At 39.2% G+C, this 139449-nt stretch overlaps 11 protein-coding genes and 1 non-coding gene across 16 annotated transcripts in view; 4 read left to right on the plus strand and 8 right to left on the minus strand.

The window, feature by feature from the left end:
• Positions 1-629: 629 nt before the first annotated feature.
• Positions 630-17349, minus strand: c21h3orf70 (chromosome 21 C3orf70 homolog). Its single transcript, XM_023950671.1, has 2 exons — positions 16439-17349; positions 630-4310 (listed from the first exon to the last, which is right to left on the minus strand). Exons 1-2 carry the CDS (start codon positions 16620-16622, stop codon positions 3634-3636), a joined length of 861 nt encoding a protein of 286 aa, XP_023806439.1. The 5' UTR covers positions 16623-17349; the 3' UTR covers positions 630-3633.
• A 229-nt stretch (positions 17350-17578) lies between these two features.
• On the minus strand, positions 17579-25967 carry ehhadh (enoyl-CoA hydratase and 3-hydroxyacyl CoA dehydrogenase). Its single transcript, XM_004081711.4, has 7 exons — positions 25780-25967; positions 24592-24695; positions 23240-23409; positions 22913-23024; positions 22363-22467; positions 19711-20052; positions 17579-19424 (listed from the first exon to the last, which is right to left on the minus strand). The coding sequence occupies exons 1-7, from the start codon at positions 25851-25853 to the stop codon at positions 18178-18180; spliced, it is 2154 nt and encodes a 717-aa protein (XP_004081759.1). The 5' UTR covers positions 25854-25967; the 3' UTR covers positions 17579-18177.
• Positions 25968-26180: 213 nt separating this feature from the next.
• tmem41a (transmembrane protein 41A) lies at positions 26181-33418 on the plus strand. The gene is made up of 5 exons (XM_004081713.4): positions 26181-26457; positions 27983-28133; positions 29721-29882; positions 31361-31499; positions 31990-33418. Exons 1-5 carry the CDS (start codon positions 26294-26296, stop codon positions 32208-32210), a joined length of 837 nt encoding a protein of 278 aa, XP_004081761.1. The 5' UTR covers positions 26181-26293; the 3' UTR covers positions 32211-33418.
• Positions 33419-33440: 22 nt separating this feature from the next.
• On the minus strand, positions 33441-78618 carry igf2bp2 (insulin like growth factor 2 mRNA binding protein 2). The gene is made up of 16 exons (XM_023950670.1): positions 78122-78618; positions 76989-77049; positions 55975-56023; positions 51693-51744; positions 49986-50049; positions 49157-49447; positions 48851-48985; positions 46001-46123; positions 44155-44290; positions 42608-42745; positions 41544-41612; positions 40964-41086; positions 40499-40573; positions 40220-40351; positions 39153-39266; positions 33441-37960 (listed from the first exon to the last, which is right to left on the minus strand). The coding sequence occupies exons 1-16, from the start codon at positions 78294-78296 to the stop codon at positions 37862-37864; spliced, it is 1836 nt and encodes a 611-aa protein (XP_023806438.1). The 5' UTR covers positions 78297-78618; the 3' UTR covers positions 33441-37861.
• Positions 78619-80513: 1895 nt separating this feature from the next.
• tra2b (transformer 2 beta homolog (Drosophila)) lies at positions 80514-85703 on the minus strand (the record flags this gene model as incomplete). 2 transcript variants are annotated; one of them, NM_001104957.1, is given in 8 exon segments in its annotated part: positions 80514-81336; positions 81424-81494; positions 81632-81760; positions 82543-82658; positions 82775-82963; positions 83158-83320; positions 83408-83565; positions 83997-84161. In NM_001104957.1, coding segments are annotated over 8 exon segments (888 nt in total). In that variant the 3' UTR covers positions 80514-81325.
• Positions 85704-88486: 2783 nt separating this feature from the next.
• On the minus strand, positions 88487-90105 carry mc6ast5 (astacin like metallo-protease). Its single transcript, NM_001104862.1, is given in 9 exon segments — positions 88487-88515; positions 88605-88729; positions 88818-88899; positions 88990-89168; positions 89314-89431; positions 89525-89677; positions 89758-89817; positions 89895-89946; positions 90037-90105. Coding segments are annotated over 9 exon segments (852 nt in total). The 3' UTR covers positions 88487-88501.
• Positions 90106-91093: 988 nt separating this feature from the next.
• mc6ast4 (astacin like metallo-protease) lies at positions 91094-92682 on the minus strand. The gene is given in 9 exon segments (NM_001104738.1): positions 91094-91110; positions 91213-91337; positions 91414-91495; positions 91560-91738; positions 91856-91973; positions 92094-92249; positions 92366-92428; positions 92507-92549; positions 92621-92682. Coding segments are annotated over 9 exon segments (843 nt in total). The 5' UTR covers positions 92681-92682.
• An 872-nt stretch (positions 92683-93554) lies between these two features.
• On the plus strand, positions 93555-95671 carry LOC101171452. Of its 2 annotated transcripts, none has more exons than XM_011489698.3 (5): positions 93555-94025; positions 94126-94226; positions 94843-94980; positions 95302-95423; positions 95498-95671. In XM_011489698.3, exons 1-5 carry the CDS (start codon positions 93975-93977, stop codon positions 95548-95550), a joined length of 465 nt encoding a protein of 154 aa, XP_011488000.1. In that variant the 5' UTR covers positions 93555-93974; the 3' UTR covers positions 95551-95671. The 2 variants fall into 2 exon arrangements, with proteins under 2 accessions (XP_011488000.1, XP_004081762.1); XM_004081714.4 differs by having other exon boundaries at positions 93557-94025; positions 95495-95671.
• trnak-uuu lies at positions 93734-93806 on the minus strand. Its single transcript has one exon. It is a non-coding gene; the product is annotated as a tRNA-Lys (tRNA).
• A 1195-nt stretch (positions 95672-96866) lies between the features above and the next one.
• On the plus strand, positions 96867-101049 carry ankzf1 (ankyrin repeat and zinc finger domain containing 1). 3 transcript variants are annotated; one of them, XM_023950787.1, is made up of 16 exons: positions 96867-96976; positions 97304-97444; positions 97518-97636; positions 97705-97807; positions 97881-98089; positions 98169-98278; positions 98362-98515; positions 98690-98912; positions 98988-99086; positions 99163-99330; positions 99417-99518; positions 99833-100112; positions 100191-100302; positions 100373-100540; positions 100617-100687; positions 100798-101049. In XM_023950787.1, exons 2-16 carry the CDS (start codon positions 97321-97323, stop codon positions 100916-100918), a joined length of 2163 nt encoding a protein of 720 aa, XP_023806555.1. In that variant the 5' UTR covers positions 96867-96976; positions 97304-97320; the 3' UTR covers positions 100919-101049. The 3 variants fall into 3 exon arrangements, with proteins under 3 accessions (XP_023806555.1, XP_023806556.1, XP_023806554.1); XM_023950788.1 differs by having other exon boundaries at positions 98181-98278; positions 99160-99330; XM_023950786.1 differs by having other exon boundaries at positions 96868-96976; positions 99160-99330.
• LOC101172034 (beta-galactosidase) lies at positions 100741-107300 on the minus strand. The gene is made up of 16 exons (XM_004081882.4): positions 107121-107300; positions 106803-106972; positions 106571-106721; positions 105375-105435; positions 105208-105302; positions 104942-105122; positions 104803-104861; positions 104592-104713; positions 103314-103354; positions 103085-103203; positions 102931-103005; positions 102772-102861; positions 102543-102656; positions 102262-102393; positions 101922-102149; positions 100741-101814 (listed from the first exon to the last, which is right to left on the minus strand). Exons 1-16 carry the CDS (start codon positions 107172-107174, stop codon positions 101611-101613), a joined length of 1896 nt encoding a protein of 631 aa, XP_004081930.1. The 5' UTR covers positions 107175-107300; the 3' UTR covers positions 100741-101610.
• An 11141-nt stretch (positions 107301-118441) lies between these two features.
• Positions 118442-139449, plus strand: part of LOC101172290 (unconventional myosin-X) — a 56237-nt gene continuing 35229 nt past the window's right edge. The window contains exons 1-2 of the mRNA XM_023950642.1: positions 118442-118696; positions 133431-133529. Coding sequence (XP_023806410.1) covers positions 118676-118696; positions 133431-133529 — 120 coding nt within the window. The 5' untranslated portion in view covers positions 118442-118675. The remainder of the gene's footprint in view (positions 118697-133430; positions 133530-139449) is intronic.

Consider the following 139449-nt stretch of genomic DNA (forward strand, 5'->3'; position numbering starts at 1 on the left):
GACAAAATATGTTGGTTTAGCTCTGGAAGGCAGTCTGAAGAAGCCTGGATGACGGAAATGTACTGTTGGATTTCACTGCGGAGATAAAACAAATTCAGTGACAAACTGTCACATTTGAAATTGGGTGAAATCCGAAACTTCTAGATATTGCAGGGCACCTCAATTTTATTTTAATACTTCAAATCTCTAATAAGTGCTAAAATATTCAACACTGAACTAAAGACGTATCACTTACTGGGCTGGATACTATTACATGTGATCTTTTCTAACTTGCTGCAGTTTTTAACATTAGATATTAGGCTCAGTATAGCACTGCAAAAATATGTTCGTAAGCCTTGTTTAAAATCCAAAAAGTCTTAAAAGATTCTTAAATTATGGTAAAAAATGGCAAAAGTCTATTTTGAAGTAATTCTTTTTGTTGATTGATTTCCCTGAAAATTTCAGATGCGGAACACAGGAACTCTTTTTTTCCTTGATTTTTTTTTACATGTCAAAATGTTTTTATAGAGTTGTGGCCCCGGATCACTAATATCAATCTCTTTTAAAAATATATATATTATTTAATGCAACCAATGCCACTGAGAAAAAAGAAAAGGTCAGAAGACTTCAAGTTAAGGAAAATACAAATGATTTGTTAAATTTTCTTTAAATGTTGTTAGAGTCCATTCTTGACATTTTTCAGGTATCTGGACATGTAAAGTTTACAGTTACAGATAGCGAGATAGAATGATCCTTTGAGGAAAATAAGTGATCTTAAAGCTATCAATGTTTCATCTGACTCTAATTCTGTGGGCGATTTTGCTCCACATTTTTATTTATTTTTTTAAAGCCTCCACTCAGGATTTGAGGTCTGCTTTGCCTTGTTCCCTGCAGAGTAAAGCCAGCTGTAAAAAATTTAGAGGTGACTTTCCGAGGAAGCCCGCCTTTTTTATAACACACGTCAAATTGAAGCAAAGTGAAAGTGACATCTTTCTGTATCTTGTGCAACTCAAGCTGTGCCAGTCCTGCCTGCAAAGCAGTCCTTGAACAAGGGCTTTTTTTTGCATTTGTGTGTCTGTATGTGTGTTTGTGTAGCTCAAGGTGTCTGCCAACTGAGTGACTTTGCTGGGAGGGATAAGCAGTGTGGGCAGAAGCTTCATGAAGTGTACCTGAAGTTTTGGAAGCAAAAAAATAAATAAAATTTGCAAATCTTTACCACCTAGTGCCTGGCGAGACATTACACGTTGTTACATCATCATCATCATTGTAATTTAACTTCCTTTCCTCTCTCTGCACCCTTACACTGTTTCCTCCTCTTTCACTTCTCTTTCAGCATTTGGAGAACCCTACTTTTCTTCTTCTTTGCAGAACAGGATAGTAAAATGTACATTTATACAAACCGGTTTAACATTTCATCCATGTTTCAGAATTCTCTCTGTACAAGCAGAAGAATCAATACATGCAATGCAAGTGGAAAAGGAATGGGTAAATCAATCTCAGTTTGCCGTCAAGGTGAAAAAGGCATCTGCAGCTTCTTGACAAAATGTGGAAAAAGCAGTCATGGAAGTGTGCAGAAATTCACTAGTTTTGCTGGCTGGAGATGGATTTCTTCTTGAATAAAACTCTTGCCCAGGTCACACTTTAGCTGTCAAGTCTGAATTAGCTTCCTCTTTAAACTATGATGTCTGTGCAAGTGCAGCGCAAGGGCAGCCCAGATTTGTACAGAAGCAACTGTGAGGTGCAAAACATTTTTACTAGATTTTCAAATCTAAATCAGTGACTCACTTTAACTGGATCACCTAAATTAGTTTGCCTCTGGAAAGTATTAGTCATCCGTGTGTTGAGTGAAAGAGGCTCATGACTTGTAAAATAAATTTTAAAAAAGCCTGAGCTAGTTGAAAAAATAAAATGAAAACAACAGTTTTGCTCAGATTTATTCATATGAAAATAATATGACAATATTAAGAACATGACACATTTTAAGAGGGGCTTTTGAGTGCAACATTTTGTTTTGTTTTTTTTGTTTAAAAAAAATTGAATAACTGATTTGTCAGGAATTGTGTGCTTTTTGAACACTTGTTCACAAAATGGGGTACATGGAATTATAAATTTGAGGCTATAAATACAGTCATGCAAAATGACTTATTTAGACAGTTAGTGCATCAAGACTACATGAAATTAGTGGAATTTTGGTCATATTTGCTGCTAAAATCTCAGGAAAATAAATCGCAACAAAAAAGAAATTACCCATTCCATCTAAATTTTACTGATTAATAAGGGGTCATCTTTCTGTTTTGGTAATTTATGTCAGTCACAATATCACAACACATGTTTTAGCATCCCAATTCATACTATAATCTCCCTTAAAAAGGTGCAAAAAGTGATTTACTTCTCTCCCCAATAGCACAAAATGAGTGTGACATTTCCAGCCTTTATATTGGCTCAAATGGACATGTCACACTCAAGAGCCACAGAAGTAAATAAGAATTTAAGTGTGTTATAATATAGCATTATATCAATAAATCTGGTATACTTCTTCTACAATGTGTACATCACTAATCTCTACTGTGACAACTCATCTCCTGCTTTTGTCACCGTGCTGCGCCGCTCACACTCCCACATAGTTTCCATCATCTCAGCTCCTAATAGAGGTCAGTGCAAGTCGTGCTTGGCTTGATGCCTCATTTAGCCCTAAACAGAACTGCAGCCCAGTTGGACCTGACTACAAAAATTGACCAGAAGAACATGCTAATGCCTGATAAATGGATTTGGAAGTAGTCATGGTCCTGGCTGGAAGGTCCAGTGCAGGAATGTGCTTCCTTGTAGGCATTGATTGTCGATTAGTGACCAACCTGCCGTCTGTGATGGTGTCAGTAAAGTGCAGACAAACCACCGTCCGAGAATCCTTTGTGTCAAAGTGAAAAAAGCCGCTGCAGCTCTGAGCCCATTCACTAGGGGGGGAGTGGATTAAAGGGCCGATGTGCTTCAGGCCCATGAGAGGTAGCTGGCCATGTAGTCATTACGTGAAGTGTCAAAATTACTAATATGTGTGGGTGGAGCCACTAACTGGAGAACAAGGGTTGGTGTGCTCATCTGCACTTGAATCCTGAAGTAGACTAACGTCTGGGAGACTGACAACTAAAGGACACCAAGAATTACCTAATTCTTCTTTTATCCTAATGAAAACAACCATCTCTACTTGTAAACAGCTTGGCTCCAGTAAAAAGAATATAATTACAAAAAAGATTCTCATTTACTACCATCTGCCGTGCACCTAGTCTAAATTCATTAGGACTGGTTTTTTGTTTTGTTTTTTTACCATTTTCATCATAAAACCACATTTAGGAGTGTGTTTTTTTTTTGGTCCAATGTGCATGTACTTCATGGTTCTGTGCTTCCTCATTTGAGCTGAAAAGTTCCAGAAATGATTTCCATGCAGGGGAGCAGAGCAGAGGAGAGGCTGTGTAAGGTTGTGGGTGTAAAGTCCTCGGTCCCCTGCAGGAAAGCAAATTTGATGCAAAACAACTTTGCAAAGCTGTTAAAAAGCTACTGGAGGGGGGGGGGGGGGGGGGGGGGGGGGGGTTCAAAACCAAGAGTAAGATTTTTCTTTGCTGATCTTCTTCACAGAGGGTGTCCATGTCAGGACCACTGGAGTTACACAGTTGTTTCGATCTTCTCGATGATCTCTATCATAGACTTGGAGGGAGACAGGAGGGAACAGTCGTCTTGGTCCCACAGACTGCTGGGGCTTGAGTTTCCATCTGAGCTCAAATCGTCGTCCTCATCGGTTTCGTCCTCACAGGACTCCAGGTAGTGCAGACCCAACGCGTTGATGCCAGAGTCCTCGGAGCTGGATGGTGAAGAGCAGTGGTCCATTTTGGGGCCCTTTATCTTGTCGACAGGGGAGGGGTGTTTGTGTTCTCTGCACACCTGTTGAATTGCCTGCTCAGGTGCAGGCATGTGCTGGGCTGTAAGCTTGACAGGTTGCTGAGGCTGATTGGTTTTCTGGGGAATTGGAGGTGAAGCTATAGCAGCAGGGGGAGGTGTAGGAGGGTGAGGCGGCTCTGGTAAGGGAGGCGGGGGGCGCTGCACATAGCACATCTTTCCATTGATCCGTTTGACAACGTAGTCATCCACAAAAAGGTCTGCGATGATGCAATACTTTGGCGATTCCAGGTGAGGCGGAGACTTGAAGCTGGGGGCCAACTTCAGAAAGCGCTCAGCCAAAGAGGCGGACAGGTCGATGGTGCCGCCATACTCTGATCCAACAGGCGGCACAGCAGTGCTGGGCAGCTGGCACACATTGGTCATGGGTTGATAGACGTATTTGCCTAAAAGTGGGGACAACGAAAATAAAATGACTCAGTAAAAGACAACATATCATATTATAAATCCTTCATGTTACTGCAGAAATCTCTGTGTTAAGAATCTTAACCATTTGAATATTTATACAAACATGCAAACAAACAGATAAACAACCAGAAAGAATAGCTTTAACATTTAAAAGCCCAAAATACATTTTTGTTTGTTTAAATGAGCAAAGAAAGTTGTGGTATGCAGGCTCGACAAGCGGTCGAATAATAAAGTACATATCGTTGCTACTATGTCAACATTGACAGCATCAGCAGGCATCTTTCAAATTTTTCAGTTAAAAGAGAAAAGCCTATAAAAGAAGAAAGTGTACAATTTTTTAAAAGAAAGAAAGTACCAGCAGAATACTGAACTCAGTTTCATTGGGGCAAAAGAAAATATAGCATCAATAAACTTTCAGGATAATGTTCATTAAAGTCCCACTCAGATGGTCTTTTGATCTATTGTATAAGCGTTCCCAGTGATCTATCAAATGTGATTATGCCATTTTCAGCTAAAATAAAAAAATAAAAACTGTTGTTAATAGGACATACTTTTTACACTCTCTCCCACTAGCTTACAGCGTCTTACAACCCCAGCAACCCCAAAATGGTGAGCAATATTGGCGCTATCCTGCCGTACAGTTTTGAGCCAGATACCAGCTCAGATGAAGAAAATAAAGATGTACATGGAAGTATTTGTCTGCAAGTGGATGCATCAGAATTGGAGCGGAGCAGGGAGCTCGTGGCTCGCCGACTATAGATTTCACGTAACAGGTTCAAGCTTTTTCCAGTGGCATTTTTTCATCTGCTCCTGATTCACAATGATCTGAATAAAGAAATACTCAGAAATGCAATTTTAATCTGAATTTTCTTTATAGATATTCTTCATTGTGAGAAAAAGGGCATAAGTACTAGAGAGGGTTTGTCAGAGGAGCAAAGAAGCAATTGTGACTCACGCACTGCAAGTGATGATAGTTGTCAGAGAAACAGCACAAAAGGACTGCTCAGTGGGACCTGTATAACATTAATAATAAAATAAAGCAACTTTTTTCAGATGGAAAGCAAAATATTAAAAAACTTTTATCTGTTTGGACTCTGGAAAACACAGCATACAACAACAGAAACATGATTAACTTGGGCCCAATTAAAAACTGCAGAATACGTTTGTGTTATTTCTATGGTTAGCAGCCATTTAATACTTTACTATTTGAGTAGTTGTGTTGTTTTTTCAGATTGTATTCTGGTTATTTTACTTTTGAAAAGTCTGAGAATATATATTAATTAATTCTGACATTACACACTTTGTTTTGTCCCAGTCATTTGTGTTTATTAGTTTGAACTTTGTTTTGCGATTTGATATATCAGTCACCCTAATAAAAGACTGTGCTGCCAGTTTTAACCCTCACAGTCTTCTAATTCTTTTATATTACCATTTTTCTCATTTTCCCTAGATCAGGGACATAACCACATTATTCTCCATCTTATTTTGTTCATGCAAATGAAGAAGGATGTGCTTATAACATGTTCCAGTGGCTTTAACGCTAAGGGCATTTGTGTATAATAAATACTTTAATTGCTGAAAATATTCTGCATAATTTTAAAAATAAAGGTAAAGGTGGGATAAAATGATACCCTCTAACAAGACAATGATAAAAAAAAAAGCATACTAGAACTGGGTTATATTTTGCACAAATGCTATCTAGCCACTGCTGGATTGCAATAAGAAGACTCAAAATGAATTTTATAAAATATTTCCATTTTAACTGGCACATCAAAGACATACTTGGTTGGATCTCCAGCCTTTGACAAAGTGCCCTTGACCAGATGGAGAACAGACTCTGCACAACTCTTCAACTTGATAAAAAAAGTACTGCATTAATCAGAGTTAAAGTCCCACACCGATGATCTCTTGATCATTTCTGTTGTGTTCCCAGTGGTCCTTTACTTATTAATATGCTGTTTTTAGCCCAAAATTTTATATATATATATATATATATATATATATATATATATATATATATATATATATATATATATATATATATATATATATATATATATATATATATATATATAAACTTATTTTATATTTTCTTCATCATGAGAAAAAGGTCACAAGAACAATGTTAAAAACACCAAACACAGGATTTTCATCAGTTGGTCTTTGAAAACGTCTCTCTTTGAATGTTAACATCCCTCAATCCAACCTGAATAATTCAGTAAAGTACTTGTTTGCTAATATGTGCGGCACTCCAAAAAACACATCAAACGCATATGTGAATAATTAACTACCTTAAGATCCATCTCCATCCTTGCAGCAGCAAGCATCAATTGTGAGGTTTTAGTTATGTAAACCAGATATATGCCAAACCTGATGCAAAAACCCAACCCAATCTAAATTTATGTTGAATCGCAGCCGTAAAGCTCAAAATATTTGCCTCCTAGGAAATCTTTTGTCCAAATACATAAAATCAGACCTTCCAGGTCGCTGTAAGAGCCACACAAATGTTCTACAAACATGAATAATAAAAGCCCGCTCTTACTCGTAGCCAAGGACAGATTTTTGAATCACTGTCTTTCATAAAACGCTCTTTATTGGGGTCATTAGTAATTTTGAGATCACAAAACACTTTATGTTCCTGAGGGCAAACAAAAGAAAATATGTTCGGAAATGATCCACAGCAGGCAACAGTCAGTCAGTGAGGATGCTAATATAACTAGTTGGATGAAGTTAAACAAGCAAATGTTACATCTTTAAAATCACTGTAAGCGGATTTACGGGGTTACCCACGCGGAATAGCGTGAAGTAAAACATGAGGTCATACTGGAGTGTGGTCACATGCATTTATGATTTTTCTAACACCCTCCTTGTAAGTGTTGCCTCCCACTTTGGTGACTCACGCACTTGGAGGTGATGGAGCAAACTGCCTAATCCAAAATGTTGCTCGGTGCTTACATCCCACTGCCTCCACCTCTGAACTGTGCTACTTGAATAGTGCAGCCCTGATGTGTTTATCCAGCTCCCGGGGAAGGGAGAGAAAGGGAAGAAGATGACTGGTTTATGCATCACTTCCTCTCACTATCTGTCCTTTTGTTTCACTGGCTGGGGGATCCATTCAATCAAAACCTTTTCCTTTTTTATTATATTTTTACACCAAAAACTTCAACCTGGTTTCAGCAACATGGTGGTTGATTGGACTTCATTCATCTTTTTATGAAACAACATTCGACTACCTCAGCCACTCACACAAGATGATGAAAACAAACCGCAGCCAAAGCTTTTTACTCCGTAAATAATGATGACATAAAACACTGGCACTTTTGTCACTGCACACAAAGGAGGGAAGCGGCGCTCTCTGTTAAATGACTCAGATGTTAGGTCCATGCTCAGAATAAGACGAGCTTCGTCAGACAAGAGAGCCCCAAATAATGAAAGTCAAAGCTGTAAAACGCCAGTGTGTTGACATTTAATTTCCAGTGTGTTATATCTAATTGGATTCATCCATGTGAAGCTCCAAATACCAGGAGCAGTACTGAGAGATGGACAGATGCTCAAACGGACATCAGCGTGCACACATACGGAGGCGACGCTGCTCCAACACTGTTTGTTTTGGCGGCCTTTCAAAAAAGAACACAGAGTATGCAAATTGAAAGCTTAAAATTGGGTCTAATGGCCCTGAGCGACATATGTGTTCAATTACTCTCACTCACAGCAGTCTGGTGGAAATAAATCCACAGGTGATTTAAATTCAGACTGAATGCAAAAAGGACGCTACATTCATTTTCTGATTTCTTTTAACTCCTCTTAAGGGGGGATCTCATTTGGGGTAAAGTGCTGTTAGTTCTGAACATTTTACTCATGGCCTGAGGGAGTGCTGCGCTCATTGACTGTGTATCAGAGTTGGACAAGTGTGATCTCAACCATAAAAAACGACTTTTCTTTGGCTCCAACCAAAATAAACTCAACGTAATCAGCAATTATTCGCGATACGAGAAATCTTGAGTAAGGAGTGATTGGTCCAAGTCGAACATTTCTGTGGCAACCCCTCTCGCCAAACAGGAGTGATTGTTGGAAGTCCACACCCCTACGAAAGCGCGCTCGGGAAAATTTCTCAAATGTTTCAGACGTTCAACATGAGACCACATACTTTAACTCGAATAACTTGCAATGCAGAAACATAATTAAAAAAATAAAAATAGCAAGAACATGTTAAAAAAGTAGCAGAGCATGAATGGTTATTCTGACAAATATAATGACTGAGTGATAGCTGTTTATTTCTCAATAGAAGTCTATGGGCTTCTTGGAAACAGCAACTACTTCCTGTTTGGAACGCGAGGTGGGAGGGGTAACTCAGTCCTGTTCTCATATTTGGTCAATGCTTGTGCTGCAGTCACAGTCACAGTGCCTAGGAGCAAGGTGGTGGTTATTAATCCCATCCCAACTCTTGACACAAAGCTCACTTGAGTCACAGCATAACCTCTAAACTGGTCTTTGCTAAACAGCTGGTGCTGGTAGCACTTTTAAACTAGGAGAACTGAGGGGATCTTATCCCTTTATAAGGGCTTCATAAACACAAAAAAAGGAAGTTAAGTAACTGGGACAAAGATGGGTTATTTGCTAAACCTCATGAGTGTCAAATATTGAGTGGTCTCTGCAGGACCCCCCTGCATCTACCCCCCCCCCCCCCCCCCCCCCCCATCACCACCACCACCACCTTGCATGTGTCTGTGTGTATTTCCATAGCAACCATATGTATTCATAAAAAAGCAGCCGTTAAACTGGGGATGCTTTGCTTGACATATAATAATCGATAAACAAGACATTGGTTTAGGATTTCATCTAAGGATGATGCTACAAATTTTTTGATGTTATGTTTTTGTCCATTACTCTATTATGTAATAAAAGAGCTTGGCTGAAGCTGAGTGTAGCCTTAGGACAACCATGGATGCATCAAAAAAAGGTATTGCAGCTTTTGTTTACAATTCTTAACAAAAACCTTCTTATTAATGAGTGAAAGATGTTGCTACATAAGCATCTTTTTTCTTTCAAATTGAGATTCCTGCTAACAGCTGGAATAATTCACAACACCCTGGCACATTTTTCTCATTTTAATTTCCATAACAACTACATAAACATTGCATATTTACTAAATAAAAACCATCTGTGTTAATAAAGCGAAATATAGGTTTTTTGATCAGTTTTCAAGCTTGAAAATTATAGCTATGGTTTTCTGTTGCCAGTACCAGCAGACTGTGGACATGTCACACTCTCTGTAGACCTTTCAGCACATAACAATTAAATCCCACTAAAAGGAACCAGTTCACTGTGGACTGACATGGCACTGCTGGAGATTATTAACAACAGGATGTATGAAGGTATTAAATATAGCAGCTTCTCTTTTCAAAACTCTACCCATCCATGTGGATCCTTGCCACTACAAACAGGGGATGACTCATTTTTCTTTTAGAGATAATGAACAGCTATTGTCAAAAAATATCCACAGAAACAGGATGACCTCCTAATATAGCAATTACTCCAGTGATTCAAGGATTGGAACAAGGTTGTCGGACTAAGCCTGATCATGTCTATAAAATGTACTATTCAAGGGTTCAATAGGTTAATACGGTAATAGGACGACAGGCTTTTAATCCTCAGAGTGTGCTAGTCTTCTTTTTTTTTTTTAAAAGATCTTTTGAGCCACAGGCTGCCCACTCTAGTCAACTCCACAAGGTATATCCTCTGGAAAATTCCAGATGCAGCCATTAACCTCTTCAACATGACTCTCTACATGCAGCCCATCTGTCTGCGAACGTAGCAAAGCTCGAAGGTTCCCTGTCAAACTCAACATTTAGTCCACAAGCAAGTCTTGTTAAAATATTGATTCATTTTAAAGCTTTAGCGATGAATAACCCACTACCAGCCCCCTCAGATTGTCAGGTGAAGAGGATTTTAAACACAGATTGAAAGACTTTAAATAATGCCTCGGTTTAATGTAACCTTTTGTTCAAATCTGTCAGTTATTTATAGTATATTGCCATCATTCTTTAAAACACCCACTGCAGCCAGCTGGCCAGTGGACACGGCTCACTCACACGTCCGCTGGTCTTTGTGTTTACATTTGTCCAACAAAAGGCTTGCAGCATGGGAAGCAGCACAAGTTTTGAGTTTCAGCTAAGAGGCCTGCATCACGTGAAACGCCTTTCCTGCTTCCTGTGTGGCTTTTCCACATTTAGAGCCACTTTAAATTCTAGTATGTCGACTGTAATCAGAGTGGAAACAAGCAGACAGCAGTTTTTGAGTTTTTTAAAGCATTTGCCTAGTATGACTGATCTTTTTGCTCTACATTTTGCCTCCTTGTCCTTGTGTGTTTTTTAAACCAGACTACATAAATATACGTATCTTTGTCTTTGTCAACAACGATACTGTAAGACTAAAAGACTGTCCATCCTGTATTTTTTTTAACACGACTGTTAACTAAATAGTAAATAACAGAAAGACTGAAAGAAGCACCATGTCTTGCAGCCAAAATACATGCTGTAGATTCTGCAAAAATGTGAATAGACATAAACACGAATTCCTCATTCAATTCAGCAAATATAAAGTCACATAAGTGAGAACCTTCACTCACAATTAAAAAATAATCAAATCCAAGGTAAACAAAAAAATATGATGATGTGCAAAGAATGATTAATAAACCCTGCACTGCAGATGAGGATTCTATCAAGTCTATAAAGACTTGTAGTATTATAAAAATAAGATCAGATCAAATAAGACCTTTAATAAGCATCATCACAACATGTCAGACAAACCACAGACTCAGACATCTATGTAATCCTTTTGTAAATGGAAAGATAACCAATGCCAAACCAACATGGGAATCTTTCAGACCATCTTAAATTGACTGATAATATTGTAGAACAACAGCAAAAGCTGATGATTACATTAAGCTGGGAGGGAGGACTTGAGATGAGTTAACCAGATACCTGGCTGTATTTTCTTTGAAATAATGCAATTGGTTTCTATGTGTTATAATAGATACAAGGCAGGCAGCAGCCATGTTGTGCTGGCAGAAGGTAGGTACCATGTCTCTGAAGGCACACTAGTGGTAACAACACATTTGGGGATTCCAGTGAGCGCACCGAGCACGCAGTCACAGCTCCTCGTCAGCAACACTTTCATTTCTGTTTTTCAAGCACACTGTGGAGTTGCTAGAAAAAGAATAATGATGACACTTGTAAATGTATCATAGGTACATAATCTGACTATTTAGAGTACACCACATTTGAATGTCTTAATGAATGAGAAAAACATACTGAGATTCAAGAGCAGAAATTAGGTAAAGTTCAAAAGAAATATTTTGTTAAAGCTACTAATGAGGCTTTAGGAAGGAATGAGAATTTGGCCATCTTTTTTCATCTCTCTCTCAACTGACGCAACTGAAGTGTCATCAAAGCAAGAGCTCTATCAGATGTCATACCCTCTTTTTTTTCTTCTTTTTTTTGAACTAATTATTCTCAGAAAAGGCCTATTTTTATAGAAACATTTGTCCCAACTCTCCTTTATATTTGGCAAATGCCACATATTTTCCCTCAGTCTAGCTTTAATTTAGGCTTAACTTAAGAAGATTGAAGGTATGTGACACAATTTTCCCATCAAAGTTGGGTAATAACTGCTCTCATTAAACATTTTAGATGTACTTCTCAGACCACTCAGGGTGCTCCAACTGTGACTCCACAAAGCTCTTTAAAGAACGCGTGTCACATGACACAATGAGCCCAGAAAACAGCTGATAGAGGTAATCCACGATCCAGTTTGAACATTTCCACATGTGTTACATGAAATAGCAAAGTGCTTTGTTAATTAAAAGGCCTTTTGTTTCTCTCTTGGTTGGGCCTTGGGAAATTAAGCTCTCAAAATTAATAAGCCCATAGAAAATTGTGAGTAAAACTGTGCAGAGACTTTTTCAGGAATCCACATCAGAGATTAAAGAGTGAAACCAAAGCGCTGGTTCATAGAAATGACAAAGCCGTGATTTGTTTGAACATTTTATGACTACCAGTACTTCCTTTAAAAATACAAATATTTTAAATCCTTATTTCATGTTAAGCCTTACTGGCTTAGCTGAGTTCAGTCAGTTCAATTCACTTTACTTATTTAACATCAATTTACAACAAAAAGGTCAAATCAGGGCACAAAAAATATCAAATTTGATCAAGTCAGGGCTTTTCTCTAAAACCACAGAAACTCATAACTCTGAGAAAAAGGACAATTGTGGTTCGCCCAACCCTTAGATGCCTGAATTTGTTCCCAGCAATGTAAAATAAAAATTTTCACCCACGATTTTGCTGTCATGTAGATGTTAAATCAAAGAAAGACTCCATTGAAAATTTGAGTTTTTGGTGTTTTTAACAAATTTGTGTAGAGTGTGTTTGATGATGAAGGACATGTATCAAGATGATGAAGATTAAAATGAATTTTCTGAGTGTTTCTTTATTTAAATTGCGGTGAATCTGGAGCAGACTAAATAATGTCATTTAAAAAGTAGTTATGTTCCAACTACAATCGGCAGGCCACAAGCTCTCTGCTCTGCTCCAACCCAACGCATTCACTTGTACACAAAAAGATTCATGTGCGTCTTCGTTTTCCTCGTCTGAGCTGCCATATGGCTCAAAACTGTACGATTGGATAGCTCCAATATTGCTCAGCGTCTTTTTTGCACCAGGTAATGTCAGGCTGGTTTGTGAGAGGCTACAAGCTGGTTGGACAGAGTGAAAACAAAGGGTTGAAATGCATCAACAGTCCCACCCACAATTTAGAGGCAAATTTCTGATGAAGTACTGCCACCCTGCAGAAACTATGTCCTAGAAAACAACAGCTTTTTTTTTTTTGGCTAAAAATGACATGGCCATTGTTAGACCTCTGGGAACTCTTTTATAATAGATCCAAAGATGATTGGAATGGGACTTTAAGGTCATTTTGGAGCCAAAGTGGTTTGATACATATTTGCATCTATAGGGTCAAGGGGATAAATATTATGGATTTTAAAAGAAGTTTCTTTAATATTATATAATAATAAGGTGTGTTTCTTCCAAAAGCATTTTTGGCAGTGCTTCTTATTCGAGCGATAGAAATTAGACTGAAAATAAAGTTACAATTAAAGCAAAAGATAGAAGCTCTTATTTTCCCCTTCGTTTCTGGTTCACTGAGCTGCAGCAACATGACAAAATTTCAAACAGAGATCGTGAGCGTGATAACACACCCGTCTTATTTTGCACCTTTTCTTCCCTCAAGGGCAAAGCAGCAAAATGAAGCAGCGTGAGAACTTGTGGTTTGCAAACAAAGGAGATAAATCTAGATTGTCCTCTCAGGCCTGTGGTGACATTTCATTGATCCTACGAATAATTTGTAAATCTTTATACTTCTGCACTAAAGTGACATTACAATTGGACCACAGATCAATAAGTACAAGGCAGAGTTAAATCCAGTAAACCTCTATCTGCCCCTGCAGGGATAGCAGCAAGCTCCCCGCTGTGTGGCAAATGAGACTGAGGGAAAAGTCTGAGAGGAAATAAAAAAGAAAACCCTACAGTCCAGGTGGTTTCAGTAATGCACTGAGCAACAACTCTCGTCAGATGTGACAGATTGGCTGTGACACTAAAAACGGCTAATTGCTGTAATGAGAGACTTGGACTGATGTTGGAACTAGCTGGGAACACGGTCTCCACCTACATGCGACATTTTCTCTTCATTATCTCAAAGAAACCTCCACAGCATGAAAAACACAAACAAAACAACGCACATGCCTTAAAGGTGTAGTTTTTTAACAACAAACTGACGGAAGAAAGGAAACAAAGTGACAGGTAATCACTAGGTTTATTTTCTAAACCTAGAAAATAATGAAAATCATTTGCGTTTAAGAATTTAAAGGCTAAGCTATTGCCATGTGACCTTTTTTATTTGTTTTCCTAGGAAGCTATTAAAAATGTAATTAAAAAGGCAGTCTATCCAGATGTCCCTGTGGTCAGAGAACAATCATCAGCTTCAGAACAACTTTGTACTCCAAGCAACAGTCATGGGAACGTTCAAAATTAAAACATTATGAGAAAAAGAGTGCCACAACATTTTTCTCATTTGCTTCTAGCCTTATTGTGCGTTTTTGGACAGACGAGGAGCAGAAGCAGGGAGGCGGTCTAGTACACTTCTCTCAGTGGGTGCTCTGGTTCTGCCTGATTCAGCAGTCAGCTCTGTTGTTTTCTGTTATTTTTCACTAATGGTGCGTGACTGTCCACCAATGGAAAGCTGTGAACTGCAGAGACTGATAAAGCCAGAAACTCTGTTTTTGATGTAGCTGCTCTCAAGCAGCCCTTTACATGTGTGAATACGATGATCCGAGTCAGACAGAAGGCCTGAGTTTCTGTTTGGTGGCGTGTGTTCCACTGCACGTGTGCACAAAATGATGGAAAGGGCGTTGCACTGAGTCCCAAATGCAATAAACTCCAGGAAGGAATCCCAAATATTCCTGCCACATCGGATATTTCAAAATCAGTCCCTTCTCCTTTGGATAAATGCGAGCATCTAAATCCAACGATTACATGGCGAAGATTACAATGTGAACGTGTGCAGCTGCACACACTATAAGCCCAGGGTGACTGCAGCAGAGAAGATGGTGATTGTGTTTTACACTGATCAGAGGATTTCCAGGGCAGCTGGGGAGAGATGGGGATAAAGTGGGGCAGCACTAAAAGAGAAGGACATCCTGTCAGGTTCAAACACTAGGGCTGTGCGTTTGCATTGAAGTGTCGGGTCAGGACCGGTTCAAATGGAGAGGATGCGCCTTCAGTGCTGAAAATGTCACTGACGCTCCTTGAAGTGACAAGGAAATTGTCCATGATCCAGTGGAGCTGCAGCACACTGATTTCCAGCACTAGTAGTTGAAATTATCATGTAACTAAAATCACTTAAGTAACTATTACAAAAAACATGAGGTTGCTGTGTGGCCAAAAAGTGTCCTGAATATCAAGTGACATCTAATCTTATTAACAAATAGGAAGTAAGCTTCACAATACTCAAAATTATGTTGTTATTTATTACTTCTGGTGATATGAGTCTTCGTTTATGCAAAACAATTGGACAAAAACGTCTAATTTCCTTGATGCCACTATAGGGACTACCTGTCCTCACATTTTTTAGAGGAACTGCAGCTATTGGAGCTCCCCGTCTTCACTCAGTGAAACCCTGCGCATGTCTGAGTTTAATGCGTTTTCAAATGTTGACTATTAGTCCCGTGGTGCAAATAAAACAGGATATCACAGGCTGTGCTTTCTTTTTTATTTATTTATTTTTGGCAAAACTAAACTAGAGTTCGACTCCAGCAGCAATTGTTAAGAATCTCGATTAATTCCAGGATCGGAGGCCAAGAAGAATTATTTTCCAGTTCATGCAATTAACCCCAACTTCAGATACTTCTTCCTACACAAGATATGGATGTAAAAAAAAAAGGGTCATACAGACCCAAGAGTGCGTTTGAGTGACATTTCTTACCATGGTTATTCTAAAAAGTAGCTTAAGCCCACAACACCTTTCATTTGTGCCTTAGTGATCAGTTAAATTGTGAGAATAAATTCAACCCCCCCCCCCCCCCCCCGTTTGAAATGTTTAGGCCATGGCACTTTACCAATTAACAGGATCACTATGTGACATTTCACAGGGCTTCCAGGCATAGAAGCAGAAAAATTCCAGATACCTTTTGTACAGAGAAGAGGTGGTGACCACCCTCTAAAGGTCTGAAACTGCTTAAGAACATTGTTGGATGGAAAACTGAAGGTTTTTGATGATTTGGGAGATATTTCTGATAAAAAATGAAGAAAAAAAAGATTTTAAAAATGAAAATAATCATGTAGAGTGTTTCTAAAGATGGAAATACCAGTGGTAAACCCAATTTTGGCTCATGCGTCCACATTAAGGTAAGACCTGCCACGTGTCCCCTTTGGGCAGTCTGTTTTGCACCAGGTTGTCTGCCAAATCTCAATGTTATTGTCTTTATGTGACATTGACATTGTTTACTTTTTATGCACATTTCATCTAAAGCATGAAAACACAAACTTACAGTGACACCAGCCTAAGTGGCAGCACCAGTGCAGCTTGAAGCACTTCCCGTGGCTGTGCGTCGCGCAGATGGAGAGTCCATCACAAGGCAGGAAGTCTGGTCTGCCTGCGCAGCTCTTGGCCAAAGCCTGCGCCTCGTCCAACTTCTCGCTCTTCGGACACTTATGTGCTCCTGAGGTGGCCATGCCAACATTTCCCGGACCCCAAACCTCGAACTTCAGTTGATTCAGTTACAGCAAAAACAAGCTGAGCTGAGTTCACCGTCCACGAACCCCCAGGAAGGTTTTTCAGCGGGGAGACAGATACGAGGCGAATCTCGGCGTCTAAATCCGGAGAGGCTCGGTCAGGCAAAAACAAGCATATCCTGCTGAAAGTGTTCAGGCGTCATTGATGGGTGTGCTGAGCCACAGTCAGAGCCTCCCTCGATCGCGATCCACACGTCCGTCCATCCTCCCCTTGCGTCGGGAAGCTCCTTACTTAGCTGCGCGCTGGCTGGCTGGTGACGCGCGCAAAAACGGCACGCAGCTGAACTTGAACGGGAGGAGCCCACTAACAAAGCCAGCTGCTGTGTGCACTTCAAAGACGCAGCTCGGGCTCTCACTCATCAGCCCTTTCACCAACTTTAAGGATCAGAAACCGAACTACTTTTATAAATCCAAATAATGCAAAGATTGGGATTGGAAGTCGACGTTTCACGCACTGCTTTTGAATCTGAATCACGGAAATCCTCCATCAAATTTCAGTTTTTATGTAGGTGTGGTAATGTTCAGTAACAGCACAAAGAAACGAATCATTGTGCAGAAAAATCCTCCCTGCAGCTTCTGGAGTGAAGTCTCGATCCTCCGCCAGGTGGCATCCCCAACATCTGCCTAATCCTGGAGGTGAGGTTGAGATTTCAATGAGCCACTGATTTATGTGGAAGCACTTTGACGCTTTGAGTCTCCCTCAGCTCTCCTGCTTCCGCTGCAGCTGAGCCTGCAGAACGCATCGCATCAGAACTACTTTCTCTATCTCCAAGAGAATCAATTACCTCCAGACTAAACGGAGAACAGAAAATAAACAAAAAGCAATTAACAAACCAGGTGAAACCTGATGGTTGTACAGTAATGTTCATGCACAACCATTAAAAGAACAGTCAATATGAGGATTTCAAAACAGTTTTATTAAAAGCATTTGCACAAAAATTAAAAAACAAAAATAAATGATCAGGATGGCAAGAAAATTAGATTAAAATAATATTAAAGGCATAATTAGCTGATACATTAGGTGGTATAATTGCCTAATTTACAACATAAACAGAAATAATTGGTTAAGATTTTGTAGTATTATCATTTTGCAACATTAATATATTACAATTATTCAAAGAAATATGCAAAAATGATAGTTTAGTTTAAACTGATATGATTTGCATGTCCTTGTTTGCAAAAAATCTTGAAAAAACAGCACATTTCTTTATTAAGATCAATGGAGATTTTGGATTTTCCTTAAGCAAGTTGAATCAGACACAATTAAAAATGTCTACAATGATGATTAAGTCTAGATTTTTATCACTCTGGTTTATACATTTATTGCACCGTTTAATCTTCTTAACTGGTCCCTCTGTGCACATTTCAGAGAAGCTGCAGCATCACACATCACTGCAAGTGAGAAATCAATAAGCAATGGAAAATACAAAGTTAAAGCTTGTTTGGTAAATCAGAATTGGATCAAATGTGGTTTTTGGGATATAATATGAGCTGTTTAAAGTTGGCTTTGGGGTTTCTTCAGGAACTCCCTCCACTTATGGACAGGAGGGCTGCCATTGACTACCAGGTTCCTCAGCAGGTTGCAGGGCTTCAAGCTGGGAATATCAGGATGCTCTTGGTGGTAGTGCTCAAGCCTCTCCAGAACCTTCTGCAAACCCACCATGCCAGCATAAAACATGGGGCCTCCGCGGTGAGGGGGCCAGCTGTAGCCCAGCACATAGATGACATCAATGTCCTCCGGTCCTGCAGCGATTCCATCCTCAAGAATGCGGAAGCCCTCGTTCATCAGGGCGTAGAGGCAGCGCTCCAGCACCTCCTGGTGGTCTATGCGGCGGGCCACCAAGCCGTGTTGGGTTCGGAACTTCTCCAGGAATCCATGCAGCCAGGGATCGGGTTTAGCAACCCGACCCCCTGGTTTGTCATACTGATACCACCCTCGGCCTGTTTTCTGACCAAACCTTCCCTGCTCACACAGAAGATCTCCCAGGGGGCTGTATCTGCAGCCTTGGCGGATTCTAGCCGAGTGTCCTTCTGAAGCATTGAGAAGTCCATCTGCCTTCCTGACTCTCCAACCAACATCAAGCCCAGAGAGGTCAGACATTCTGAACACGCCCATGGCAAATCCAAACTCCTCTAGAACTTGATCTACAAACTCCGGTGTGGTTCCTTCCTCCAGCAGGAAGAAAGCCTGTTCCAGATAGGGCTTGAGCATGCGGTTGCCTACGAAGCCGCGACAGTTTCCAACTGCCACGCTCACTTTTCCCATTTGTTTCCCTAGCTCCATGGCAGTGGCCACAGCTTGTGGAGACGATCTAGACCCGTACACCACCTCTAGCAGCTTCATAACATGCGCTGGGGCAAAGAAGTGCATCCCAACCACCAGCTCGGGGTGGCGAGTTTCAGAAGCCAGCTGGTCTATGTCCAGTCCGGAGGTGTTTGAGCACAGAAATGTGCCTGGTTTACAAAGCGCAGACAACTGCTGAAAGACCTTCTTCTTCAGAGCCATGTCCTCAAACACAGCTTCAATGACCAGGTCCACGTCTGCTGCTGGCTCCATGTTCGAGCTGTACCCGATCTTGTCCAGCGCTGGCGCCACACCTCGTCTCTTAGCGCCCCGCTCCAACATGCTCGATATTGCCTGCTTTGCCTCCATTAGCTGCTTCTCGTTGGTTTCCATGGCAACCACAGACACCCCGGCCTGTACGAGAGCCACGGATATCCCCCTTCCCATGGTGCCAAGACCTTAAAAGACAAGATCAAACATTGAATGCCAATGAAATCCTGGCTAAAGTACGGTGCACGCTCTGAAAAACATTAGTGAGGCACAGAGAAGTTTTTCCAGAGTTTGCAGTTTTAATGCACACGCTGCTGAGCTTCACATATTCAGATTTTTATACATCCAGTCCTCCCAGCAGAGTAGAAAGTTCATCTTTTGAAGTCCGATGAAATGTCAAAGAAAGATTCCAAAACTTAAATGTGAACATGTCACCCAGGTATCTTGAAGAGTCATTGTGTTTTGTGCTCTTACCAATGACCATTGCTTTATGTACTGCCCCAGGCTTCGTTGTGTCCCAGCGGGCTCCACTGGGCATGCTCCACCGGCCAACAGCTCTCTGGGCAAAGAAATGGTACTGCTGAGCACGGGCCTGGCCTGAGGTGAAGAGAGTGGCCATCAGCTCCCTCTCGCGCTCCATGCCCTGAGCGTAAGGCAGGGTGGCGGCAGCACGAACCGCCTGGACGCACGCGACTGGCGCGAGGGCTCCACGCGCACGCTGCCGAACTCGCTGCATGGCGCCTTCAAAGAGCGCATCCAGATCCGGGTGGCGTGGACACGGGAACGTGCTTACACGACGGGAGTTAGGGGGTTGATCTGAGGAAGAAAGTTAGAAGTAGATCAGAAATGTGTTTCATAATTCAACTTCTGAAAATATGCAAAAGTAAAAATTCAAGTTTGTGAAATCAAATGAGCATATTACTTCCCACTGGCAGTGCTTTATTTTTTTTACACAGTTATTAACTGGTGCTCAGGTGTGGGAATGTTTTCAGGCACACTCTTCTCCTCAATAACTAGGTATCCCAGCAGACACTAAGAGCAGGCCGATTTGACAGGCTATTTCCAGATAATTGCAGGAGCTTTGGCAATGAACCGACACAGCTCACCTTGAATACCGAATATCTCAAACAAAACGAAAAACAATGAGTCAGTTTGGAGGAAAATAGGCGAATAAAGAATCAATATTTTAGTTTTTCTATATAAACCAAAACAAAAAACCTCCAGCCCATTTTCCCAAAAACTATATTGTTCCTCATTGAATCTTTACATGAGGTTTCAGTGATTTCAACTTTAATGGCTCCTATGCTAAGACCTTGTTAAAAATAAAAGCATTTGAAATCCCAGCGCTGTCTTCTCTGATGTGATTACATGAGACAGAAGTCAGAATCTTTCACAGCTTCACTGAATTACACTCAGCTGTGGGTCTGGACCAGAAAATGGGTCACCATGGTGAAGCTTAAAGGGACAGCAGTCAAATCTGATTGATGGGTTGTCTAAGTTTTCCAGCATTAAACTATTTTTTGTGTTACCATTTATCATCTCTAAAGAAAATACTGAGTAAATGTTATTTTTTGGACATTCCTATGCATGTTACCCCACAATTTTAACAAGAGGGAGGTGTTTTATTGCAGTGCAGTGGTTCCAGTGTAATTTAGGAGGCATTATTGCAGCAGATTAATCTGTAAATGGCCGAGCTGTGGATTTACAGCGAATGGGAATCCTAGCTGTCTGGACAGATGTAGTGGGCAGATGTTGCAACCTCTGAGGTTAAAAAAAGTCCCATAATCTCATCAGTCACCAGTGAGACTTAAATCCATTTGTGTATGAGTGTTGGGAGAGTGAGCACGCAGTCATCAGTGTAAGCGCACACTTCACATTGTGCAAAAAAAACCAAAACAAAGTTAAATATAAAATATGCTCACTGGAATAGCATCTAAGCAGGTCTCAAGAGAAATCTTGTGGTCTCACACATTTTTGCTGGCTTTTTGCGTTAAACAAAACATTTCCTGTCCTCATTTTTCCCTCCTAACTAACACAAGGATGTAAAATCTGCCAGAATTTCCCTGATTTCCTGCCATCTCTTCAGTTCTTTTTATAACAGTCTTGCTTTTACTATCAACACTCACCTCCTCTGACATTCAGTCCTCATGTAGTGCAGGGAAATAAGAAAAAAAAAACAACAACATTTGAAGACTTCATATTTTGATTGTAAAAATGATGTTTGACTTGCCATTCAACAGGCTTAACTGTTGACATTTTGCACAGATACAAGATTTTTTGCCACGGGCATGATATCAGACACAAACAGGCACTGCGCTCACTGATGCGTCTGCGGAAGAAGCTGTCACCGCTCGGATAACAACGAGATAACAACAACTTGAAGCCTACAGTTCAGTCATGAAGACTTCATTTCAAATTTCTTTCATGTGGAATCAGGAGCAACCTTAGCTGTGGATAATTCAGGACACACAGGAGGGATGAAAAATGATTTAGCCCTTGGTAAAAGATAAAGTACTAATGTGCTTTGATAAAAAAAAAGAAGAAGAAAAGATTTAGTTAGTGCCCTAAAATGTTAAATGGCTCTGACTGGTTTGGGGAATAACACAGTTTTCTTATGCCCACTGGTGCTCTGTCAGTTTCATTACAAGCGAGTAAAGCTGAATGGGGCGGTCTTCACACAGACCAAGAAATCCTTCTTCCTAAACTGTGGGGACATGGCACACTTCAGGACTCCTCTCCGTCTGCAACTGAGTCAGGCTCACATGCGTGCCGCAGCTCTTTTCCTCCTAAATGAATGGTGGGGGCCCTGCATTAAAATTCTACAAAAGTTTGTCGCTTTTCGCCCTCTTGAATAATCCAGCAAATGTAGTGAAGACATCAGAGCCCATCTGACAGCACCATGAAACATTCATGGCTCCTGTGGTGGTGGATCTGCCTTACATGTCTCTCTGCCTCCTTTGGCTTCCACAGCAGAGATGACTGGGTGCCTTGATGACAGGTTTACCTAAAATAACTCCAGTAGAAGGAATTTCTTGTTCTTCCACAGAGTAAATTTTTAAACCAGTCAAGGGGGGGGGTTGGATTTTACTCTAGTAAGTACCCCCCTCCCCCCCCATTGCCTCTCACCTGCAACACTCAAAGCAAATTTCACAGCTTCATCCACAGTGTTTCTGTCAGTAACCTTGTCGACTAATCCAAGCTGCAGGGCTTCGGCGCCGGTCACGTGGCGGCCTGTGGGACAAAAACACAAAACATCCTATTTAAAGTGTTAACAAGAATGTTTTTACAGATGAATAAAGCAGTTATCAAAAAATAACATCACAATCAATTCAGCTTACCCAGCCAAAGATGAATTATAATGAACGGTTTACTAGTTTTAAAGGTTGCCACCTGCTGGTGCTAAATGGTAGTTCTATAAAACAAATTGTAGTTATTCAATAAGACGTTTTTGTTTGAATGTAAGTGGATTTCTAGAAAGCAAGATAAATCAAGTTTAAGATAAGAGTCAAACGGAAAATACGGACAAAATCTTTTACCTTCAAATGCTTCATAAACCTTATTATTTAAAGAAAAATCTTTTTCAAACAGACTTTACTATTGTTACTTGTGATGACCAGTTTTTTTTTCAGCATTCAAGTTTGTTGTTGGTAAGTCAAAGTACTCTTAGCTGCTCCACCTGTGGTGATGAGATCCAAGGCAGCTGGAACACCGATGAGCCTCGGCAGGCGCTGGGATCCGCCTGCGCCTGGCAGCAAACCCAGGTGGACCTCAGGAAGCCCCAGTCTGGCCTAAAAGCACACAAAGAACAACAGCATTAGCTAGGTGCACCTGCAGCCCTTATGAAACATACTTAGCAAGTACATACATAAGAAGGATTAACAAATGATTGAGGAAGTGACAAAAAATGAAAGCATGTTTTAAACAAATGCCACAAAAAAAAATAAAACCTAGAATGTTTTGAAAAAACAGCAGCTCAGCACTGGCATCTGAAGCATAGACTGACTTTAGAGTGTGCAATTCGGTAGTGGCATCCAAGCGCCAACTCCAAGCCGCCGCCCAGAGCGACCCCCTCGATGGCCGCCACCACCGGTTTAGCTGCTGATTCCACGCCCTGGATCAGTGGGATCAACGGAGGACCGGTCAAAGGTGAGCTGAACTCCCTGATGTCCGCCCCTTAAATGCACAATCGAGAAGTATTAAGACACTACCGTGTGAAAAAAATACTACTTTTACAAAAGAAAGTAAATATCAACATAGAAAATTGTGCAACTTGTTATTGTGACTGACACTTAGTTGGCGTTTTTTCTAACAGTTAATTGAGTCATTGATCTCAAGTTGCCTTATATAGACATCCATTTTTTTGGGTGTTGGATTCATTTATTTCATTGCAGCTGTTTGCAAATAACATTTCATTGTAAAATACTGAAAATGATGTATAGTATAATTGCACATATACAATTAGAACTACAAAAAGAAATTTCATTGTAAAAGTGTAGGTTGAAGCCACAGCTACTCTAATTACCTGTAAATTTCAACAAAAAATCTTTAGAATTTGTTGAACAAATGTTAACATTAGGAACAGAATCTGAAAATACTGAAATATGATATGGAATTACATCTCTTGAGATCATCTCTGTAAAACTATTCCACAGGATTATTTTTTAAAGCGTTCTGTTTTTTTAAACAAATCCAAATCCCGGAGATTCTCTTGTTTCAAACAAACACAATATGTTTTTGGCAATAATTTATTTTAACGTTACTACATTACCGATGCAGTTTGTAGACATCTGTAAACATTAGAGCTTTAGATATAATAATTAAAAAAACAGTTTAGTAGATTGATCATTTGTTGAATGGTTGACCATCCATATGGCTTTTTCTGTGATATAAAAATTGGTTTTGTTTATTTTCGCCAAATTCCAATACATTTTTTAGCATACATTAGTATGAGAGAAGAGCATGAAAGAGTTTTAATATTTAAAAACCCAGATTCATGTAGTAAAGTACTTGCTTTTGATTTTTAAAATGGGTTATGTGAGATTTCTCAGACTCTTGCTATTAGTTGTTAATCAGTTTATTCAATAAGATTACAATTCATTCATTAAGAATATGTTTCATCTTTAATACATCATTTTTGTATGTTTTTCTTTTACTCCAATTCCAATTTAGACCAATAACTGAAATGTTTTTTTTAATCCACTGTGTGCTTCCAGCATCAGGACAGTTCTAAAAAAAACAGCATTAATAAAATAATAAAATAAAAAGGACATAAAGGCTTAATCATCAGACGTTTTAATATTTTAAAGGCTTGAATCATTTCAGTTGTGTCACCACTGTTAAGGTACAGGTACACACCTCCACAAAATTTGCCATTGTGACCACAGATGACCACGGATTTCACCTTTCGGTCGCTCAGGGCCTTGTCCATCGTGTCCACAATACCTTGCCTTACTGCTGCACTGCAATTAAAAAGAGGATATTATGTTTATCAATTTGAACTTTACCCACCATAACCTGATGGGGCCTGATTGTAATGAGTCTAAGTAAGGACCAATGGAACCAGCAGTGGAATTACGAATGAGATTTGCAAAAATGAAATGATATATTATTGATTTTAATTTATTAATTTATTTATTTTTTACATCTGACATGAAAATAAATAAAAACAAGTTAACCTTTACTCAAGCATAATCAGAAATACTTTATTGATCCCACACGTGGGAAATTTGTTTGTCACCATAGCAACTGACAGCAGAGGGGAAAAAAGACTTAGAATGAAATAAGAAAAAAACAAGAACAAAGAAAATGTAGCATAACGTGCATTTTTCAAAGAAGGTGCTTCTGTAAATATGGTTGCCTTGAACTACCTTTTGCGTTGAGTAGTTTTAGTTCTGAATATAACAGCTTGTGTGCTATTTCTGGGCGAAAACCCTTTGCTTTTAGGCAGACAGCCATCAGTAAATGATTAATTGCAGTGTTTTGCTGTGATGCATTATCTCTCAGGCTGTTGGTAGATACAGTCCATCAGGTTCGTCTGATAGGCTGGTCTGATATGCCAGGAGAAGTGCAATGTAGAAACCAATACAGGTCAGGGTGAAGGCAGGCAAAAACTTATTTTTCTAATAATAAACAACATTTTAAGAAAAAAGCTTACAGTGGAAGCAAAAAACTTAACTTCAGGACTGTCTGCAGCAAATAAAACTGTCATGAAATTTGATTTTTTTTTTTTATTATTGCTAAATAACACCTGACAATATATCTACACAAATCTAGACAGAAGATAACCAAACAGAAAAACATCTGCTTCAATGGCCTCTGTCCTACTTACCTCTACCGCCCCCTTGTGGTTTTAGGAAGAACAAAGTAAACATCTAAAAGTTTAACTCAAACTTTAAATCAGTAAGTTTATATTTTACTTCAAACGATGTGCTTATAAAATAACAATGTACAATTTATACATGAAATACTAATCAAAAAATCCATAGCTAACAGACAGCTATCAATTAGTAAAAGTGTTGTCGCATTGTTGTTTTGTGATCTTACCTGAGTGCATTAACAGGAGGATTTAGGAGCGTAATCAGGCCAACAGTCCCCGAAACACGACTGTACTGAGCCATGATGTTATACTAATGATTAAAACTGATAACTAGTCGCACTTCACCGTAAACGAAGTAAGTGGACTTTGAAACAAATCCGTTAGTGCTACATCGCTTTTCATTTATTTTTGTCCCTCCGTGAATACCGTACAAATATACTTCTTCGTGCAGAAAATTTGAGAATTTAAAGGCGGCAAACAATTAGAGTCATAGCGCCCCCTCGCGGACTGGATCTGAACACAAACATTATTTTGAACGGCATTATAACATTTTTTTATAAGAGTAAAAAAATAAAATAAACGTAAAATGCATGATATTAAGGTCTTTTGACTAACACCTGACCTAAATTAAAGAAGGAGGGGGCGGAGATGCGACGTCACCGCAGAGGTTAGCCGTTGTTGTTCTCCGGGAACAGCTGGGAGAAGTATTTTTCTGCAGAACTGAGGACTACTTTCATCATCATGCGGTCACTTTTCGGGTTAATTGCTGTTGTTACGGCAGCCACGTTGTATCTGTATTCGTTGTCGCAGTATCTCCCGGCCGGACCTGCGAGAAGTCCCCAGCTGGACAGTGAAGGTGAACATGAAGCGAAGGAGCCCCGTTACTCCTCTCCGGAGCCCAGCAGGTGACCCGCGTTAGCCGCTAGCTGTAAAATTACAGTTGTGTTCGGAATTATGGGGTGTAATATCGTGTATTTGGCACAATTCCGGTGTTATAAGTACGAACAGCTTTTAATTACAACACCATATGTATAGATTACGTTATTTGTTTCCTGCTTTGTTTGGAGTCTTTTGGATGTGTATTTTTATTTATGTGGAGCAAACAAACTAAAATACTGTCTGCTGGTTTTAATCGTGAAAAAAAATCATCGCAAAGCTTACAATGAAAAAAATGCATATTTAAAACACTAAAGGGTATTTGATGGAATAATTTCAATATTCTTAAGGGGTTCTGGAGGATTTTGAGCCAGTATTTTCTTTGTGAAATCTGTAGATATATATAGTATTTCGATTTCTGTCTATTTTTAATCTTAGTTAATTGTTTCATTTTGTTTATGAAGATTTTTTGTCTCCCAGTCTTTAAATGCCTCTTAAGGTTTTGTTTTGTGTTTGTCCTGAACCCTAATGTTTCAGATAATCAAAAGTAGTTTTAAAAAATAGGTTTAAAAATAGACATGGACTGTACCAGGTAATCACAAAAAGTTTAATTTATAATCAACTATTGTAATTTAAATTGACATGGCCTTAAGGGGGGGTAATAGGGGATTTCAGACCACAAATCAGTAGGACTTGGCTGACTAAACCTTGGAACAGGTTAATTAAAAAGCTCAAACAATGTTCAAATATTTAAGAAAAAAGAAAATGTATCAAGAAACTCTGATTTCACCATATCAAGATAAGAGGAGTTAAAGGTCTACAGGTGTTTGAATAATTCCAAATACATGTGTGAACTTGAATGTGGTGAAATAATCAAAGCTATATTAATTACAACCAATGAGGATTACATTGTGTAATGTGCAGTAATGATTACTTGAATGTTTTAATTACAATCAATAATCAATGCTTGAAATCAATCAATCAAAAGGAGGCAATTATCATGCTGAGATTCTAAAAACATGAGGAACAAATGAAAAACAAAGAGTAACAAGATCAGTCAACTTTGGAACCAAAGAGCTCCACAAAAAAATAAGAAAGAAAGATATTTCCTCAATCTTTTGGAGAAAAACTGTTGCTAAACAAGAAGAAGCTGACATTTTTGTAATGTATGAGTCACCTAACATCTTTCTTGACTTCAACACCTTGAAGACCAGCTGTTGTAATGAGTTGGATCAGGAAATGTAATCTAGCATGACTTTCAAAAGGCAGATTATGCTCTAAAAAGGCTGAATTCCAGCCACTCCACAAAGAAATCTTTCCACAGTACTGCAGTATTAGACTCCATGTTGGTTGTTGCAATTATTTGGTGGCAGCTTTTTGCTGCCAAGGGTTTCCCAACCAGTTTGAACATTTGCTTCATTCACAGATAATGTAAATTTATGGAGGCTTGGATTATTTTCCCTTTTAATGCTAACGTCTTCATTTGTAATATTTTCATACCAAGGTACTGTATGTGTTGTTGCTGATCTAACCTGGCTGTAAATTATGCCGTAGGTTGAAGTTCCCTTCAGACTTGGAGGACTTGCGGGAATTGGCCGAACTTTTGCAGTTTTACAAGACGGAACACACTGGATATGTCCTGCTCCTGTTTTGTAGTGCCTATTTGTACAAGCAGTCCTTTGCCATTCCTGGATCATCGTTCCTGGTAAGCAGTAAAACGTTTTCTTTTTTCTTGACAGTAATCTGATTGTCAACACTAAAATAGAGAGCAGTCTGACTCTGCGGTGTATTTGTGAACCTCAAAGGATTTCTTTCCATCAGATCTTGAGAATCACTAAAGGCCTGTTCACACCGGGACGAATTTCGCCGGCGATTTTCGCCGACGTTTAAAGGCCTGTTCACACCGGGACGAATTTCGCCGGCGATTTTCGCCGACGTTTAACGCCTCGTGACTAAACAAAGGGCACCAACGAGAGTGTGCACACCGACGCGAAAAAACGCCACGCGTTAAAGCGTCAAAAAAAAAAAACGCCTCGGGTTCGTTTTTTTTTTTCGACGCGTCGCGTCGAAATCTATTCGACCAATGAGAATGGCGCTTTTGCTCACGTGTCTGGAGCTTCTGAAGTTACAGTAAAACACAATTTGGGGGCGCTCAAACACAAAACTGCCTTGCTGAGCACACATACCAGCGAAGAAGATAGACGCCAAGTAGCGTCTACACAGCCGCGAAGCAATAATGACGGACATTCTAAAATATCCCCGAACCAAGCACCAGTTGGAGCTACTGGTGCTTGAAATATTCATGTTTTCTTTGTATGATTCTGACAAGCGTGTAAATACTTGCTCTCTTCTTCTGAGTGAAAAGCGACTTTAAGAATCGTAAAGTTGCGCAGCGCCACCTTGTGTACAGGAGTATTTCTGTTTTACATTAAGCGCCATCTAATGTCAGGGAATGAAATTGCATGTTCACTCCACTCATCGTCAGCGAAAATCGCCTGGGTGTGAACACAAAAAACGTGGCGAAAAACGCTGGCGAATAACGCCTGGCGAATATTCGTCCCGGTGTGTACGGGCCTTAACGCCTCGTGACTAAACAAAGGGCACCAACGAGAGTGTGCACACCGACGCGAAAAAACGCCACGCGTTAAAGCGTCAAAAAAAAAAAAACGCCTCGGGTTCGTTTTTTTTTTTCGACGCGTCGCGTCGAAATCTACTCGACCAATGAGAATGGCGCTTTTGCTCACGTGTCTGGAGCTTCTGAAGTTACAGTAAAACACAATTTGGGGGCGCTCAAACACAAAACTGCCTTGCTGAGCACACATACCAGCGAAGAAGATAGACGCCAAGTAGCGTCTACACAGCCGCGAAGCAATAATGACGGACATTCTAAAATATCCCAGAACCAAGCACCAGTTGGAGCTACTGGTGCTTGAAATATTCATGTTTTCTTTGTTTGATTCTGACAAGCGTGTAAATACTTGCTCTCTTCTTCTGAGTGAAAAGCGACTTTAAGAAGCGTAAAGTTGCGCAGCGCCACCTTGTGTACAGGAGTATTTCTGTTTTACATTAAGCGCCATCTAATGTCAGGGAATGAAATTGCATGTTCACTCCACTCATCGTCAGCGAAAATCGCCTGGGTGTGAACACAAAAAACGTGGCGAAAAACGCTGGCGAATAACGCCTGGCGAATATTCGTCCCGGTGTGTACGGGCCTTTAAGCTGTGATTGAAACCTACGCTTGTAATGATGTCTGCTAACATCCCGTCTCTGCTCTCCGTTTGTTCTCATGCAGAACATTCTTGCAGGAGCTATCTTTGGACCCTACAAAGGACTGCTGCTTGCTTGTGTGCTCACCACAGTCGGTTCCACCATGTGCTACCTCCTGTCGCAAGCCTTCGGCAAGCGTTACATTGTTCATCTCTTCCCAAGTAAAGTCTCCATGCTGCAGAAGAAGGTAGTGTTTTTGCAGAACAGTGGACTCTTCAAAGCTGCAGACAAAATGAGAAATGCAGGCTTTTGTGATTGAATGTTTTGTCTGGAAATCTGCCTCAACGCTCTTTTAGTTTCACAAAAAAAGATCTGCATAGTGCTGACTTTTTAAAAAGGGATGCAATAAAACAACAAATATTGATCGATTCTGCCAACAGAGAACAGTTATCTAATTCTACGTGTTCGTCTGATAGCAGTTTCTCTGAAAGACACTCCCAAGTTCACGCCACTGATCACATCACAAACTGCAGGGTATACTCCGCCTCCACCCTGGGGCAGCTGTGGTGCAGCGGCTGACCTCTGATTTACATGGCAAGTTTAGTTCCCGCCCTTGGGCAGGACAATGATCCTACCTTGCTTCTGGTGGTTATAGGTTGGCGCCAGTGTTTGGCATCAGCGTGTGAATGTGTGCATGGGGAAATGGGACTGTGACTGGAAAGGACTTTGGCCTTCCTTCTAAATACAAGTGTACGCCATTGACCATTTCTCCTGAAGCAGCTGGGATTGACTCCGGTAAACCCCATGACCCGCCACTAAATGTCATACCAATAGAATTAAACCTTTTTTTTGACTCATTTTTTATTATAACTTTAGAGAAATCTGCAGGATTTACTACACACACGGTAAACTACTAGACCAGGGGTCAGCAACCGGTACCTCAAAGAGCCAAGTGGATCAGTTTCCCACTGAGAGGAAAGCACAGGGATTTTTGCCGATTTATCACGATAGTTCATTTGGCAATACTTGTATTGATTCAAAATGTTGTCAAGATATTTATTTAATTATTTATTTTAATTATTTTTATTCTTTATGAGGGTGATTGATCTTTTGTCCATTTTCCACAACCTTGAATAGACTTTTCCGTCTATCAAACACCCAGAGTTAAGATGAGTGAGATGGTGGAAACAAATTCACTTTGATGCAGACTCGTTTCTGTGATTTATTTTCTTTAAATCCAGTAAAACAATAAATTATATTAATTATATTATTTTTTATTAGGAAGCAGCTGTTAGTTTGTTAGTTTGGGGCTCCGGCGTGTTCTACACCGACAGCCCAACATATGGTCATCGTAGCAGCAAGGTGACAGGATAGTGGGGGCGTCCTAACGCAAATTTAATTCATTTTACGGAGAAATTGGTGATTATAGTCTAGGCTTTCTTTTGGGCGGTCATCTCATGTGTCCCTACGAGATCGCCACTGACTCTTTCCAGAAAAACTTTCCGTCCAATAACAGACTGGGCGGCGTTCACAGCTGCAGACACGCCCCCTCCGCACGTTCACGCTGCTCTGTTCGTCCTGCCTGCTCCACCTGACGGTGTTAAAGGCAGCAAGACAATCTTAGAACATGATAGTTATTTTACATAAACACAGAGAGCTGCAGCACAGGGATGAAGACAAAGTTGATCAATTTACTGGTTTCCATACTGTATCTGTCTTTTTCAGGTGGAGGAGAACCAGGACTGTTTGTTCTTCTTTCTGCTCTTTCTTAGATTCTTTCCCATGACTCCCAATTGGTTTTTGAACATGTCTGCTCCAATAGTCAACATCCCGTTGACCTTTTTCTTCCTCTCAGTCTTCATTGGTAAGCTATTACATTCCCTATGACTGTTGACCAGTTTATTTTTAAACGGTTTTACTCATTAAGGTCACATTTTCTGCATCAGAACCCTTTTGCCTTTGGTTTGGTTTGGAATAATCTCATTACAGTAAAAAAAAAAAAAGAAAGAAAAAAGCAGAGCAGAGATTATTAGCGGCCAAGTAGTCATTTAAAAAAGCAGAGTGGAGCAGAAGAATTACAAATAAAAACTGGGCAGAACAGTGAATACAAATGTGAAAATAAAATGTTATCACTGCAATGTAAATGGTCAGAAATATCTAAGGACTGTGCATTTGCCATAATGGCAAAGCCAGAGAAGGTATGTAGAAATATGCATGCTGTCATCAAATGATGTTTTGTTTCAGCTTTCCCACAGGGTGACGTCTAAACGCTGCACAGTAACAGCAGGCGGGTCAGACCACGCTATCATCTGCGTCTCTGTTGATGTCGTGACATTTTCTGCCTTCCATTTCAGGCCTCCTGCCCTACAACTTTATCTGCGTCCAGACCGGCGTGATGTTATCAGAGGTGTCGTCGCTGGACGACCTTTTCTCCTGGGAGCGGCTGCTGCAGCTGCTGGCCATCGCCTGCGTGTCTCTGCTGCCCGGGGCGTTGATCCGCAGCTACAGTCACAGACACCTCAAAGTGGACGCTCAGGCTCAGAACGGACTCGCCGCAGATAAGAAGAGGCCATGACTTGTTGAATTTGGTCACTCGTCTTTTGAGGCCTACTGCTCTGAACAGCGGATGTCGTTTGGAGATGTGCACACTTGCGTGCAAATGTTTTCAATTGTGAGGAATTGTATAATTCAATTTGCCTTCTAGACAAAGTGTAGATTACTTCTTTTAAGAAGACTTTCACGGTAAAGATAAGTGTTAAAAAAATTTCAAATTTTTGCTGTTCTGATGACTTTGTTTCATATTGAGTGTTTTATAAATGTTGTTGCTCTGGTGTGAGTCAAGCTTCTGATGTACAGTGTGGGTTTGAAGTGCCTGTTGTGGACTTTTGACATTTAAATTCTACCTCTGTGCAAAAATGAAAATATTCATAAAGATCTTCAAGGTCCCGTTTGTAGAGATGGGCTGCTTCAGAAGATCTGATGTCACCTTTATAGCCAAACATGGGACTCCAGTTTTCAATGCTAAGGAGACGAGCTTGTGAGCTGGAAAAGTTCTGCTCTGGAGCAGTTGGAAGGACACGAGGAGAAGATCAAGGGTTTTTACCCGGCATCCACACTCCTCACGTTATAATCCAGTCCAGCAGCTGCTGCATGAGTGCGAGTAACCAGAGATCACAGCAAATCCACTTCCCAATCCTGAGAAAGTGACTGATCCGCCATCAGCAGACGGGAGAGGACCCCCCCCCCCCCCCCCCCAATAAAAGCCATAGAGACGTTTGTCACTTATTTCGGTTTTAATATACTAGATAGAAAACAACCTGGAGGTGATTTTCCTGGTTTGATCATCAGATTTTTGTGTATATTTATACATCCTTTTGTGGGAGGAGCTACATGGAGGTGATTGGAGTAAAGGCAATCTACTGAATGTAAAGTTTAGTCAGAAAAGGTGACCTTTGAGGCATAAAAATGTCTTTCTTTTTGTCTTGTAATCCAAATCTTTGTTCTGTAGAATGTCATTCTGTGAGTGAAATTCTACATTCTTTTTTAATCCTGTGGACTAAACTGTTGTTCAGCTACAAAAACAGGATAATATTAAGTACCGACTGGAGGGGGAGGAAGAAATTACATTTTGTGTATGATGTTTTTGTTGGCTAATATTTCAATGTCATCACAAAGTTGTAAGATGCTGTGACAACAAAATCTGCAGTGAAGACATGGCTCACTGCTGATTCAGCACCTCTATTTTTTTTAAAGGTTTTTGAGAAAATAAAACACCCCAACAGCTTGTTTTGTTTTTCAAATGTTCTTTATTGCTCTGATCCAGGTTGCTCAGCAATACAGTTCACTCACAACTCAAAAGAACAGCTTGGCTGTTTACCAGGAAGGCATGGATCCACATGTGATGCTTTTAAAAAAAAGAATGGATCAAATGTCTGTTCAACCACCGATTACTTTGAGGTGTTGGGGACCTTTTGGTCCATGGGAAATGTAGGACTTTGTGACCTACAGAGGAAACAAAAGGAATCTCCCGAATGGTGAAATGCAGTTAAGAACCGGATCCCTGTAAAATAAAATAAAAACTGTTTAAAGTCTAGTGCTATATGAAGTGCGGTACATACTGGATCTCCTGTATCAATCTCATGCAATGCTCTGCGTTAAAACAAGAAAAGACAACAAACACTGCTGTGGTTCTGCTATTTCTAACAAAATCCCTCCATCACCTGGTCCGGAGAGTTCTAAGATGGCGCCGGATGCCCTGTGCTCACTCCCAAAGGCAAAACAACTTTCACACCTGATAAGCCTCTCTCTCCTTCACCATGTCAAGCTAAAATGCATACTTTGCTTTTTCCTCTCCCAATCCAATTCCATCGCTCAAAGTTCTAGCTAGGAAATCATTTTCAACCACAATTTCAACACTAGTATTATTGGTAGTGATCTAACAGGAATGAATATTAAGCAATCCCAGCTACAGCTCCAGACTATATCCTCCTATCAGTGTAAATGACGAGAAAACCCGATCAACAGAAAACAAAAGAAAGCCTAAGCTATTCAACCACTGTGTGATACTACTAACGACACTCAGCTCCCTCTGTGAAGTGTGTACTTGTGGTTTTCTGGTACTGATAATTAATGCCTAGCAACACCCACAAAACCTAGAAACACCAATCCTTAGAAGTGGAAAAAAAAAAGGGTTACTATCATCTTTACAGAATTTCGTCTCAGAGGGTCCAACGGATCAGGATGTTCCTCACAACAATTCAGCAAAACTCGACCAGTCAGAGGGAAATCTGTCTACAAACAGCCAAAACACAAGAGAAGCAGAAGTCTGAGGAGTCCTCTGCAATGCAGGACAAGAACCATAAAGCTGCTCTAAAGAAAAAGAAACTAAACCAGACAGACAAGAAGGTAAGATACACAACGTCCAGTGCTACTGTCGGCAGCAGATATCTGCAGCACACGCTCTGCTGAAGTGACGCAGAACACCACCGGAGTCAAACGTCTGAATGAAAGGGCCGTCCTGCCTTTACACAGGTACGGTCAGGGTACTTGAACCAGGTCTGGAGAGCTATCATCATTATGTATGAGGTACTGTACCGGCCGTGGGGAGGCCCACTGCAGCGGTGGCAGCAGCAGCAGCAGCAGCCTCAGGCATTGTGTGAATTGAGATAGTTTTATTTTAGCACTGCTCGTCTGTGTTCACCGGGACAAAAAGGAAACAAACCTCCAGCTCATCGGATGGTAAAAGTCTGCCCTCCACAAGTAAAATCAAAAAAACAAAACAACACTAACCAGTTTAAAAGGTAAACACTAACTTTGACTTAAACGGTTGACGTAATTCCTCTATCCTACATTGTTTGAACTAAAGTCAGCCTTGGATTCAGAGGTAAAATGTACAGCACAGCAAAAGAAATGACATTGGCAGACTGATGGGGAAACATTTTAGAGATCACAAAACGGGGCAGACTGCTGTTACAGACAGAACACAAAGCATTTGTGTGTGACTATTGTACATGTTTACAGATATACAGTTTTATTGTCGTACACAGTGACATTTCAACGACTAGAGTTTTACTACATTCTACACAGAAGACCAGGCTTTAACACCAAGTTCAAGAGTCCTGTCAGTGTGTTTTTGCAGCTTTGAATTTCCAAATCAACCCCAGAGTTTGCTGTTATCAAACAGAGCTGGTAAGGTTACAAAAAGAAAAATTAAAATCCTCTCCCAGAAAGGAAAAAGCTTCTTTTTTTTCTTTAAAAGTCTCAAAAAACAGGAGGTACAGTTGGTTAGTATCGGTTTTCTATCAACTGATTGTATTTATTTGTGTTTCTCTGACTGTGAAATCAGTACAATCCATATTCAGAACCACAGCGGGTCAGTATGAACCCCCTAAATCTTCCAAAATGTACTTAAGAAATCCGTCGCCGTGTTTTCACCGAGAGGATGCACGGCGTCCAGGTAAACACAGTCCCAATGCAGTTGACTACAAAAATGTCACTAGTCCTGAAGAGTGTAGAGATTACTGTAAGATTTTTTTTTTCATTTCAAAATAAAGAAAAACTAAAAATGATCAGTTAACAAGGCATACAAAATGTGGAAAAAGGGGAAATGAAAGATTGGACTGAGGTACCCTGAAGCCTGAGGTAGATCACAATACTGACATGCGCACTGTTCACATCCTTACCAAAGTTAACATGGTGGTTCACTTGAACTGTTCTCCCAGTTTCTTTTTTTTCCATGGTTTTGTTCTTTATATTATTATTCATAGTTTAGTCTTTCAAGAAAATAAAACACTTCCCTTCAAAATAATATGGCAGTGTCCCACTGTGAAAAGAAAAAAAAAGGACTTTTGTTTTTTTCTTTTTGTTTCTTATCAATAGTTCTCATCACAAAATAGGAAAAAAAATAGATTCATAAATATTACTCTCTCTTTTTATATATATATGTATATATATATTTATTTATATATATATACACACACGCGTGCATGTGCGCGCACACATACACACACAAAGGAAGCTGTGCATGTTGGCAATAACCTTGCGTCTGGAAGATGAAGCTCATGGGTGATTTTGAGAAGGTGGCGAAATAAGGCAACAAGCTTCTGCGTTTTTCAAAGTAAAGCCCAGAGGAACACTGGGACCTGCATGTCCAGCTCCAGCAGGCCCACTGAACCAAAACCTCTGATAGCGAAATTAAGGGGGGGGGGGGAACAGCGTGCGGGAGGATAACAATTTTGTGTGCTATGTGCCGCTGGTCCGGCCTGCTGGACACAGCAGGGGTGATATTTTCAAGAAAAGGCTGCATATTGTACATTCACAGCTGTCACGCCATTTTTTAGTTTGTTTGTCTGTTTGTTTTCAAAAAGCTCCCTGACAAAGGCAGGGTTAAAGCCAAATGCGGCTGCGGTCACGTTTGCCGTTGTGTGTGTACCACAGGGTCATACAGTGTCCCCAAACACCACTACCCCACCCCTTGTAAAGTTTCCACTGCTGCCTTACCTATTCTGGGTTTTTCTCACCCATCTTTGTCCTCTTTCCCGGCCCTCAGTTAACAATGGGCTCTTTGGGACGTCCTGATGAGGCTGCAGCAGTGCACATTCAAATAAAATGGTTGTTCATTCACAAAAGTGAACAATTTCTGTAAAAATTCTCCTTATTTTGCTGTGATTAAAGTGAAAGGCTTTATAGACTTTGCTTAAACATCAGGACAAAGCGCTTGTTTTTGATGTTTTTGGGAGTGACACCAGTTAAAAAAAAATAAAAAAAGATATTAACAATCCCCTCAGTTGCATAAAACCTCTTGAGCGAAAGTGGCAGTCAGTTCAATGACATCGAAAGGCTACGAAAACAAGAGTTTTTTAACAGAAGATATTTTTTAAACCCATTAAAAAAACATAAGATGAGAAGAAGTGAAGAAGCAGAAATCAGCAGGAGATGAAGATTAAAAACACGGAGCAAAGCTCTAGACAAGATTGGTGAGAATTATTCCAGAGGGACGTTATCTTTTGCGTTGGCACACACACAGGCTTGTTAAAAAGACTCATTCATGGATTTACTCATAGGAGCTTTTTTCGATTTCAGTGGACTAAGATGGGAACAAACCACAGCCCAATCTTTTAATCAAAGTGAGCTGTCCTGTCATTTTCATAAAAAGAAATCACAGTGCGTGCTCTCAAGGCCTATGAAAATACTTTCTACTCAGTGTTAATACTGCTTAGAAGATTTAATCTCACAGTCTAAATGTCCCAAACGGCTGTGAGAGGATGCAACCAATTTCTCTAAACATCAGTCCCATTGCCTTTATGTGCATTTGTGGAGATCGACTTGTTTCATCGCTTTGATCTGTTGGTTAGGCCTATGTTAGTCCAACTAAAGGGATAACAGTATGCAGGGTAAACATGTCATGTTAGACCTTTTTTTAAACTGATAATAAGAGTTCTCAAATTCTCTGCCATTTCCACCTATCCTGTCAAATTTTTTTTTGGTCTTTTTCGTGATATTATTATGTTTTCTTCCACTCCGTCTCAAAGGGGTTGGCAGTGCACACAATGCCCTCAGCCTTTGGCTCTCACTTGTATCCCCCTAGTGAAGTTCTTTGGTTTTGATCCCGATGCTGCTGGTCTGCCCTGCATTTTCCCCTTGGCCTTGACCTTAGTCTGGGTAGGTCTCTGTCTTTTTAGGAGGGCTACATTCATTGGCTGGTGCCCACTGGAGCTGCCTCACTGGTCACTTGGAGTGGTGCGGTGACTCAGGGGGGCCCTGCTGGTGCTTCTGCTCCTGCTGTTTTACCTGCTGAATGATCTCCCGAATCTTCCTCTGTGCAGTCTGAGGGGCAGACGAGGAATTAGTCAGAACCATAACCAATGTGAAGAACATCTACCACAAGATAAAATGTAAACATTTATTTAAAGTCCTACTATCATCCTCTTTTGATGTATTATTAAAGATTTCCCAGTGGTCTTTTTAATTATAATTATGACGTTTTCAGCCAAGATGGAAAAACCTGTGTTGTGTTTTTTAGGGCATAGTTCCTGCATCCATCTGTTTACACTATCTAGCTAGTTTATGGCCGCTCACACCACCAACCTAACCTTAGCGGTGCAACAAAACTAGTGGGCAATATTGGAGCCATCCAGTCGTTCAGTTTTGAGTCAGATATCACTCAGACGAGGAAAAGAAAGACGTAAATGGATCTATTTGTCTACACGTGTTGCATTAGAATGGAGTTGAGCAGGGAGCTTGTGACCCGCTGTCGTAGCTTCTACATCACACCTACAAGCTTTTTCTAACTGTTTTTTCTTCTGCTCTTGATTCACCACAATTTGAATAAAGAAATCCTCAGAAATGCAATTTTATATTTGTCCTCCATCAGGACAATAGCCCAAACCATGATTTTCATCAGAGTGGGTCTTTAGTAATGACTTTTGGTCTTGTTTTCCCTCATGTCACGTCAGTTTTGATCATATTTTATGGTTGAAGAAACAATTAAAGTACAAGATGCAACAATTTTCTAAATCCAAAATCATGTTATTCATTTAGATGTAGTTTGGTCCCAGAATCATATATCTGTAATTGATTTTTTTTCCACCTAAATTAGGTCAAACTCCATCTATTTGTGAATTAGTGAAAATCTGTAAAAGTAATTGAAGTAAATTATGTAGAGATCAATATTTGGTTGTTTCTTTTCTTTATATCATCGCTGTTTTTAAGCAGTATAAAATAAAACATGTGATGCATGACAAATGATATTAATTTTTTTAATATTTACATTATTTTGATTTTGAAAGGAGTATGTCATTTTTTACACCAAAAATTTGTTTGTTGTTTTCGCCATTTTAATCCCTGTTTACTGTTACTAATTGTTTTGACAGATACACACAGGCCTTTTATTACATTAACATGTAGTTATTTTGTAGCTTTTCCTAACATGTATGAATAAATAACTTCTACGGTATTTAAGTTACATCCGTTCTCTTTTTTTAAATAAAAAGCAGCTACTGCGTTCTGTTTTGCATACCTGGCTGGCAAAGAAATGCCCGCTGATTTTCACAAAGACCTCGTCATTCTCGTCAGGAATTTGGTCCCGCGGTACGATCACCTCTGCGCTCGTAAGGTTCTGCAGTTCATTTACCTGCAACGCAAGCGAAGGGCTCCACAGCTGAACACATGTTCTTGACCTTCACATCCAGTCTCACTTACCAAATGCAGCCGTCACACTGTGACAGTAAATGAACACACTGCAAACTATTTCATACTTGTAAACATTTAAAACTTTGTTAGACGTTCAATATATTTTACCAGGTTTTCAGTTTACTTCTCTTTGCTTTAACTCAGTAAAGTGGATGATTTTTTTTTTGTTTCATTAAGAGCTAGGATCTAGAAATAAAGAAATTATTCAAATGAGTCAAAACTGTTGTTTTTTTTTCCATTTTGTTGACAGTAAAAAAAAAGTTTTAGACTTAAAGAACTTAAATTGCACTGTAATTTTTGGTTCAATTTCAGGGATGATATTTCAAAGTTCAACAAGTGTCAAATTAGGCTGGCATTCATTGTCATTGTTTTGGAAGCCAAAATTAAGATTTATGCTCTAGGAATTAGTGCTAGTTTTACATTTAATTAAGATTTATTGAGATGGGCCAATTTTTACTAAGATGATATTCTCATTTTGTTCTAAAATGAGCCATTTCTACTTCTTACAATAGTTTAATCAATATAAATAACAATTAGGTACATAAAAACTAAAAAAACACAAACTGCTTAGAACTAGCAAAAAATACTTATTATATATAACATTCAGTTTGAAGTAACGCTATCTAACTGTAACTTCTTTAGCTTTTTTTTTTTCCTTTGAACTCCTTGTTTTTTAGATTTTGTTAACATACTGTAAGATTTCTTGTTAAGTAAAAATGAACTTTCTTTGCAGGATTAGTGTTCTTTTCCTATTTCAAGCTACCTCTTGTTGCAGTTCACGGTTAACTAAAAATGAAATTTTAGCTTAAAAACAATCCTTTGGTTGTTCAGAAAAATCCAGGTCCGCTCATTTTTATTTGTCTTTCCAGTTCATCTATTATCAGCTTTGCTCACCGTTTTGCCACCTTTGCCGATAACCCTGCCAGCTGCACTCGAAGGAACCTTGATGTGTGTCTCCAGTTTGACTTCTTCTTTTGCAGAAAAAAAGTTCTCCTCTTTCAGCTTTCCAAATATCCGACCCTGGGCCTGAAATACGAAGAAGACGATGAGGCTGTAGATTCTTTCAGAAAAAAAAACACAAGGCGATCATTTCTAGTCTACAAGGGCAAGACAAGTTTATCAAAAACATAAAGACCTGTCATTTTATTTCTTGAAATGAGTGGATGGTTTTACCTTAAATTGAGCTTCAGGAGTTCCTGTAATAATAACCATTCTCTCAGTAACATCTGGACTCTCAGCTGGGGCTATCTGATTTGGAAAACAGAAAAGATGCAGATGTGGGAATGTGCAGCTTCCAGACAAACTTTATGGCCTCCAAATTCAGCCCCGAATCATCAGACCAATATTCCAAACATTCGACATTAATTTAACAACTCCAACTAATGAAGAGCCTGTGGTAACTCCATCTGAAACACTAATGAGTCACCTCCTCTTCTCCCCTTTCTAATCATGATAACTGCTGCAGTTGCATCCAAAGTGCTGCTGAGTCAATCGACTCATTGGAGCGTAATAACGCCTGCTTGATTGGTGAGGAGCTTTTAAACACGCACTGGAAATTTAAACCACCAGAGTGGATTCAACTCTGAAAACTGATGAGCGACAACTTGACAGCTTCTTTCTCCTCCTTAATGAACTCACCTTAATGGAAGCTCCTGCAAAGTGGGCAAGCTGTTTGATGTGCTGGCCCTTCTTGCCTATCAGGGCCCCGACTGCCTGAGTTGGAATAAAGAGGTAGACGACCTCCTGTTCAGGAGCCTGTTGCTGAAAAGATGACCAGGATTAGCTGTTTCAGAGCAGAGCTCTTCTCATACCTGCAGCTGCAAAATACAAGAGCTCAATTTAGCTTTCCACATGAAAGGACAGCTAAATTAGGACCTCATCAAAGTTTTTTCTCTTTATATAAACATTATGTCTGGCTGTATTTGAATGGACCTGCTCCTGTTTTTTGTTTCTGTCAGCATGGTAACACTTGTGTGGATGAGGTTTATAAAAAATATATTTTTATGAGCCACAAAACACTCAAACGAAGCCACCCAGAAATATTTGTTTGTTCTTTTTATACACAGGAATTCCAGAAAAAAATGTCTGACAAACAAAACAGAGAGCTGCAACCATCTGCCGTTAATACTGCCTTCTTCCTTCATAAATTCTACAATCCATCAGAATAGAGGAACTCACTGTGACCGACTGACTTAAAGGAACGTTAGATGAGACATACTGAGTGCTGGTGGGGGATGGCACTTGTTGGAGGAACCCCGTACAGGCCACTGAGATGTGAAGAGTGACTCTGAAAGCACAAGTAAAAACAGGACCACTCAGATAATCTTTTGATCTTTTATAAAAGTATTCCCAATAGTCTTTGAAATATAATTATGCAGTGTTTAATCAAATTTTTTTTTTAAATGCCGTCTTATATTACATAGTTTTTTGCAGAGCAGCAGTAGTCCATCAGAAATTCACCTGTGGGTTGTGGACGGGGCTTAGAGTAAGCCGCCCCCTTTACCATCATCCGTCCCTCCAGCTAACTTACAGCCCCTCACAACCCCAACCTAGCATTACCAGTGCAACAAAAATGCTGATCAACATTGGAGCAATTCAGCCAAATTCCAGCTCATGCAAGGAAACCACAAACGTACATGGATCTAGTCCTGTATACATAAGAATGCTAGGGAGCTGGAAGCTTGAGGCCTACCCACAACTACAAGCTTTTTCCAACAGCATTTTTTCATCTGCTCCTGATTCACAACGATTTGAATAAAGAAATACTCAGTAACGCAATTCTAAGCTTAATTTTCTTATGTATATCCTCTATAATGAGAAAAATTCCACAAGAATATGTTGAAAACACGATTTTCATAGGTGTGGGTCTTTAAAGGAAACCATGCCCATAAGAGGCATTCACAAGCACAACTTGAGCTCTCATCGGGGGAATTTCAGGTTGAATACTCGCAGTGAATCACACGTTGATCTTCTTAATTAGGAACACACAAAAACATTCTCGCACACTGCCTCACACCACTTAGGCTCGCCCTCATCAGGCAGTGAGAGGAGACTTTGTCTAACGCACACAATGACTCATCTCTGAAGAACAACTGGGGGAATTCTGCTTGCCTCAGTCTGTTTAAGACTCATGCAGGAAGACGAGTCAGCAGAGTAATGCTATTTTTTATTTCAGGGAACAGTTTGTTCCCCACGTGCCGAATACAAAATTATTTCGTCAAATCAGAAGTAACCCCCACAGTTCAACCGGTAAAACTGGTTTGTGGGAGGAACAAAACTCACTAAGAAAGGGTTGTATCCTGCTGGAGGCATAGGGGGAACTGCGCCACGTGATCCAGCAGCAGGGGGCAGCACCGGCAGACCAGAGGAGAAGATTCCCAGAGCGTTCAGGTTCAAGCCTGGGATCAGGTTGGCCTGTTGCTGCAGATACGGAAAAAAGCAACAGTTGGACAATAGAAGAAACGGTTGAAAACACATTTCATTTCCGATTTAAAACTAAACCTCTGTAGAGGTACCAGAAAGAGTTACATCAGTAATATGCATTGGTTTGAAGATATTCAGGCTTAGGAATGTCCTCTACAGACAAATTTGCAATCCTGGTAGTCAGGAGGTCAAAACTGCAAAAAAAAATGTAAAAGTAACTTTTGTACATTTTCTTAATAAAAATAAAAAAAGAAAAACTTTTAATCTAGTGGGTTTTTACCCCTTAACAGTATCCTGATGATGTTCAACATAAAAAAAAATCATATCTCATCTTTAATGTCAAATACAAATTTAGTTTACGAAAAGAAAAAATACATTAAAATCAGTTTCATGTAACTGTTTAAAATCCATTAGCAAAGAGATCATGTCAAATATGGAAGAGATGATTATTACTCTAACAATTACTCAAAAAATAAATAATTTTGAAATTCACATTTTTGAAAAAGAGTTAAAGAAATTGTTGAGAAAAAAATGTATAAATTAAAATTAATCAGTTAAAAGAAAAACAATAATTATTGTTATTGAAACAACAACTCCCAGAGTTAATTAGGTAGCTGGTGAGAAATGTAAACTGATTTCAGACTTAAAAAGTTTAGAAATTATTCCCTAAAGGGGACAGGAAACTAATCATGTTCTTGTTGCGGAAAAACTTTATGCAATATCCACACTGTCACGCTAGATGGCCCTAACGGTTCACTGTAGAGACGCGGCCCAGCCTGAAAGCTGCCAGAACTGCTCAGAGAAAGCCAAAGGGGTTTGGAGCGCCTGCTCCATGAGCCTCTAAAGATGTCCCCAAAAAATTAAAGTAGGGATGAACCACTGAGCGGATATGCCACGAAGAAATTAGTCCTAAGACAGAAAAAGGAAGGAAGTAGATTCAGAATCCGTGTGCTGAGGTACAGCGTTGTCTAGATTATCTGCATCCATCTCTGCTGGTCTGTTCTGCAATAAAGGGTTTGCAGAGCGTGATATCCTCATGGCTCCTCTGAGGTTGACCTCAGTGGCTGCAGATGAGGTCATCGGGTTAAGTGAAAGAGGAGCCAGATGAAAGAGAAGCCTACAGATATCAGATGGATGCTGGGAAACGCAGGCAGGCGCAATCGGTGGGGAAGCAGCCATGAGTCAGACACTCCAAACGAACACGTGCTGCACTGTGATGCTTGACTCAGTGATGAGCCATTTACCGATCGCTTACTGTTGTCTTTTTTCCTAGGCAACCTCCCTAATGCTGCTGGTAACACACACTGAAAGGAAAGGCGATATTGTCCCGCTGTTTGCTCTCAGTTCTCACTATTCACCTGTTGGTATGAGTCACTTTACAGTCACAAGCCACAGAGAGGACTCACATTTATAGCAGCAATGTCGTTCTCGTAGGCTTCCTTCAGTTTCTTCATGATCTCCACCTCGGCTTTACAACAAGCCTCCAAGCTGCCCTTCACCGTGATGGTCCTCTCAGGGTTGCAAATAGTTAAGTCTTGCAATCTGCAAACACAACCCCATGCATGCATAGGAGGAAATATGTTTTTTTTATCTAAAAATCATCAAACATTATAGTTAGTCCACATTATCCTCAAAAGAATGGTTAGAAATTAGGGACTAGATTAGGGGTCTGCAACCTAAAACAGCCATTTGGGCCAGTTATTTAGTGCCCAAAACCCACAGAGAGGTGCAAAATTCCACTTCACAAGTTTGGAAAAATACACTTTATTTATGTTTTTCTGGAAATTAAACCATTCCTTTACAAAACGTTGCTTCCACAATAACTAAGTCTCATCAGGGTTAGATTTTTCAACAAATAACACCTTTACATTGTTTCACTTTTGCCAGCAGCACATCTATTAAAAATAAAATCCACCCTGTGGATCCACATAGAAGAAGAAATGAGCCAAAACTAAAAAGCTATTATTTATTTAGAATAATTGCATTTGTTTTAAAGCCAAAGAGTCAGAAGAGAGACAAAAGCGCTGCCTGTATCTCTGGAGCCACATGGAAGGGACTAGATGTTGATATAATTTTTAAAATCCTTATGAATTCTAAGCTTCTAAAACACCACATACCACACTTCCCAAAATTCAACCCTGTGCTGTTGTGCAGGGTTACTGGAGTATGAGATCCCCTAAACTTGATGTATTTTAATAGTGACAGTTTTCATTTAGTAGTGGTTTTTTCGACACGTCCTCGTAAAAAGAATAGTGGACCCTTCCCAGAGAAGCTGGGACTTGGAAGTAGGAACGGAGCATATTTGCAGTCCAAGCAGCCATAACACAGATAGTTCTGGTTATGTTGTCAGGACTATTTTGTTCTTAACAGCCCTCCAGAGACACTTCTTAAACCCACTGTTGTAACTTCAAAAAAATAACAAAGTTGAGAACTCAGCATGCTGACTTTTTTATGTCAAGTAGGAAGGCATAGATACTGACAAAACCTGAATCAGAGAAACTACAATCCTAACTTTGATTTAGAGACAAAACTTATTAAAAACATTTAAAGCAGGGACTTTGGCCTAAAGAACAAATGTAATCTTTGATTTATCAAACAAAGCACTTGGTTTTACAACCCCCCTCACACACACACTACAGCCAACCTGAACACTGCTTCTCAGAAAAAATGCAACTGAGTGTTGGAAAAATCAAAGAATCAATACTCCATAAACCATTTCCCTTGAATGCTACACAAACAGGTCTGAGCTGTGAAGCAGAAACTATCTATTCTGTCTCTCAGCAGACACAATAGATCCATCCATGGGATTTCACAGGGGCTTCCTATCTGGATATACCCCTCGCTTTGCTCAAAAGCGAGCAATATATCTCTTTCTGTTCTTTCTCTATTCCTTCTCTGGGCCTGTTACACCATCTAGGCTCACAGAGAGCCAGTCATCAAAATGAACAAAGATTGGTGAGCAGAGTGTGTGAAATGGGGGCGTAACCCCCTCCTCTCTGATATCATGTTCTGCAGGAAAGAAGCTGTTATCAGCTGTTTGTTCTCCAACAGCTCGGTTAAGCAAAAGCTGCACACTGGGAGGTTAATGAGCGCACAGGAAAGAGGGCACGGCTGCAAACGCTACAGCATCACTCTTCTATGTAAACGTCTGCATAACAATGTTGTTTTGTTCTAAGTAATTTTATTCTTCACAAAGCTATGCAGGGTGGAAGAGGCGTCCCAGAAGAGCACGTTCTTTGTGAACAAACTTACGAGGAGATGGTAATCTTGGTCCCTGTCTCCTCCTCGATCTTCTTCAGGTTGCGGCCCTCTTTTCCAATCAGTCGGCCCACGAGGCTGTTGTGGGCAAGGATTTTCAGAGGGATCTCCTCATTCCTGCACACACACATGCAGAGTCCTGATAAGTGTGACTGCTCATGCTGTAAGGGGAATGTTGGCGCTGCGCAGGGTTTATTGTTCATCCACAAATGTATCTTGATGATTTCAGACTTTTAGGATCCTTAAAGACCCACTCCAAAATGAAAATCCTGTTTTTGGTGTTTTGAACATGTCAGTGTGGCATTTTTCTCATAATGTGTAAAGAAAATGAAGCTTAAAATTGCATTTTTGAGTATTTCTTTATTCTTGTGAATCAGAAGCAGATGAAAAAGATTGCAACTTTGATGTAGATGCTACAATCGGCGGGCCACACGCTCCCTGATAAGCTCCATTCTGATGCATCCAGTCGCAGACAAATAGATCATGTATGTCTTTATTTTCCTCGCCCTATCTGGCATCAGACTCTGGACACAACTGGATAAATCCACTTTTTGTTGCACTGGTAATGTTAGTAATGTTAGGGGCTGTAAGGATGTTGGGAAGCAGGAGCAGGCTTACCGGTACTCTACGCCAACAGACCCACCTACAGCTCTGCAGAAACTATGTCCTAGAAAACGACACAGGCTTTATGATTATAATTAAAAAACCACTGGAGATGCTTTTAAAAATGGATCAAAATGTGACTGGAGTAGGATTTTATGCTTTTATCTTTTATGGTAAATTTTGGCATCAAATTTGCTTTCATTTTCTTCAAATAAAAAGCCATTTTAATTAAAGAAAGCAACAATTTAGTAGTTATTAGGGTATCCGACAAATTTACATGTACAGCCTTTAAAAAGAACCACAAAGAATATAAGAAAAATATACAAAAAAATAAATATCTCTTAATTAAAATCTTTTGGAATTCATGCAGCATCTCTACAGTTACTAACAATTCTCTATGCTCCTGTCCGGGTAGGACATATTAAAATCACTATTCAGCTTATAAACATCATTTTTGGTTGCGTAATTTGGGTGAAATTAAGTGTCATATGTTCTGCTGTTGGGAATAATGCCCTTCATTTTCCATGACTTTAACAAAAGCTCAAATTACTGCAAAGAGCAGATTGTGGGTAAAAAAAAAGATTGCAGATGTAATCTTTTATTATAAAAAAGAGACTTTGAGGAAAAGAATTAGCCAGCCTTGCATTGAAAAATAAACAAATAGACGATGTCTGTTGTGTTTTGGACAAAGATCAGGGGGAATCTGGATTGAAGATAAGGTTTTACTGTTATTCCATTAGAATAACAAACTCTATCAGCACTCACCCCTCAAAAATCGTGACTAAAAATGAAAAATGTATGCATTTTCAAACTGAATGTCAGTCGTATAGGTCAGTTTGTGTATTTATTGTTTACAGGCTTTTTTTCCATGGCCTTCTTTTTTGTTGTGAGGGTGTGAATGTGGATTGGTGTTGTGGTGAGCTGTGGTTGACAGTGGCCAGATGCCATAACTACCTGTCTTTGTGTGCTTTGTGTGTCTCTGTGTGTTTGTGCGTGTGTGTAAACATGCCATAATCTGACTATACATTGAAGCTGCAGGGTAACATCATTTTTGGCTGAACCTTTGAGGAGTGTCGGTGAATGCAGGCAGGGTGAAATTACAGGGTGGAAGACAACCAGGCCGACAGGTTTTGTTCTGCTGGTGGGGCATCCGGGGCGGGGCAGCGTGATGTTTGGAAGTCATGCTGCGTACCTGTGACACTACCGTGACTTTTCGCAGCAACATTAAGAGGGATCCAACTGATTGAAATGGAATAAATCAGCCCGCTGATTCGTTTGACTTTTAATCAAAGCCAGTTTTGTCACCTTTAATGAAGCCGACAGGAACAAAAGCCAGATTTCATTCAAAAAGGGAGTTCTTTTAGAAAGCACACTTGAATAATTGTCCATTTTTCTAAAGTTCATGTTGCTCAAGTTTGTAGATAAAAGTGACTCAACATGAATGTGATGCCTGCCATTACAACCTTAACAAAAGTAAAAAAGTAAAAGTAATAGTAGAGAAAGAGAAATGTTTAATTGTAACAAAATCAAAGCTTTGGATTGACTAAAGCCAGATTTATTCCAATAAAATATATAATCTCCTCATCTAATCCTATTTGTGTGATATTAGAGAAGGTTTCATGGGATTCTTGAATTTAGGATTGATTTTTCTAATAATTTTAGAATGTAAAGCACACTCTGGAAGCAAAGGGTAAAATGTGGGAGGAAAAAGGGAGGTTTTTAATGTCCTTTTTATTTGCTTCTAAATATTTGCACTTATTTGTCCATGAAACAACGTAAAATGTTTTCAAATGTTGAGATTTTTGTGATAATTTAACCAAACTTAGACCAGATTGACACATTATCTTAGTCTTAGGGCTATACTTTAATAGAATAAAAATGAAGAGGCCATCTAAATGTAAAATCAGAACACTGTTTTTCAGGCTGATACCAAAGAAGCTCACAGGGTCTAAAGGGTGCAGCGTGTTGTTAAGTGTCAAACTCAATTAGACCCATCAGCTTGGTTTCCTAAAGGCTAAGCTGTGATCACGTGTCTCCTTGTGTGTGCGTGTTCATGTCATGTTAACTGCGTTAGTGGTCCTGACCATAGAGAATGCACAGTGAGATTTAAAGGTCTGCATCCAGGCTAAAGGATGGGATTATAGGCCAGCAGACATTATGGCTAATCCCTTCGCCGGATTGTATGCCTTTATGTTCCACATCTTCCTGCGCAGGTCTGGGAAGGGCTGTGCGTAAACTCACGTCTTGGTCTCGTTGGCTTCCTTCTGCATGATGTCCAGGATCATGCGGCAGGCAGAGGAGCAACCCTCGGGTGTCGAGTGGATTGTGATGGGTTTTTCTGCTGCACCTGCATTTTCCTTCCGATGAATATCCACCCTGAGGGATGGATTTAGAGATAGTCATTCGATCATATAAAAATTAAATATGTCAAGAAAGTGCCTCGCAAACTAAAAGTTCACAAAAACAAGCACCAGAAAATGATTTTCAACATAAAAGTCAAGCAGTCCGATCATGTCGGATTGTGACCAGCAGTTAAAACAACCTTACTTGGATTGGGTCTGCTTGGTGACATTCTTGATGGTGAGGCCTTCCTTCCCAATAATGGCTCCCACAAACTGAGTAGGCACGAGAATACGCAGGGGAAAGTCCTGTTGTCTGGGGCGGGGCGAACTGTAACTCCCTGACGGCCCTGGCTGAGGGGCACCGTAGTCCCGGGAAGATCGCCCCCCACGCCGAGCACGGGGCGCTTGAACGGGTGGAGCAGCATCCATGTCCATAATATACGACACCTTCAAGGAGTAGTTGTCAAACTGGTGTCCTGTGAGCTTCTCAATGGCTCTGGGGCAGGAAATGGGAGAAGAAATATCAACTAAATGAATGAAAAGGTTTTAGTTTACAGCTGCTGCAGTGATGCTTTGCAATATTGATTTAAGATCTTGACTTAATCCTAATAGACTGAATCTTAACACTGGATATACTTGCATCCATGCGAATATTTATTACATCTAACATATTGTCCTTGTGAACAATACATTACTGATAAATTATCAGTTTATGCAACAAAAAACACCTTTAATCTTAAAAACATGGTAACAAATTCAAAAAATAAAGAGGAACTGCAAAAATCTGATTGAGCCAGATTCACATAGCAAAATTTTGAATATTAAAAGAAAACAACAACTACATTCAAAAATTTACCAGCCAATTCTAAAATGAGACTTTGAGTTGCAGATAATTGAGAGTTAAAGACACACTTTAAACCTAACAAGTAAAAAAAAAAACAATTGCTGTTGACATTGCATCTTCTCCGTGCAAGTATTTCATGAGTCTTACTCTTGGTACTTGGCTCATCTGTGTCATTATTTGTGCTGCTTACACTTTAGCTTCGTCCTTGGTTGCGTATGTAACATTCACCACAGCTGTTTCTGTGTCAGTGTTCACTGCAAGACGAAACAAGAAGAGAAAAAAAGGGGGGGGGGGGGGTGAAAAACATGAGGTCGTCAACAAAGGCTTATCTATGCAGATAGCAGGACTTTGTTGTTGCCGTAGGTGAGCTGGAACTCGTGCACAGGTTTCTGTGGCGACCCAGAGAGCCACTTGTCTTTATGAATGCATTACGGTCACCACCAAACTGGCTCTGCTCCAGACCCTGCTACTCTCCTCTACAGACACAACAGACAGGAGCTGCTTAACACAATAGCCTTTCTGCCATTTGCACAAAATAGGTGTTTAAGTTTGACATAACAGCCTAAACAAAGTGAGTAATTACTTATCAAATGCAATGAAGCAAACAGCCAAGACACTCTTCCTGGCTGCTGCCCTGTGTTTCCCAGTGAGCAGCGAGGATGGGATTCACGCTGGGCTCACTCATCCTTCAAAAGACTCAACCATTGGGTGGCGTCGAATAAGGAGTCCTTTGTACATTACTAGCAATGACGACACAAAGCTCTCATCTGACTGATTATTTAAACAGTCAGTTGAATTATTTTGAATGTTGGCCGATGATTTCTGGTATTTTTTGGCTAAACAGAAACTGTCTTTAGTTGTTTGACATTGCTGTGAGTAAAACTACTAATCTGTATGACACTCAAAATAAAATTCCATGTACAGAACTCTGTGAATGAACATGCAAAGTTAGACTGGACCACAAACTATTTGGCATTTGAAATTTATATTTGTAGTATTATACTAAACATATAGCCTTTACCAAGACACACATAAGCATGTGACTTATACCTGCAACCAGCATGAGCTGGACAGGTGAACCAACTAGTCAACTAGATTGATATCCAGGGATGTTTGAGAAACAAACCTAAAGAGCTGAGTGCACAGAAGAGGAATTGACGCTGCCTTCATTTCTGAATAGTGAAGCAACTTTTCTGCAAAGATCTCTTTGAGCTGCTGTCATCACAACTGTGGGCGGTGGTTAGCTTTGGCATAGATAAAGATAACATGACTGTGTTCGTGCCAAGATTTGTGAATGTGTGCTTCTCTTTGGCATCCCTCACCATGCATGTCTGGCTGACTTGTGTTTGTGTGCTCAGTTTGTAGAAACAGGCAGAACGGTGTACATGTGGCTTTCTTTTTATTAGGAAATCTGCCATTCGTGTGTTCAATGTGACCCTAATAATTATGCACTCACAAAAACAAGCACACCAAGTCAAAATGAGCAAAACTTTGCCCAATGGCACACTCCGTGTCCCCCTCCAGCACTCAGATATGCACTAAAAACCCACAAACACATTACTACTGGATGTCAGCCATGTCTGCTGATTCAATTCATGTGCCAGAGCCAAGAAATACCCTCGGTGGTAGACCCTGCTTATTATCAAGGCTCACATTTAATTCAAATGCTCATTTCTTTAGGTTAAACACTCACAAAGACAGACATGATGATAAAGGCTCATTCATATGCAGACCCAGGTTATATTTAGATGATAAATATGTGAGATGATGATGATAATAAGGATGTGAAGTCTTGCAGAGATGCTTGACTCACTGTGGGGGGTAGAGGTTGTGTGTTGGAAGAAAGACACACACATGCACCTAACAGCAAGAATCCAGATAAAAGTACATGTCGTACCTTGTTCCACGTTGTCTACGGTACCATACTGAGCTAGAAGGCCATCCAAAACCTAAAAGCAAGAGGCAGAAGTTGAAGTTACAGACAGAACTAAAGTCAAGTGTCAATAAGCACATGAAAACATACGTCGATGACACCTGTTTTTACATTTAAGACAAGTAATGGTATAAAACAGGACGATATAATGCGTTTAACAGAAATTTAAATTAGAAAAATAATTTGTACTTCTTTCTCTTTCTACAAACAATATTTTTTTTCTCAAACACTTGCTGAAAAGCAATTTGTTCACTTTTCAAAAGTTCAAATATTTCCTTTAATTATTTAAAAGTAGTAACATTCAAGTGTATGCAGTGTGAGTACATAGCTGACTGTAAATGGAGGCAGAAACATGTGTGAGTAATGTTAAAAGCAGCAGAGATACAGGAGGAACTGGATTAAATGATTCAGCTTGTCTGAACATTTTAATTGACTGAGTATTAGCTGTCACGTTTTGAGAGTACACCACATCCACAAACATGCATACAGCTTGCATGCATACAAGCTTTCCATTGGTTAAAAGAACGAGAAAACTATAAGATGTCAAACTTGTGTAAGCAAAATGTGCAATGAAAATAATGTAAATGAGTTAGAAAGGCATTCCCTTAACTGTCTTAACTGTCACATTAACTGTACTCATAAAACACTTTTCTATAGTTGGCCACTAATAAAAATTCAAAACTTAAGGCTAAACAATATGGGTCAAGATATTTGTCTAATTAGAAATGAATAAATTTGACTAGTCCTAAGGATTTCTTTCTTTGGTGTGGCCAATAAATTGGATGATCAGATCTCTTGGACAAATCAGATTAATCATATAGTATCCAAGATGGGCAGAGGAATTGCCTTGGCTTGGAGGTGTGCGCAATATTGTCCACCTTCAGTCATGAGGACAGTTGTTCAGTCTCTGGTCTTGTCACATCTGGAGTATTGCCCTGTCATTTGGTCTATTGCTGCACAGGGGCATCTAAAAAAATTACAACTTGCCCAAAATCGAGCTGCCAGAGTGGCTCTTAGTTGCTCTTATTGGACCAATGTGAATGAGATGCACACCCCTTTATGTTGGTTGAGGGTAAAAGACAAAGTACAACTCAGTCTGTTGGGCTCAATGCACAACGTCATTTTTAAAAAATGCCCACAATATTTGGTAAATAAAGTTTTATACATATTGTCATGAACATCAAACTCGTCAGGTCAGCTCTGGTGATTTGATTGTTCCTTTTTCAAGAACCAACTGTATAAGAAGAACAGTGCCATTTAGATCTTCTGTTGCATGGAATCAAGTGTCTGGAAGAACAAGGCTTATTAGCAACAAATATCATTTTTAAAAGATTTTAAAACTAAGAGACATGAACTACTTACAATAACTAACGATTTGCATGATTTGCTGTTATGAAATGTATGTCATTGATATGTTGTATGTGTTTTTGATATGCTGGTACAAAAAGGAATTTTTTTAAACTTATTTTAACTTGTGAAGCTTTTAAGGTAAATATGATGAATTAGTCAGTGAATTTTGTGAAATCATTTTTGGGTTTTGTGAAATTGGTCAAATGTATGGGTTTTTTTTGTGTATGGACCCCAGGAAGGCTAGCGACCACTTTGTGGAAGCTAATGGGGTTCCAAATAAATGAATAAATAAAAAGTAATACTGCAGAATTTATATAGGAGAAAGAACTGACTGTATTTTTTACATTTATCACCAGACTAACTGGCTTACAGGGTTAACCACAACCACTTCATATTTTTAACCAATCACACATCATTTCTCACACAGGCTTATAACACAGTTTAGCTAGATTGGTGTGTTGGAGAAAGGAGCTATAAAAATCTAAAGTTTGGGTCTGTAGGATAACAAAGACGTCACTTCTGTACGTGCAAGACTCGCCTCGGCTTTTAAAAAAACATGAAGCTAAAGAATAAGCAACAATTTTGTATAATGAAAAATTGTGTTTTTTTATGTGCCACAAATGTAATTAAACTTCTCCAGGAGAAGAATTAAACATTTATAAACACAATCCGTGCACTCAGGTTGCCTTGTTTGGGTTTAAGCTTATTTAAGGTGTGCTGAGTTTAAATGTTTTAAACATCATATTCCGCAATCTAGATGACTTGTTTTTCCCCCACGAGGGATTTTTGTTGTTTTTAGCAAGACAAAAAATTTAAGAGACCATCTGCCATGATTACAGCTTGCCTATGAACTAGAGGTGTATGTATGTGTGTGCAATCTAGACCCATTGCCCTCTGAAAGCATTTGAGGCCTTATGAAACAACGAACAAAGCTACAGCCTCCAACAGCTGAGAGGATGGAGCCCCCGAAAAATCCACAGCAAGATTTAAAAAAAAAGAACAGTAGCTCCCCATCTTATTTGATTTTGCATTTTAACATAATGTTCTGTTGCCAACTTAAAATGTCAGAATGAGCCTGGTTGAAAGGAACCAATGCTTCCACTGTGACGTCAATTGGTGTGTAACCCACTGTTTGGAAACACGTAGGTGGTTTTAGAGTGAGAGCTGATTATACAGTGGGTGTAAGGAAGGTGAGGATTGAGGGATGGATATGCCTGAAAACATCACTTTGCCACATTTATCCTGTTTATAGCTTCAAGACACGAAGTCTGAAGTTAAAGATCTGGACGCACCTCCAGCAGGTTACCAGCAGAGCACAAACTCTTAGAACTTTATCTTGCAGTGATAAAGATAAACCCGCCTTTTAGATTTATGACTTATAGAGAAAAGTTGAAATCAGAATCATTTATGTGTGTGTCAATATTCTATAGTCAAAAGGATAAAAGCGTGGAAAAAAAAAAAGTGCTTAACCCTCCGCAAAATCTCTTTAAATCCCTGAGCCAGTTTTATACAGAATGATCTAAAACATTTAAAAACTCTCAAAAATTCACATTTTTAAAACGTCAAAAATAGCAAAATTTTGAGTTGTAATAAAATGAATCCAAAGTAGAAATTTTTTTTTTTTTTATCATCAAAGCACCAGCTTCTGGGTCTTCAGTTATTTCCAATTAATCAATAGAATCTGAACTAACCAGTACAGATATTTTAAGAGTTGCAAGTAGTCTTCTATCTCAATAGATTCTTATATAAATTAAGATGTCCAGATTAGCTTTAAAAACAGGTTTATCTTTCAAAGACCCACTCCGATGAAAATTGTTTTTTGGCGTTTGTTTTTACATGTTCGTGTGGCATTTTTCTCTTGATGTATGACACATGTAAAGAAAATTAGGCTAAAGTTTCTTAGTGTTTCTTTATCCAAATCGCTGTGAATCAGGAGCAGATGTAAAAATGCAGTTAGAATAAGCTTGTACCTGTGACTTAGAAACTACAATTGGCAGGCCACCAGCTCCCTGCTCTGTTCCATTCTGATGCATTTGCTTGTAAACGATCCATGAAGGGCAATACAAGCTGGCATCTCGATCCAAACTATGTGGCTGGAGAGCTGCACTATTGCTCACTATTTACCAGTATGTTAGGTTGGGGTTGTGAGGGGTTAGGAGAGCGTGAAAACAAAGGGATGATGGGAAGTGGGGAAAGCCATACTCAGCCCCAAAGGTCCCACCCACAACTCAGAGTCAAATTTCTAATGAACTCCTGCAGCTCTGCAGAAACTATTTTCTAGAAAATGACAGTTTTATGATTTTGGCAAAAAACGGCATCATTATAAATAAAAGACCACTGGGAACGCTTTTTGAAATACATTAAAAGATGATCGGATTGGGACTTTAATCTGCATTACATCATTCTTTTTCTTACCGTATCTCTGATTGGCACTCTACAAAATGGTGACTGGCTTTTGAGGCAAAATTCTTCAATTCTAAATGTTCCAGCAGCGTGTCCTAATGGATCAAGAAATAACAAATGCCAGTGTTCCTAATTCCCAAATGAAATACTGTGAGCTCCCCTGTGGCGTGCAGACAACATACAGAGGAAAAACCCAAACGGACACGGGAAGGCCGACAGCAACAAACACCAAATGCACACAGCTAACTCGAACCCCTGCAAGGTTACAGATGATCTCATGCAGACACAGGCTTATTCACACAGTAGTAAACACTGACATACAAACAAGCACATTCACAGACATAAACATGCGCATGAAAACACTTAAGAGCGCACTACAAAGGCTGGTGACTCATGGTCAGGAAATTAGTTTAGGTGCTGCCTGTTGTTGTTCAACTGGGCATCACTGTCTCTCCCAAACACACACTCACTCACTGATGTACAAACAACTGACCTCCCACTGTAGATGAGGGGGAATGTTCCGGATCTGGATCTTCCGACTCCTGCAGAGATGAGACACAGAGGCGGAGTGGACTTAACAGACCTGAACCACAAACTCAAGCACTCTAAAGTGTTCAAAGCACAAACCAGCAAACTTCACTTAGATCATTTCAAACAGACTGTGCATTTACATCAGCAGCTGAAGACCAGGGATATTTCTACGGTTTACGGTACAGAATGTAGAATGAGAAAGTGTGTGATTACATATGCAACTGCCAGATTCTTTGTACAGCATCTACAGCTCAAATGTGAGCAAATACACAGCAGCAACTTCAGAGCTCCAAGAAAGAAAGAAAAATATGAACATTCAGACAAAAAAACACACTGCTTGTGTTTTTTACAACACCAAGACAAATGTAAAAATGTAGTTGGAAGCGATGGATTTCCCTTCGTCCTGACAGACCTAGTAAAAAAACGGGTTTCCGGAATAGATCTTAGCCCTCCTTTTATATATAAAAATGATTTTTTTAAAAATACAAAACCGGAGAACATTTTTTTGAGGAATTTTCAGGTGATTAATAAAGATTCCACACTTTGATTTTTAAAAGCACTAAAACATTTTTAAAACTTAAAATATGAGCAACCAGAAAAAGGCTGTTAATGAAAACGAAACGTATAAAAATGTTTTGCAATTGATTAGCTGGACTGGTCGATAAATGAGTTATAAAGTTCACCTTTGTGAAATAGACTAAGCTATATCAGGGCTAATCAGGAAACAATTAGCAAAAAACTATGTTTCACAGAGTAAAAAATAATTTTAAAAAAACATGAAATAACTTTACAATAATATCCAAAAAAGAAAACTCTCTTTGCAAATGATAGGTTCGTTATTTATTCTCACTTTAAAAACATGAAATTCTAACAAAAGGGAGGTACGTTAGCACAATATGCCTCTAGAACATCAGTGTTGAAAGTGTCGTCTGGGTAATAGTGTGATCCAACATTATATACCATCAAATTTAGCAGAGGCTTTATCCAAAATGACTAAGGCTGCATTTTCATTTTCTGTTTTGACTCATCTCACAGTTATTCAGATTGGGTTAATTAATTTGCAATACTTGTAACTTGTAACAAAGCGCAGTCTACCACTATTTTTTGAAAACAAGGCAGATCCCAAGGCTCCCGTCCTTCTGTAGAGTCCATACATCCTGTCCATCTTGGTGCTAAGGCACTAAAAGTAGAGGCTTCAGTGTAATACACCTCCGAGTGGAATCGCCTCAAGCCAGACTGAGATGTGCTGAGTTGGGCTAATGGACCATAGGAGTTTTTGCTACACTATTGTCAAGAGTAATAAAAAGAAAGGTGTCTTGACCCAAGACACAAACGTTCTAAAGGCAAACCGATCTGCAGATGGCTGCAATACCCCCAAGCAATAGTTACCCCCATGAGTCCCACCTAGAGTATTAAGAAACAATGTTAATGGCAAGCTGCAACCATTACAAAATTTTTCAATGCTTTTGCTTTAGGGTGGACCAGTGGACTCCCTTTGAACAGACAGATAGGTTTAAGTTTTGGCTTACTCCAAATGCCAAGCATTGAAACATCCGGACGTTACATCAGCTGACCAGGACGGATACAAAATAAAAATAAAAACAGTGACTCCCACCAGAACTACATTTTGCTGTACCGTTCTGCACCAGGGTTCACTTGCAATTAAACTAAAACCATTGTTATCACCACCAAACCAGACAATCCGAGTAAACAAGTCCTAGAGCGGTACAAACAGTCTGGGGTGCAAGATCTTTGACAAAGATTCCTGCTGTTAAGCAGCTCAAATCTTAGAACAAACAAATAGTTGGTATTTCCATCAAACAAAACCTCTAAAAATCATAACTTTTGTAATGTTGGGTTAGGAGTTGAAATAAACATCGTTATTTAATTCTTCTAGTTTGTTCAGTTAAGATGCATTTCATCTCCATCTGTCAATACCATCAATGCAAAAAGTTGAGCTGTGGTTATGAGGGGCATTTCCAGAACAGAAGGATGAAACTGAGGCTGCTCCTTGCCTTCTCGCTTTCAGGATCTACAGCTTCCACACGTGTCTCTGCCTCCAGTGAATCTGTCAACTCCAACAGCAAAGCCACACAAACCGCTTGTGACCACAAGCTGTTAACAGCTACATTAACGTGAGAGACTCCAGTCCAGCTCAGCACAGACCGCTGAGCTGACGCACTCTAAAAAGACATTTTAAAGAGCATTTTAGAAATTAGGTACAAAGTTCCTGTCTGCAGTGAGAAGAGGGAGCCGGCAGATGGACTGGGTGGAAAGCTAAAAGTAAGAAACATGGGATTATTATTTTATTTTTTTTGGCCAATTCTACTAATTCTAGAACCTTTTGCACCCAAACTGTGCATGCAAAAGGTAGAGAAGCAAATGAACTCAAGGACATCTGCTGTTCTCGTACTTATGAGTCTGTAACTGTTTCCTCACTATTGGTGGCTTGAGGCATCCATGAAAGGGTGAAGTGCTAAAACACACAACCTATTCTATGAAGTAAGGAACAACTTTTAGGCAAAAGCAGACAATCCCCTAGCAAAAAACAGTACACTTAAAGTTTATTTTATTTAAGTGCCACTCCAATCATCTTTTGATCTATTGTAAAAGTGGTCCTAATGGTCTTTTAATTATGATTGTTGTTTTTTAGGCAAAATCAAGAAACCTGTCGTTTTCTAGAACATGGTTTCTGCAGAGCGGCCACTGTTGACGTGGAGTAAACCCTCCCTGACTTCCCATCATCCTGTTGTTTACACTCTCTCCTGCTAGCTTACAGCCCCTTACAACCCCAACCTTACATTACCGGGGCAACAAAAATGGCGGGCAATTTTTGAGTTGTGTTCTTTTAAATTGCAAAATACCTCTTTTTATTAGTTCATTGTGTCAATTGTAATCTTCATGCAGAGAACATGATGCCAACCCTTATTAAAGGCTATATGAGCACTTGGACGTAAAGTGCTTTTCACCTCCACTATGTCACCACTATGAAGACTATGATGCCACTCACCCGACAGAGTCCTGACGGGACATGCCTAGGAAAAAATGACTCCTGACGCTACTTAAAGGTCTCAATTTCAGTGCCCTTGTGGCCGCTGGCTAACCGAGGGGAGCCCTGTTTTTTGCCTGTCTGGTTCCAGAGCAGGGAAGGGTTAGGCATACCACTCTGCCACATAGATTCGCCCTGTGGCATCCAGGTTTAGGCTCTATGTTTCATGCAAACCAGGGAGTAATGCTGAGATTACATTTGCATTAAAGGTGAACCCCGTGCTCTCCCTCAGCTCGTCCTCCCTGGAATCTGAAAATGAACCGAAGCAGACACTGCAGACTGAAGCCGATGGTTACTCAATGTTTGTTGAATGTAACCAAACTGTCTGCTGCTGGTTTGCAGCAGCCTGCCAAAAGACAGACAGAGTATTAAAAAAGAAAGTGGCTCAATCTCAGTTTTGAATATCCGAGGGTGGCCGGGTTTCAGTTGAAAAGCTAATATTTGCTGCTCCCACCTGTACGATGTCAGGAACCGTGTCTGTGCAGAGGCAGGCAAAACAAATCTGCACGCTCAAAGGATTTTTTTAAACTAGAACAGGCAGAGAGAGGTGTGAGAAAAAAAAGAGTGTTTACCCAACACAACAGGGTTTCCCCTACATGAGCCTTTTGTAAAAGCTTCTAAAAAAAAAAAGGAGAGAAACTTTGTAATATATTTGCATCTCTGGGCTTCCTTCTAATGTCATTCAAGTTAAAAGAATTATGAGAAGAAGAGCGCCAACAGCTTAATGATTGTTCCATTATTTACCAGGAGACAAACAAAGCATTACATGCAGTCATAACTGTTCATTTAGGCAGCAAAGGTGTGAAATCTAAATCACGGCTGTCTTTTTGTTTCTCCCTCTCCTACTAAACGGTAAAAACTCACATTTGCCGAACATGAGTCAGAAAGCAACGATAGACGCAGATGAATTCATAACGAGCACGTGTCTCTCAGAGCACGCCGTGAGACGCTGGGAAATTATACGTCTTTGGTGGAGGCAAGGAAGATTTAAACAAAACAAAAACAGTCCGAAAGGAAGTCCGCACAAATGAGCTGAACACAGCAAACATCCAGAAATGGCAGGCTGCAACAAATGCAAGAACTGACTCAAAGAGAAAATAATAAAGCAGAAAAAAATAAAAATGAAGCCACACTAGACAAATCATTCAGTAAAGAAAGAAAGCAAAGGTTACTCCCAAGAAAACAATTATAAAGAACTTCCAAGAATTTCTTTATAATTTCTTTTTGTGCTTTACAAAAAGTTTGGTTTTATTTTTCTTCTATTGTAGTAAAAAAGTGGATCTACCACTATCAGGTTCCTTTCTTTTCAAAATCTCTTTTTTATCTTTTGTTCGCTTGGTGCAGCCCCTTAAACCTACAAAGGATCTAAGAAAGAAAAAGGCAGCTAAATCAAAATATTAGACAATTCGAGTCAAAAAATATTATTTAAAAAGCTTTTCATAGATTTTTGCGTACAATAACTTGACTTTAAGTGGATAAACATCTCAGAAGAAGGATTTTATATTTCCTCTAGAAAGAATGAAAAAATATTGCTCATAAGCTCTTCAAAAGATTACAAGAAAGACTAGATCGTAGATAAAAATGTAAAAACATCGTGTACATGATTTCTATTTTTGCAAACTCATAAACATGTCAAGTTTGCTTCAGAAACACAATCAACTAGACAAATTGTCTCAAAAACAAAGCAGAACACAATAATGGTGTGTTTTTTTTTGTTTTCTTTCCTAAAATTCTTTCGAATAATTAAACTTTTTCTTCTCCAGGTAAGTTGGTGTCTAATGATGCCTTTAAAAGCTTTGTTTACCTCTGTCACCACTATCTGAATGTCAGAGGTGGCTCACAAGTCACCCAGTGGAGGGGTGGGGGGGGGGGGGTGTCTCCCTAGGCGGGCAAAAAGACATCCAGAATGACCTTTCGGCCTCTTCTGTACCGAGCAGGAAGCTCCGGAGTACTCCCACTAACATGTCATCCTCTTTGCTCAACTAGAAAGCTCCCATCTGACTTACCTGGGTGATAAAGGTTTTTTTTTCTCTTACATTTGCTTGTCATTTCCTTCACTCCAGCATCCATTAAACTGTCTACCTCCAGACTGGCTGTTCTCGGTAAATTCAGTTTATATCTCACAGTTATATCAAAAGGAATATATATATATATATATATATATATATATATATATATATATATATATATATATATATATATATATATATATATATATATATATGCAGGGTTACAGGTTTGGAGCTCTATTGAATGTTCAAAAAAACAACTGAAAAAACTTTTTTCATCTTCTTCACACTTTGCTACTCTAATCTGGCTGACTAAATGCTTGAAGGCCACACTCGGGAACACAACAGACACAGGAAGTTCTCATCAAAGCAAAAACACCCTGAAATAGAGAGCAATTTTAAGCATACCATACAGATAAAAACTCTATTTTTTTAATCAAACATGAACATGGACATGAATTTCAGGTAACTACTCACTTATTACAAACTCATATGGCCAATGTCTTGTGCCTCTGTTATATGCATATTGGGATCATCCAAAGATCACACACATGTGCCGCTGCTCACTCTTGCATGTTTGGGAGGCTCCATAACTTAAGTCCAGCGTTTTAATGCCGTCGCACATCGTTCAGGTAGAAAGGTGGTCTTAAGGCTTCAACAACAGGCTCATCTAATCTGAATTAACCCAATTTCTGGTTTGGCTCTTTAAGCTTTTAAGCACTTAAACATCCTGGAATCTCATAAAGGGAGTAGCAGGTCAGAACTGTGGAAGAGACCGCCCTCTATGTGATGGAGGTCCTCTGTCAAATATGAATATTAATCACAACATTTCCAGGTTATTTTTATAGACTGGCAAATATATTGAAAAAAAGCATAGTTTACCTTAATTCTGATTCAAGCCAAGGATTTTCAGGTGTTCTTTTTTTTGTCATTGAGTCATGCTTTTAGAACATTTTATCTTTATGTGCGTCAGCAGAATTACTCAGAGCTAAACTTCAAAACTAAAAATAAGGTTTTACCTCAGGAAACCTGCTGCTTTAATTTGTATTCCTTGTTATTTTTTTTTACCATGTGGGATGGAATTATTTTTGATGATGAAATAAAAGCAATGACAGGATCCTGTACTGAACCTTTACTACTCATTGTACTGTTGGTCCATGTTTTGGTCTCAGTGTTTTATCATGCAGGACGAATAAACAGAATAGACAGGTACCTAAAAAAAAAAAAAAGTCTGTTTTACACTCCTTAAGTCGATATAATGCTGCTTTGGTGTTGCAGCCCCCTAAACACAGTTGACACAGCTCAATCGACACATCAACTGAGCTGACCTTTTGTCTTCTCATGGGAAAAATAAAATATGATGCAAACATATAAAAAAGGTGTGGCTGATTGTGTGTAGTACAGTGTGCGGTTACATGCTGAGCACATGAGCGAGGCTAAACGGCGTGATCTGACCTGGATCAGGCACACGGCTTTGTGCGTTCTCCTTTCAGCGTTTCCTCTGCACTTACAGTGCTGTCACTGTACTGTACCATTTCCTCTGACTTTCTTAGTAAACAAAACACATGGGGAAAAATAGAATAGTATCGTGAAGGTCAGCTTTCTTTACTGATTTGTTCTGGAATAAGGCTATGAAATGTGCACAGCCATGTGTTAACGTGCGATGCTGAATTGTGTTTTCTTCCCCTTTCATAAAGAGAAGGACTCATGAATCAAATTAAAAAGAAAGGAATAATTTTAATAATCGTAACTCAAAAAGTCTGTTTGTTTAGAGCTTTTCACATAAATCAAAATATCCATATTATATTCTTTAGATTAAGAGCATTTAGTGAACTTAGACTTTCCAAAAATATTTCCGCCTATTGTAATATTTTGGTGCTGAAAAGAAAGTTTTTTTTCAAGGGCAACTGCTGCTTTAGCTGCAAAAGACAATCAGACTGAAATCTGAGCCACAACAATTAGGTTTAGCTGAGACTGCAAAAAAGAAAATGCTGATAGCGGCTATAACATGATTAATGATTAATAAATACTCCCTCACAAATGGATTCAGAGAAAGGAATAAATTCATGACTTAGTAAAAATAATTAAACAAACACATATACTTTGGTCAATTTTTTTTCTATGGTTAATATTGTGTTGTAAAAGCATGAAAGATTTTTGTGAGTCTATACATATATGTATATAAAATAAGGGCTGCATGGACTTCTCCGGGGTTTCCTTACACAAGCAATGCTGCTCTGCAGAGCTCAGTAGGAACGCTCAGGTGCCTGCTTCTGTTATCTGTCAGACCTCGCCGGGTGCGGGTTCATCAGAATTCAGCCGCCTCACCTGCCTGCCTGTTTCTCTTCACACATTAGCTTTTCACCGAGACGTTGCTGCAGGGAGACACATGCCGCTCTAATGGAAGCCACAGCCTTCCTGTTGACATTTGTCTGCTCCTTGCTGTCAAAAACCCACTCAGCTGGTTAATAGAAACACGTAAATAAGGATGCTCTGCATGTCAGCTGTTCGTCTGTTACATACAAAGTACAGCGTTAATTTAGGCAGGTCTGTTAGTATGCAGAGGATCACGCCGTCACAGCGTAATAGGGGTTAATTCAAACGTTCAACAGATGACAGTAACTGCGCTTTGTATTAGAGGTCACTGCAATAACTCTGTTTTAGACTTTTTATGCTGACAAGCTCAAAGATGTGTACATCATATCAAGAGGTTACACATATAAACATTTGTAAAAAGCTGCACATTTTTACTAATTTTCAGCCAGTGATGCTTTTATGACCAGAAATATGCACAAATGGGATTTTATTAAGCTACCGTACTACTTCATTATTGTTGCTGCAACTGTTTTACTGATTTTTACTTGTTAGGCCGAGCAACTGAATTATATGTGTATGAATAATGACAATAAACTGATTCTGGCTCTAATCCTGCAAAGTACTCTGCTACAAGTGTGGTTACTATTTTACTGGTCGTCTTTAAAAAAGGTTTCTGACATTTTCAATAGTTTTTCTCAACAAGCCAGCTGAACTGTGCAGTTAAATCCAAGATGTTGTGTAGTTAAATCCCAGAACGGGCATTCGCACATTTTAAAGTGCCGGTTTGTGTTCAGTGCAGCTGAGTTTGACACAGCAGCAAGAACGAGGTGATTACACTGCAGAGAGCTCCTCATAAATGTGAGCGGCATGTCAGGAGTGTGCTGGGTGTCTCCAAAAGGAAGATTCAAGAGTCGTGCTTTTATGTGGGGGAGACAATTCTGCGATGAAGGATCACGGAAACCTCCATGAAAAAAGCTGAAAATGCAGCTGAATTCCTATTTCCAAAAACAAAGGTTTTACCTTCAAGCATTTCCGAGTAAGCATGGGTTTTTTCTTCTTCTTTTGATCATATTTTGAGTTACAAGAAACAAAGAATAACTCTGAGAATAGTGTATCTCTTCAGCAACAACAAAACAATTCCTAATTAGAGTAAATAACCATACATGACCTGCAGCTGTAATAAAAAATGCATTGTTCGTGCGCAGTTTATAATAAAAAAAAACTCAAAACAAAGACAGACTGGGAACTCTCTTTACAAACCACAAATGAATATACTCTCCTCGCACCCTCCTGGAACTTGTAGTAACATGCTCTGACACACGAAGCATTAATAAAATGAAAACCCATGCAGGTCTTTTCATGTGGGAAGCGTGAAGAGTTTCGTACAGCCTGCTGAAAAGAAAAAAAAAGGTAATTTCAGCCTGTCATGCAAATATGCAGCAAATGGAATCAGTTGCAATCAAAGCACTTGGATTGTAATTTGAAGCTTCTACAACCAAAATACTTAAAAAAAGCATACAAATCGGGGGGGGGCACTTATCAGAGAACTGGCAGGTCCTGCATGTCTGCCACCCAGACTCTTCAGTCCCTGTTCCCCACTGACAGATCAACCTACAGGGATGCAGCTCACGCATCGAACACAAATGCTAATGTATAGCCTCCCGCTGTGTGCCTACTTCTCTCTGCAGGCGCACTGCTCCTGTCTGCCTGTCACACACCTCAGTGCCCGGACCTATTGACAGGTGGATACTGGCTCATACTGCGGCGGTGCAGCGTAGTTCCACTCTCGGCGGCTCCTCATGGCTGCTTTTGTTGAATTGTGCAGCTCACTTCTTAGGTCTCATCCTTTAATCTGCCAGCCACAAGGTATTATACTGTATAGCTGGAAGTCTGAGCCCGCCTGTCAGTGGTGTAAGTCCGAGCGGGGTTAGCGTAACTGCCCATACACAGCATAACAAGCTCTTCAACCGTTCACCCGCCTGCTTCTTTCTCTCTGTCAGCCCCCTCCTTCTAGTCCTTCAGCTTCCTCTGAGAGCCGGTTCTACTCGTTCTTTCACACAGGGAAGTTTCTTTAGCAGAGAGAAAAAACGAGGCAGAGTAACCAGCCCGAGGCAGGTGCACGCTCAACCTCTGAGAAGCAGCGTGGAAAGGACGCCCTCGCCGCTCACAGCTGCTCTCACCGAGGTGTCCCAGCTCTCCAAACAGCAGCTTGTGCAAACGCACAAAATCAAAAGTCAAGCATGTTGTTTAATGTTCGATATGTTCAGCGTGCTTCTTCTCTGTTCACCTGATTTATTTTTCTTTAAATAAAATGACTTTTTCTTCAACATTTATGCTTTTTTGTATATGACAATAGTTTGACCTTTTTTTTTGCACAAATAATAAAAAGCTAATAATTTATTCATCCTATTCTCATACATTGAAAAAGAATCAACTGTCCCGAAGCAAATTCTATTAACTGAAACTCTATCAGGACTGAATAAATACTAAAGTCATTGACAAAGTAATTGGCAGGCAAGCGAGCTCTGGGCATATTTCTGTGCTGATGTTTATCCTGAATAAAGACACTGATGACTTGTAACCAGATTGAATGGAAACAAGCATGAACCCCGCACCAAAAGCCGGAAAACATTTCCTTTTTTTGGATTTTACAGGGATTAATCAAACGCTGTAGAGCCGACGACTCTTTAGTCTCTGTGTGTGAGTGGGACAAATAGAGACTGGAAGCACTCACAGAGGTGAGTAGAGTGTGGCAAAGTAAATGAAGAGGCATTACTTTGATAAGCCATCAAGAGATTTGAAGGTGGTGGGATTATGTATATGGGACGCACTTATGCTGCCTTCTGGGGGGGGGGGGGGGGGGGGGGGGGGGTCTAACAGGTTTAAGGTAGGAGCTGCATTAACAGAAAGGGCAGCACAGTGACAGAAAAGCAGCCCTTATCCTTTCTGGTGTCCTTCATGCTTTCTAGGAGATTCAGGATGCTTAACTGGTGAATCCAACTGTTCTGATAGCATTTTCTCTACAAAAGTTGAAATTACATGGCTATTATCTGTGTTCTGATGCTCCCACCCTCGACCTACTGTGTGAAAAAGTGGCAGGGGGCCAGACAGGAAGTGAAGATGAGATATGCAGAGCAGTGGGTGTGTGCGTTTAAGGGAGAGGAGGTCAGCGGATGCCCCATGTCGCTGTGGGAATGAAAACGAATGCAATTGTCCGAGCGGCTCGGTCCTGATCAATATATGATAAATAGCTATAAAATATCCTGCGTTGACATCGATATCTCCACTTGGGAATCTGTGCTCCTCCACAGGAAGAGAATGTGGGAATGTTTGTAGCATTTGAACTGAGACAATAAAAGAAGAAATGTTGACGGCAGGGAGGCAATAGTAGCAAGAAACTAAAGAGAAAAATCATTTGTCATGATGGGTGTTTGAAACATTCAATATAATTGTAAATCTCCTGACTGTTTTTTGAGAAATGGTCAACTCTCTGTTAGCAAGTTCTTCCCACCCACCGCTCCGTCCTGCATTACTTTTTTCACAAAAACTCCAAAACAAATCTGCAAGCACTTACAGGCCGGCTCCTTTCATCACTGCTGGCAGAGAGCACACAAGGCTGGTTTGCCTCTTCGACAAACACCCCAATTATGTTGAAGGGGTTGTTGTGAGGGTTCAGCTCTGAAAAACGGAAGATCTGGAGGATATGAGTGTGCCACAAACACAGAACCGTAATAAGATCGCTGTCGTTTGTCGCGTGTCGACGTCATCGGGAGTGTGACATCGACACGCGTGGAGCTTCCCGTCGAGACCAGCAAAAACAGGTCCAAATAAATAAATAATTGAACAAAAGCAACGCCGATCTCTGTTTCGTCTGGTGCTACGTTGGTAATTTGTATGTTTATGTGAGCAGCAATCTTTGAAACTGTGCGGCGATGCTCTGAACGCTCTACAAGTGCGTTGGGTGGGCGGGCATCCATCAAGGGGCGCAACAATTACGCCTGTAAAGATCGAGAACAAACACATCCCGTAGGATTAGCGTGTCTTCAAGAGCTGCACATGTGCTGCATTACCTTCCCCAATCTTCATTGCTGTCTATCTGCAGCTTTTGATACTTGTCGTTCAGAACGACAGGAAACCGGTCAGCTGCCAACATCACTTTTAGAGACCAAAAGCATCCAGCGACCAGCTCTGAATGGAGGAAACTCCAGCTTCACCACACCGTCTAAGCTGTCTCACATTCAGCTTACAGTGCATAACAAACAGTTGTACTATGCTTAAAACCTCCACCTGCAGACACATAGCAGACTTCTTCCTGCGCTGACTCTCTGCACAAGGAGAGCGTGGAGTTACAAGCTAGAGAAGACGGAGTGATAATTGATGCTCTCCATCTTTCAAGGTGCTACGCCGACACATCATGTGCACATGTGAGGGGTGGGGGGTGGGGGGGGCATGGAAGAAGTGCTGCAGTGGAAAAGCAGTGTTAAGGACTCCTGAGCGAGGGGCTACCAGCAAAAACATCTACAGCAATTCATTCCATAAAACCGAGTACAAGAGTGGAAAAAAGTTTATTTGGCACACAAATATATAGGCGCTTGTAGCAAAGACCTCATTAACTTCTGCAACCTCCTCCCCTCCACAAGAACACATGCATGGCTGATCCGGCATCAAATATTTACCAACCTGGTGAGTTGAAGATGCCTGTAGTTTTGCCCTGAGGTCCTTCAACCATGCTTTGCCATGGAGACACTCTTCAATTTCAATGAGGTATGAATCTTATTTAACCTGGCAGGAACAGACCACTCATCAGTTGTTGTCATAATGCTGTTTGTGAGATGGGGTGTCACATTGGGGGACCAGAGGGTAGCATTCTATCCAAATGCTCACAATATAAATCAATGGGGTCGCCGTTTCCACGCTCAGCCCACATATCAATCAATCAATCCACTGACTGCTATCAAAGCCGTTGGCATGGATTTTGTGAGCCTGCTGCCTTTACTTATTAATCATATTTTGTAAAACCGGGAATATGACACCCTGAAAATCTCAACTCTGACTAACAGCATCTCCTGGTATGGAGTAAAACCCCACTGCCACAATGGTGGGTGCACTTACAGGGGCTGCTGAGTGAAGCCTCCTCAATGAGACTGAACACTTGCACAATAATTTATCTTTTCCGTGTGAAATATTGCCACAGGTCAGCAAGACAGCAGACGTTTGTAGACTTTTTGGAACTAAATAATTTCTTTCTTTCCTCTCAATATAATCCTGTTGTAAAAAGTGGAATATTTAAAATGAATCACTATAATTACTCGTGTTTTCCTGCAGATTTTTTTGCCCTGTATTGTACAGACTTTTTCCCCTAAATGACCAAGTACTGGTGGATGCTGGGTCACATGGCAAGAAGATACATGAAGACATGCAGCTCTCCAGCACCTGCTTGGCCCACATTACTCAACTCATGTCTGAGCTCAGGATCAGGTAGCTATGTCATAATGCATAATAATGAATCATATTTAATTTCCTCCATTTGATTATGTATAAGGGCTGCTCAACGGTGGTTAGCGCTTTGCCCTCACAGTGAGAAGGCCTTGGTTCGAATCCCGACTGGGTCTTTTCCATGAAGTGTTTGCATGTTCTCCCTGCACATGCGTAGGTTTTCTCCAGACACTCCAGCTTCCTCCCACAGCCCAAAAACATGCTTCATAATCAAATATTTTAAATTTTCCCTTGGCTGTGAATGCGTGTGACAGACTGGAGACCTGTCCATCATGTACCCCACGTTTGCCCAACAGTACCTGGGACAGGCTCCAGCAACCCCATGACCCCAAAATGGATTCAGTGGGTTTAGAGGATAAGTAGGTGTTTATGTATAACACGTTTATTTGAGATAAAACTGTTTGGTCATTAAAATATTTTAAATAGTTGTTCTTTTTTCGTCTTTGAAAAGGGCTGGGTTTGAATGCCACTGAATTAATTTAATTTAATTTTAATTCAGAAGTTACCATTCAGATTTTCCATTTGATTAAGCTTTTATACGTCAAATTTTTTATCCAAAATCTTCTTTTTTTTAAATATTAAAGCATACTTTACATGGCTGGTGAACTAAACTGAACTAAGGTAGAACAGTCACTGGTGATTTCTGAATTCTTACATTTAAAAACAATTTGAAAGGAGGTTTTGCCTGAAAAATTACAAGAAATATTTTAATGGAAAATTTCTCGGTGAATTTAATGATATTGATTTTCTAAGTAAAGACCGATTAATTGATTTTACAAACCCAGCTCAATGTGTGAATACTTCGTGTGTTTACATTAGATGTGTACTTGATGTTTGTCTTTTTTAGGCAGTTTTTGGCTTCATTCAAACAAATCTCTTTTGACAAGTTTAACATTTCTCAGAGCTCAACGTTTGGAGTACATATTCACTTTTTTACACTTGATTTGATGATCACCTGTTCTGTCCGCCATCCCTGACCTCTTCACTTCAAGTCATTTGGGGTTTGGTTCTGGGTAAAACTAAAAGGTGTCCCCATGACTTCCTCCTAGGCAGTTAAAAAAAATAAAAAATACTTGAGACAGGGCAGAACAGCGATGTCTGCAAGTTTGTAGACAAATGAGGCAAATAGTCCTGTCAAATCTGTTGCACCAAGATGGCCTTCCTGTGCATTTTCCCAAAGTGTCAAGCTCACTTGTCTTGCATATTTGACCATTTTAACAATGGTTTATTATAGTCGAAACATTTTTTCTTATAGCTTCAAATGGGTCTGATACATGCCAAAGGGTGATGTAACCACACATTCTCTCCATCTGCACATGCACTCTATAGAAAATGAGTAAAATTGCACAACATCCGCAAAAGATCAGACTCCAGAAACACTGGATTACTCAATGAAATGTTAAAAATAGTTGCCATGACAGTTGAAAATACGTTTTTTTAACAGAGATGTTTCTGTCTATTCCACTCATGGTTGGCTGTTCTGTTATTGGTAATGTAAGGTTTTGATTTAAAGTAACAGAGGTTACCTTTAATTTAACACTACTTGATCCCAGAGAAATGCAAAACCGAATATCTATATTGCAGAGCAGGGACGAGTGATATATTACACAAATCTGATTTTGAACCAGATGCTACAAAAAGACACACATACAGCCACAGATAGCCTCACCGGTGAGGGCAGAAATACTGCCCTCTATCAGCTTTGCTCACTTTTCTGAACGTGCGGGAGCAGAACCACTGTAGCAGACGCACACTGAGAGCAAAGCATAAGCATGCATGTAACGGTTTGCACTCGGAAGTCCTTTCCGTGTCTTTCCTTTCCGTCAGAGACAGAAGAAGCACAATGGTCAGACTGTGCTCCAGCTTGCGTTGGAGCCTCAGCTATGCGTAGATGACTTGTTCTGTTCTTGGTGATGGGGTTCCCAGCTTCCGCTGAATACATATGGAAAAGGATGGAAATGACGGCTGCGATTCCTGAATAGAAGGCATTGCAAAGGATGGAAAGCCCTTCACCACTTTACTCCTGTTATAATTCAGACAAGAAAAAGAGCACAATTTTGTTTTTCCTTAAGGAACCTTGCTAGATCCTGCTTTTCACTTGTCATATAAAATCAGCACTCTGACCGCTGCAGTGCTCATAAGGAGAGCCAGTGGCACATAGCTGGGCACTGGTGTTAGAACCGCAGCGGGGACCAGTGGACTGCCTCCTATCTCTAACAAATGGATGGGTTTTACAGGACTGAAAAATGGACAGAAAACTCAGTTCTTTTCTTATTTTCCCTACTTTTTACAACAACAACAATAACAAACATAAAACAGGTGTAATTTAAAAAAAAAAATCCTTCATCATTCAAGGTCTGTATCTTCAACTCTGGAAACCACTAAAAGTGGTTCCCATGGCAACGTGGAGAATCTAACCTGAAACAGTTGGAGCTGAATAAAGCATGACCTGTAAACACACATGGACACGCGCATTTACGACGCACAAAGGCACCGCTCCACTCCCACATCAGAACGCTGTAAATGTCAGAAGACAGCAATTTTGACATCTTTCGTCATTCGCTACTCTCTTCGAGAGCTGACAGCAAAAACACTGATATCCACAGTTTCCCCCAAAAGAACAGGGAACAGTAAATTAGGCAAAAGAGTACAAAAGCAAAGTAATTTCTCCGCTGGACTGCAAATGATGTACATTTCACAATACAAATTTTACATTTGTGAGTTTAAATATTGTTTCAGAAAAATGTCCACTCAAGTTTAGGATATAAACATCATTTTTTAATGATGTGTTTGTATGATGGCTCAGATATTTTAGCTTCATAATATAGACCAAAAAAAAAACCCAGAGCCAAACACCTTAACCTCTTTTGACAAGTTTAAACACTTAAAACATTTTCTTCAACATTCCATTATTTCTCTAAAGACAAAACATTGATCTGATTCTGAACAACACTAGACGTATTTTGCTAAATTAACCCATAGCGTCAAGCCTGCTGTCTTTCTCCTTCTGAACCACAATGACTATGCCAAGCACCAATACTCAAAGACTTCCTGTCTTGTTTTTCTTGGCTCTTGTGTTTTCCTACCTTTTCCAAGTCCTCCTGTGATTAGTACTGACAGTAATACTTTATACATTAGTGATGCAATGTCAGCACTACTTTCCATCACAGCACATTGCAAAGGCTTGATGCACTGAACCAGTCACTTTTCTAATTTTATTTCTATCATAAAATTAAGGCGGTTAAACAGCACTGGATTATTCTTGCTGGGCGAAAAATGAATACCAAAAAACATGTGGGAATCCCTGAAAAGGCCTAGGTCTAGAAAAGTCTAGATTTGATTGATTTGATTCTTGCATCTGTGTGTGGCATGTTATTTAACCTTATTTTACACTTTTTAAATCGCTTTCATCTGCCTTTTATTCGTCTTAGCCAGACATTCTTTTAATATATTTTCCTATAGTATTTTTCCCATAAGGGGTTAGTAACAGTTTCAGACTTAGTTTCAACCACATCCTCTAACAGTTTAAAAAAATCAATCCACAGTATTAATAAGCTTGTTGCCTGTCGCTTCCGTATTCGATTCGCGGAGGAATCAGACCCTGATCCTGTGGTTCCAATTCTGGCCTCAAAAAGAAAAAAAACATCAAGTGAGGGTTGGCCCACAGCCGCGGTTTGGAGCACTTCAGCCACTGGTTCGCTCCATGTCAAACCCTGATTGGCTCCTCGAGACCTTTCACCTGTTCAAATCCCATCAGAGGTTTTAGGTTGTACCAGCGTTGCAGTTTTATATGGTGATGATATGAGGCAAGGACAAGGCTTGTCTGGCTGAGAAATGCCACCTGCTCTGCTCCTCAGCTGCCCAGTCCCCTCTTTGGAAACCACACCCTGGAAGATCCAGTAAACTTAAAGCAATAAACTTGATATCCAGCATGAGTCTTTGCTTCTCCTTTTTTTTTCCATGATTAAAAAATCCTGTTGACTTTTCTTTCTTTGTCCAATACCCAAAAACACAGAAGACATAGAATAAGCAAAAAACAAAAAAAAACAGCTGCTGTTAAACCTTTAAATCTCCCAATTGTAAATTCAAACTCATTTCCATCCAACACATTTAAGATTTCAGCAATTCCTCCGCCTGGCAGCACCTTTACACACCTGTTCCAAACAATGCTGATCTTTATAGCTGGGATAACACATGTTTTTGTGCTGAATACCTTGCAGACAACTGTGCCACTGAGAGCACTGCAGATACAACTTTCCAGGGATGATAAGAGGAGAGCCGGAATACAACTTTTTCTGCCCGTCTCTACAAGCAGGGGCTGACCTCAGCGAGACAGACAATATATCACCAGGGGCAAATTCTCCCAGCTGGCAGCTCTTGCAAAAAAAATGGCTAAGTAAAAGGAGGATTTACGACTCATCTCCCGATCAATGACACTTTATTTTGATCCCAGCATAAACCGGCTCTCCATTCATGTAATCATTAGACGGTGAGAGATTCTGGAGTTTATAAAAACTCAAAAATAAAAGCAGAACCTTCCCTCCTCCGTTACTGCCTGCATCTGGCGCTGAGGCATTTTCCAGGTGAAAACTACACAGGTGGTAAACAGTCCTTCACTTGTATTTGTAGTCCACTTAGTCAGACATAAACTCGTCAAGTTAGTCCTCCTCCCTGCAGCCACACCTTCCACACACACCTCCTCCAGGGAATCGTCCGGCCAAACATTTAAGCCAGTTTGAAAAGGGTGTAGTTCCACTGCAGCATATTTAGTCATGCAAGCGGCTGGAGTGTGACTGTTGAATGTGAATAATACCCTCATGAGCAATGTGCTTCTGATGCTTTTGTGATATACATACAAGCACTGAAATAAAATAAAAAACAAGTGTTTTAGTTCTCTGAGACTTTAAAAGCGATGTTTTTACATACAATGAATTGATAATTCTCTTGCATCTGATCTCAACTGCTCCCTTAAGCTATGTACTCTGTTGCAACAGCAAGACTGCGATCTCTTCAGGGGAGAAACTCTGCTTTCAAGAAAAAGTAAATAATTACTTTACAAATTCAGCGGAGAATCGGTGGAATTTAAATGGAGCAGCCTGGGAACGATGGAAACAGAAGCCTTCGGCTCATCCACAACAACAACAACAAAAAAAGTTTTTTTTTGGCTGTTTTTTTCAGGAACAAATAAAAATTTCAAGACAAAAATAAATAAATAATCATTAGAGATGCTTGAAGGCATTTGCTCCACAATGCAGACCACTTCCTGGTGGACAGGTAAGCGGAGGCAGTGTGAGGGTTTCAACAGACACGGTTTCTGCTGTCAGCCCGGACAAACCCAGAACCTGAACCGGAGAGCCTCCCTCGATCGACTGGGCGGTATTAATGGATTCAAAAGTGGATCAACTGTTGACTATCGTGTTTCTCTGTTTTGACTCAGTGTGCAAAACAGCATGGACACACACATCTGCATGGGCAACCCTGTGGTGCAATGCAGATGTTTACAGAGCTTTATCAATTTAGAGGAAGAAAATAAAGGGGAAGGAAATGTAATTTTTACTAGTTTGGTTCAAATCAGCATTGATGTTTTTAGAAAAAAGAAGCTTTAAATTACTTTTTTCTCAAATGAATAATCTGAAATGTTTCACTTTATTTCAATATGAGATTTAATTTGCCTCAGAGAAAAATAAAAAAAAAACTACCAACTGTTGACCAGTTAAACCACGGGAGCCGTTCATGTCTTTATCTCTATTGTTTTTAATATTAAAAACACAGCACGCTCAGAGATGGATGGTTTTGGATGCTGGTTTACTTATAGAAAAAATTATTTTGATATTTTAAAAACCAAAAATTTTATCATGTGTGATAATCTAACAGTTTTCTCTAATAATTTACTAAATCAAAACATAGGACTTTATTTTGCCTAAAGTATTTAAAAATGTATCTATTTCTAATAACATAAAACAATTTTGTGATCATTTATTAAATAAATAATTGTTTGTATCCCCAAAACTTGCTATTAAATATAAAGTTGATAGTATCGTATCAGCACAACAAAAGCATATAAAACAAAATAAAGTGTGATTATCAGCTAACACACAGCTGCCATTATACTAAAACATATTATATATTTTAAAATAATTTATAGTTTTTTTTTTATTTGACAAAAGAGGTTCAATGAAACAGCTTTTAAATCATTTTTAAATAAAAAAAATCTATTTTAACATTTACAACGTTTTACAAGGATTTTCTTATAAGAAAAAACTCTAAACTAATTGAATGTATAAAACTAATTAACAATAAATATAAAAAGAAATCAACAAAAATAGAAAGAGCCTCACAAAGAAATTGAAACCAAGTCAACAAACGTCTCACGTTTCAAAGGCCTTATCCCCCTAAGAAAACGGCTCTTCTCACAAAATGTCACCAAAAAGGGAGAACTCAAGTCTAAATGATTATATCCTAAAACAATTTTTTTTAAATGATTTTATTTTTGTCTTTAAATACTTATACATGCACAGGAAATAGATTAGTAGAGTGTAAACATACAATTAAAACTGCAAGATGTGAAACATCAACCACCTCACAGGCCTTAAAATGACTCCAAAAGCTTCCACAGCTTTCTAAATAATAAAATAAATATTCTGAAGATTAGTTTGTCTCGATTGCTCTGCTTAACAATTCCAAATCAAACTGTTTCTTATATAATCAAAAATTTTGAATATTTGAGAAAAATTAAAGATGTTGCGTTCTTAAAAAACGTCATTTTATACCAAATATTCAAGAATGAATTGTTTCAAGTGTTTGCACTGTATTAACTTACATTAAATAACATAAAATTGTATTTTTTAAAGGGTTGAATTATGAATGCAAGTCTTTAAATAAGAAATATTTGGGTTTTTTGCCATAGCCTCTATAAATATGGGAAGATTTCGTTTTTAAATTTCCAACAAGGCAAAGCATTACGCCTTTAAAAAAAAGTAACTAAACAAACGCCAGACATTGCCCTGCAAACAAGCTAAAATAACCGCCCGCTTCTCTTCAGACTCCCCCGACATAGTGAGGATTTTACGATTATTATTTTTTTCTTGAAGGCCTTCAGCTGGGCTGCAGCACACAGTCACATGTATGGATGAATAGATTTCCGCCTATAGGCGTGCAGCGCGCGGGGCCATGATGGCAGCCATTATGAGGCTCTCCAGCATGTCCAGGAAAGTGGCGCAAGCTTTGACACCATGTTGCGCCTTGAAGCTTACAAAACGCCCTCAGATGGAGCCGTACAGCAGGGTTGGTGGGTGGGGGGTTGACAGCTCGATTCACTATAGGTTCTTTTACTGGGATTCATGGCGGAAACGGGGTGTGTAATGCAGGAGTAGTTGCACCAAAAAGGGGAGGACCATGCAGCGAGAACATAAAGTAGAAGTCACGTGTTCTCTCGCGAGGGGGCTTGGATATTTACCTCTTTGTCACGCTACGTGGGTTTTCTTGAAACTAAAACTGTTTTGGGCCGTTTTCATTAATCTCACGTGGGGTTTTTTCATGCGTCCGCCCAACAGGAGGGAATTGTCGAGCCTACAGGTGTCCTGGCTGTGGTCTAAACGGGATTTGCTCACAGACTCTCACATATGTATTTTAATTCCTGTGTGAATGCAGCTCCTAATGAAACATCTGATTATGCAAGAAAAAAACAACGTGGACGGAAACGTTTCCGTCTTTTAGGATTGTTATGTCTTTTTTGGGCTCACATGCAGTTTTTTTTTTTATTTATTTAAAACACTCATACATGTGTACATGGAAAGCATTTTTTGAGACAGGCCTGCAGATCAGGCGATATGGCAGAAGCCATGTGTTTCACGGATGTAGACTTTAACCGCTCCTTTAAATCGTTCCCTCCTTTTTTTTTGTTTCGCCACCACAAAACAACTTTTCTGTGCCACGCAACCAAACAACAAGCAGGAGGAAACGGCGAAAAACGCGATAAAAACGGCCAAACGTGCTTGCTATATTTCTCAGCGGAAGCCTACAGGTCACACACAGTCTGCCATGGGGCACCACACAGTATAGGCATATGCTAGACTAGAGTGCGTGTTTGTAAGCTCGTGGGCCTACCTTAGTCGTTTTGGAACAGAGTAGTCTACTTCTATCACCTTTCCGTGTAATTCGACTTTACCTGTAGGGGCAAAAAAACAAACAAGTGTTATGTGTGTCTGAGAAGAGCAAACAATGCGCGCGGGTAGGCCCGAACTCTTTGAATCACTTCAAGTAGGTGCGTCCTCATTCAAACAGTGGGGGGAAAGAGTGCAGCGCACGAGCGCGTTGCGTGCGCGGCGGAGGTGAATGCACAGAAGATTACTTCAACACAACCACGGCGTGGCATTTTGTGGGTGACAATTGGTGTTATTAGCACCCAAAAATGCTGCATGATGAGCTTATTTAGTGTTGGGGTGGGGGGGGGGGGGAATGGGCAGCCATGCTTTCCACTCCCACTCTACATTGAAGGGATATTTTTTTCGGCTCTCCGTAAAGAATGCAACATCAAAGAGGAGACTCTTTGAAAGACTTGTAATCTTTCTTCATTGATGTCTGTAATTCTCCACGTTGAAGCGGGTTGAGAATCTGAAGCGCGAGCCCTCTTTTTTTTATGATGAGTGGCCTGGCGCAGCACGGAATTAGCGTCTCACCTCGTCCCCCCTCCAGCTACCTGTTTATGAGCTCTTTCCTCCGGACCCCCGTGACCCACCTCCAAGACACCTCGTAAAAACATAGCCGGACATCGGCGGAACACGGTTCCGACAAGTTCTCGGCGCTCGCTTCGCTCTGCTCTCTTTAATAAAATCAAGATAAAAAATAAGTGAAAAATAATTGTGCCTACCCGACCCATCAGACCATCCCATACATTCCTGCGGGTGATTGCAAAGTAGCGCCCCGCACTATCGGAATCTCCAAAAAATATATAAATAAACGTTAGTGTGCCCGTGAATTGCACTATGACGGTCCGGGTTTTCTTCAATCACTAAAACCAATCGAGTCCTGCGATCGATCATTTATCCTATTTCTGCCGGAGCGTGCATGACTGAGCGTTCACTTCGACTCCGGCGGCACACGATCGCAAAACCCCGTCCCGAGATAATCAATGAACATTTTTTCTTTCTCATTTCTGAGCCCCCCTATAGCCGTGGCTTTCTTGCAGCCCCGGGAACATTCCCCGTCACCGGCGACAGCATCACTTATCAAACACTTACCGGAGAGGTTCTCTATAGCCTTTATGGCCGAGTTCTGATCGGGGAAGTCCACAAAAGCATAGCCGGATTTCAGGAGGACCTGCTCGGCCACAGGCAGCTGCTTCTCCTCGAAGAGCTGCTGTAAGTCCTCGACAGTGACCGAAGGACTTAAATTGCCAACATATAGTTTGTTCATGATCTGAAAGGAAAATCTCCAAATGCTGTCAGATCTCAGAGAGAGACAGCGGTGGCGTGGAGTAGGGAAAAAAAGAAATTAAATAAAACAAAATAGAAAAAAAAAATACTGGAATTAGAAGAAAAATCAGTAATCACCCCCCTGGTTATTACTAAGCTAAAACCTAAGCGACCCCCCAGCACCAACTCTGGCCCTGGTCAAACTCTTTCAACAGGGACTGGGGGGGGGAGAGGGAAAAAAGTGTCGTTACGACGCTACTCCGGAGCCAACAAGCGCCGCCTCTAAACAAAATCTCCCTTTAAAAAAAAAAAAAAAAAATTAAGACAAAATGTTTCGAGGCGCACGCGGGAGCGCCGCGCATCCAACCAGGGGAGGGCGGCAGGGGAAGGGTGGGGGAGCTAGGGGTTAAATGGTGGCTGGGTGCAGCGTGGAGGCAAAGCGGGGGGATTTCGTCAAATGATAAGGAGGACCGTACCTCCATGGGTTCCCACTCCATTGGTGGGAGGGGGGGTAAATAAGCTACTATGCGCAAAAACAAAAAAGGTGGGCGTGTCCAACTGTATTTTTTATTTTCCTTTATAAAAAAGAAACAATTATACATAAGTTGCAATTAACACTTAAAACTACATTTTCTTCATCTTGATTAAACCAATACAGAAAGTGAAACCACGTGACTTCCCCATCACTTTTGGTTTAGAAGAAATCACCTTTAGAAAAAAAATGGTAATCAGCAAATATTGTCATAGCAGGTGGCAAATAGTGACCCCTTTTCTACAATAGACACCTCCACACCCCCAACTAGCTACACCCGTCTATTATTGGTGCGCAAATAGGTGTGTTTTTGTCCAAACAAAAACTGGCTCAGCGCTTGGTTGCAGTGCCCGCTCGTGGATGCGTGGTCTTCTACCTACACTGGGGGGGGGGGGGGGGGGGTGTTCTTGCATGTGACTCCCCAGATTTGGAGCATTACTGCCACCCTACTGCTGTGCACTGAGTGCCAGCAGGAGCAGCAGCAGCCGCTCCTTCTCGCCTTGTTTACAAAGTCAATGAGCGAACAAGAGGGAGGTCCAACCTGGAGCTTATTTACAAAACAGAGCTGTAGTGACTTTTCTGTTGGCAGGTAACTGTGGGATTTTCCCCCACATGGATAATAAATAAGATAAATGGGAGTCGAAGATTAGGTTAAAGTGGGTCTAAAGTGATTGATTTCTTTATTTTTTTGGTGATATTATAGGAGTCATATGCTGACGAACCACGCAAAAAAAAAAATCTGTGTCACCGTGGAATTAAAGTACAGAAATGTGCGTTTTGAAGAACCTAGAAGCAGCATGCATTGCATGTAAGCTTGTGGTGGATCATGGAAAAAATAGGCGGTTTCCAAGGTGTGGTCAACTGCATGACAAGCACTTTGTCAATTCATGTCATTTGTGGAAGTTCTGCTTTCATGCAATGGATTAAAAAAAATCTTTAAACGTCAGTAATTTTATGTACTTAAAAGTTACTTTCATTATTTAACATTATATACACACACAATGGCCAGTTTCTGCTTTCCCCAAAAACTCAAATAAATATCAATTATAATTTACAGGGTAAAATGATAACATTCTGCCATAATGATTTAGAAACTACATATAAAGACATTTGATCCTAATGAAGAATAAAATTAAGCAGTTATTTAAAAGGCACCATTCAGATCTTTGTAGAACATAAAATAAAATCACATACTAACATGTATTTAATGGTAAAGTATCAAAATCCATTTCTCTTTCATCTCAGTCGTTTTGAGGGAAATCCGGATCTACAAACACCAACTGTTGTACATTGACATACATGACTTGATTATAGTTTCTCTGGCTTACTTATTGGAGTCCTATGACCTCTAAGCAAGGGCACAATGTGTTCTCTGCTGCTCCTCCCACAGACTTCTCCAGAGCTTCTCTGTGGCCAGCAGGGGTAGATGTTGGACTTGAATCTTCAGGATGCAACCCAATCTTCATGATGAGGCTACATTTGCTTAGAGGTGACATATGGATTTAACTTATTTATAAAATGCTCCCTGGAGTTTTACATTGAAATACCATACCATACCATACCATACCTACATACATTTAAAGTTTTGGATTAATTAACCAAAGTTTGTAAGATCATTGGTTATCTTAGTTAGTTAGTTAGTTGGTTACCTACAGATCACGTAAAAGAGCTACAAAAGAGACACAGTTGGAAAAAAAGTATTGTCTTTAATCTCTTTAGGGATCATTTTGTCCACTGAGTTTTTATACAACAAAAACATTTACATCAATGGAACTTGTCTATACAATTAAAACCATGGTGACTCTTGCACAAATCACATCAGATTTTTTCTAATAAACACATTCATATGGAAGCTGAAGAGTGGTTCTCCTAAAAGGATAGTTACATGAGTTCCTATTAAAGATGTGGCATAAGGATTTCCATATGTGCCTTACAGGCAAGAGAACCAATGTTGGATGCTGGAGGCCATCTTTAAAGTACCACAACTCCTGTTACTAAAGTCTGAACTGCACCTAAGACTTGGGGCTTGCCTGGGACTGCCCTGAACTCAGATGTTTAATTACAACGCATATTTAGCCACATTGATAAAAACTAGCCGATAAAGGTAGATGGAGACAAGGAATTGCTGTCCTGCAAGGTAAAACTACTCTTTGATTTAGAGAGAAAGACATAACTAACTGATTCAAATGTTGGTTAACCGGTGACAATACTGAAAGTATAGAACACACAGTCTTGAATAGATCTTTTATGTGACAAGAAAAGCCTTTTTTTGTTGTCCTTTTTCCTCTTAAACTTTTAGCACACTCAGCAGGTGTCTGTTCTTGAGCTACCAAACAAAATATACATGCTCAACAAATTATTTATATATATAAAAAAGGAAAACCATCCCTTAAAGCAATAAAATAAAAACCAAAACAAAAAACTGCAATATCAACATATTTCACTCACAAAAATTAGTTTTTGTCCAAGACATGAGATCAATTACTTCCCAGAAAGCATTAATATCGACCTGTGAAAGAAAAACTGTCATCAGATAAATGCTGTCAAATTACACATTAATAAACACACAAAACGGCATAACATAAATATGACTCACGGGGAGAATAGGAGCGCGACCTTGATCTAGACCTGTAGGCTCCTCTGTAGTATGGTGATGGAGATCGTCGCCTAGCACAGGATAATTATCAATTTTTTATTCCCGCAAACATTGAGAAAGGAAAAAGAAAAAAAAAACAAAGCAAAATAAATGAAAAAAACAAACTTTTCTAAATGTGCATTTAACAGAAATTTAGCTCCAAGCTGACCTGTAAGATCTATAGCCATCTCTGTCGTCATAGCGATCGTAGCCTCGGTCATAGCCACGATCGTATCCACGATCATTGTCTCGCGAGTGCCGTCGAGGACCACCAGGACCTCCTCCTCCTCCTCCTCCACTGCACACAAAGTTCCACACTTTACCAAATTAAGGGATACATTATAAAGATTCTGCATTACAGTAAGCAGAATAAAACTGTGGAATGAATTACATTAAAACAATGTCCAAACATTTGTCAATTAAAAATGAATACAAAGAAATGATTTTCAATCTTTACATCAAATCCCTCAATGGATAATAGTCTTATGGCAATATTCCCTATTGATGTCTGAGCCCCATAATTGTAATAAAGGCCTAGGTATTTAGTTATTTATTCATCATGATTATTATGATGTGATAATGACACACTAATGATAATGATAATATCAATATATTGTGTGGATTTTTTGTTGCCGTTCTGTATTTTTTGTTGTATAATTGAATCAGTATAAGGGAGTATACCTAAATTAGCTTTAGCATCTATCCCCCTTTAAACATGTTTATCTTTCTGTCAAATAGACTCTTGACTGACTTTAGTAACCAGCGAGTGTATGCATTTATCTTTTGTTGTTTGAATATGTTTGAAGTGAATACAATAACTAAACTAACCAAACAAAACAAATACTATTTAAATACAGTAACATTAGGAAAATTATCTTTAAAAATACGGATTTATAGATTTTTTTTTTTTTTACAATTTTGTAAAAGAACAATTAAACTAGTTTGTGTCATATCCTTTTGGCAAACTTACCACCAAAATAATTTATTGCGAGAATAAAAAAAAAAAAAAAAAAAACTTTTCAAAAACCCTACACATTAGTTTATAATTTGAACACATCCAGTCATTCCAATGTGACTTACTAAGTAGGTCGTCCCATATAGATTCCAGGCGTTGGGGTATGCGGTCTTTTGGTGATGGAGAAATCTACCCTGATCCTACGACCGTCCAGCTCCATGCCGTTGGCTTTCTCTTTTGCCTGACAATGGCATGGGACATTCGCAATATGAATAAACTCAAAATTTTCTATTTTTACTTTTAATCGAACATTCTAAAGGAGATATTTCAGAGTTTTGAGGATGCATATTCCTTTACCTCTTTAGCATCAGGTGTGTTTTCAAAGTAAACAAATGCAAAACCCCTGGAGCGCCTTGACTGCTGGTCATATACTATAGAGACATCTGCCAGAGGGCCATATTTAGAGAAGACGTCTTTCAGATCCCTCTCTGTAGTGTACAAGCTCAGCCCAAAAACTCCCAGGCAGGCATTTGGGTCAGGATTGGCCTGCAGTTTCAAACATGAAAACTTATAAATGATCGATTTAGGATTTAACAATTAATTAAAAAACAAGTCTGGTGCTTTAAAATTGTATGCAAACTAATAGTAAAAAATGAAAAAACCTAAAGAGGTATGTATGTAAAAGCGTTGGAATCTGAGATGTACATGCATAGATACACAATGGAAGGAAGCGCACATACACGGTTGCCAATGTGTCTGCGGCGGTTAGACATGGGTGAGCGACTATGGCTCCTTCTCCGACGTTCTCCACTGTAGGACCTGCTGCGAGATCTGCGCCGATATGACTTGGAGCGTGACCGAGAACGGCTATAGTGTTTGCGTGAGCTACGGTGGGAATGCGAACTGGAAAGACAGACAGAAAGGTTCACACGGCTTCTAATCATCGACCAGCAGTTTTTCAACAACTGCAGCTTGAAATGCATCACTTACCTAGATTTTGATCTGGACCGGGACCGAGACCGAGACCAAGACTTGGAACGGGAGTGGTGGGAGCCATCTTTAGAACGGGCGGGTGAGCGAGCCGGCGAGCGGCTCGCCGACTTCCCAGAACCCCGCGGACTCAAGCTCCTGGATGCGGAGCGAGACTCCTGAACCAACCACACACACACCAATACTAGTGTTATTAGACATGTGATGGGGAATGGAAAATGTCAAAATAACTGATATAAATTGATACAGTTTTTAAGCAAAATATAGAAAAAAAAAAAAATTAAATTGTTGCATAGAAATAAAGGTAAAAATTATATAAGCCACAAAGAAAAAAATAATGAATTAAATTTTTTACATCAATATGATAAATGTGCTATAATAGTAAGAGAATAAAAAGTCATTTTTAAAATTCCAGTATTAAAATTAATGTGTGGCACTGTATAGTTAAAAATAAGAACATGCACGGATTTGACAAAAAAAGACCAAAAAAAAATTACTTAGCGCAGTGACCTTATCCAGATTACTTCCTTAACTTCATTTTCTTTAACTTCATTACTTCACATTATTCTTCTTTCTTCAATTTCCTTACATCTTCTCTTCTCCCCTCCACACACATTGCCCATACTTCTTCCCTCCTCATGTTTTAGCATGCACTCAACAATTCAGCTTCACACATCTGAGCTTCACATTTTTGAAAATAAAGTGGACATGAGACGACTTCTGCATTTTCTTCGTCCAACCTTAACCTTAATGGAAGAAAAAGCATGAAGAATATGTATGACTACAATTGAAACGGCAACTTTGAATTTAGAAGAATGTTATGACATAAATCGGGATATTTCAAAAATGTTCAAATTAACGTACAATTCACCTTCAGTGGTTCTACATTTTATCTCCAACTTTTTCCTTTATTTCATTACTATTAATATCACTTTTAATAAAAATCAGTCAAATAAAAACAAATGAATGCACACATTTGATTATGAAACCACTGAATGTGAATAAATCATGTTCATTACCAAATCAAACACTGTGTTTAAAGTTAAGCTTGATTTAGGACAAGCAGAACGACCTCAAGATACTTAAGCCCCTTTTTGTATTAACCTCTGTCAGCAGCATTTAAAAACGTGTAAGCCATACTAAAAAAACAGTGAACTATTGAAAGAAAATGTCCAAAATCACAAAATAAAATCATCTCTGTCCAAAAACAATTACTTAAACAAAAAAAAAAGATTATTTGGGGTGCCCTAAATAGAGAAATGAGCCAAAAAATAAGGACAAGATCCAGGCCCATCAGCACGGAATTTGGCTTTCATTTTGAGCATGCCGTGACTGAGCAGCAGGCTGGATGGGGGTTTCCTTACCGCATGGTGGTTACTAAACAGCGAGCATGGTCTCACCGCTGAAGGAGGTATGATTTTATTAAAACTCCTTGCAGCTCTAATCAATGAAGCCGCAGTTTTACCATGACTTGACTGCGCTGACGAGGAAGTGAATACAAAAGAACTGGGAGACATCTTCAGGTCGTTCGATTTCAACTTCAATTCCTACTTTGACAAGCGATAAATTTCCAACACATGATCGGAAAAAAACTCATAGCGGCAGCCAGTAATTATATACTTGTAAATTAACCCCACTCAGAGAATTGTCTGTTATGTAAATATGCAATATACTATCAAATAAAACACATTTTCAACAAATTATATGACATTTCACAGAAGGAACGTTAATGATCTAGTACATTCTATGAGTTCGGTGCACGATTGTACACGAGCTAACAAAAACAAAGCGCAGCATGGCACCTATTTAGATTTGGACAAAGTTAAAACACCAATTCTGAATTTTGGAACGTTCTACATTTCAGTGGGCAGTCGTGCCCAAATTATAACTAAATTAACGTTCGTGGGGCCTGCGGCCTAGCTATCAATCAGAAGCTAGCGTTAGCTACTAGCTAGCTAAAACTGACGTTTATTGCTAAGCAATTAATAAGATAAACGACTCAAATATAACATGTACATCATTTACAATGAAATTCTCGGGGGGATGAGGTATTCAAGGAAATCGAGAACGTTATTTATAGAGACAAAATAAAGATTAAGATAATACGTTAATTTTGACAGTTCAAACAAAACACAATAATTCAGTTACGTGCAATAAACGTGTTTTTAAAAATTGTCACAAAGTTTATACGTACCCGGCCTTTGCTGTTATCGCTCATTTTTATGAACAATGACTACACCAGACTAGCAGGTGTTTTTTTCTTTTCTTTTTTCACTATTCTAGCCGGCTGGGCTGCGCGCGCAGTGTGCGCAATGATTGTGATGTCATCATAGTTGCTCCTCCTACAAGGTTTTCACATTGGTGAAAAATCTTTTAACATCCTGCCAGCAGGTGGCCTTAAAAACCGGAAGTTATGCTTAAATTCCCAAATCTTTAATTTGTTTTCTTTATTTTTTCTTAATTAAACAGCCAATCTAAAAAAAAGGGTTATTCAAAATGTACTAAATAAATGTAAGTTATTTTTAAATAAACAATAAAAAATATGCTGTTGCTGAATTACTTAAAAGCAGATTTAAAGTTAATGTTGAAACCTAAATTTTTTGTGATCTGAATGAGGAAACTTTGGAACTTTTTTTTTCTCTTGTAAATGTTCCAAGGTTTTCTGGATTAACATTAGAAAGTTGATTAATCTTAAACTTTACATACCCCTTTTGTGTGCTTCAGCTATTAAATTGTTTATGCATAATCTAGATTTTTCATTCTCAAATGTTATTGATAGGCCATTATTTTATTACCTGTCAAATATCACATTCATTCCAATAAATGGAAAGTCAGCAAACGATCCTTCCCATGTTTTATAAATAAATTCAGAACCATGCAAACCAGGGAAATTAGTGTACTAACATTTCTGTGTTCAAAAAAGATCACTTCAGTACTGGTGACAGGGAGACAGAATAACAAACAAACAAAACTATTTTTACATTATTTAGAGCAATATTTGACTGGTACACAAATAAATATGTCCCTAAATACAATATAATATATATTACCAAAACTATTGGCTCACCTGCCTTGTCTCACATACTGAAGTGCCATCCCATTTCTAACCCATAGAGTTCAATATGATGTCGGTCCACCTTTTGCAGCTTTTACAGCTTCAACCCTTCTGGGAAGACTGTGCATAAGGTGAAATTTTTGACCATTCTCCGAAAAGTGCATTGGTGAGGTCACACACTGATGTTGATGGAGAAGGCCTGGCTCTCAGTCTTCGCTCTAATTCCTCCCAGAGGTGTTTTATCAGATTCTGTGCAGCCCAGTCAAGTTCATCCACACCAGACTCTGTCATCCATGTCTTTATGGACCTTGCTCTGTGCACAGTCATGTTGGAAGAGGAAGGGGCCTCTCCAAACTGTTCCCACAAGGTTGGGAGCATGGACTTGTCCAAAATGTTTTGGAATCCTGAAGCATTTAGAGTCCTTTTCACTGGAACTACGGGGCCAAGCCCAAGTCCCGAAAAACAACACCACACCATAATTCCTCCTCCACCAAATTTTCCACTCTGCAGAATGTAGTCAGAAATGTACTGTTCTCCTGGCAACCTCCAAACCCAGACTCGTCCATCAGATGGATAGAAAAGCATGATTCATCACTCTAGAAAAGGCGTCTCCACTGCTCTAGAGTCCAGTTGCGGCGTGCTTTACACCACTGCATCCGACACTTTGCATTAAACTTGATGATGTGTTGCTTGGATGCAGTTGCTCGGCCATGGAAACCCATTCCATGAAGCTCTCCGTGTACCATACTTGAGCTAAACTGAAGGTCACATGAAGTATGGAGCTTTGTAGCAATTTACTGTGAAGAAAGCCGGGGACCTCTTTGCACTATGCGCTTCGCTGACCCCTCTCCGTCAGTTTACGTGGCTTACCACTTGGAGGCTGAGTTGCTGGTGTTTCCTAACTCTTTCATGTTGTTATGATATATTACAGTTGACTGTGGAATATTTAGGAGCGAGGAAATTTCCCAGCTGGATTTGTTGCACAGGTAGCATCCTATGACAGTTCCATGGTAGAATTTACTGAGGTTCTGAGAGTGGCCCATTCTTTCGCAAATGTTTGTAAAAGCAGTCTGCACACCATATGTCTTGATTTTATACACCTGTGCCATGACCAAGTGATTAGGACTGCTGATTCTTATCATTTGGATGAGTGAGCGAATACCTTTGGTAACATCATATATATTGTCCCTAAATAGCTCAATTTTTACAGTATTCTATTAAAAAAAGCCTTTGAAAATTAATTAACTAAAATATTATGTTCAGATGGCTCCATATTCCCTTTGAATGCATGCCATGCACAGCATCAGATTTCTTAAAGCACACAGACTTCAACTACTAAAATTGATCTGACTTGAACCAGTTTCTCCAGTTGATGCCTGCCTGGTCTTGAACAAGTTTTTTTCTTTTAATTTGATATCTAAATATCTGTGAGACAAAAACCTAACCCTTTTTTTTCTTAGAACTGTCTTACATCTTCTTTTCACATTTGTACATCATTTTAATTTCTACTTTTCATTTTTAGTAGGTATCAACTTTTTCAAAGCAAGTTCAAATCAGATCAACCTTTTTATATAAAAAAACAAAAAAAAAAGAAAGAAAAAAGCCCTTTTTATACATTGCAACTCAAAATACTTAATTTATGGGGGTTTCTGTTCAAAAATATTCCATGCAAACGTTATGGTCATTTTTATTGAAATGAAAACAAGCTGAGAAGGAGACAGAATGTTTTACAATTTTTTTGGGAGATTGAGCATCATCTCATACGAGTCCCCTGATGACTTGTACATGATTTTGTGTTTCAAGAATGCAGCTTTTGGCTAAAAGGCAAGCATTTACTAACAATTAATAAACAGCATTTATATATTATGTAAATATTATCCCAATTTGATGCAATATGAAAAAATAAGCTCATATATTGCTATTTTAATAAATTATTACTACAGAAAAAGTATTTTAAATGTTGCTCATCTAATCACAAAGGCACAATGCACTAGATTTTATGTCTGGCGGGTCTTGGCAGCAGAACCGAGTGAAGTCATTCACTCGTTAGCACCTACAGGGAAGAACAGAGAGAAAAATGAAATTATCAATCATGTTTATCTTTCATGATCTTATTTAATGCACTGTGGAATATTAACTCACCACAGTCATACAGAACATTTATTTTATGCAGATCTAGAGCACTAGGTCCATCTCGTTGGCCAATAGGAATGTAAGGATCTGGTCTGGGGATAATTGTTGGCCCACCATCCCCAGAGAAGGCATACCTGCGTCAAAGATACAGCAAGTATATGGTTTAGTCACACAAGCATTAACGTGGAGAACATGTAATTAGATCAGATTGAAAAGGTTTACCGTCCGTAATGCATAACTGAGCTGTAGTCGTATGGGCTGTTCAGATTGTTTGTTGCCTGTTTCCTGAAATTATGTGCATGATCTTTGACAAAGAAAAGAACATTAAATGCGTTTCATTCCATCTAAAGATTATTACTAGTAAATTAAAGCCACCCTTCATCTGCATCCTGACCTGGCATGATGTTTTTCCATACAATTGTGACATAGTGGTCCCTATCTGAACGAGATTGCTCATGTACAAAGCCAAGGGCATGCATGAACTCGTGAGCAGCAATTCCTGACCACATGCACCCAGGAGTCTGTAGAGACAAGGTCTGACTTCCTCCAGTCTGCCCCAGAAATGACCAGCATCTTGGGATACAAAGACAATTCATTACAATGACCGCGTTGAAGTAAGGTTTGTGAGCAAATCATAAATTTGTTGCATTTTACAGTTGTTTGATTAGAAATTGTTGTGATCACAATGCTAAAGAAACATGGAAGAAATCAGCCTCACCCATATCTGGGCTGAATATCAAGGAAGTGAGCCTCATGTGTACGGGGAACAAATTTAATGCAAGTTCCAGAGGCAATATCCTGCATCCCAGTTTCTATAGTGATTCTGTCCATGTCATCTTTAACAGCAAAACATAAAAAAGGAACATGTAAATAAGAAAAAAAGAGTTTAATTTGGAAATAATACAATTACCAAATGGAAAGATTTTTACCATAAAGTGGAGAGACGATGTACGGTACATAAACAAATCCATCAACTGATTTTGGCCACAGACAAGTATTTCCAGGGCAATTTACAGCACTGCGTACGTAAGAATATGCAATGTCTCCATCTCTGATTGACACTCCTCTGGGGGAACGTAGTCCTGAAAAAATACAGTTTTTACAAACTTTAGAAAGCTGTGAAAGTATAAAGGCAAATTTATCCAATTTACGGCTTCCTTACTGCTATTGACTTCCAGGATTTGATCCATTGCAGTTACTTCATCAAAGTCTGAGAGTTCATCTAAAAGGGGAAAAAACAGACTCATCTTAAGCTGAATTTACAGTAAAAATATAACCGCTTTTGGTCTACGAACTCACCTGAGTATTCCCTTCTCATCCTGAATTTGCCATCATGTGTAGCAGTTGAGTTCTATAAAAGCGTTTGTCATGAATATCAGCAACAAATCAAATTCAATCCAAACGCACCCATGTGCGGAAAATATTTTTCATTGATACTGACCTTAACTGGAAGCATGTCCACTTGGGTGAGCAACCCAAAGACACTCAGAAGCAGCATGGAAGAAAACATAGCTGTGTTTAAGTTCTTTACCGGTTTGCTGTCTTCCAGTGCAAGACCTCAATGACGTCCCCACCCCTGCCGAATCTATATACCCTCCATCTCCTCCACTGCTCTGTACTGATTGGGCCCCTCATCTGTGATGAAGCACGGTCAAGACCTCTTATCATCTAGTGGGTGTAATTTACTCAAGTCACTACTAATCCACAACAGGTGGTCCTGATGCTGACCATCATTATTCAGCACTTTCAGAAGTGAGGCACTTGAAGGTGTTTTGCGGTTGGATGTGCCACAACTCAGCACTTGCTTTTTGAGGAGTAGGTTTCCACCCAGCCAGCAGACCCACAATTTGAGTCTGACTGAGCAGGCAACCTGTGATTTCATGATATACTATCAGATGATAATGACAACAATCATTTTGTCACATAGGTAAATATATAAAAACAAGATTTGATCCTCTTCCAAGTAGTATCCCTATTTTTACCCAAGGGGCTTGTTTGGAGGATTCAGGAGGAGGTTTTGATGTGTTTGTAAAATTGTTTCTATGGTGACAATACAGCTGTTGCATAAAATATCTTATGATGCTATAAGGATGTAGTTTTCTAGTGAAACCATCCAAATGTTTTGTCTTAACTTCAAATATCAAGAGAAGATTTTTTCTTTTTTCTTTTGGCATGACCCATGCTCAGTTTTATTCTACAGCGATATGCACAAATTTGATTTATTAATGTATGATATTTTTATTATAATACATCAAAAGAGGACTTTTGTTCTTCAGACTGGATTCTTTAGCATTTATTTGTGGGTTACACCTTATAACGGAACAGGTTTGTACAAATTTGCCCTTCGCCTTTTCAAAATAAAGGGGTGTGTCAAGTTAAAATACACAAACTTCCACAAAAAAAGTCTAATACAAAGTTTAAATCAATATTTATTCAACTCGCATGCATGATTCTACATCGCTTTATCATAATGGGTCTTCCTCCAGCCTGCTTGGCTCTTAATCATCCTTCATACCTGCAGGAAAACACAAAGCAATAAGATTCAAGTGTTAATAAATGGTTTTCACAATATTTTTTCTCAAGAAAATGCTTGAGGTTTGTATTATTTGTCACCTACCACATTGATAAAGCCTGTTGATTTTCAGCTTGTCAGTGTGACTGAGGGAAGATGCTTGGCCGAGTTTCATGTTCCTGTTGTTCTTGGCAACAAGAGTTGGTTGTCCGTCCATTGAGTAAGCATACCTTAATGAGATGTATTCAATGTTTTAAATTGCATGAAATTTCATAACATCAATTATGCACATAAAAAAAAGCTTACATCCCAAAGTGCATGATTGAACCGTAGTCGTATGGCAAGTCCAGACTGTCAGTCTTAAACTTCTCAAAGTTTCTCAGTCGATCTGTTGGATTCAGACACTGAGCCCATATTCTGGTTTTTGTTTGTACACAAACTTCTGAAATTACCTCTCCAAATGTTTGGCCACATAACGGTGATGTAGTTGTCACGGTCAAAGCGGGACTGCTCGTGCACAAAGCCCAGAGCATGCATAAACTCATGGGAAATCACTCCAACTTGCATGCAGTCGGGATTCTGGAGAGACAATGTCTGTCTTCCGCCACGAGCACCAAGGTAGGACCAGCACCTGGATTTAGACATAAGCAAAGAAAGCAGGGATAAAACTAAGCTTTACATACATGTTCTTCCTAAAGGAGTTCTTTAGGAACAAAGTCAACCACAAAGTCTTAACAACAGTTCTTACCCAGACTTTGGCTGGATGTCAACATAGTCCCTCTGGTGAGTCTGAGGAACAAAGCGCACACAGGTACCCTCCTCTATGTTTTCCATCCCCTTCTTTATCAGCTTTACATCCGCCTCAGCTGTTAAGTTGTTTGAGAAAAAGGTACAAGCGATAAGCAATTGAAAATAAAGCAAAAGTTATACATTTCAATAAATATTATTTGCAGTATAATTATTTTATCAAATTTCAGAAAGAATACTGTAATCAGGTGAGATGGTATATGCAATGTAGACATGTCCATCCACTGATTTCGACCAAAGGCAGCTGCGAGCAAAGCACATCTTAGATCGCCTTCCGGTGGAAACTGCGATATCTCCTTCTCTAAGAGTAGTCGTGCCGTCTATGATTCGAGAAGCTGACACAGACAGTGGAAATGAAGTTAGACAGGAACAGGCAAAATAAGTCACTTTATATATTACTAAATACTGAGCAAATTCCAAGTAGAAGCAAGGTAAACTATGCTCAAATTACCATGATATTCGTTTGCTTTGATGATTTTGTCCATTGCTGTTCCTTCTTTATGCCTTTCAGGTTCTTTAAAAAGGAGAACTAAGTCATTGGGTGCTCTTTTTTGTAAGTTTTAAAGACATGTCCAATTAAAAATGTATATACCTGTGTAGCCAAGTGGGACCCATTTTGGGCTCAGCAGAAACTTCTGAGAAAAACAGAAAAGAAAATTTGTTATTAAAGGTTTTCATCGTGTAAAGACAACAGTTTTAAATTTACCTGAGCATGTACGGCTGAGAGACAGGTGGAAAGGACACAAAGGAGGATAATCTGCTCCATCTTTGCCAGTCAGATATGTCCCTCGTGTTGCCATTTGACTTGGACAAACTCCCAGCTTTATAGGTGTTCGTAGTCACACTCCTGACATAATACCCATGATTATATCAGGTAAATTATAGGGATGCCTGCTACTTGTTTGTGAGTGAGTTTAATCCCCCATTAGTTTTTTCTTTTTTTTTCTTTAAAGAACGTCTTCTGCAAGAGCATAATGTGAGGTCCCATTGTGTTTAATGACAACTCAACTTCAGTGACTAGCTTTAAATTAAACGCTTTAATGTTTGGCACAGGATTGGTACAATTTTAGGCTTTAGACATTGTGTACATTTACCAGGAGTACTGTTTTCTTTCTGCTGAAACTAACCTTAGCCTTGGTTCATGTGCTCTGTTCCGTTGCTGCTTTCAGAACAAAACATATTCTTATCCACAAGATCTTATTCATCACATACCTTATTTTTGTGTTGTAATATGTAGTCTTGCATGCAAGAAGTATTACACCGTAATTGCTGTCTGATGTAGAATATTATTTATGAATGTAATTTGGCACACAAATGACTTCAGGGACTGACATAATTCAATTTTGGTCTCATTACTATTTTATGTAATAATGGAAATGCAGGCCGTGTTTCTTTTTAAGTCTAATGTAAAAAAAAGTCCTAATAAATTCCTAATATATAGAACTTTTCCTATTGTCATTGTTTTTTTGTATGATTTAAATGTTTTGAAAAAAGTAAAAATTGTTCCAATGTAGCATGCAAAGCTGTCATTAAAACTGGAGACTTACATTTTAGTCAATCCTGTTGTTTTTTTTTTTTTGTTTTTTTTTCAAAACCTTCCAAAAGAAAACAAACAATAATGTATGCAACAAAATAATAAAATTTGTATGGGTTTCTTGTCAAATATTTTGTCAAAAACTTTATTTGCATAATATCAATCACCGTAACTAAAGCTTCGTCGTCTTTGTTTATGAATGCATGTTACTTCTCCTATTCCAACTCCAGAAAATTTAGATAAAGCAAAATATTGGAAAAAGTGAAAGGAGAAAAGAAAAAGCAACGCCCGAACAGGGACTTGAACCCTGGACCCTCAGATTAAAAGTCTGATGCTCTACCGACTGAGCTATCCGGGCTCTGCTGCTATCGCCGTACGCAGTCTTTATAAACATAGCTCGCAACCTGCCACTGCACGGTTTCAGATGCAATATAGCTAGCACCAGCCACCACACGGTTTCGGATTCTATACAGCTAGCGCCTGCTACCACACGGTTTCGGATTAAATCTGTCAAAACGCCTGCAACATGACCAAATTTCCTGTCCAAAATGTTCCTTTTATACATGAAGCTCCTACGGTATGTTTACATGCACCAACGTGTCACATCATGTCAATAACTATTTTCAGTACCTACAAACGTTTACTTAAAATTTAACATTTGTGACTATTTTGTACAGGTGCAGATTTCAGAGCTGCAGCAAGCTATCCAAGAGAGCAGTCGAAAACTGCAAGAAGTTCAAAATAATCGGGGGCAAATTGAGAAAGAGATAATTGAAAGGTACTGTGACTGTCCGGCTTTGCAATAAGCTCCGAGCTGAGATTTTCGGTTTATATTTCGAAAACTGATTTTGTCACCTGAGCAAGCTAACAAACACCAAAAGTTAATTTCTGCCACTCGTTTGTCTTTTAATGTCACCCACTGGCAGTTGTACTAACAAAATGCCTTAAGTTTTCTCTGCGCATGTCTACCATACTATGTTTTTAGATGATACTTTGAAGTTTTGGTCAATTAAACCATAAAATGTTGTTTGAGCTGAAAATGTTAAAATACATTTTGTTAGTAATTTAATTTTAAAAATACTTATGAATCCAAAAATAAAGGCATGCGATGGCTTCCAAAAATGGAAAGGCTTTTTGGAAGAGTTTTTTTTATTTATTTTTTTTTATTAAGACAATTGACTACAAAACCAATTCTTTAGTTTTCTCCACACAAATGAGATTCTTGAAAAACAAAATCAAAAGTTTGGATAAACTTCTCCATTCAAACAAGTAGTTATCCTAACTCAAGATTAAAGTGCAGCAGTTACTTTCCCTTTAGGTCCAAACCCTCAAATCAAAAGGTCTAATGGTTTGATAAGGTCATGATTAGCTCTGGCTTTTTATTTAATTTGCAGAAGGAAGGAAACTGCACAGAGAGTAGAACTGATGATGGAAAAAAGCAAAGAGGTCGATGCACTGCAGCAACTGGGCCGAATTCTGCAGGAAGAAATGCAGCTGACAGAGCTACTGAATGGACAACCTGATGCAGAAAGGTATTGTAAATTGCTGGAAGCAAAGAAAACCCATGAACAACTGCAAATGTGAGTGTAATTTGACCTTTATCTAAGAAATTGCTTAAACTTAAAACCAAGAACATTTGTTTTATTGTTTCATCTTGTTTCTCTCTTTCTAATTGCCCCTAAATGCAGAAAGAAGCTTTTCGCATATTCGCAATTTTCGTAATATCTGTGAAAAGCCAGAAAAAAGCCACAAGAACATGTTAAAAAACACCAGAAGGGCTACTGTCATTGGAGTGGTCTTTAATAAAATATATATATTCTTGATTATATTCAGAAAGTTGTGTTTCTTTGCAGGAACCAGATAAGTATTTTACAACAAAGGAGTGAAACTGCCTCAAATAAGGCAAAAAGCCTTGTAACTGAAATTCTGGAAGTGAAAAAGCATCTGCAAGAGACCAAGGCACAACATATGGCAGGTAAGGAAAAGGTTTTAGATCTTAAGCTCTTAGACATGGAACTGACACTGATGCAAGGTTTCTTTTGTTAGCAGGTCGAGCTGCTGTGCCAACATCCAAATCAAAAAGAAATCAGAAAAAAAAGTAATCTTTCATTAGTTTACTTTTTTTTTGTTGAAAGGCCTTTTGTACAATTTGCATGCAATGATGTTTTAGTAGTTTTATGCATTATTTGTCACAACCTAATAAAATATTGTTTTTCATTTGTGCATCTGTGTTTTTTACTGTTTGATACATCTTTTACTTTTTTATCCTTTACATGGATTTGCTCAAAACCAAAACATAGTTTATCGCAATTCTTTCCCTGTTACAGCTAAAACAGGCAAAGGAACAAATCTTCAAGAACAAGGATTTAGTTAGTAGTTGTTTTTGTGAAACACTTGTGAACCTCTAACACAGCAGTCAAAATAGCTGTCTACATGCTACAAGAAATGGATAAGACTGCTTTTAATTTTGAATTTATTAATGATTGTATTCAGTAATGGTACATCAATATTGGAGTATTTGTTTTCACATAATTCCTTTTTACATTGAACTTATCTTTGGACCATGTAGGGCCAAATCACAGCTCACATCAAATTCATGATAACACCAAATATATAGGAGTTTTAAAACTGTGTCCAGTTACAGTCACAATTTATTATTGGTAATGGAAAATTGGAAAACTAATGATTGTGCCAAGAAGTAACTTGATTAAAAGACATCAGTAAATCACAAAAATGTATATGTTCCATCTAAACAATGGAAAAGTGCCATCTTTAAAATGCTTAAAACAAAAGACAACTATAAATCTATGTGAAATTTCAGTGCATGTTTAAAAACTTGGGTTATGTTATTAATTCTATTAGAAAAACACATTTCCTATCCTGATGGAAATAACCATTTCTGCAGTGGTTAGTGCTCTTGCCTCACAACAAGAAGGCCCCCGGTTCAAGTCCCGGCTGGGGGACCTGAAAACAGAACATCAATGGGGGACCTCTGTGTGGAGTTTGCATGTTCTCTCCATGCATGCGTGGGTTCTCTCGGGGGTCTCCGGCTTCCTCCCACCGTCCAAAAAATGCTCCATAGGTCAAATGGCAACTCTAAATTGTCCGTGAGTGTGTGTGATTTGTGGCCCTGCGACAGATTGACGAACCGTCCAGGGTGTCCCCTGCCTTCGCCCGTAAGTGGCCGGGATAGGCTCCGGCAGCCCCGTGACCCCAACGGACAAAACGGAAGGGAAGGAGATGAATTTCATTATAACGGCTATCCGAAAATGTTTCTGCAGTTATACGTTCGTTGAGTGTGTGTTTTATTTTATTTATTTATTTATTTATTTATTTATTTATTTACTTATTTATTTATTTTTTACCTATGCGGATATTTTCAGTCATATTTTACACGCAGGGTCCACAATTTGATAAAGCATTGTACACAAAAAAGCGATTGTATGAATCCTTTTTGGTGCTCCTGGGTATCCGTAGTTCGCTATAGGAAGTGAAATATTTATGCTTGCTTCAGCTTGTCTTTTTATGGTAAAAAGTTTTGCATTTAAAGTCGCTGAATGCTTGATTTAATAAATTCTCATCATGTCATTATAGATCAGTGAAATAGAAAACATGACGCTGTGTTGTTTAAGTCAGTCGTAGGTATAAACCAAATGTTTATAGCGCACGTGTCGTAAGTCCAATATTTTTTGGAGCATAACGTATGATGTGTTGAGTGTTCTGCCTGCAAACATTCCACATGAATATTTTAGACAAGCGGCAGTAGCTAAATATTGCTATTTTTATCCGTACTTAAAGAAAAAGTGTAAACATGGCTTATAATTGATTTCTTTTTTTTTTTTTTCGTTTTGCCAGGCTTGGAACACGTAGCAATGACCACTGCCTCCCACTCCCGCTCCATATTTGATTTATTTTCAAACGAAGAGGCTTTTGAGCTAAAGGAGGTGAACTCCGTTCTTCTTAAGGAGGATGGGAACCCAACAGCCGCTCCAGATTGTATGTATGATAACTGTTGTGCCTAAAAAACTTGTTTTTGTTCGTTTGAGGGACAGCTTTTTGTGGTTCACAGGTCTGCAAGACAACAGTAGAGAGGACGACAGAAGGACAGAAAACAATCTGCCTCGTGAAGTTTCAGACAAGATGCTCTGCTCAGCCTGCAAGTGTCCCTTTAACACTAAAGAGGAACAGGTGAGTACAGCGTCACAGCACTGTCCTCTGTTATACTGAAAGCTTAATGTTGTTATGTGATGTTGCAGAGGGAGCACTACAAACTCGACTGGCATCGATTCAACTTGAGACAAAAAATAGTCGGATTGCATCCTCTCAACGTAGAAGAGTTTGAAAAGAAGACTGGATCTGGTCAGGGATTCACACATGCACCTGTACACTTATGCACACATTTTTTACTAAAGAAAATGCACTGATATTTCAGGAGACTTGTCGAGCATCTCAGGCTCAGAGTCTGATTCAGAGGACGAGGGCTCGGACACTAAGGGTGGGGTGATCACCGACTTCACTGGCACAGACTGTGGGAGCTCTATTTCGTTGCATTCGATCACCGGCAGGCTCTCTAGCAAAGTTGTTTTGCAGAACTCTACAGGAGAATATCTGTTAGTGTACCGCTGTGTGCTGCAGGGAAAGGTAAGTCCTAGCAGAAACAGCTTCACAGAAGATTTTTTACCTGTATTTTAACAAGCTCTTTCATATTTTCATATTCCTGATTGATGACGAGAACGATGCAGTGTCCTCTCTGAGAGCGATAAATAAAGGGACTGTGTGGGTCATCCTAATGACAGGAGGAGGCCACTTTGCTGGTGCAGTGTTTGAAGGGTACATTTAAAAGCATTTTTCCATTTCTTGTATGGTATTACAAGCTAAATGACGTGTAAGTAAACACAGGGCTTGTGTTTCAGACCAAAAGTCCTGCAGCACAAGACTTTCCACAGATATACAGTGCGAGCAAAGAGAGGAACAGCTCAGGGCCTGCGTGATTCTCAGAACCGCAGTCATACCCCAAAGTCTGCTGGAGCTGCTCTGAGGCGGTACAACGAAGCAGCACTTGTGAAGGTTTCTCCCACTTTTGTTGAATGCTAATTATGTTTTTACGTCTGTTTTTCTCTGTCAGTTTATCTAAACCCCCAGTTAATAATGCAAAGTTACATTTGAGAACAGAAAAAACACATTTTTCTTCAAGAAAAATAAAACTCCTGTTTCTTTTGTCACTCTTGTGAATCATTTCAGGACATCCAAGATCTTATGCTGACATGGGCTGAACACATAAACAAGGCTTCAGTGATATTTGTGCGAGTCCCGAGTTACAACAGGTCCATTCTTTTTGGTGGCCGAGCTGCACCCCTCGACAAAAAAGATCCCCGGATCCGCACTATCCCCTTTGCCACCAGAAGAGCCACATTTCGAGAGGTGCAGAAAGTGCATGAGCTGCTCTCTACCGTTCAGGTTTATGGTAAGTCGAAAAGCCCACTGAAAGGATATACTTTTTATTTCTTCTTATGCAATTAAAACTATTGTTTTCCTGCAGGACTGGACACAGACATAACTGTAGTCCTCAGTCCATCAAAGAAAACATGGAAAAGCACAGTCAAGTCCACTGTGGAGGAAAGCTCCGATCAAAAGAAAGGTACGTTTTCAAACACTATTTACAATGCTTGATATTAAATCAGACTAAACAAGAACTCTATTTTTGACTCCAGAAGAAGAAGAGACCAATGTCTCAGATGAAGAAGAGGAAGCAGAGATCCATTTAGAAACAGTGAAGCTCACTTTAGGAACCTTGGACCTGAGGGAGTCTGAAATTTTTCCCTCCAGGAACAAAAGGAGAACGAAGAAAAGACTGAAGGAGGAAACAAAAAACCCAAATAAAGGTAGAACTTGGGTAAAACTATATATTGGTTGGGTAACTGAAAAGACTTAAGAAATGCTCCTGTTAAAATGGAAATGTGCAATATAGAAGCAGATTATCTGGAGAGGGTATCAGAGGCTACTCAAGCAGAAGAGAGCCCTCAAGGGACGGAGACTTTAAAAGAAGGAAAGAAGGAACCACAACTGGATGGTGAGTACAGACATGGGCCATGTCTCCTCCCACCATATTTGTCACGTTTTGTTTTAAAGTGAGGAGTCTTTCTCGTTCATTTTTAAAATGAACTAAAGTGGCAAATTTTGTAAATACCTGGAGAAATTCAGTTGGAATTACGAGTTTTTTTTTCATTTGTTGTGACTGAAATACAAAAATGACTCCTTTAAAGCTCAATAATAAATCCTAAGTGAGCAGGGCTGCATTTTTATTGGATATTCTGTGATATTTTTAGGATGTCAAAGCTTTGAGAACCATTTAAGAACAGATGATCAGCTTTGATTTCATTCCAGATGTTGCTGAACCATTGGAATATGGACTGAAAGATGCACTTTTCACTGCCTGCAAAGTTGGAGATGTGGCTGCTCTTGGCAGACTTCTCCAATCACCAGAGGATAGAACAGAAAGCTTTGAGGAGTTGAAGAGTAAATCCTCTACTATCCCAAGTCCCTTGACTCTTCTGAATAAACCTGTGGACTCATCTGGGTTCACGCTGCTCCACGTTGCTGCAGCAGCTGCACAAAAGGAAGCAGTGAGGTTGCTTTTAGATTCAGGAGCAGACCCAGCCTGCAGGTATAAGGATCTGTATGCAGGCACTACCATTTATTTGTGAAATGCAGATTTTTTTCTTAAACATTGATCTTGTTACAGGGATAACAAAGGCCAGACCCCCTACATTGTGTCCCCTGACAAAGACACCAGAAACTTCTTTCGTAAATACATGGGTGAGAATCCAGACAAGTATGACTACAGAAAGGCCCAGGTAAGCCTTCTCCTGCTTTTGAAGTGGACTGCACTCCTCGAAGTGACGGTTTACCTCTTTGCAACTGAAGGTCCCGGGCCCATTGACAGCTGAGACCGAATCCAAAAAGGCAGAGAAGAAAAAGGCTCAAAAAGCTCAGAAGAAACAGCGAGAAAAAGAACAGAAGGAGGTGAAGAAAAAGCAGGAGCAGGAGGAGGAAGAAAGGAGGAAATTTGCATCCCTGACAGATCGTGAAAAGGTGAGTGAAACTTGTATTTGATTGACTTTAGTAAAAATTATTATTGGTAATGTAAATCCTTTGCTTTCATTACTAGAGAGCTCTGGCAGCAGAGAGGAGGTTAGCAGAGCAAGCAGCTGCAGCAGGAGGAAGCATCTCTAACGTCAAGTGAGTTCATAAAGAGTCTGTTTCCTTCATAATAACCATGATGCATCGTGGGGGAGAGTATGGTTCAGTTTATCTTCTTTATTTTGGTCGTATTTTTCCCCCCAAAACAGGAGGTGCTGGTCGTGTGGAGAATCCTTGCTTGAAAAGATCCCATTTCACTACTTGGAGTTTGCATTCTGCAGTCCGCGATGTCTGCAAGCTCATCGAAAAGCAAACGTTCCTTCAGCCTAGACTTGGCACCTATCCTCAGACGCTTTTCTCACGAAAAGGTTTCAATAAGTCCATCAAGCTCAGACTTGTATTACTTAAAACTTTAACTGTTTTAAAAAAAAAAAAAAAAAGAGAGAAATTAATATAATTTTGTTGCAAAAAGTAACTTGGAAAATTACTGGATAGTAAAATTAATGAACATTTAATTAAATAAATGTGTAAATCATCTAAAGACAGTTTAAAATTGTTGAGGGCACAATTAAAGTGCTCTTACGTTTAGGAAAAAAAAAGATTCAAATGTATTTTCACATGCTGAGTCAGCAATAAAAATCGACATTTGACCAAATCTCAGCTTGTGAACTGCTGTTGTTTATCAAAAAGAGTACAACTTTGCTTTGATTTAAAGTTTACCAAAATATGATGCTGTGAGATAAAATGATTAAAAAGGGGGCTAAAATGTAGCTGAAAAAACACGATTCTGATTATGTTCTGGAGTGCTCTCTGATGAATCATCCTGCAGAAGTTTAGATGGGAGGGGTTCCTGTGCGGCGTCCTTTAGTTTCCAGCTTTGGCATTCTTGTAATCCCAGTTTTTGCCATGTCTTCTGCCAGATCTTGTGCTTCTCATATTTCCCCCCAATACACTTTGCTCTGGACAAACCTCATCCATGTTACTATAGACAAGTGCTTTGATGCAGAAGCCCATAACTTTTGTCAAGACTTTCCAGCAGTGGTGCTGAGCTGAGGCCGGTCCATAAAGAGAACTTGCAGGTGTGCTGGGGCTCCCTCCAGCTCCAGCACCGTGATATTGTTGGGCAGGCTGTTCCTGAGCAGTGGCCCTGGAACATACAGGGTCCGCTGGGGGCCCCTAGCTGGCCAGTACCGTCCTAAATTCACACCATTAATCCAGACCTGACCCTAGGCAAATAAAAAAGAAAAGTACAATTGGAAAACTAGTTTTTATTTGTGCGTACTTTCTTGGAAACACTTGTGTTTGTGAATCTTAAGAAGTCCATCTGAAATACCTTCGTCCATTCTTTCAGCTTGAGAAAGGAGTCCCAAGCCAGGCCATTTGGTGGTAAGGTCCCATAATAGAAGGCTGGTCCAGCAGCAGTTTTTGTGTGAGTGGAGGGGGGCGTCTTCTGATAGACTGAATGAGGCCATCCTCTAACAATGGCTCCATCGATGTCCAAAGGGTAGATCTGCCAGTCTGTCAGAATGTCTTTTCCCAAGATCAAGTCACTCAGGAGGCCCTAAAAACACATTGTTCACCCTTTTTTTATTTTAATTTGTTAACTCAAGCTTTCTATAAATCAATGAACATATGCAGCTGCGCCACATTTCTAACAGTTTTTGTTGCCTTGCCTTGTGGTCATTGATCTTGCTGCCAAAGTTGACCCTTCCCATGTTTTCAACAAGGACGTCCAATGTGTCTCCCTGCTTTCCAGTGATGTTCATCACCAATGTTGTATCTCTCTCCAAAAGGCCCTGAAAAGTCTATTTATGAAGATTCAATGTCACTAATTGTTGATGGACAAGAACATTAAGCAAAACAATGACTTGCGTGACATGGATGTGATGATTTCAGTCCTTTTTAGCAAATCCGACCAACCAGAAAACAAAAGGTTACCAGGGAGCGCCCTTACCCCATTGACAGACACATAGGCACGGTCATGAACCCCATTCAGTGGAGATATAAGTGGCGTGGGCTCATTGAGGTCCCTGGGTAGTGCGGTCCGATACAGCATGTATCCATAGTACTGAACACAATAGAAAAAAACAGGCTGCAAACACAACAGTCTAGAAATTCTCCCGATTTCAGGAGGTTTTCTCTCCCTGCCATGTTTTTCTGTTGTCCTCAGACAGACAGCCTACCTGTTTCATCTCTTCAAATGTCAGCGGATAATGGGACTTAACGGGCCCCAGAGGGGAGATCAAGTCCAACAAACTGCTGACATTTCCAACCTGTAAACATGCACCTCTGTTATAAACATTGGAGAACATGAATGTTATGAGTAAAAGCCCTGGAAATACCTTTTTTAGGGTGACAAATCCATAAGCAAATTTGGGGGTTGCTGGTGGTATGGGCCCAGATGGAACCTCTCTAAACTAAGGGGAGGTGTTAATAAATGATTTATATCCTAATCAGGACATCAGTGTCAGCAAGAAGCCATCGGAGCCGCAGTACCTGCGCAACAACATCTCTGATGGCCAACAGCTTCTCTGTGGGGTCTCCTGCTTCAGTCAGCGGGGCGTCGTAATCATAACTTGTGACGACTGAGCGAAACCTGGAGTCATGATCGGCACCTTGTACAAGAGTGGCAGAGAACTGACAGTCTGCTGCACTGCTGAACTTTACAATGTATTTAAATCATGCTAATACATAAAATGACCATTCAAAAATGAAATTATCTTACCATTCCAGTAACCAAAGTTAGTTCCTCCTTCAAACATGTACCTGAGACAAACACATTGACAGAAGTCTTAATTATAACAGCAGAAGGAAATATTTTTCTTTTCAAATTTTATTTAAGTCCCACACTGATCATCTTTTGATCTATTGTCAAAGCGTTCCCAGTGGTATTTTAATTATGATTCTGCCATTTTAAGCTAAAATACAAAAAAACTGTCTTTTTCTAGGACATAGTTACTGCAGGGTGATAGCAGTTTTATGGAAATTAATCTCAGAGTTGTTTGCGGGACCACTGGCGCGGAGCAACCCCGTCCCCCTTTCCCCTCCCAGTTGCTGAGAGCACTTTCTCCCTCTACCTTACCGCCCCTCACTCCCCAAGCCTAACATTACCGGTGCAACAGAAATGGCAAGCAACATCAGAGCTATTTATCCATAAAGTTCTGAGCCAGACGGTAGCTCAGACGAGGAAAACATGGATTAAGTCGCCTGCAAAAGGATGCATCAGAATGGAGCGGAGCAGGGAGCTTGTGGCCCGCTGATTTTAGTTTGTACATAGCAACTAGAAATGTTTTCAAAGGGCTTTTTTTTCCATCTGGTTCTGATTCACAACGATTTAAAAAAAAAAAGTAAAGCAATTTTAAGCTAAATTTTCTTTATACATGTCAAAAACAACAAAAATACTATTTTCATCGTAGTGGGTCTTTCAGAAATGGAACAGGGATGTCCAGTTTAGCTTAGTCTGTTTAGTTTAGTTTAGCAATTACCAATAATATTTTATGACTGATTTCATGTTCTTATACGATTACCGGTATGAAGCCCATTGAGATGACTATTTTTGTAATATTGGACTATTTAAATAAAATTGAATTGAACAACTGACTAAAATGAATCTATATTTTGAAGACGTATTTGCATCCACGTTAGAACAGCTGACACTAGGCACAGCTTTTGGTACCTAAAAGAAACCAGATGCTTTCAAAACAGTAGTGAGTTTTACTTTCACTAAAATACATTTCAAAATGAGCTAAAACATGCAAATCATGTTTTTCCATATTATCAATTTTTAAATGCATGTAAAAAGGCTTTCCTGTTAAAGTAGACTTTGGATTACTCCTAATTATTTAATTTTCATGCTCATGTAACTGAATTCAAGATAATTTTGCCACCAATTTGGCTACATTCATAAACAGCAGGTCATTTTAAAGCAGGTAATTCTCTTTTTTTTCCCTCTGAAATATTTACCAAATCTGCACAAAGAGAAAATTCTTTTATGGAGACATACATGTTGACGTTGGCCCCCATGGTTAGCATTTCTCCAAGAACCCTGCTGACCTTCCGAGCATCAACCATGGCATGCTGATCTCCCCAGTGATCCAACCAGCCCGTGTAAAACTCTGAGTTAATCTGCAGAAAAGATGAAAATGTGTTCCAATAATGTACATAAAAGGGAAAAACCTTGGGTTTCAAGTCAAAAAGGTTCCAGAAAAACAAACCAAAGGTCCGTGAGGCTCAAACTGTCGCTGCCGTTTGAAGGCTTCTGCCACACTCGTGTCTAAGAAGAAACAAATAAACAGTATTATAGTAGTAAATAAACCATTTGTTTTTTGCTCAGCAGTGTCTCACAACACAAACCTGTGCCAAAATCGATGGTGGCATATAGTCCCTCCAGAGTCCCACAAATCATTTCCTTGTCTGTGTTTCCATCAGTGGTGAACAGCACTACATCCTCACCCAGGAAGGAGCGGAACAAAGTCCGCAGGTGACGCATGTAGTTGTAGTCACAAGCATAGTAACTTCCATATTCGTTCTCAACCTGCAGTCCAGATGGTTTGTTAAAACAAAATATAGTAATGTTTAGTAGTGTCTGATTGATATTAGACGGTGACTCGGCTCTCCACCTGGACTGTAATGATGTTACCCCCATTGATATAAAGCCAAGGTCTCATTTTTGGAAGGAGTACAGCAAGCCAGGTGCTCACTGCCTGCATGTAATCTAGTTCAGAGGAAAACAAATGAATAGTAGGGATAAAAAAATCAATTGATTTCCACACAGATTCATTTGTACCTGTGTCTGCTGTTCGAAGTCTGATGCTTGGTTTCTGAAGTAACCATGCCGGTAATCCACCCTACAGCAAGAAATATCACCAAAATAATTCAAACTAAGAATATGTGCTACAGGTGAAGACTTTTACACAAATTGCCATGCATCTTGAGCAAATCTTTGCATTGAATACAGTGTTAATATACTTCAGAGGTAGATTGATAAAAGGGCCAGATGTGGAAAACTGATCAAAATTATGAAGACTTTGACAGGGAATCACATCCTAAAGCAGCACCCATTCACAATCACAGATGCAAACTTCAGATTTCTGCAGACCAAAGTTGTCAGGAGCAACACAAACTAGTGTGAAACTTCAGACAAAGACGCGCTTTCTTTTTCTTGGTACACAATCCTTTTTGAGGAACACTGAGTAACAGAAATACAGTTTTATTGATTCTACAGTTTTGATTAGAATAATCCGTTTGAGACTAAATGAGCTTTGAAAACAGCTGACAAGTTCACTTCCAGTTTTTTGAGTATTTTTGTTAAAGTTGTATTGCTTGGAGGATGAAAAACATTATTTAAAGTGACATGCTGACAGCTCTAAAACTCCAAGCTTTCAAAGTTTGGTAATTTGCAGCGGTATTTTAGTAAAAAAAATTAAAATAGATCAAGAAAACTGGTTTCAAACATACACAAAATACTGCAAAATCTAAGCAAAAGTACAAAACATAAAAAAACTGAAGTAAACTGCTTGTAAACTGCTTATAGAGGCTTTTAACGTAATAAAGCCACTTGAACAAGATCCTGCTGATGTACATTTTCTGTTGCACGCTGTTTGGTTAGTGAATGTAACTTAATTTGGTTAAGAGACTCAGAAGGTTTACTGCTAACTCTAAAAGAACACAAAGGCACAGGAACAGATCGAGGACAAAAAAAATGTAGGAGCATCTCAAATTCACCAATGAATGCACTTAGTCTGAAAATGTATTTCTGTCAGTGAGATTTTGAAAAACTCATTTTTAACTTTAAATATATTTTTAATAAAAAGTTTCCCATGAAAAGCCAAGTTGCAATCAATGTTGCGTTAAGTGATCAACCATAAAGCATTTAGAAACGTGTTGATGGTCAACTTATTTTACTAAAGATCACCACATGAAACAGCACACAGTAAAAAAAAAAAAAATTATGCAATTTACAAATGAAGTCAGGTTTTTTACCATCTCCCACTCAGCACAGATGTACGGCCCAGGCCGCATTATAACCAAAAGGCCTGTCTGGTTTGCCAAATGTAAAAAATACTCCAGATCCTGGTCTCCTGTAAAGTTCTGGACCCCCTGAACCGCTTCATGGAAGTTCCAGGGGACATATCTGTGTGTGTGTAAAGCCAGAGCCGATGTGATTAGAAACCCCCATAAACAAGGATTTAGTCTACATTAGTGTCCAGCTTACACTTGAACAGCATTGAGCCCAGACATGTACATCTTCATAAGGCGGTCTTTCCAGTAGTACTGTGGAATTCTGGAGTAGTGGATACTACCTGATATGTACTGAAAGGGCTTCCCGTCTTTCAGGAAACAGTTATTCTTATAGTCAATGGAAAAAGTGTTTTTTGCAGAGACCTGCAAAAAAAGAGGGGAAATTAAAGTGAAACTTTCAGAGCAAATTCTTATAACTATATTGTGAAACATGTATTTTTAAGTAAAACTATTATCTTAAACAAAGTAAAAAAAACAAAACATGATGATCATCATAAAAATACTTTCTTACCATATTTCCACAAGCGAGGTTCACTGCAATGAGAAGTAAAAGAGCAGCAGTCATATCTGCTACCCCGATTACTGACAGAAAAGTAACGTCATTCAATTTATCAGTCTGTCAACGTGAGTCTTTATGTTTTTACTCCTGCTTGATAATTTACGGAGAAAGCAAAACTACTGAAGCGCACGTCATGTGACTAGAATCAGTCAGCTTGGTCCTAAAGCCCGTTCCATCAACTCCCGTTTTTTGGAGCAGTCTCCCCAAGCCAGGAGTCGGCTGCACTGCACCCAAGGGCTCTGGAGCCTCAAGTGGCTCTACGGCTTTGAAGAAAAATTAAACCAATTTGGATAAATTGTGGGCTTGTAGTTTTGGTTAATGTGTTTTAGTTTATTAAAACACATTTTAATAATGTTTTATTGAAAACATCCGATAACAAAATGATGGTTGTTGTGGAAATTCTGTTTTACTTTTTATTTGGACGGCTTGTTTCCCCACCTTTAAGGTGACCCTTTGTGTATGAAAATGATTTCTAACGTACTCAATAGACATCTACATGTTTTGTAACTTAATTTGGCTAAAAAAAACTCGAAAGATTTATACATCTACAAGTGCACCTATCTACATCTGTACACATAAATATACTGTGATAAACAGGAAAGGTTTTAACAATTTTTCACTCCTTTTTATATGTTTTTTTTTTCTTAATCGTGTCCAATTTTTCCTTTTAAAGTACATGTCCTAAATAAAATATCATCAGGATATCATCATCAATTTTTGTGGTGGTTTTAGTATTTGAATAAGGTGTAATATGATATAATAATAATAAGGCTAATTTCTGCTGTACAACAGTGTCCAGTTGCTGTTCAGAGGCAAAATTCTTTAGCATTTAATTCCATTTACTTAGAAAAAAAAATTGGATTATACATCAATATTGTCATGTTTTTATTTTGAAAGAAACATGTATGTTATTATCGAAAGGAAAAGAAATTCAAATAGTTGTACATGGAAAAATATTAAATCAGTTTAAAAAAAAATCTGCAAATATTTAAAAGCTACATTTTATAAATAATTGGATCAATGGCCACAAACGGATAAATATGTTGGTTTTTTTTTACTGTTGACGGGGGGCATTACAGTTCTCACTGGGTTTGGTCAGTTTGAAACTGGACCAGATTGCTCTTTTATTTTAAAAGGTTGCTGACCCCTGGACCAGACTCTCATGCTCTAACTGAGTTCTGATCTTTTTTTTCCAGTTTCAATGAAAATACTGCATGGATATACGTTCAGGGCCATTCCACATTTAGAAAACATGAAATAAATATATTTTCAGCATACGCTAAAAAATTAGGCTTTTTACTCCATCATAATTAATGTATTGCTGACTGGTAAGCTTTTCATCTTGGCACGCTGTCTGTCATTTGTAGAGATGTACAGATGGGAGAGGAGGCAGCCACCACATCCCACTGTAATGCTGTGTATAAGGTTAGAATGTGAGGTGGGAACAATTCCCATTGAGCTTAGCATAGGAAGATAACAAAGCTACCAGTTCAGGAACAAGGTGCTTTATTCTGCTTTTGCACTGTGCCTCTGCTAGTCTGTCTAAGCATCTTTTCATGAACACTAGATGGCGCCTTCACGTCCTCTTAACTCTGACTAAAGTCTTTTTGGGGGCTTCAAAATAACAGTTGGAAAAAAGTTAGCAATTTTAACATCAAATTCCTATTATACAGTTTTTTAATATTTCTTCAACTTTTAAACTTTTCTGTTTTGGACCAAAATAACTAATTTATCCTATTAAACTGGGGTTATGACAGTCCAATTCTGCAGTTTTGAAGTTCATTTCTAACTAAAGTCAAAGTTTTAGCAATTGTTCAAGTCTTTTAATTTACAGGTTCATATTTATGCTTCCAGAATTGCTGTCGATGTTTGCACTGAACAAGAAATCATGCGTAGGGTTAATTGGCAGATGCTGAAAACAGTAACCATTGTTTGACACAGAAACGCAAGGCAACAAACACTAGAAATCTGCTAAAAATAATTTAAACTTCACTACATTACTTTATTCATGGAATTAAATGCTGGAACTCTTTGGTTTTTACCCTTTCTGTCAGTTTCATCCTGTGAGCAGAAAATAGTCAACTCATTTCCTTCCTCTTCACTCAGTAGTCTATCTTTGAACAATTTAATGTGTGGACTCACAATGTGATCACAAGTGCAGATAGAACAAACTCGAATCATTAGGCTGCTGTCAACTGCAGTTAATTGTTCTGGGAATGAGAAGAGCAAACGCACACGCTGGCTTGTAATTTGGTTATGAGCATTATGGTGCCTGAGGAGAGCTTGTCAATGTCCCATCTTTGAACCTCCCGAGCCTTATGGGAAATGGATCTTTAAGCCACAAAAAGTTCTCAAGTTTAATGCACTGAGGGCAGCACCACTTACTGAAGCTCTGCAGCCAGAGTGGAAGTTGAAAACGAGCTATGTAATGGCACAAAGATGAGAGGGCCAGCACATTTGTCTTTACAGACATCATCTGAAGAGATTACATTACATACACTAAAGAGCACACTGCTTAAAAAAAGCTTTGGACTCTATTAATGTAGTCCATATTTTAACTGCTACATACTTTTCAACTGCAAATCAGCCCCGCTTATGAATAACTGGTCATTTTTCTAATGCCTAGAAACAGGGAGACACTCAGCACAAGGCTGGGCGTCACCTTCAGTGAAGTCATCTCCCCAGGGTCTGTAATTAGATCGAAGCCTCCCTTCAGTGCGACCACCCCCCAGCATGAACCTCCTTTGTTGTCTCTGGTGGAAGCAGGTGGATTCTCACATACCCCCGCCCCCACACACTCCCAGCTCCCCCCAAATTCAGCTCAGGCCATGTGGAACAAGGTGATGTCAAACCTGCAGCAGGAGCTCTGAAAAGATCACTTTTGAGGGGTGCAGATTGGCCCTGACACCATTACATACTATTTTGCCCTGCCCAGGACTAACAAGGCTCAATTTTTTTGTGCAATGCAGAGTTTCAAGTCATAATTAAAGTATGATGCTCTAAAGAACAGAAACACATTGAAACATTTGTTAATACGATATTTTAAAATGGAAGAATATTCTAAGAATATAAAAAAATGTTCATCACTACAGTTGTGTCATTCTGCATACTGACTTATACAGTTTAATAAAAAAACATATTTAAAAGTTTAAGAATTGCTTTTTAACATTTTAATTTAGATTTATCTGGTAAAACTTTAAGTCAAACTCACAAACTTGTTAATCAGTTTGAAACATTTGCACATTTCAGATTAATTTTACTGAAATGTTTTGTTGAGTTTGAATAGATTCATGAGTTTTATTTTATTTTTATAGGCTTTTAAAAGACCCACTCCAATGATAATCATATTTTTGATGTTTTTAACAGGGTATATATAAATCAAGAAATTCAGCTTAAAACTGTATTTCTGAGTATTTCTTTATTCAAATTGATGTGAATCAGAAGCAGACAAAAATGCTGTTAGAAAAACCTTGCAGCTGTGACGCACAGTAGAAGCTACAGTTGGTGGGGCACAAGCTCCCTGCTCCGCTGCATTCTAATGCATCCGCTTGCAGACAAATAGATCCATGTAAGTCTTTGTTTTCCTCATCTGACCTGCCATCTGACTCAAAGCTATATGGATGGGTGGCTTCAATATTGCTCGCCATTTTTATTGCACTGATAATGTTAGGTTGGGGAAGTAAGGGGCTGTGAGTGTGAACGTGTAAACAAAGGGATGATGGGACATGCAGACAGGCTTTTAACAGCACCTAACAGTCTCGCCCACAACTCAGAGGCAAATTTTTAACAAATTCCTGTCGCTCTGCAGAAACGATGTCTTAGAAAACAACACAGATTTTTTAAAATTTGGCTAAAAATAGCATAATTTTAATTAAAAGACCACTGGGAACACTTGTGCAATGGACGAAAAGATGATCGAAGTGAGACATTAAAGCTTGCGCAATATCATTGTTCTGCCTGCCGTCTACATTTGGGCTTTTTTCTTTACCAGAACCACAGTTAGGTGTCGTTTAAAGAATGGTCAGATCCCTTGACATTGTTTTGATGCATATTTGTACATCACTTCAACTGAAACCACAGATCATGTGACTTCTTTCTCGACCTACATATCTAACATTCATAAAGGAAAGTGTCAGACTTTCCTCTTTAAAAAATCAGTAACAGACTTCACAGCATCTGTTAAATAAGACATTAAGCCCTAAATGAGTCTTGATTATTCCTACTACATTGTTATTACCAAGGATATTAATTAATTTGCTACTTACTTTTAAGTCAGTAAACAAATTTAACATTTCATTGCCAGTTTTTGCACAAAGATTGGAGCAGAATTATCTTTCAGAAACATGTTATGGCTATGATTGTGGTTGTTATTGCATTCATACTTTCTAATTCATCAAAATGTGGGATTTTTTGCTGCCTGTTGTGAAAAGATTTTCTGCAATATTATAATTATTATTTGCTAATCCTAATTATTTTGGCTTTATTTACTCATGTTTGCTCAGTTCTTCTAAACTGCTTAAAAGATCCTTCTGACAAAGGAAATAGTTGTGTAAAGGGATGTTAACCTGCTGCACACATTTTTTAACCATTAGATCTTTGCAACCCCCACATGGCTGTGGTCACTAGTAATTACCCTGCTTACAAAAACTTCCTGTCTTTCTATTTTTAATTAACCCATCCATGCTGCTGACATGAGTTGCAGAGTGTGCTTGCCTGTTGTCACTTTCTGCTTCTGCAGCAGTGATTGTCTGTTCATCTCTATGTCTTTTGCCTGCTTCCTACCAGTAGGAACAACCACAATACTTGTAATTTGAGTTAGTGTTTGTGAAAAAGAAGTTATCAAATGTTATTTCCATTTGCCGTGATTGCTTTTTTTCATAAATCAAAATTCAAATTTGTACAACTGCAGCAACAGGTGCAGAGCAATTTCTACACAAAGCTGCTTCTGCTTCTTTTTGAAACACAACACACACATATTGAGATTGATTGCATTTAGTTAAAACCATTTCAAGATTCTGAGAGAAATTCCAACAACTCACAGATATTTAATTTGCTGCTCAACACTATCAGGACATTTTGCTGCTAGGATTAAAAGCAGTTTTTACTTTTTGAACACAGAAGTGTCCCTCAGGATATCTTTAATGTACAGATGATTCATTAGGTCAAGGTTAAAACCTTTATAAGACATTTTATCATGCTTGACATTTTAGTGCAATGAGGAATGTCCTTGCAGTTTCCTTCTCAGGCTCTGACCGACCAGCGAGTCACTGTTAGGCTCCATAGCTAATACTCTGGAATTTGAAGGAACCAAGGAAAATAAACAAGAAACCACGATGTACCAATGACCGAACTATCCTGGAATATTAACCTTATTACTGGTCTAACTCTGTCCTTCCTTGGCAACTAAATTCAACTTTTTAAAGTAAAAATGTGAATAGATAAGACTGCAGTGTCACTGTGGGAGAATTGAAATATGAAGCTTGATAAACAAACAGGAAGCCCACAGTGTTAGGGAGCATGGGAAGCCAGTGGGACAACTTTTTCTGTTGTTATTTTATGTACAATAGACTACTGGTCAAAGGTTTTAAAACTGAGAAAGTTCATTTTTCCAGTTCAATATGTTAAAGTTTAATGAAAATCTTAAAAATGCTGTAAAAGGGTGCTTTGTCCTGCAGGGGTCCAAACTTGCAGCAAGAAAGCTATGGCTGAGACATTAGAACAAGACAAGGAAGTACTGCCAGGAAGTACTAAAGTTTGTTATGAACCAGTGATTAGAAATGTGAAATCTTCGGTTCATTTTATTAAATTTGTGTATGCAGTCAAAAAAGGTGAGAGGATGGCTCCATGGTGTGTGGTATCAACTATCAAACATGGAGGAGGGAGTGTGATGACATGGGACCTATTTTGTTTGAACCAGCTTATACAGCCTAAGAACAAACAGTTAACACTGCATTGATTTCCCTCTGGAATGCTTAAAGTTGGTTAGAGGCTCTTCCTACAAGAAGATAATGACCCAAAACAAAAATCCATGTGACACAAGAACTGTTCGATGATAAAAGAACAAGATGGGAAACTTGTAAACATGGAGTGATCAGCACAGTCTCTAGTGAACCCCATTGAACTGGTTTGGAATAAACAGGAAAGACGAGTGAAAGAAAGGAACCAAAAAGTGTCAAACAGGTATGGAAATATCTGCAGTAGATTTGGGAACAACTTTCTAAGGAACGTTTTATTCCTATTGTAGAAATAAAATCCCGTGATAAGGATTAGCTGTTCATTTGTGTCAACTTTGATCAGAGTATTATTTTGGTCCATCTGTCAATTCCAGGACTTTTGTTTGTAATTCTATTTATTTATGCTTCCATTTTATTCGAGAGAGAGAAACAAAACCACACCTTCCCCTTAATACAAGTAACTACCACGTATCCTGTCATATCCTTCCATGTCAGTTTTTTGTGTCTTGTTTTTGTGTTGCAAGAAAATCTCAGCAATTCTGTTTGGCTTAAATTCCGCCTGAATCTGGAATCTGGGCCAATGTCATGGAAAATCAATTTCCTGAGCTTTTAGGTGTATTATAATCGTGATGAAAAGAAACCCCAAAGAAGTATTTTGATCCATTCACACATATCTGAGTATTCCTCTAAAAACCTAGCTCCCATCACCAACCCCTCCCAACCCACGAAAACGAGCAGGTTCTCACGAGCTGACGTAGACCAGTGAGAACAGCCCCTTCCAAGAAGTGCCAGCACCGCCCCCAGGCTAACACAAACACCCATTTTCTCTACGGAGATAGCAGTGTTAGGAAAAAAAATGCTTTCCTTTTTTATGCACAATATGCAACATTCATCTTTGCAAAAGTTGTTTGCTTTTGTGGGCGAGACACAACCACGCTGTTTCTAAATTGATGTCAGGAAATGGGCGGCACCCCACACGGAGAGAAAGCCGGTGCCTCAGAGATCGAGTCGTCTTACTTCCAGGTTGGAAAAGAACTCAAGAAAATAACTAAAATTTAATAAAAATTTCATTATTTTGTGTGCCAAAGAAAATATATCATATATTTGGATATTGCGTATTCTAAAAGGCTTAAGAATACCATGGAAGAAAATAGGGTTAAAACCAGATTGTTAAATGTTTTATAAAATGCCAATGGAAGGATTGAAACTTTTTTCTTTTTAGAGGAAACAGTGGACTTGGTTGTAGAATAAGAAAAGAGAACACTCTTCTTCACGATTGCAATGCAATAAAATCTATCCCTGATATGACTTTTAAAAAAATCTAAGCTTCCAACAAAGTTTTTAATTTGTACCACAAAACATTACAATCTGATTGAAAAAGGTGAACAACACCAACGCAGCCATCAAAGATCAATGTAAATTTTTGGAAGTGAATGTGGGAAAGTCTTTTGAAGTCCCAGCATATTTTTTGTTATGTGTTTATGACCTTTTGCAGGTCAGGGATAAGGCTGCAGAAAAACACTGCATTTGCTTTTCTGTTATTAACTTTCAAAAGTTGTTTAAATTGTTGCTTGCAGTTTGCATAATGTATGCATTCATATTAACCCTTGTGCTATCTTAGATGACCCCACCCTTGCATTGACGTGTTATTCCTACCATGACAAAGGTGGATAAAGGTGAAAAGATTTCATGTAATCCATGGACACCAGTGAGGATCACAAATCATTGAAAAAAAAAAGGTTCAGTGCACTGTCTAGTGGGTCTAGATGACCCAACTCCCAATGTTAAAGTGCCTAGGATAGCACAAGCGTTACAGGACACATAAAAATGACATTTTGTATATGTTATCGTAGATAATAATGCAAAAATATCAGCACTTTAGTTTAAGAAACCTATTTACAATTACAAAGGCTGATATTAACTATAATGTCAGGTACGGGGGTTGATGCAGAAAATGCAGAGACGGGAGGCACACAGTTCCAAAGCAAGGGGTTTATTTCCAAACAAAAGACGCTGCCAAGCAGGGAAACCATAAAACCAACTGTCGGGGTTAACAGGGAAGCAGACAGTGTGAAACAGCACAGAGGAAGGCAGTGACCAGACATATATACAAACAGGACTTACGAGACTCAGGTAAAAACGATCAGGGGAGAATGGACATGGTAAGTCAAACTCAAAACTAAGACAGGTAGTGAGAACCTTCAAAATAAAACAGGAAAAAGAAATAGAACCCTAATCATAACATACATATTTGTCTGCTATTGACAGACAAAAATTACATTTTTTTGGCATGAAGTAGACTCTTGGTTTGTGTGTGTTTCCATTTTTGTATGAGGAATACAGCAATAGCAGGAGAGGAGAAAATCGATCCCTTACCGAATGTACAGAATATCTATACCTTTTTCCCATAACAGCACAGACATGTTGACATATATGCAAGTATTATTTTCCAGTCAGCTCTATGAGTTTCCACATAATTCAATAGATGCTGCTATTGAGCGTGTTTACACCTTAATGTCAAGCTGCCAGACACTGTGATGTGATAGAGATCGAAACCCTCCAACCTGATATGGTGTGATGTTCCATTTGAGCGAGTTTGTCCTTTTTTCATCCATTTTAACAGGGCTAAATAAGATTCAATCAATTTTGACCTCCTTGACATTTGATCATTTTGCATTGTTTCATGTGGGTCCAATTATTTAATCCACCCCTCCCCCCCCAACCCCACCCCCCGCACAACTCCATCCCAAGAGATGAAACAAACAAAGACCTCGTCAATTTCATTATTAAAATTCACCATTAAAAAACAGCGCAAAATTAACTAATCCTTTAATGTGTTACATCATTCTCTGTCCTTCTTTAAGCTTAGGCTGTCATCAATTTTAATTGTTTGTGCTTTATTTTTGCCTCCAGTTCTGTCAGAGTCGCACATTCAAGCCTGCCAGTAAGTCCGACTCACGAAAATGTTAAGAACGTGTCAAGAAAATGACACTTTTGCCTTTTTTGAAATGCAAAGGTTCTTTCCCCCTCTTTGTTGGTATTTAAAATGCTGTGGAACAGCTAACCTAAAGCCTAACAACCAACTACAATGATGATATAACTCCGTCTGGATCAATAGCAACCCCTGTTCAGGCTGCAAAGAGAACTTTTACATAACCAAACTGCCTCCAGTGAATGATAACATGTTGTGGTATTTAGTTCTTCCCCATCAATGGGGAGTCAGTCATTATTTTATGTAAAGGCTAAACTTAGTGACCTTGACTACCATACTCTAAAAACTAGGTGGTTATTGAAGGTCATCACAACTGTTTGAGCATTTCTTTGAACCTTATTGGCTGTTTTAAATGATCATTATTATTCAGTTGATTTATTTTGGCAAAAATGCATTTATGTATGACAACCACTTTTAGGACGCATTCATTTGTTTTTTCAATCTTCCAGTAGTTAATTGTTGTCAAAAAATAACTAACATGATCTATTTATTCACCCCCTACCTTACTTTCAATAAAATCATACAGAAAGTAAGAGCTACAGCTTGAATTGGTGATTTAAAAAAAATGTGAATAAAGTGAAAATGGCAAGAAGGTTTTTAAATATTCACCTAAAATTATTTTATTTTGAAACTCTTTGTTTTTTCTTAAGTTTTAAAAATACACTTTGAGTCTGAGGATAGGGGAATCCCAGGAGACTAATAGCTTTATGTATGCTAGCACAGATAAGCAAACCTCTAACCAGCACTATGCTAATTCATTGCAAGCAGACAAATTTTGTCCATAAGAGGAGGAGAACAGGAGATCCTCTTCTCCGAGTTTCTTCCCAGAGCTACCTCTGGGGATGTTGGTGACCTCACGGATGTTTTCTTCTTGATCCCTTTGTTTTCTCAGGTAGGAAAAGCTGCATCTCTCTGCCTGCCCACTTCCCACAGCTTCATTGTTAGTATGTTGTGCAGCCCAAGTATGATTTCTTTCACAAATGTTTTGGTTTTGCTCCTCAGCAAGCCACCTTTGCTTCTTTGAAGCTGAGCTGGCTTGCTTTGATTGAGGTCAAAGGGTCTGAAAAGTGCCTAAATCTGCCCAACATCCCTCACTAATAGCTTGATATTATTGCAAAAAAACATATTTTATGTTGAACAGATTCAGCTTTTCTTCATGCTTGAGAATGTTTTGGAGTGCCCTCCAGGACACAAGCAGAAGTCCACGTTTCAGACTGTAGAGCTTGTTTTGTTTGCACTATTTTGATCTGTGTAATAATTACCGTGTCCACACATGAAAACAGCAAGCTGCTTGTTTTCTGCAGGCAATCGAACATTTCTAAGAATGTTTCACAGCTGCCTTTCAGAGTGTCTTTGTTCTTAAATTAGCCTTGGCACTGCAAGAATTGTTCCAGTTTCTCCGCGTACGAGTCCCTAAAGGAAATCGCAAGAAAAAGGTGATTGGACTCTTCTCAGAAAAGCTGCTCCTGTTTTGTATATTTCAGGAATTATGAAATATGGAATTATTATTATTTTGGATTCATTTTATATATCCTGTTAATCCTGCTCAGAGTAGCTGGGGAATGAGGGATTGAAGGGTAGAGTCCAGCTGTTATCATGTGAGTGGCAGGATGCCATGCAGGATAAGTCACTGGTCCATCAGCTGTGCCACAGAACCCAACCAGGTACACAACATCTTTTCCCTATTCACAACAGACAGTAGTTTTTTTATATGAAATAGGAGCAAATGTTGTTTTTATTATATTTTTATACTTACATTTTATCATTCATTTTTATCATCTATAGTATGATTGACAGAGTGAAGCTGAAGTTCTATGTCTTGAAAAAAACATCCCAAATCATTACTTCTCCTACATGTTTCAATGTGCAACATGAAACAGGGTTCTGCAACCTAAGGGTCCGGAGCCGCATGTGGCTCCTTTATCCCTCTTATGTGCCTCTTTGGTTTGAGGAAAAATACTAACAATTTCAACAAATAACGTTTTTTTTTGTTGTTGTCTTGGTTTGTTTCTTTTAGTAAATAAAGTTGTGCCATTATGTTTAGATTTTTAACGTGTCAGATACCTGAGCAAAATGATGCTAAAATATTTTTGATTTACTGTCATAACACTGTCATATTACATAGTTTTCTGAATATTTTCCCTGTTTTTATAAAGTGTATTTATTTTCCCTCTTTTAAAGGGTAACGGGGTTGGAAGGGGATTTCTTTAGCAGCGTGCTCGTCCTCCGCCTGCGCCCTTTGTGGAGTGGAAACAAAGAGGGCGTGTGCCGGTGGGCGGGGCGCGGGCAGCAGGCGCCTCCCCCGCGCATGATATGCCGGCTCCATTGAAATGAGCGGACAGCAGAGACAGCGCAGCGCCACAACGGCGGCCGGCCCAGTCAGGACGCTCTTTACAAAACAGGCTGGGAAGCGGAGCTGCAGTAGTTTTGAGTGTGTTTTTAGGGGGTTCTTCTGAGAAACTTTGACTTTAGAGAACTTATTTTATCCAGATGGAAATGATTAGGAAGTACAGCGCTCTCTCCTCCGTGGTACCCTGAGGTCAGACCCGCCGAGCGCAGAGATGGATTCTTTCTTCGTGGAGGTAAGCTGGCTCACTTTCTTTCAACTTTTGACGCATTTTAGTCAGCTTTTATTGACCTTATAAGCCCTCCACGAGTGTGGCACCGTTATTGTCTTTGTTTTGTTTTTCCATTGTAGTTTGGACTTATCTGGTTTTGGATCAAATCCTCTTTTTCTGAACTTTATATCCAAAAAATACCCACAATTTACCCTTTCAATTTGGTGGTTTGGAGGCTGTTTAAGTCTCTAACACATCCTCAGGATACAGCTGTGATGGGAACATCACCCACACCCATACCCCCCTCAAGACGCCCATCACTCTATCAGTATACCCCCCCCCCCTCCAAAAAAAGTAATTTATATAAACACTACAACATATTTCATCCAGCCATTCCTGTTCTGTAAAAGCAAAGCTTTTAGCTGGATGTGTCACATGTGCATCGGACTCCTCCAGTAAAGACTGTCTGTCATTCCTCTGTGACTCAGAGGAGGGTGCACATGCGCAGACGGACGTCCCGGGTCTCGTCCCTGTCTGGAGCAGCATGAACCCTGCATGCCTCCTGTGACTCAGTGTTCAGTTTTTGGGAGGAAACCAGCTTTTACTGAGTACCTGAGTTTCTCCATAACTTAACAAAATCTGTTATAAAAGAAAAAAACTTGAATATTTGTTTTTATTTATTTATTTACACTTGTTTACGTTGGGATGTTTAGTCTTTTCTTCAATTTTAACACATTGTAGAGGAAACAGCACACAGAACATAGGAAAAAAACATGCTTCTATTGTGTTTTTTTTTAAATAAAGTTTTTTAAACTGTTGCTTCCATATTGTTGTTTTAACCTTCCAGGCGGTGAACAGATGGAGAGCAATAGGTAGTGCAGTTAAAATTTGTTATTTGAATTGAAAATGTTCATTCTTATTTATTTAGTTCTTAATCTGTTGGCTTTTCCTCTAAACTGCACTTAACTCATTTTATTTTTTTGTCTTAATCCACGTATTAACAGAAATTCAGTTTAGCATCCGAAAAGCTTCTGTCTGACCAGAATAATCCAGAACATTCTAAAGAAATTACCATAAAACCATTCACATCAAAAGAAATTATGATAAAAAGCAGTGAAATATATTATTTTATACATTTAGTATGTATTTTGTGCATAAAAACGGACCTCAGGGTTTTTTTTACGTTACGTGTTTTAAATCTGCAACATTTTAAAATATACATGGAGGTTAATTTAAAACATTGCTTAAAATTGTTTGTTTTTATTGTTTATGTATTTATTTACTGTAAAACCATATTTACTGAGCATCATTTGTAAATGCAACCTACAGCAATTGTGTCTTTTATCAGCAAAGGGCTGACCTGTCTTGGTTTTTATCGTCTTTTTCTGTGTCATGGAAAGAAGCCAGCTTCTGAAACACCAGAGAGCTTGAGTTTGGATTTAATTAAGTGGGAATTCTGGAAGCAAAAAAGACGGATTAAACTCAGCTCTGGGAAGACAAGTGCAGCAGGAAATACTGCACTGATTTTCATCTCTTTGATGACCAATAAGAGCACTTTTTAAATCATTTTCCTCATTTGACTCCATTTGTGCTTTAACCATATACGTTTTTTTTATGATGACAGGAGGGAAATGGGAGGAGCTACATCTACTAGGGTGTGTGTGCAAAAATCCATCCTGAATGCTCCTCCTGTCCTTCAGCACATTCTCTTTTCACTTGACCCAGCTCTATAAAACTCTTTGCACCTTTACAACACACCCAATCCGTCTCAAACTTTCACAGGAGCGTACTTCACAGCTGTCAAACTTTGGAATCCGACTGGCTTTTATGTCAGGAAAACATAAATACTCAAAGAATTTGGTTGGTATTGTGTATTTATATTCCAATATCCCTTTTCCTCTCATTTATCCTCTAACAAATAGAATCATTCACACGCGCTCACACGCAGAAGATATTCTACTGGTCTATGAAACATCCTGTTGACAAAGTAGAATCTGAGCTATGTTCAAAACCTTTATAGCAGCAGCTGCTGCACTCTGCGGAGCCACAAGAGGATTTTTCCACACCCATGGACTCCTTACTTGCATTGCACATCAAATTCTTCCACCTTAAATATACTCCGACGGAGGGAATCCCAAATTCCTGGTCCTGACCCCCAGCCCCATGTAAGCCACACACACTCACATGTGAAGATCCATTCTTTTCATCCTGAAAACATCCGTAGACCTAATAGCTATTTGTGTCATGTTGACCAGAATGCTTGGTTAACGATCTCTGGTGACACCGATAGCATGAGAAACCTGTTGGAGTGCTATTTTTCTGTCATCAGTTTTGCTCTGTTACTAAGCAGATTGCTGTTAAAGGAAGTACAAAAAAAAGGAAAAAGGAATATTACTGACAACATACTGAACTGATTTGATTTTGACTTTACAATTCAGTTCAATGTATGATTGTTTAGAGAAAGAGTTTTTTTTTTAATTTCAATCCAAAATCTCTTTATTTGGTTCAGAAAACCAGTTTTCACTAAAAAATAAAGTGGAAACTTTTTTTTTAACAAAGTTGAAGACCCACTCTAAGGAAAATCGTTTTTTAGTGTTTTTAAGATGTTCTTTTGGAATTTTTTCATGATATATGTAGAAATTAATGCTAATGGAATTAATGCTGCTAATGTTAGGTTGGGAGTGAAGGGCTGTAAGCTAGCTGGAGAGCACATTAACGGAGGATGAGAAAGGGGGCAGGCTTACTCCACACCAACAGTCCCGCCCACAACTCAGAGGTCAATTTCTAATGAAGCTTTACAGAAACTATGACCTAATAAACAACAGTTTTTTTTATTTTGATCAGAAATGGTATAATCATAATTAAAATCCCACTGTTAACGCTTTAGTACTAGATTGAAAGATGATTGGAGTGAGACATTTTTCCATTAAAACTTCAATGGATCCATTTTTTCAATCCAGGGTCTTTTAAGCATCTCTGCTGAGTCTGAAGTAAACCTTAAACAGAGACTGAGCAAGATCGCATCTAATTAGTGAATTTTCAGACGATGTTGGCTGTTAATGGTTTGCACAGTGCAAAGGCTGTGCTTTTATTGCGCTTCAGCAGAAATCCAGCAGCTTTGGTGCAGACGGGAAAAGGTTTAATCCGTCACAAGAATGCTGCAGCTAATTATCAGCAGACATTGTCTGACCACAAAGCAGAAAACAGGGATAATCCTCACTCTTAATGACACAGATCGACAGCATCAGGAGCGTTGCTGAGGCTCATAAAACAGCTCTGAATTTATTGACAGAAGCAACAGTTTAAATATGCTTTGTAAAACTTCAATAACCCATTGAACCGTTTTGTTAGGCCAGTAACTTCAACCTCCAGCTTGGTGTTTGCATTTCATACAACTGTATCAGTAATCTGACCCCCCCTCCCCTTTATCTCCAGGCTGAACTTCGCATAGATGCAGAGTGCTGTGATAACCTCCTGCTGACACCAAGCTGTTGACTTTACTTGATCTGCTACATGACCAAGCTTTTCAGACAAAGCTGTCTGTGCAGCAGTCATGAAAAGTAAATATGTATTTATCTTTTAGCAGCTGCTCAATAAGTAACAAGAAGAATGTCCTCCTGTCTATTAGATAATGTTGATGGACAAACGGTAAAGAATCTGGAGTCATCTGATTTTCTGCCCTAAACAGTTTATATATATATATATATATATAATTTCACGTTGCATGTATTCTCAAGTATCTCAAGTGTCTTTATGGAATATTATCACAAAAGGATAGGAAATTGAGCACTAACACCCATCCTTCCTGCTCTGAGTGTGTCAGATCATCTCTAGATGTGACTTGCTCTAAAATATGAATCACTCATATCTGCATCGTTCCAAGTAAAGTTCATTTCAGAACTGTCACTACTGTGTTTTTTGTTGTTCGACTTTTTTTTTTTTTAGTTGTGAAACTGGAGTAGCAAAAAATATTTGAGGTTTAATTCCAAACCCAAGTTACTGTTTTTCTTACCGGTTGTCATCAAAGGATTACTGTGTGACTTTAGAACTGAAGCTTGTTTCTAGTCTAAAATAACTGGAGATAGATGAGTTGACCAAGTGACCACTAGGGGCTTGGCTATGCAAACACGTCTGTACGGTGGCCCTGGAGTGCATATCACACCAACATCACTCCAATCAGTGATGTTCCATAGTACCTAACTTTTCCGGTTTCTTGATGTGTTTCACCTTTTTACATTTCATTTGTAATTCTGTAAATTACTTTTGTCTTCTAAAACATTACATTTTTTATTTTTTTTTATTTTAATCAAATTGTGTTTTGGTCTGGAATTTTTGCTTTGATTTTTTTAAAATGAATTGTTGTTTTTTAGAACTTTTTCCTTTGCTTTTTCATTTGTTGTCATCTTTAACGTTCCTGCATTGAGTGATTTGTTGGTTTGATTTGACCGTACGTATATCATTTTCACTCAAATGAAATAATCAATACTACAAGAGAAATATCAACATTATAAATCATGTTCAAAACCCTTTTTTTGTCTGTATCTAGTTGATAGGAATCATGTAAAAAATGTCTAAACCTCCTTGATAAACTGTTATTCATTCAATATTTTTTTTTTGCTGTCATTGTTCTTAATAAAGATACTTTTATTAGTTACTTCAACTAAGAGTCTCATTAGTGATAAAAACAAGAGTATCTCATCTTTTTTTTAACTTTACTCTTATTATTTTCTTCGAAGGCCTCCTGCACATGTAACTATTGAATCTGCATTATAATGCACCCATCCTTTGTTGCGTGCCTGCATACGTTATATTTTTAGGACTGTGAGACTTCCAGATTAACTTTTTCAGATTTGGCAGCAATCTTTTTGTCTGGTAATCACATCCATAGGAAATTAATGTGGCTGGTTCTGCTTGCCCAATGTCACACAAACACTCACAGAGACACAAGTTTGTCAGTCTTCACCTTAGCTGCTTTGTACTTACAGATACTGAGTTTATTATGGGTGTCGCTTAAATCCTCTAAATTAAGAGGTCTCATCTGGCAGCTTAATAACAGCCGACCTGTGATTACTGCTCCCAGCCCAGATGTTGACTTTCCTCTTCTAACCCCTTATGATTACTCTGCACAGAGGCAGGTCATTACAGATTGCAGCGTGCAAGTCTCTGAATGCAAAACCCTCCAATAACTACATAAACATCCATCCATGCATGTAAAAGTATTCTCAGCAAAACAGCCTTCTTTAATCCAATAAAAAATCAGTGTTTAGTTATAATTTAAAAGAGTAAAGAGATATTAAACACTCATGTGGCATGTTTTCCATATTCTGTGGAGTTTAACTATAGTGAAACTCACAGTCACAGCATGCTAACTTTCCTATCTCTTTTCTTTTTATGTTGTTAGAGCACCCAGGCATGTTTGTGTGTTTTTGCCTGAAGCTGTGCAGGATAACATGTTGAGATTCTGTGTTTTCAAGACTCTACATGCCAGATTACCTGTCATGAGCAAATTCGTCTTTGGTCACAACCTATCTATTGCAGTAATGACCTAAGCAGTCCAAATAGAGAACAGAGCAGGAACGCTAACAAACAGACCTGCTGATAAATAAGAAAGCTGTAATTGAGCAAGTGCAACTTAATCATCTTAGTACAGTCCAGGGAAGTCAGTTGAAATATGTGCTCCCAAATTTTGCATTTGTTTTGATTTCCTTTCACACTTAAAACTGCACCAAACCTGGAAGTGTCATGGAGACACATCAGCTGTCCTACTGGGGGTGATAGTACCTGAAATGAGCTTTAATAAAACAACATGAAAAAGAAATACAGCACTTCCTGCTCCTGACTATTTCTTGTTGAAAATTTGACATCTGAAAACCACATTTACAATATTAAAAATGTTTCCCCCTAGGTGTGAGTGTGCGTGTGTGTATGGGTATGTTATTGTGGCCCTGCAACTGGTACCCCGCTTTTGCCTGACAGTGGCCAGGTTAGGCTCCAGCAGCCCCGTGACCCTGTAAGGTTGAGAAAATGGATGGATGGATGGGTTATTGTTTCTGCTCCTGTGCATGATTCATTTTCTTTCTGTGGTTTACTTCCCCTCTTTGGTGTGTTGATTATGCATTCGCAATCACACTGTATGGAACCTCACCAAAATTTCCTTGCAAGTAAATCAGGACCATTTGTTTTCATGCAGACGTTTGTGTTTGGTCTGCATAAAACTGTGGCCTGACAAGATATTTGAGTAGAAAAAAATGGTGAAGACTTAACAGTTGAATGTGAAAGTGTCCTTTGACTCGGGTGTACAAGCAAACAAAAATAAGATTATTTACGAGCTCTACGGTAAATAGATTCTTTAACTAACAAGTGCTTAACTACGGTACACTCGGATCAGCTGTTTAATGCATCACAGTTAGAAAGCTCTGTTAGAGTGAGAAAGAGCCAGTCATTAAAGCTTAACTTGTGGCTAGATAATAAAAAACAAGTTAAGCTCAAAATAGGTGTATGCCAATAATGCCTAAAAGTATGGGTTTAGAATGGTTCAGTACTTAGTCCTCATCATTTTGTATTTATATATTTCTCCTCAATCCTTTATTTTGTAGTTGGAAATGGAAAGTTAAAGATTTCTTCTATAAATACCAACACAATTCAAACAAGCTCCTTTATGTTTTGAGAATTTCTTTGAGGATTTTATGTGAAAAGGCTCTGCCCGGTGAATGGAGTGAGGAGGTTGTTATGCTGGAACGTCTAGAGTTGTTTTAAAACAGTTGGGCTGGCTTCCTGCAAAAAGTGAAACTAGGAGTGAAGGTCAAAGACAGGAGTCTGATATCTTATCCCACTGGCCATGCCTTACATGTAAGTTAAACAAACAACCAAAGTCTCTAGGAGTCCTGACTGGGCAACATTCCTCGAATATCTTTAGGATTCCTTTAGCAGTCAGACAGAGACATGGGGATGAAAAGGTTTTGCTAAGCGGCCCACATACTGTCAGTTTACTAAGTTGAACTTAAAATCTAATCAAACCCACAGTAATTGCATTCTATGCATTGCAATGATGCTCATTTTTCATTGGCTGAAAATCGTCCAACGCAGAAACTCAAGGTGAAGCCTTAAACTGTGATCTAGAAAATGGGAATGAAATGAATGAAAACATGCTCCCTCAAGATAAGGGTGTAAGACAGTCTCACTGTGCAAAGAGTCTGTGGCAACGAGCCAAGCGTTCCTCTTCTTTATGTCATGCTCCTGCAGACATGATTAATTATGCAAATTCTTTTAGGCAAACTCAGTTAGTAACGTAGCAGATTAGCGGCGTCAGACGACGATCGGGAGGAGCCCTCTTCATCCTCCAGGGACTGTGAATGTCTGCTGGCATAGTCATGCAAATGCAATGATCCACCACAACTACAGGCTTAATTGTTGTTATGACCCAGTTGCTCATCAGTGTCTTCTCATGTAAACAAAACACTGTTTTAAAGTTATTATTAGTTATACTTTTACTTCTATCACAGTTCTGGTCAAAAAGCTGTTATTTTCAAGCTTTTTTAAGGCTTTCAAAGCAGTTGATGAATTTCCTTCCACACTCCCTCCTCCTCCATCACAGCCCGGGGAAGCCCTCTTCCTCCTCCTCTTCCTCCTCCTCCTCCATTAGCAAATTTCTGATCAGCTGCTCTCTGCATTGTTGCTTCATTCGTCTCCCAGCACAGATGTTATAGAGGAGGCCTTTAATCATCTGATGTCTCTCCTCGGTCACCCCAGAGCCTGCCCTCACCTCAGGCTGGCTGTGCTGCAGACAGATGGTGCAGAGGGAGTAAAAAACAAAGACAGGAAAATGTAGGACAGGTTTCATTCAATACTTCCTTCCCAGAACAACAGTTTAAGACCTTTTGAGAAATGTTTTGATCTCTTACAAGTCAATGACAGAACTTGATCTATAGCTAAGATGTTGCTCCTTAGAGCCTATAAAACGCCCAGTGGGTTCATAGGAATTTATACCATGTGTTATATCTCTTTTTTTCCATTTTTATTTTTTACCTACCAGTATGTCTTAATGAGGCTTTAGAAGATTACTGACCATTAGACAATGTTTTAGTTTGCAAACGTGTCACAAACACTTCATTGTTTCCCCTTTAACAGAAACAAGCTCAATAGAGGGGTTGCAGTAGCTGGCATTAATTCTTTTGCATTGTTGTTTGTGACAATTTGAACTTTTACTACTTGTAAATTTTTTTTAATTCAGCAGATTAAAGGATTTTAGCATTACTTGTTCATTTAAGCTCATTTGGTAGCATTGCATTAAGATTTAAGGCACTCCAAAACTCATTTTATTACCTTAACTGTGGAGCTGGGCTTACTGGTGTGCTTTGTGTCGTTGCTTTAGTGCACATTAAGAGGTTCTCTTCAATTTATAGTTGTGAAAGACAAGTAATGATCCATGTTGCTCTTGGATTACTAAAGAGCTCTGGGATATGACTTTGGGATTTTATTTGTCAAAATTTTTCAAAAGGGGATAGAATTTGTTGTCCTATTAATTAGAAGACAACACATTACCTGAGTCACATGTATGATCAACAAGTCTGTTGGACTGAACTTGGATTTATAACTGGTATTTAATGGTTCTAAATTGATGCCTAGAAGGAGATGTTTGACTTCCTGTTTGAAGGAGGTTTGTAAAAGAAGTGACAGAAACGAGGTTTGTAAAAGAAGTGACAGAAACTACGCCATTTTCCTCAATACCTGCTAGATAACATGTTAAATCTACATGTAAGTTCCCATAGACTCCATTGTAAAATGGCTTAACTTTGTTCATGAAAGAAGCACTCTATTGTCTTTATTATTGCCTCTGTGTATAGATTTAGTTCAAATGGCAGTCATCCTGGTAATATTTCTTTAACCCTTGTGCTATCCTAGGCACTTTAACATTGGGAGTTGGGTCATCTAGACCCCAAAAGTCAGTGTGCTGAACCTATTTTCTTCAATGTTTTGTGATCTTCACTGGTGTCCATGGATTACATGAAATCTTTCCACCTTTGTCCACCTTTGTCATGGTAGGGAGAACACGTCAATGTAAGGGTGGGGTCATCTAAGATAGCACAAGGGTTAAGAATGTAATAATTTTACTGTAACAAAATATAAGACTTTCTAAAAGGGTCCAATGCAAACCAGTAGATCATGTGACCAAACTCAAGGTGACCAGTGTTTTCCAGGGATATGTAAAGAGAAACAGTGGTTTATTTACTCCACTGCCTAACTGTAGCCCGTATGGCTATAGTTAGGCAGGTCTGGGTCCCCCTGTGCTGGTTGTGTCAGACAGAAGGGCAGAGTTGTGTCAAGAAGGGCAGTCGACATGTTTGCCATTTATTTGTTTTTGTGTAATTTTTTTCTTTTATAGCTTCTAGTGAAGATATTTGTCAACAGTACAGGAATAGCACTAGAGTCAAACTTGTGAACAGCTGCTCACTGCTGTCTGCTGGCTATCTCTGTTCATCACAATTTCCTGAATCTACACCACTATTCAAGAAATTACCTTATAACAATGAAGTGGTAACTCTTCGGTTAATTGGTTATCTTTTGCTGTCACTGCCTTTCTCAACTTCTTTTCTGGGATAGAAAGAAAGAGCTGCAGCACCTCGTGCTTTGTATGCTCTTAAATATTTAGGGGGGTATTCATTAGAAAACTCTGAGCTGTTGTTCATTATCCAAACTGCAGAAACTTAAACCTGGAGCTCAGGGATCACATCATCTGGCCAGCATGGCTTCTGTGTCAGAGAGCATGATGGGACGTGGCCTTACAGACTGTTTTGGTGGCTTGAATTACTATTGTCAGCTGGTTTTGCCTCAGCAATGCTACACGTGGCCTTTGACAGGCAGCGATAGGAATGTGATTTTGGCTGCAGCTGGAGATGTCGTGGCAGCGTTTCAATTTTACTTTTTTAATCTAATCATTAAAACATGTGGTGAGCAAAGACTTAGGAGAGAAGTCAGCTGACACCTAGTAATTAAACCCAGAGATGACTGGACTTTATTACCAAATGTGCAGTGTACTTTCCAGTGATTAGTATGCGAGAAGCGATTGTTTCGTTGTTGTTGGAAAGGTTAGTTGTGCAGTGTGAGGTAATTCAAGTCTGTTAGCCTCAACCCAAGCTGATACCCGTGCCCCTTTGTGTCCCAGCTGCCTTTTGTTTGGGATATTTCCGCCTGGTTAACTTCCGAGCTCTCAGTCAGAGGTGGCTTCCTTTGTCCTGACTTAGAGCTCCAGAGGACGGCGAGGGGCGGAGCTTTTCTGGACCATCTGTTGCTGCGGCTGAGACAATTTATCTTGACTTTATACCCTCGGGCCTCAGAGTCTTTGCGCACACGCTGACATGACCAAACAAATGGATAAACACAGTTCTGTGTTGGTCAATTGGGCACGCCAGTCAGCCTAATGCCTCTCCGATTAACCTAAACTTTACTTGCAGATAGCGATTCTGGGTAATCAGTAGGATTCTTAAAATTAACCCTTAAACATTTTTCAAAAATATTCAATCAAATTTGGAATAATTAATATTGGTGTTTAACATAACATACTTAATAAGGAACTGTGTAAGAAGTCTTTATTATTTTTTAATGACTGCACATATAGATGAATGCTGACTGTAAAAAAAAAAGTCTGAGTTACCAGAAACTAAGTTAAGCACTGAAGGGAACATAGTCTCAGCCATGAGTGACAAGGAGATTTTTAATCAATTATTTAAGTGTGTCAAAATGTGGAGGAGATCTGCATGTTTAGGCAGATCTAGAATCGGGGCTGATTGGAAGCAGAGCAGTGATGTTTCTTTTTTAAGATAAGATAAGTTTAAGCCGTGGGACTGTTCCTACAAACGCACTCACTTTAAAACGTATGACAGGCATCTCTTAATACTCTAAATTCTCTGATTTAAAGAACCACTTAAATCATCTTTTGAGCTATTTTAATGGTGTCCTAGTTATCCCAACTGTTAGAATCCTTACAAAATTGCGCTTATTGTTTAAAAGCTCTCCAGCAGCTGCGCTCAAGTGCTCCGTTTGAAATAAAAGTCACAGATCAAATCATTAAAGAGCCACTCCAATGAAAATTGTTTTTTAGTGTTTTTAACATGTTTTTGTGGCATTTTTCCCATGATAGAGAACATATATATGGAAATTTCCGCTTAAAATTGATTTCAGAGTATTTCACTATTCAAAATTTGAATCAGGACGAGAAATACTCCAGTTTGAAAAAGATTGTATCTGTTACGCCTAAATAGATCATGTAAGGTTGAGGTGTGAAGGGCTGTAAAAAAGCAGGAGGACATGTAGACACAGAGCTTTCAGTAATGGGGAGGGGAAGGGGGAGTGGGCTTGCTCTGTACCAACGGTCCTACCAACAACTCAGAGGCAAATTTCTAATGAACTGAAAAACTTTGTCTAAAAAAGTGACACAGGTTTTTTGATTTTGGCTAAAAACAATATAATCAAAATCAAGATCTTGATATGTCATAAGACTATTACTACATTAATTTTTAGGTTTTTTTGTGTCCTTGTTTATTAAACTTAAGAATAGTAAGAAAGCGTATTTTTCCTTTCATTAGGCTTGAATTCGTTAAGATGTGACGTTGAGTTATAAATCTTTTGTAGCAGCAAGGTTCTACAAAATTGTAATCATTTTGAACAGACACGAAGTCTTCACATCAACTTTGCAATGGCTACTAAAGTGAAAGAATTCATCTCGTTTTGAGAAGGTTTTGTGAATTTTTTGATCTTCTTTGATCTGATAATGTTTGCCTAACATCTGTTTTCACTGAGTTTGCTAATTAACCAACGCCTTCGAAAATTAATCTTGAAAAAATCTGCAGGTGATTTATTCGCAAGCCATCCCAGTTTCTCCTGCCCCAGCATGCCCATTTTTGTTATTTTTTTACATGTGCAACTCACTAAATTCACAGTATTACAACATGTTAGTGTTTCTACACCGTCAACGTGATGGTTAGTCAAAAGAATCTGCTCTGGATCAAGTGTACAGGCTGGTTTCTGGTAAATCTGGGCCCCACCTACAGGATTTTCAATTACGTAATAACAACCAAGCTTTTTAAAATCTTTAGAGTAAACTGATTAATCTCTGCTGTGGGCTCACGTGGAGGAGCTTTTCCTGAATCAACCCTGCATGCTAATCTGGTGCCAGGCAGACACGGTCACTGGCTAGTATGAAAATCTCCAGTCACCTTATATTCTGTGGAAACTGGGTTCAAATGTGGCCCCGTGTTGCAACACACACTTTATATGTGTGATGTTTCTGTTTGTGGATGTATTTTTCCAGACAATAGCAGGTGGGGCAACATCAGCTCCCCACACCCTTCCTCTTCCCCTTCTCACTCCTCTTCATCCTAATTTACCCCCTCCCCTTTATACCCCTCAGTCATTCCCCATGGGTGGATGGCCAATTTTTGCTCTGTTCCATTAGCCAACTCAGAAAAAACATAAACCTTGATAAAAGAAATATTTTTTACAATTGCTGATTTAACGGATTAATGTTAATTAATTTATAAATGCCCAAATCTCAGATAGAGGATGAGATCCCAGATGAATGAGACATTTTAAGCTGTTAAAGACCCACTCCAATTAAAATGATATTTGTGGTGTTTTTAACACATTGTTGTGGCATATTTCTCGTGGAGGACATATATATAAAGAAAATTATTGAGCTTAAAATTGTTTTTCTAAGTATTTCTTTAATCAAATCATTGTGGATCAGGAGCAGACAGAAAAATGCAGTTTTCAGCCTATTTGTGATTTGGAAAGTATGCTGGGCAGGCCACAAGCTCCCTGCTCCGCTCCATTCTAAAGCATCCATTCGCACACACATAGATCCATGGACATCAGTGGTGTCCAACTCCAGGTATTGGGGGCTGGCCCACTTTCCAGAAACCCTGCCTTATCTGCTGTTGATCCCCTGGATCCGATGTGTTTAGCCAATAAGGAGCTTCAATGGCAGGTTGATTGGAAAACATTCAGGACACTGGCCCTCAAGGCCTGGAAATGGACAGCCCGATGTATGTCTTAGTTTTCCTCATTCGAGCTGGCATCTGGCTCAAAACTGTACGACTGGATAGCTCTAACATTGCTCGGCTTTTATGTTGCACCGATAATGTTAGGTTGGGGTCTACAGGGCTGTAAGCTAGCAATGAGGATATAAACAAATGGATGATGGTAAGGGGGCAGGCTTACGCTACCTTAACAGTCATGCCCACAACTCGGAGACAAATTTCTAATAAAATTCTGCTGCTCTGAAAAAAATATCTGATAGAAAACGACAGGTTTTCTGATTTTGACTAAAAATTGCATTATCCTAAAGAAAAGATGATTGAAATGGGACTTTAATGACATTTAATGACAAGATCTCATTTGGTTTTGATTCCTCTATCTGTTTGAAAGAATTTGTCGTATGAGTTTATGAATTGAAAGCCTCCTGATCTTACCCCTGACCCTGGTGGAAGACACATCAGCACTCAGTGGACAAGAGTTTGTGCACATGGAGCAGCCTGTTAATAGTTAATGAGGATTGATGTCTGAAAGTGGTGACCTTGTATAATGTTTCCTAGCAGAATCCATGAATATTGATTTTTTTTTTTGTTTTCAGTTTATGCTTCATTGTACACACACAATTCACTTATGTGCCGTGCTTGACTGACCACGTCAGTGGTCACGCATGGAATGATGTATGGGTATTAAGAAACAAGTTTTTTGACAGAAGCCGTGACTCAGTTGTGCCTAAACGGGGGGCTTTACCAAGAAGCCAGACAACATACAAAATATACTTCTACATTTCTACAAGTTTTATAGTGGATTCCGTTTCTGTCACATCCTTTCGATAAACTGGCACTGTTACAACTCCACAAAGTCCAGAACGACGTGGTCATTCTAAAATTGTATATCCACCACTGTAAGGAAATGGCAGCTCATCTAAGCAATCAGCCTCAGATTCCTGTTTTTGCTTCTGGTTACTGAGCTGCTAACAAACACGTCTGGGAAGGTCAGTGACTCCACATGGATACACAAACACAGGACACCCGGCCGCCCAGACCAGCTGCAGTGCGCCGGACCTAATCTTCATCTGAAAACAGGATCCCATCCAGGCTAATGGTGAACCATTCGTTCTGGTTTGCCCCACTGAAACATAGTGAATAGAGATGCATTTGTATTGATTTATTTTGCTAAAGTGTACTAAAGCTTAATCCGAAACTGAGATCTTTCATGCTTTTATTCAGAGGGCTTACAAAGACTGTGACACACTGATGGGTGTTTGAGGGACGACATGGAGTTAATTGTGGGGCCTTAGAACACACTGTCTGTAAACGCCATGGAACAACCAGGCGACCAATCAGCAGGCGATTACTGTACTCTCTGAGGTACAGCCACTCTGTAAACTGTCTCCTTCAGAAACAAGTCGCACACTAAAAGCTTTTTTGATGGTTTTATAGAGTAACTAATCTGATGAGCTTAACCTTTTTCTGACATTCAATCAGGACAATTGCCACATCTTTCCAGTCTTAGAAATGGCCATGTGGTAGGAAGAAAGAAACATTCTCAGAGAAACAGGAAAAAAGCATGGTTTTCTGTGAATATTTGAGCTTTTGTTCACTCGTCTGGTTTAGTTGTGCATTTTCACAAATCCATAGCTGTTTGTAAACGCAAATGCAGATGTATTTTATGTGAAATTTCGGTGCCTCTCTTGTCCGGATGCTAAAGCCGGGCTGTTGCTCTCTTGCAGGGAGCGCGTGTCTGGCTCAGACACAAAGAGCACTTGCTGCCTTCCACCGTCAGCTCCTGTGATGACTTGTGTCTGGTTCTAGGGACCGAATATGGAAAGGTAAGAAGGCCTCTTGATCACCTCATTGTGACCCCATCTCACCTTAGAATTACCCACACGAATACTGATGAACTTGACAATTAAGGATTAGCAACAATGAGAAGCTAAGAAGGAGCAGAAATGTTGCATTAGCACACAATGTTTTTTTTCCTTTTTCTTTATAAAATAGCTTTTCTTTCTCTCAAGAGCCAGGTTTTCCTCGAGATTCTTCTTTAAAATGTTGCTTTTTGGCTTATTGCATTTATTGTATTTCTGCATAAATTGTAACTCTAACATAGCCTTAAAAAAACTTTTTTAAAAATGGTTTTATAAGTTTATCTTTTTGAATAAACATCATTATAAATTTTACTTATTGAGCTGTCAAAAAAGTCGCAGTTTTGTATTTCATTGTCGGCACGTAGCTGAGGTTTGCACTGCCAAGGTTTTTTTTGTTGCCCTCTAACCTTCAGGAACAATGTTGTTTAAAGAGATGTCTTGATTTTAAGCCATGTTTATCACAAATAATAGCCATTTAGCATTTTAACACAAACACATCAACCCCATTGACATGCATAGGGGAGGAGGGGTGATGATTTTGGCTTTTCCAACACAAACTCATACAGATGCCAGGGTGCTCTGAACAAGATGATGTCTGGCAGACAGCTTTTAGCTGCCTGAAACTGGATCAAATATCAAGACAAAGAACCACACCACATCAGCAAATCTACACTCGAAAGAGGCTTAAGTAGGAAAGGAAGAGAAATTTGCCCAAGCTGGCAAGCTGCATTGTTGCATGTTCTAATTGAAAGGTCTTCAATGCTAACCAAACAAATGGACAAATGTTGTCATATCTTGACGCTAAAAAGTCATTTAGCCCAGTTTCCTACTGACCGAAACCCAGCCTGCTTCTAATTAAAAAAATAAAAAAATAAAAGACAAGTCAAAGATGGCATCTTCCAGCATTATGGGTGGATGGACAGTAGATTAAACCAGTTTTGTGACTTATTAATACTCTAATCCTGAATGACAAAACTCAATTAACTAAAACCAAAACTACAAACGCATCTTGTATTCAGATAGCTTGCTTTTTTTATTCAAAACAAATGAATATTAACCAAATGGTGTCTTTTTAAGAGTTATAGTTTTATTTTTACACGTCTGTCTGTAATTGATTTCCTGCATTTTTAATCTGAGGGGTCTGCAGTGTGATCAACGCCTTTTGTAAGAAAGTATGAATGACAGGAATGAAGTCTCAGTAACAAGTCACTTATCTGTTTGGCAGCATATTGCGGTCTTTGTGTCTGAAGGAAATCCTGTGGAGGGGAGGGAGAGAGGGGTGGCGATGAATGCTTAAAAAAAATGATTTCCCACTCAAATGTCTGTGGGTCAGAGATGTCGGATCTGAAGCCTCAAATATTTCAGTCTTATCTTGTGGAATGCCTTTGAGCTAACCCACAGACAAATGCACAGAATTATCTTTTTTCTCTCCTCAGTTTAACAACAATCTATAAAACAAAGAACCACCTCTGCACTTTTGACCTAGTTTGATTCTTTTTATGCTAATTAAATGTAGTTTTGTCTTCCGTCTTAAGTGAAACTGAAACAAAAGTTTATTTTTTACTAACTGTCACTGAAATAGTTTGAGGCACTTTTTTAGGCATTTGGGAAAATTGTTTTGTGTCCAGATCACGGGAAATGCGGTGAAAGATTCGTCAGATGTAAACTGACTTGCCTCTCAGTGAGATTTTATTACCCCTCTGTGGTCAGTGGTGGAGATGTTTTCAGCATGGGAAATCAGCGTTGTTTTGTCAACCGGTCAAAGAGAAGACTGACCAGAAGGATGTTTGCTAGTCCTTTTAATCCAAAGGAATTTCGCCATGCGCCGCAGGAAATTATAAACAACCTTCTGGCTCATTTGACATCACATCTTTTTGTAGCATGGAGGGAACCACAAAGCTGCATCTGGCCAGTTGCCAATCCGTATCATTAGAATATGTCATGTGAGCTCAGGACTGTTAAATGGGTTGTTGTCGAATCCTGGAATGCTCCAGCTGGAATCACAAGAATGTAACGCAGAGTAGTACACAATAATAATAATAATAGTAATAATATTAATACATTGCCTTTGGATGATGCTGGCAGAATTTCAGTTTCTGTGAAAATATATGAATGTTGAAGCAAGACACTGAAGTCCCATTCCAATTATCTTTTGATTCGTTGTAAAAGTGTCCCCAGTGGTCTTTTGATGAGGATTATGTTGGTTTTAAGCTAAGTCAAAAAACCTGTGTTTTTTTCTACGACATAATTTCTGCAGAGTGGCTGTAGTTCATCAGAAATCATCCTCTGAGTTGTGGGCAGAACATTTGGTGCAGAGTAAGCCCCCTATTTTTACTTTTTTTTACTTTTTTACTTTTCCTATTTTTGCACATTTTGTATTTGTATTTTCGCACATTTTGAACACCCCTCATTCTTTTGCACATTGCTGTCATTCTTTTTGAACTGCAGTAACAATTGAATTTCCCCAATGTGGGATCAATAAAGAATATCTCTTTCTCTAATCTCTATTTCCCATCATCCCTGTGTTTACATGCTCTCCTGCTAGCTTACAACCCTTCACAACCCTTACAAATGGTGAGCAACATTAGAGCTATCCAGCCGTAGAATTTTGAGCCAGGCGTCAGCTCAGAAGAGGAAAACAAAGACGTACATGTACGTACTATTTGTCTACAGTGGATGCCTCAGAATGGAACAATGAGCTTGCAGACTACTGACTGTAGCACCTATGTCACAGCTTCAAGCTTTTGCCAATGACATTTTTTCGTCCGCTCCTATTTCACAATGATTTGATTGAAAGTGTACTCAAAGATGCAAATTTAAGCTTAACTATATTTATGTCCTCCATCACAAGAAAAATGCCCCAAGAACATGGTAAAATGACCAAAAAAGGGATTTTCATCAGAGTGGGTCTTTAAGGATTTATCAAAGTCCTTGTTCAATTCTCCCCCCCCAACAAATTTGGAAGAACATGCTCAGTGCTTAATAAACAAGGGGAAGAAGAAAGGTAAATAATGCAAAACCATAAAAAGCTTGGGTGACCACTAAAGATCATTTCAAAAAATAAAAAAAATGTTTTCAAAAAGCTAAGAAAGATCCTTAATTGTGTTAAAGAAATGAAAGTAATGATTAAACCAGTGATGACAAAGTTACATGTAAGCAGCTGGTTGTAAATCATATACTTAGTGAAATAAGAAAAATGAAAAATCTCAATTGAGAAAGAAGAACGGAATGTTAATGCAGATTATATTTAAATGCAAATGGATTTAGCAGTTTTTTTTTTAACTCATTCAAAATCATATCAGTCCAGGAGTGATTAACCCCGGTAAATGACTAATATTTGACATTTAGATGGTTTTATAGACTTTTTTTTAAGTACCGGTAATATTAATTTTAATCTATAAAAACAGTTTGACATGCATTTTTGCAGAAATTGCAGGTCTTCTAGTTGTGGGACTGCTTTTTTTTTCTTTTTGGGTCATTAGTTAGCATAATTCTGATTAGAAGCCCAATACAAATTCCTGGCCTTTATGAAAGAGAAAGATTTCCAGTTATACTTAAGACAAAGGGGTTGATGTGACCGTATATTACAATTATATCAGCTGATCTGTCTTTGGTTGTGTGCGTTTCAATGTGTATTGACTCCCAGTGAGTCTTTGGACATCGTCACATGGGGATGTGTAAATGTATCATGGCAGCCTTTTTTCTTTTGCTGGTGGGATGTACCATTATCCATCATTGCAGTGGTTGCATGGGCTCTGCCTTGACAGGCTGACCTGGCTCCTGTCACGTTAGCTGTAATATCAGCGTTCATCACTGTCTCCTCATTCATAAATGATACATGGAGCCGCGAGTGGACAAGTTGGATCCGTCAGACGCACCACTCAGCAAATCTGAACATTGTCTGGACCTGTCAGTTTGAAGACATCGATCTGTTGGGCAGGTGACACAGACTAGGTTAATGATGAGTGAGCTGTGACCAGAGTTGTGAGTATTTTGGACATAGTTAACATCAGACCGAATTTAGTTACTTTTTAGCACTCTTCTGGCTCAGGTTATGCATTATTTTCTTCACATTTGCATTTTTAACTCATGTTACTTTTTGTGTAATAAATTACAGTACAGACCAAAAGTTTGGACACACCTTTTCATTCATAGAGTTTTCTTAATTTTCACGACTATGAAAATTGTAGATTCATACTGAAGGCATCCAAACTGTGTATTAACACATGTGGGATTATAAACATAACAAAAAAGTGTGAAAAAACTGAAAATATGTCATATTGTAGGTTCTTCAAAGTAGCCACCTTTTGATTTGATTACTGCTTTGCACACTCAACTTTCAAAGTCTCCCCAATGCAGTCCCAAAACCATCAAGCGCTACAAAGAAACTGGCTCACATGCAGACTGCCCCAGGAAAGGAAGACCAAGAGTCACCTCTGCTGCTGAGGATAAGTTCATCCGAGTCACCAGCCTCAGAAATGGCAGGTTAACAGCAGCTCAGATTAGAGAGCAGGTCAATGGCACACAGAGTTCTAATAGCAGACACATCTCTACAACTACTGTTAAAAGGAGACTGTGTGAATCAGGCCTTCATGGTAGAATATCTGCTAGGAAACCACTGCTAAAAAAACAAGCAGAAGAGACTTGTTTGGGCTAAAGAACACAAGGAATGGACATTAAACCTGTGGAAATCTGTGCTTTGGTCTGATGAGTCCAAATTGGAGATTCTTGGTTCCAACCACCGTGTTTTTGTGTGATGCAGAAAAGGTGAACGGATGGACTCTACATGCCTGGTTCCCACCTTGAAGCATGGAGGAGGAGGTGTGATGGTGTGGGGGTGCTTTGCTGGTGACACTGTTGGGGATTTATTCAAAATTGAAGGCATACTGAACCAGCATGGCTACCACAGCATCTTGCAGCGGCATGCTTTTCCATCCGGTTTGCGTTTTCTTGGACCATCATTTATTTTTCGACAGAACAATGACCCCAAACACACCTCCAGGCTGTGTAAGGGCTATTTGACCAAGAAGGAGAGTGATGGGGTGCTGTGCCAGATGACCTGGCCTCCACAGTCACCGGACCTGAAGCCAATCGAGATGGTTTAGGGCAGTGTTTTTCAACCAGTGTGCTGCGGCACACAGGTGTGCCGTGGGAGATGATCAAGTGTGCCGTGGGAAATTGCCCTCAGTAACTGATCTAAAAACATTTTCCAGTTTGCAGGTAATAACAGTTATTTCAATCGGCATTCTTCGTCTACTCCTGATTCACAATGATTTGAAAATATAAAAACTCAGAAATGCAGCTTTAATCGTAAATTTCTTAATATTTGCCCCCCTTCATGAGCAAAATGCTACAAAAACATCTTAAGAACAGTATAAACATTAGAGTGGATCTTTAAACATTCATTGTCTTTTAGTTTTCAATTGATCAAAAAAAACTCCTTTTTTTAATGCTTTAGCGTCAAGAAAATAGATTGCCTTTAGAAGTGTTTTTTAACTTTTTAGAAGTATCCAGTCCTTGTTGTTTGAAATAGATCACAGATGGGCTCCAGGGCATTTCTGGATAATCAATCAATGGAGCCATTATCTGTGCTTTAATGTTCAGCCATGACTCAGCTCTTTGAAACATTACTGTTATCGTACATGCATGAATGAGACCAAACTTTCATTTATATGGCTGTGCAGATTTTAAATTTAGGAGAGATTCAGCATGGCCGCATTGGTGCAAAATTCCCTCCGTCTGCATTTTGTTCTCAATCATCATCCTTGTTAAGTCCCCCCCCCCCACACTTTTTTTTTCTCTTGGGTCTGGGCGGGACCTCCCAGCAGCAGATGGATTCACTGGAAGGCTGGCTACTCCCCTCATACACTGACTGCTCCACCTC

The sequence above is a fragment of the Oryzias latipes genome, chromosome 21 (assembly GCF_002234675.1).
Source record: "Oryzias latipes chromosome 21, ASM223467v1".
NCBI classification, from domain to species: domain Eukaryota; kingdom Metazoa; phylum Chordata; class Actinopteri; order Beloniformes; family Adrianichthyidae; genus Oryzias; species Oryzias latipes.

What these genes read in the sequence shown, in the direction of transcription:
- c21h3orf70 (XM_023950671.1), bottom strand. Translation starts at nt 16,622, where the DNA reads ATGGCCACCTCAGGAGCACATAAGTGTCCGAAGAGCGAGAAGTTGGAC. An exon ending in CCACTTAGGCTGGTGTCACT is followed by an intron (nt 4,311 to 16,438) that starts GTAAGTTTGTGT and finishes CCCCACTTTTAG; the next exon opens with GCAAATACGTCTATCAACCC.
- ehhadh (XM_004081711.4), bottom strand. Translation starts at nt 25,853, where the DNA reads ATGGCTCAGTACAGTCGTGTTTCGGGGACTGTTGGCCTGATTACGCTC. An exon ending in CAATGGCAAATTTTGTGGAG is followed by an intron (nt 23,410 to 24,591) that starts GTGTGTACCTGT and finishes TGTGCATTTAAG; the next exon opens with GGGCGGACATCAGGGAGTTC. An exon ending in ACCGAATTGCACACTCTAAA is followed by an intron (nt 23,025 to 23,239) that starts GTCAGTCTATGC and finishes GTGTGCTTTTAG; the next exon opens with GCCAGACTGGGGCTTCCTGA.
- tmem41a (XM_004081713.4), top strand. Translation starts at nt 26,294, where the DNA reads ATGCGGTCACTTTTCGGGTTAATTGCTGTTGTTACGGCAGCCACGTTG. An exon ending in TCTCCATGCTGCAGAAGAAG is followed by an intron (nt 29,883 to 31,360) that starts GTAGTGTTTTTG and finishes TGTCTTTTTCAG; the next exon opens with GTGGAGGAGAACCAGGACTG. An exon ending in CTTCCTCTCAGTCTTCATTG is followed by an intron (nt 31,500 to 31,989) that starts GTAAGCTATTAC and finishes CTTCCATTTCAG; the next exon opens with GCCTCCTGCCCTACAACTTT.
- igf2bp2 (XM_023950670.1), bottom strand. Translation starts at nt 78,296, where the DNA reads ATGAACAAACTATATGTTGGCAATTTAAGTCCTTCGGTCACTGTCGAG. An exon ending in GGCTATAGAGAACCTCTCCG is followed by an intron (nt 77,050 to 78,121) that starts GTAAGTGTTTGA and finishes TTGCCCCTACAG; the next exon opens with GTAAAGTCGAATTACACGGA. An exon ending in CCCCTCATCTACAGTGGGAG is followed by an intron (nt 51,745 to 55,974) that starts GTCAGTTGTTTG and finishes TCTTGCTTTTAG; the next exon opens with GTTTTGGATGGCCTTCTAGC.
- LOC101171452 (XM_004081714.4), top strand. Translation starts at nt 93,975, where the DNA reads ATGACCAAATTTCCTGTCCAAAATGTTCCTTTTATACATGAAGCTCCT. An exon ending in TTATACATGAAGCTCCTACG is followed by an intron (nt 94,026 to 94,125) that starts GTATGTTTACAT and finishes TATTTTGTACAG; the next exon opens with GTGCAGATTTCAGAGCTGCA. An exon ending in GGACAACCTGATGCAGAAAG is followed by an intron (nt 94,981 to 95,301) that starts GTATTGTAAATT and finishes GTTTCTTTGCAG; the next exon opens with GAACCAGATAAGTATTTTAC.
- ankzf1 (XM_023950786.1), top strand. Translation starts at nt 97,321, where the DNA reads ATGACCACTGCCTCCCACTCCCGCTCCATATTTGATTTATTTTCAAAC. An exon ending in TTAACACTAAAGAGGAACAG is followed by an intron (nt 97,637 to 97,704) that starts GTGAGTACAGCG and finishes GTGATGTTGCAG; the next exon opens with AGGGAGCACTACAAACTCGA. An exon ending in GAAGGAACCACAACTGGATG is followed by an intron (nt 99,519 to 99,832) that starts GTGAGTACAGAC and finishes ATTTCATTCCAG; the next exon opens with ATGTTGCTGAACCATTGGAA.
- LOC101172034 (XM_004081882.4), bottom strand. Translation starts at nt 107,174, where the DNA reads ATGACTGCTGCTCTTTTACTTCTCATTGCAGTGAACCTCGCTTGTGGA. An exon ending in ACCTCGCTTGTGGAAATATG is followed by an intron (nt 106,973 to 107,120) that starts GTAAGAAAGTAT and finishes CTTTTTTTGCAG; the next exon opens with GTCTCTGCAAAAAACACTTT. An exon ending in TTGAGCCTCACGGACCTTTG is followed by an intron (nt 104,714 to 104,802) that starts GTTTGTTTTTCT and finishes TCTTTTCTGCAG; the next exon opens with ATTAACTCAGAGTTTTACAC.